The sequence below is a fragment of the Dipodomys merriami genome, unplaced genomic scaffold (genome assembly GCF_024711535.1).
Source record: "Dipodomys merriami isolate MVZ:Mamm:240054 unplaced genomic scaffold, mDipMer1.0.p SCAF_45, whole genome shotgun sequence".
Lineage (NCBI taxonomy): Eukaryota > Metazoa > Chordata > Mammalia > Rodentia > Heteromyidae > Dipodomys > Dipodomys merriami.
In genome coordinates, this window is record NW_027206013.1 from 8582419 (window position 1) to 8709818 (window position 127400).

A 127400-nucleotide genomic window follows, 5' to 3' on the forward strand; every position below is an offset into this window, starting at 1 on the left:
TCTCCATCACCGCCAGGCCCCGTTCCCGGCTGCTGCCCGACTGCGTCTCTCAGATGGCGCCTCTGCCCCAGCCCTCGGGCTCATTATGGGTTCTCCTCCTCAGTTCCATCTCCTGGGGAGGGTCTGAGTTCTCTAACCAGGCCTGGTGCTCCTTGGCCCCAGGGGGCAGTGTCTCCAAGGCCCTCTGGCTGGAGGGACGGCGGGGCCAGTCATTCCCACCCATGACGCGGGCAGCTAAGCCCAGCATCTGTGTTGCACTTAAAAAAAATTGCTGTTGTTACAAAGGTGATGTGCAGAGGAGTTCCAATTACATAAGGCAGGTCAAGAACATATTTCTTTTTGGGCAGTGTCACTCAGGTCCTCAAATGCCCCCTAGCCCGGAGTCTCGGGCAGGATCCCCTGGGGAGAGGTCCTGTGCAGGCGCAGTGTGGTTTCAGGCTCTGGGGCTGCTGGTGGGGTTCAGTACTGGCCATGCCGAGAGCAGAGAAGGGGTGGAAGAAATCCAGGGAAGGGCACTGCCAGCCGAGGCTCTGGGATGGGTGGGCCCTGCTGCTATGCCAGAGGTTTTGAAGGGTGTGAGGTTTACCTGCAGCGGTGGCAGCAGCGCTCTATTGGGGCAGGTTGGTCTGAGAATTATTTGTGGGCAAATTGAGTTGGTGTCTGAGGAAGAGCGGGGGAGGGACAGAATCCCCCCCCCCCCCAGCTCCAGCCCTGCTGCTGACATCAGACCCTGCCTGCATCCACGCCCCGGTGATGACGAGGCCTGGCCCGGCCTCACGCCCGTGTCCCCGCAGGTGGAGAAGTCCCTGCAGCGGGTCCAGAACGGGCAGCGCAACGCCATGTACACATCCCAGCAGAGCGTGGAGAACAAAGTGGGTGCCGTCCCCGGCTGGCGGGCCCTGCTCACTGCCGTGGGCTTCCGCCTTGACCCCCCGGCCAGCGGCCTGCCAGCGGCCGTCTTCTTCCCAACCTCAGACCCGGGCGAGCGGCTGCAGCAGTGTAGCAGCACCCTGCAGGCCCTGCTGGGTGAGTAGGGGTGGGGCGCTGTGGGGCGAGCAGGGGTGTGGGCAGTGGGGGCAGGGGTGGGGCGCTGCAGGGGAGCAGGAGTGTGGGCAGTGGGGGCAGGGGTGGGGCGCTGCAGGGGAGCAGGGGTGTGGGCAGTGGGGGCAGGGGTGAGGTGCTGTGGGGGAGCAGGGATGCGGGCAGTGGAGGCAGGGGTGAGGTGCTGTGGGGGAGCAGGGGTGCGGGCAGTGGAGGCAGGGGTACGGGCAGTGGAGGCAGGGGTGTGGGCAGTGGGGAGCAGGGGTGTGGGCAGTGGAGGCAGGGGTGGGGCGCTGCAGGGCGAGCAGGGGTGCGGGCAGTGGAGGCAGGGGTAGGGCACTGCAGGGAAGCAGAGGTTTAAGGCAGTGGAGGCAGGGGTGGGGTGCTGCGGGGAAGCAGAGGTTTAAGGCAGTGGAGGCAGGGGTGGGGTGCTGCGGGGGAGCAGGGGTGTGGGCAGTGGAGAGGTGCTGTGGGGGAGCAGGGGTGTGGGCAGTGGGGGAGCAGGGGCGTGGGCAGTGGAGGCAGGGGTGTGGGCAGTGGGGGCAGGGGTGTGGGCAGTGGGGGCAGGGGTGTGGGCAGTGGGGGAGCAGGGGTGTGGGCAGTGGGGGAGCAGGGGTGTGGGCAGTGGAGGCAGGGGTATGGGCAGTGGGGGCAGGGGTGGGCGCTGCAGGGGAGCAGGGGTGCGGGCAGTGGGGGCAGGGGTGTGGGCAGTGGGGGAGCAGGGGTGGGCGCTGCAGGGGAGCAGGGGTGTGGGCAGTGGGGGCAGGGGTGGGGCGCTGCGGGGGCCACACTGCAGGCAGTAGGGGTGGTGCGGTACAGCGGGGGCCGCAGCCCCCTTAGGCCAGGTCTCAGAGCCGGAAGTGGCAGGGTCCCCGTGGCTACTGCACTGACCTGGGCCCCGAGCCAGCCAGTCCCCATCCCTCACGTGCAGGTCTCTGAGCGGCATGGCCCCTTGCTGGCGGCCGGAGGCGGGAGGGGGAGCACACAGCCAGTGCTGGCACCCGAGCATCTGAGGGGTCCTGAAGGGGGCCACTGAGAGCAGAGGGGAGCAAGGCCACGCACCCGTCCTCTGCCGTCTAAGCTGTTGATCAGTGGCACCAGTGCTGAGCTTTAGGGAGCCCCCTCCCCTTGAGGGGAGCAGCTGGTGCTGAGGCCCCTGTCCTGGCCAGGTCTGCCCACTCCTGCCCTCCACGCGCTGTGCAAGCTCATCACGGCCTCGGAGACCGGCGAGCAGCTCATCAGCCGGGTAAGCGGCCCGGAGCCTTGATGGGGCTGGGGGGGGGGGGGTTCCAGGAGACGGGGACCTGTCCTGCCGGCCCCTTGTCATCCCCAGCCCTGTGACTGCAGGGAGAGGGCCGGGGAGGCCTGGGCAGTTGGCGGAGTGTTCTCCAGACACAGCCCTGGAGCACAGTGGTTCCCAGGGTGCTCATGGGCAACTCTGGGGTTCCCACGTCTCCTGAGTGTCCTTCCACACCAGCACCCCGCCCTGGCCGAGGCCGAGTGACTGGCGTCACCGCCACTGTCCCCGCACCAGCAGGCGTGAGCAGCCCCACCACGCACGCGCCAACGCTCCCGAAGCCAAGGAGCCCGGGCACAGCAGAGCGAGCGAGCTCTGCTTCCGGAAAGGCCGACCTGGTGCAGGGGTTGGGGTGTCCAGTTGGAGACCAGGGAGGCCCAGCCCAGCCTTGGAGCGTCTCTGTACCTGCCGCCCCTCTGTGGGCTGGCGAGGGGGATCTGGGGGAGCCAGGGCCGGGCGTGGGAGGGGTGCCATGGCGCCACCGCCTGGCGGGGGCACAGAGCAGTTGTTTCCGGGCATCTTGGAGGTAACAGGAAAACAGAGGCACTAGTGTGAGAGGCCTCAGCCCACCTCACCTCAGATGCACCTCGTTTCCCCAGCGGGGACGATGCCCCCCTGCCTGTCCCAGACTTGTTCCCTCCTGGAGCCTTGCAATTCGCCTGCCACCTCTGCCTGTGAACCGCACTAGGAGACACTTCCGAATATCGCTCGCTGAAACACGCAGAGCCCAGGAGGCCTCCAGAAAGAACACGCTAGAATCACAGCCCTGCCCCCGCAGGGCACGGCGGCGGCCGGCGTGGGAGCTGGTTGCTCCTGGCTGGGGGCTCGGGGCCTGCGCCGCTCCGGGGCGGGAGCGTCCTGCGCGGAGCTGCTGCGGCGGGCCTGGCTGTGCGTCTCCTGCGTCCCTGCCTCTCGCTGCCTCCACCGCCCGCGTGCATAACTGCTGCGCTTGAGTCTAAACTCTTCTTTCTCTCTTTTTCTTTCTTTCTTACAATCTGCTGGCGGAAGGCTGTTAAAAATATGGTGGGAATGGTGAGTACAACTTTAAGTAGCAACTGCTGTCAGGTGAGCGCCGCACCCGCCCCGCTGGCCCGGGGGTCTGTCCCTTCCTCTGCTCTGACTCCCCCTTTCCTATCCACCCTTCTGTGTCCTTGATGTGACCCTTGACCTTCCACCCCAACAGCAGGGGCCGAGCCAACACTCAGCGATCACAGGAAGGTCCCTGGGCGACCGTGGGGCCCCCGGGAGCCCCGCGGTGCAGCATTCATTCCAAAACATGAGTTACTTAAATTCATAAAGAAAAAAGGAGCGAGGTGACTAGCCCCCCAAATCCTCCAACGCCCAGGCAGAGGCGACCACAGGGCCTGTGTGCCATGGCGTCCCGCAGGGGGCAGGCGGCGTGAGCACTTCCAAGCCAAAGCCAAAGGCGGTACCGTGAGGGAGGCAGCAGGCGAGAGGCTGGCCGGGCCGGGCCGGGCACGGCAGGCGGGGGGAGCTGCAGCAGGGGGCCCGGCAGCACGCTCACGTCTGTCTCCCCCTCAGCTTCACCAGGTGCTGGTCCAGCTCCAGGCCGGGGAGAAGGAGCAAGACTTCGCATCGGCGCCCATCCAGGTGTCCATCAGCGTCCAGCTGTGGCGGCTCCCGGGGTGCCACGAGTTCTTGGCCGCTCTTGGTAGGACAAAGCGTCCGTGGCTGCATGCTGCTTTCATCGCTTCTCGTGGTGCTCTGGGTCCTCCCTCAGTGTTTCCGCTCAGAGATGGTGCACTTGGAGTCCAGCGCTTTTGCCTGACTCCCTCCAGCTCTGGCCACCTCCCCCACATCAGGCATCACCTCTGTCCCTCAGGCGGAGCAGTGTGTCTGTGACAGAGGCACGGCTGTCCCCGCAGGGCCTGGGTCCCCTCGTTTGGTTCCCTGGGCAGCCCCCCGTGGGCCTCTTCCCCAGGGGACGTCCGGCAGGCCCTGGGCTCCTGCGCTCCAGCGGCCCTCCGGCCTCAGACTCAGGCAGGCCGCGTCTCTCAGCAGGTTGTCTGGCCAATGGCCACGCCAGGGCTCCCTCAGAAGGGCTGCGGCCTGGGCTCCACCAGAGCCGCCAGCACAGATGGCTGCAGCTCCCTTGGGCTTTGGCTAAGGGGGACAGAGAGCCCTTTGGGGTGCCCCAGAAAGGGAGCTGGTGAGCACTGGCTCTCAGCCCATGGTGGAAGACACAGATTAGGGGTGCTTGGCAGATTCCCACCCCCCTGCAGGGCCTGTTCTGTCCTGGGCATGCAGGTGCACAGGCGGGAAAGCCAAACATGAACGAGGTGCACACCCTGGCTCACCAGAGCCTGGCTGGGGCAGGACGCGGGCTCTGTGTGGAGAGGCGGAGAGGCGGCTGCGTGGGGCAGCGCCATCGCGTCAGGCCGCAACCCGGCCCTGCCCTGCCTGGGCCCCATGGGGGTCCCGTGCCTGTGCGGGCTTCTTCCTGGGGAAGCAGACATTTCTATGCCATGGCTCTCCAGGCTTTGACCTCTGTGAAGTGGGCCAGGAAGAAGTCATCCTGAAGACCGGGAAGCAAGCCAACCGACGGACCATGCACTTCGCACTGCAGGCCCTGCTGTCCCTCTTCGGTGAGCGTGGCTGCCGGCCCCGCGGCGGGCAGGGGAAGGGCAGCGACCGCTGGCGTGTGTTAGAGAGTCCCAGCAGCAGGCAGAGCGCTTTGCTCTCAGGGTGTTCGGTCCCCCGGAGGGGGGGCAGGGGGGATTGTGTGCCCAGTGCTGATGTGGGCTGGAGGAACACAAAAGCGGGGTCCAGGGCTGGGGGAGGCAGGGGAGCGGACGGCGTAGTGACAGGACACACCTGCCCCTCGCAGGCCCCGAGGGGGAGTGTGGCTGCGGAGGAAGCGCCCTGGGCCGCCGAGGCTGGGCTCAGTGGTGGCTTCTGGTTGGAAGCTTTGACCCACTTGGGCAGCTGGCTCAGTGTGCTTGTCCACACCCCAGGGGTCCACACACACACAGGCGGGGTGGGCAGGGCAGGCGTGAGCTGCCCATGAGCCCGGGATCTGGCACATGGCCGAGTGCTCGCAAGGGGGCCGCTGGCACGGAGTGGGCTGGAGCGGGCACAGGGCGGCCCACGCGCCCGGGAGTCCTGGCGCGATGGAGGCCAGGAGATGCCCTGGCTGGAGAGCTGCTTGCTGTGGCTGGGCCCTGCCGGTCGTCTGGCTTTTGGTTGTGGTGTTTTGGTTGTTTGGTGTATTATTGGTGGTTCCGAGGCCTGTTAGAGCTAACCGCCGTCGCCATGTTTTGTGCTTAGATTCCACCGAGCTCCCTAAGCGCCTCAGCCTCGACAGCTCGTCCTCCCTGGAGTCCCTGGCATCAGCCCAGTCTGTGTCCAATACCCTGCCCCTGGGCTACCAGCACCCCCCGTTCTCCCCCACGGGGGTGGACAGCATCGCCCCCGACGCCATCTCCGTGTACAGCCTGAGCTCCATCGCCTCCTCCATGAGCTTCGTCTCCAAACCTGAGGGCGGCTCAGAGGGCGGGGGCCCCCGAGCACGGCAGGACCCCGACAGACCCAAGGCGGCGTTCCCGCAGCGGGCGACCCTGCCGCGGCGCCAGCTGTCCCCCCAGGCCCGGCCTGCCGGCGGCGGCGACAAAGATGAGGAGGAGTATGAGGGCTTCTCCATCATCAGCACGGAGCCCCTGGACCCCAAGCAGCCCCGAGCTGGGGCAGCAGGAGGCATGAAGGTCTCGGTCAGCTCCAAGGGGAGCATCAGCACCCCCAATTCCCCCGTGAAGATGACTCTGATCCCCAGCCCCAACTCACCCTTCCAGAAAGTGGGCAAACTGGCCAGCTCGGACACCGGCGAGTCTGACCAGTCCAGCACGGAGACGGACAGCACCGTGAAGTCCCAGGAGGACAGCGCCAAGCTGGACCCCCAGGAGCTGGCCCAGAGGATCCTGGAGGAGACCCAGAGCCACCTGCTGGCCGTGGAGCGGCTGCAGCGGAGCGGGGGCCCAGAGCGGGAGGAGGGCGGCCCGGCGCCCAGCGGCACCACCGTCTTCCGCGCGTCGGAAACCAGCGCCTTCAGCAGGCCTGTCCTCTCCCACCAGAAGAGCCAGGTGTCCCCGGTCCCTGTCAAGCCAAAGCCCCCGGCCCGGAGCTCGTCCCTCCCCAAGGTGAGCTCCGGGTACAGCAGCCCCGCCCCCTCGGAGTCGTCCAGCAAGGACCACAGCCCGGCCAGCGGGCGCCCGTCGCCCAGCTGTGACACCCCGGCGTCGCTGACAGAGCCGCCGCTCTTTCGGCTCAAGTACCCCAGCTCCCCATACAGTGCTCACATTTCTAAGTCACCCCGGGACGTGTCCCCCTGCTCAGGACCCCAGTCCCCTGCCGGCAGCGCTCCGTCCCCCGCGCTCTCCTACTCCTCCACCGGCTCCGCCCGCTCCAGCCCGGCCGACGCGCCCGACACCGACAAGCGGAAGCTGGCGGCCATCGACGAGAAGGTGCAGGCCGTGCACAACCTGAAGATGTTCTGGCAGAGTGCTCCCCAGCACCCCACCGGCCCCATGAGAATATTCCGTGGGGCGCCGGGCACCCTGACCTCCAGGAGAGATGTCCTGAGCCTACTCAACCTCTCGCCCCGGCACAATAAGAAGGAGGAGAGCGTGGACAAGCTGGAGCTCAAGGAGCTGTCTCTGCAGCCCTGCAGTGAGGCGCCCCCCAAAGTCCCTGCCAACGGCCACTGGCGCCCCGAGACCTCAGCACTCCCCCTGCCCAGCGGGCCCCCCGCGGCAGCCCCCACTCGCCCTCTGAGACTGCCCACCGCCAACGGCTACAAGTTCCTGTCCCCCGGGCGCTTCTTCCCCTCTTCCAAGTGCTAAGCCCCCCCATGCCCTCCGTGCCTGGCACACACGGCACCACAGGGGTCCCGCTTCCTGGGCCCTCCCTGCCCGGGCCCAGCGCCAGCCAGCCGCACACAGACTGGCCCGCTAGGGGAGGGGCACTGCCGCGCCACACGCCACCGGTCCCACCACCGGTCCCGCCACCGGTCCCACTCGTGGCTCCTGCGGCCATATTTGCCAAAAGCCAGGACTCGGGTGGGCGGGCGCCCGAGGCGCGCGGCACTTCTGACCACTGGGCCACTTCTCACGTTTGGTGTGATTTCACAGGAGGATTCTGCACGCGTGGTCACGGTCCTGAGTGGGGAGAGGAAGGCACACATATTTTGCTACAAGGTCTACATGAGTCTTTTTATACACAGAAGTACAAAAAGCTTTTTTAAGGCTTCAGGTGCTGGGGTGGGGGGGGAGAGAGGGTTTACATAAAATCTAAGCTGAATTCTACATGAAAGCGTTATCTTAGCCAAAACCAGAATGATGGTGGTTAAAATGCCAATGACTGGAACTGAATTGTAGCAACTTTGGTCTCCTGGTATTGGAACCCCACAGCCAATGCAATAGTTCACCTCCAAACGCTTCTGTCCGCAGCTGCGCTGTCTGCCGGCCTGGCCAGGGTCCTCTGGGCCCGGTGCCAGCCACACTTGAATCTTCTGTAACTCTTACACAGGCATTTTAGAACTATGCAATTGTGATTTAAAATGCAACTTTGTGCTTTTTAACCATTACTGACCTTTTTTGTACACGGACAAACATTTTGTTTTACTATCAATAGAACTTTGCAATTTATAGCTATTATTTTTAAAAGCTCAAAAAGGTTTTTACAATGTCAAATTTTGAATACTCATCCGTAAGCAATTATCAAGTTTTGGGGGAAATGACTAAAGTCATTCTGTTTCCTTATTGAGGAGAAAAAGAAAAGAAAAAAAGGTGCCACGGTTAGCTAGACTATAGCAGAACCTCGCTTTCCACTCCCGTCCCTTCTACCAGCAGCTCGTCTATAACCCCGTTTCCCAGCCCAGACCCCAAACGCCGCCATCCAGCCCGAGTCTGGTCAGGGGAACTAGTAACTTATTTTAATAAGAAAAGGAAACGCTGAGAATCACCAAGTCCTCAGTCTTGAGCTAACTCCACACGTAAGATGCCCGCGTCCCCTCTGGGCGCCCAGGGCCAGCGGGGCAGCTGCAGTGCCCCGAGAGGCGCTCACTCGGCCCTCCCCACGTCCTCTGCGCCCCCCTGAGCTGCGCCCACAGGCAGGGCAGCAGTCACGGGGGCAGACGAGGCTGGCACGTCCTGCCCAGCCCGCCCTGGAGGAGCTGCTTCCTAAGGAACGGGTCTCTCATGTTGTAGAGGAAAGGAGCGAACAAAGCCACAACTGTAGCACTGTGCATTTAGATAGCCAGGCACCAACCTCACAGCAGACCAGCGGACGGACGCAGGAGCCAAGGCCAGGCCGCCTCCTGCTCAGCCGCCCTCAGCCTCAGCTTCCTCCAAATGCCGGAGCCACGCAGGCCCCGCTGGCCTCCTCCCCCCCCCCCCCCCCAGCCCCAGCCAGCACGAGGACTCACGGACTGCCCTGCTCTCCCACTGTTTTCGATCTCACACTGCACACACAAATGATACATGGGATTATTTTGTCCTAGTTACTAAGTTTCAATGACAGGGGGTGGGGAGATTGGTAAAATAACCTTGTCAATCTCAAGGTCACCAGAATCACCACGTCACGTTTACTGTCAGTCTCGGGGTCTCTGTACCAGTGAAATGGATCTAAATCCTGCCCTGACCGTGCAGGAGAGTGGACGGCCATAGCGTCTCTCCGCAGATAAGGCTGGCGACTGTGGCCCACAGGCTGCCGGCACTCTGCCCCAAGCGCCTCTGCGGTTCCCACCCCTCGCACCTTCCAGTCCCGCCGCAGAAGAACCTACATGCTATTCCTGATTTTGCCTCGGCCTTTACGAGAAAGTTGGCCAGTTCCTGGTATAGATGAGAAAAAAACGCAACTGGAACGTTGTTTCTACGGGAGACGGACAGGACGGCTGGCCTTGACAGTCTGTGGACACTCCCAAGGCTCCTGCTCCTAGGGCTCCCACCCCACCTGTGCGGCCGCTGGCGCAGGTAACAGTACTAAGTGTCTTTGCTTTCCCTCTGCAGACTGCATTGGATCTCTCCCCACCCCCTCTCTCTAAGGGAGATGCCACACCCTGCCCTGTCCTGCCCTGCCCAACAGACCACACACATGAACACAAGCAATAAACCCGTCACAGCTGCAGGGAGGACTCAGAGCCAGGCAGCCAACCCGCCCGCACCATGCACCAGATCCACTCCCACAGGAGATCAGCTGCTGAGCTTCCATGCTGACTCACGTCGGTGTGCAGCAAGGCGCTCACAGTCCACCTGGTTACGTAGGAGGCGAGACGTGATCCTGACCCCTTGCCCACAGGCACCAGGGCCTTGGAGGGTGGCCCGGCCAGTGCCTGGCCTAGCCGCCCCCAGGCCCTCGGGCTCCAGGTGGAGCGGTGCTGCTCGCTAGCTTCAGGTCAGGCTGGACAAGGCACATGATGACTTGGTTTGCTCTTAGGAGGCAAAAGGTAGAGGCTGCCATTTCTACCCCGTTTTGTTTTATCCCAGATGACTGAATGGCTGTGCGCATGGTCTGTGTGCGGGCCTGCCCCTCGGCGGTGCCCGGTGAGCCCCTCCCCCTCCCTCCCACACCCCACTTGGCATTCACGCTCCTTACACAGTGGTAAGCCACCTTTGGCCTACATGGACATATTTTGTAAATGACAGTTTCCAGACAGTGTTAAACTTTTTATATTCCAGAATTTGCCATGTAAAAAGAACGTCATATTTTTATTGAGACTTGTGGGGCACTTGGCCTCTCCCTTTGTGATTTCTGTGTCTATTAAAGCATGACGTCCTTGCTCTAACCACCGTCTGTGTCTCACACCCACACCGCCGGCTCTGCGCTGAGCACACTCGCGGCCGGCGTGCAGGGGAGGGCAGCCCGGCCCCTGCCTGCCCTGTGAGTGGTGGCCTGGGGGGCTGACACCTTGGCCTTCAGGAATCACTGTTGGAGGGCCAGAAAATTCTAGAGATCCTGATTCTGCTATATATCTAAGGAAACTTGGAAGGTGTTTGAGAAGGAAGGAAAGCAATCCTGTCTGTGAAAGTCTAGAAGGCACAAAGGATGGGGAGCAAGAACTGGCTAAGTAGGCGCTGGGAAGGTGGCTCAGTGGTAGAGCGCTTGCCTTGCATGCCTGAGGCCCTGGGTTCGATTCCTCAGCACCACATAAGCAAAAAGAAAAAAGCCGGAAGTGGCACTGTGGCTCAAGTGGTAGAGTGCTAGCCTTGAGCTGAAGAGCTGAGGGACAGCGCCCAGGCCCAGAGTTCAGGCCCACGACCGGACCCCCCCCAAAAAAAAGAACTGGCTAAGTGAATACAGCAAACACTGTAAAAACAGAGATGTCCCACTTGTGCAGCAATAAAAATAATATGCAGACGTATGTAGAACAAGGTTAAAGTGCTAGAAATTTGAGGGCGGAAAAGAGATTTTTTAAAATAAGTTAAATATGCATGATCACAGAAATAGAAGGATTATGCCTCTAAATTGGCTGATAGAAAAGAAACACACTGATGTTTTAAAATGTCATTTGATCCAGGCACTGGTGGCTCACGCTTATAATCCTAGCTTCTCAGGAAGCTGAGATCTGAGGATCATGGTTTGAAGCCAGCCCAGGCAGAAAAGTCCCCATGAGACCCTCATCTCTGCCAGTTAACCACTCTGAAGTCAGAAGTGGCGCTGTGGTTCAAGTGGTAGAGCACTAGACTTGAGCACAAAGAGTCTCAGGGACAGTGCCCAGGCCCTGAGTTCAAGTTCCAGGACCAGCAAAAAAAAAAAAAAAAAAAGGATAAAACAAAACAAATCAATGAAAAGTTAGGACAAATATAAAATGAAAACTAAATTATTAAGAACAATCAAGTGAACTAAACAATTACAAAGCAGATTTGACAGATGACAGCAATACACCACTCTTTAAACACCTTGTGCTGTCTGAGAAAAACACCAAGGCCTGGAGTGTCCGTGATAACAGCGGAAGGATGGCATGGTACATGTTAGACAGGGCAGATCCACTGCCTACCCATAAACTTAGCAAAGCCAACATTCCATGCTTCAATTCAGCAGCTTTAAAACACAGAAGTAAAAACTGCCAGACCTACACGGTCTGGGACAATAGATACCATAAGAGATTTCTAATCCTCTATTGGCAATAATTGATAGTACAAAAAAAAAATCTAAAAGCATGTGTGGAAGGTTTAAGCAATTCAGCCAGACATGGTGGCACACACCTGTAATCTCAGCTACTCAGAAAGTAGGAGCAGGAGGATTATGGTTCCAGATGAACACAGGGTTATACTCTTGTTTCTCTTCAGATCGTATAAATCTTTCGCCTTTTACCAGATGAACACAGGGTAAACACCAAAAAGAGGTGCTGAGGGTGTGGTTCAGCGGTAGAAGTCTTCCTTAGCATGTGCAAGGCCCTGGGCTTAATCCTCAGGACTGTCACACAAACAGAACTCATGGGGCTGGGAGTGTGGCCTAGTAGAGTACTTGCCTAGCATGCATGAATCCCGGGGTTCAATTCCTCAGTACCACATAAATAGAAAAAGCTGGACGTGGTGCTGTGGCTCAAGTGGTAGAGTACTAGCCTTGAGCAAATGAAGCTCAGGGACAGTGCCCAGGCCCTGAGTTCAAGTCCCAGGACTGCCAAAAAAAACAAACCAAATTCACAATTCATCAAATAAGCTTATTTTTCACTTCTGACAGTGAGGCCACATTCTTCACATGTCACACAGGGTGTTTTAGGAAATGTCACAGACAGTCTGCGTAGGTATTCTTGGCAAATACTGACAAGTAGGGATCGCTACCACCATGCAGAACACAATACAAAGAAGGCAGTCAGGGGCTGGGAAGGTGGCTCAGTGGTAGAGCGCTTGCCTTGCATGCATGAGGCCCTGGGTTCGATTCCTCAGCACCACATAAGCAAAAAGAAAAAAAGCCGGAAGTGGCGCTGTGGCTCAAGTGGTAGAGCGCTAGCCTTGAGCTGAAGAGCTGAGGGACAGCACCCAGGCCCAGAGTTCAGGCCCCATGACTGGACCCCCCCCCCAAAAAAAAAGAAGAAAAAGAAAACGAAGGCAGTCAGAAAGAACTGCAGGTTTATCTTGGTTCAGCTCTCCCTCAACGAGTAACCACACTAGCTTCTGTTTATATTTATTTAGAAAAGAAGGAAAAGTGCATTTAAGCAAATCAAATATGTAATCTGGCCTATTTATTATTTCATGACTATGACAGGCAGTGGAAAACTCAAAAGAAATGGTCACTTTCATTATTTTTGCTTTTGCTGCTTGACACCTTAATGTCCTAATCACACAGTTTTTCTTATAAATTAAAACAGCTTAAAAAAAAAGAACTCCAGGGGAGTGGTGATGGTAGTGTGCTTGCACTCAGGGCTGCGGTGCTGTCCCTTAGCTTTTTTGCTTAAGACTGGCACTCTACCATTTGAGCTGTGCTTCCGCTTCTGGCTTTTGCTGATTAAATGGAGATAAAGAAGGGTCTCTTGAATGTATCTGACTGGGCTGGGTTTTTGTTTTGTTTTATTTTGTTTTTTGCCCCAGTCCTGGGGCTTAAATTCAGGGTCTGGGCACTGTCCCTGAGCTTCTTGTTTTTGGGGAGAGGGGGGGTCCAGTTGTGGGGCCTGAACTCTGGGCCTGGGCGCTGTCCCTCAGCTCTTCAGCTCAAGGCTAGCGCTCTACCATTTGAGCCATAGCGCCACTTCTGGCTTTTTTCTTTTTGCTTATGTGGTGCTAAGGCATGGAACCCAGGGCCTCAGGCATGCAAGGCAAGCGCTCTACCACTGAGCCACCTTCCCAGCCCCTCCCTGAGCTTCTTTTGCTCAAGGCTAGCACTCTACCACTTGAGCCACAGCTATACTTCTGGCTTTTTGTTTATGTGGTACTGAGGAATCAAACCCAGGGCTACATGCATGCTAGGCAAGTACTCTAGTACTAAGCCACATTCCCAGCCCCAGGCTGGCTTTGAATCACAATCCTCAGATCTATTTCAGCCTCCTGAGTAGCTAATTACAGGTATAATCCTAGCTTTAGTGGGATTTGAACTCAAGGCCTTGTGCTAACTAGTCAGATACTCTACCACTTGGGCCACAGCACCACGTCTGGCTTTTTCTGTTCATGTGGTACTGAGGAATTGAACCCAGGGCTTCATGCATACTAGGCAAGCACCCTACCACTAAGCCACATTCCCAGCCCCACTTAAAAAAATTTTTTTTTGTCTGTCATAGGGCTTGAACTCTGGGCCTTGGCGCTGTCCCTGAGCTCTTCAGCTCAAGGTGAGCACTCTACCACTTGAGCCACAGCACCACTTCAAGTTTTCCGATTCTTTATTGGAGATAAGAGTCTCAGGACTTTCTTGCCCAAGCTGGCTTTGAACCTTGATCCAAAAGATCACAGCCTCCTGAGTAGTTAGGATTACAGGTGCCCAGCTTCACTTTTTTTAACATAGGAATTTGCTTTAATCGGGCTAACCTCAAATAATAATCCAATCAGGTGTGAATCACCATGCCTGGCCTAGTTATTATCTTAGTTGGCAGTCCAGAGAGGGGGCCATCTGGAGTTCTAGAGTTCCACCCCCACAAAAGAGGATGGCAAATTACAGCCAGGGGCATTTCCTTGTCCATTCTACCTAGCTGCCTACGTTAACATATATAATGTCATTGTAAGAAAACTGGCTCATAGTTCCAGCAAATGAGTTGAAGACAGCATTTTAAAGGAAAATGTATAGCTTTATATGTTTGTTTATGGGCAACATTCAAAAGGCACTAGGATGGGACAGCCAAAACTACTGAGGGAGGTGACCAGTTCAAGAGTCAGGAAAAAAAAGCGCATACCCAGACACAAAGGAGGCAGCCGACAGGACGGAGCCGGAGAGGCGAGGCTTGTTGAAAAGGACAACACAGACCGTGAGTGAGGGCTGGCCGCGCTGTGGGTGGATGACCAGGAACGAGGCGCAGAGGCTGTGGTTAATGGTGCAGCAGAGGCTGAAAACTACTCAGAAGAGCTCGAGATGGGTGCATGTGACAGCGCACAAACAAGCTTCGTGGCTGGAGGTTCCACGCCGACTGAGGAGCGGAGGACGTGGGAACAGGGCAGGGAAGATTGCGCAGTGGAGGAAGGCCATGGACCTGTCCCCTCCCCACCCCCACCCCCCCGCCCCCGGGCCACAGGTGACCTCACAGCATCACTCGTGCGCGGAGATGAAAGTGTGCCCACTTGAGGCCGAGACACGAGGAGGCGGAGAGGGCACCACGGCCCTTTCTCCGTGACATCCTGCCACCCATCCCACCTCCCGAGCTTCCCAGTGCCTCCTGAAGGCCTCGGAGTGGGCACCAAGGCCTCAACACAGGGGTCTCGGGGAGACTTGCACACCCAAGCCTGTGACTGACCCGGGGGATCTGGGGGAGACTTGTACACCCAAGCCTGTGACTGACCCGAGGGGGACGCCCGCCCAGGGTCTTGCTGTGCAACCCTCACAGGCCTCCAACTCACAATTCTTGTGAGTGCTGGGACTGCGGGTGTGTGCCGGTGCACCTGCCTACGTTTGCCATTTATGAAGACCGAACATAAGAAGCTGCCACTGCTGTTAACGTTGAATTTTACTTGAGCACAGTAACAGGTAGATGAAGCCAAAGCAGGAAATAAGAATGAACACGCGAGGGCCCCTGAGCTCCACGGTGGCGGTGTCCACACGGCCCCACACAGCAGCCGCCCTGGGCTGCACACCCCGCCTGGGGGAGGGGGGGCCACGGCGCCTTCCTCCACCTGCCCCACCTTTCCCGCGCTGTTCCCACGTCCTCCACGCCGTCTGCGTGCAACCTCCAGCCATGAAGCTTGCTTTTGCACTGTCACATGCACCAATCTCGAGCTCTTCTTTCAACCTCTGCTGCACCAGGGCCTCTCTGGGTGCGGCCCTGGGAGGGAGAATGATCGTGAAGTTTGGCCAAGCGCGTACAGCGGATGTGAGGACAGGTACAAGGGACGGCGGCTGCATCTCGGGACAGTGCTGCTCCCCACGTCGGGACATTTTGGCTTTAGACATCCCTGTTGGGCCTTGTTTCACTCAATGTTCTGGACACGGACACAGCTTGGTACTGTGCTCAATTTCAAGCCCTTCTTCCACTTTCCCAAGGAGATGGAAACGCGCAGCCTCCAACGCCACTAAATAATGGCGAGCAGCAGGGGACCGACAGGCTAATGCTGTCGCCGCCCAGCAAATGAGGGCAAACATCTGGATCCAAACGCATTACCCAGGACGAGTGGGCATTAAGACAGCATTCTGCTGCTCAATGGCTCCCACCCAGTCTCAGGATCTCCATCAAAGTGTGTGTCTGGGCTTCGGGGAATAATAATACTCTTAAATATATAAATATTCTCAATACATTTCTATTATGTGGAAAGTTTTAGAATTCTAAATGAACTTGTCTCCCAGAAGTAGAATGAATGCACAAGCTCCCTCACAGCCAGCCAGGACAGCTCTGCCTGCCGGCATTTCATACCCCCCACACACACCATAGACAGAGATTTTTGTAGTATTACCACTTTCTTTATAAACCAACAATACAAAAAGTAAAATTGGCATGTACTCAAGAATTTAAAAAAAGCACATCTTAGCTGTCATTTCAAAAATATGACCTGAGAGTTCATACTGTTGTAAATCAACTCTAGCAAATAAGACCAAACAAGTAGAAGTTACAGTGGGGCCAAAAGTTCCTGCGGTGAAGCCTGGGGATTCCTGGGGATCCCCGCACAGTGGGACACTTCCCCGCCCCTGGGCCAGGCAGGTCCAGGCAGCACCTGTGTGCTGAGCTGATCGCGCTCCTGTCTCCAGAATCTGACCCAGGACACCTGAGCAGACCAGGGCTCTGCCACTGGTGAAGAGCCCCAAGGTGACAATGCCAAACTGAGGTCAGAGGGCCACATGGCCACCAGCAGACAGGGTGACATGCGAGGACCGTGGGCAGCAGACCCCGGCAAAGTCTTGGGAGCAGCCAAGTCCCAGGCAGGGCCAGGGCAGTGGCGTCCCCTGTGGGGAAGCCTAGCGGGCCCCTGGAGCGCTGTCCTCCAGTGAGTGGGCTTCACTGCGTGCCGTGGCAGGTTAGAGCAGAAATGGGGCAGGAAGAAGCTGCAGAAACTACTAGGAGGAAATCGAGGTACACATGATGTGGGGGCCTACAGTCCTACCAGCTTGGATGGGGATGGAAAGTCAGGACACAGAGGACCGTGTCCCTTCTTGTCCCTGTCTCCCCCCCCCCCCCCGCCCCGCGCTTCCCCTTCCCTCTGCAGCCCTTGGGGCCCGCTCTCAGGCCTGCTCTAGGCCCGCTGCGGCCAGTGCACTCAGGATGCACCCTTCCCCCTTATGGTCAGCGCAAGAACATATCCATGCTCTCTGGCTCCTCTGCCCGTCCCTGGTGGGCACACTCTGTCTCTCCATTCTCTGTCCCGCAGCTCAGGACTCAGTCTCCCTTCTGCTCCTGCCCTTCTCTCTTGAAACATTCCTTCAGAGCAGGCATTTGCCCCAACATGAAAATGATGGCCCTGTCCACTCTGCTCCCGGCCTCCGGAGGCCAGCACAAAAGCAGTTGTGATGCACAGTTTAATTTCCATTAAATTAAGCTTGTGGATAGGAGCCCCTGGCATGTAGTCATCTGCAAGTACAGGGATTGTTTGAGCAAGTTCCACAGCACCAAGAATATAGCGATAGGCGCTGACGCCAGGCAGAGGCCCCTACACAGTAAGCCTCCCTACCACGAGCACGCCCTGTGGTCAGTGTGACCAAGGGTATGGATTCAAGTTGAAACCTAGCGTCCATCTACACACATGAAACTACACACGTCCAGTGCCGTGGGACAGCCCTCCAGAACACGCGGCTCTAACGAGCCCGGGTAACGCCACACCGCATTGCTCAAAAGCAAAAGGAACTTAAGTAGATGTGGTTGTATTTCTACATGCTAGTAACACTGGAAAACAAAATGCAATCCAATTCTGCTTATCATCATGACCAAATGCATAATAAACGTTGAACTTATACTTGAAATGGTTACATTTGTAAGTCGATATCTAAAGTATACCTGACAAAGTTAACACACACACACACACACACACACACACACACACACACAGAGATGAATAAATTTAATGAAAGACGTGCAAGAAGCAGTTTTCCCCATGCACACCTTTTGGCACTGGTGAGGAAGACGAAAGAGGAGGTACACAGCTGGGGAGCTGACAAGACAATCACCATTACTGACCCCCAGACCCCCGGCCATTCCCTCCCCAGCCCTGGGAGGCACTGCAGCAGGCCGCATGCCAGGAATGAGGAGTTGTTAGAAACGAGGAGTCACGTCTAAAACTTATTTGGAAACATAAGAATACAAAAGAGTCAAAACAAACTTGAAAAAGAAGCCAACTGTAAGACTAACTTTAAAGCTACAGGAAGTAACTCGAGGATAGTGAAGGGACAAACTCTAGCACATATGAGGGGACGAAACAACACAGGATGCCTCTGCAGGACGGGAGGGGTGATGCCCGGAGCCGGGAAACGAGCATTTTCATCAAGAGGTCCCCAAACAGCCAGGCATCACGAAGAAAGAGCTAAACTTTGAGAATTGCCTCAAATCATACTCAAAAGCACGACTCAAGCAGGAGAGCACCAGCTGAGTGGAAAGATCCCAGTGAGAGTGACAGACACACACACACACACACACACACACACACAAAATAAATGAAAGGCAGAAAGGCGGACCACACATCAGATGTAAAAGCTGCGGCCGTGGAGCGGGGGGCTGCGGGAGGGGGCGATGCCCAAGTATTCGCTGAAGAAACATAAAAAGCCCACGAAAAGCCGTCGCGGTCATCCCGACTGGCAAGGTCCAAGTGCTATCAGCAGGTACACAGGCGGGCTGGGGCACGATGGGAGGCTTTTCCACTGCGCACACACGCACGCACGCACGCACGCACGCACGCACGCACACGCACGCACACACGCAATCTCATGCAAGTTTACACAAAGCCCTAGAAGATGAAAAGCAGCGATGGTGACAAATCAAAAGCATGTCTGCCTCCGGGGGGTCCAGAGGAGCGGCCCCCGGAGACGGAACTGTTCCGTATCGTGCAAGGAGGACACCCGAGGCCCAGGTCCCTCGGGGTGACAGGAGGCCTTCCCGGGCGGGCCCCGTCCCCAGGGGAGAGCGGGAGCCTGGCGCGGCCTCTTCCCGCTGTCCACTCCCACCAGGCCCACGCAAGCCCCGGAGGGCCACGGGGCAGCGCCGGAGCCTCTGCGCCCCGGCCTCGCTGGTTTGCTCCTTCACTGCCCGCACCCTCGTCGGGACAGGCCGGCTTCCGGGACAGGCCGGCTTCCGGGACAGGGCCACTTCCGGTAGCGCCGGTGGGGAGGCGGCGAGTCCAGAACCTGCAGCAGGGAAAGGGGCCTTGCCACGCATGCGCACTGGCACCAGGGACCCGCGGCGCGGCGGGGAACCGGACTTCCGGTGCTAACGACGGGAGCGCCTCGGGCCTCGTCCCCAGGACGAGCCCAGGTGGAGGCGCTTCACCCACGTGAGCGGCCCGGACCGCCAGTGAGCCGAGCCACCACCGCCCAGAAAGCGAGGCCCGCAGAGCCGGCGCGCACCCCGAACGGACGCGAGCAGAGCAGAGCCGGCGCGCACCCCCTCATGCACCCCCGCATGCGAACGGAACCCAACACCTACCTCCACAGCGGCCTGACCAGAACCCCACGCGCACCCTCACGGTGAGGCCCCCGGCACCCACGCACCCTGGCACGCACCCTGGCACGCACCCTGGCACGCACCCTGGCACGCACCCTGGCACGCCGTGAGCGGAGGCCGCCCCGAATGCGCGCACATGCGCACCGCCGCTAGCTGACGCCGCCCGCGCCCGCGCTCCCGAGTCCTGCGAGGGGCAGCGCGGGCAGATGGTCACCGCCGACGGTCACCGGACTGGGAAGCCATTTCCACACAGGGGCCGGCCCGCACCGCAGGTCCCCCGCAGCTCACCGCTCGGTCCGAAGGTTCCCCCGGCAGAGCGCCCAGCGAACGCCCAGCGGGGCGGCGCAGACCAGGAAACCGCGGCTCCCACTTCCCCAGAAGCCAGCGGGGGCCCTCCCAGCCCGCCAGCCCCGGTCCTCCGCTGCCCGAGAGGCCCCACCTGATTGCTTTCCGGATGTAGAGCCCCTCCGCAAGGCCTGCCACGTGCCGGGGCCCGCGTGGCCCGCGAACCTTCTGGACTCACCTCCAGGAGCTCGGGTTCCTGGAAGGAGGTATTTTTGATGCGTCTTCCTGACCACAAAAGAATACCTGGCGCTCAACACATTCTTCGTGAAACATACAAGGCAAACAATGGCTCTTTCTTTGAAAATTTGTAATCCAAGAAGTCTTTTGGAAGAAAACGCTAGGAGTTGCATAATGCTTTCCATTAACCTTGAGGAACCTGTTCTTATATGAACAAACCCAGTTAGAAACACACACACACACAACTTACCGACAGAAAGGTCTTAAGGAGCTCCAAATAAAGGGCAAAGTAAAATCCACACACTACTCAATAAAAAATAAAATGCACCCGTAGTAAGGGCCCAGGAGGGCTTCTGTCCGAGGATATCCGTGGCCGGCCCAGAGCTGCCAGCAGGCCTGCGGCCAGGCGCTGCTCAGCAAGGGGCACACCGGGGCCTCCTCCCTGGGGAGTCCTGGTGTGCCTCTGTTACTTCTATCCCATTAGTCACTACTTTTTTCCCTTTAACCTAGGATGGGAGTTCTGAACAAGCCAACCTGCGGAAGAAGCCAGGAGCCCCGGAGACATGCAGCAACTGGTCCCTACAGTCAGCTGGAATATGCGTCCTGCTCTAGGGCAGAGGCACTGCCTGGAATGCAGCTTATAATCCTTGGAAATGTTGCCGAATTTGATTGTTACTCCTAGTTCATTCCTTGGGGTTTTCTATACACAAAACTCTGTCATGGGGCTGGGAAGGTGGCTCAGTGGTAGAGTGCCTTGCACGCATGAGGCCCTGGGTTCAATTCCTCAGCACCACATAAGCAGGAAAAAAAAAACTGGAAGTGGTGCTGTGGCTCCAGTGGTAGAGCGCTAGCCTTGAGCTGAATTGCTGAGGGACAGCACCCAGGCCCAGAGTTCAGGCCCCATGACTGGCAAAAAACAAAAAAACACCTCTGTCCTCTGCAAGTAAGATGGTTTCTTATCTCCCTTTTTAATGAAGAGGATGGGAAGGGGGGTGTTTTCTCATGCCTGCTTACACAGGCTAGAACTTGCAGGACAATGATGAGCAGAAGTAGGATAGAGGGCACTCTTGTTCCTGATCTTAAAAGACTCTTAACTGTGGGCTTTCTTGGATGCCTGTGTCAACCTCTAGCCCAAGTATGCTGATTTGAGTTTTTTTTTTAAATTTTTTTTATTGTAAAGATACTATAGAGAGGGTTACAGTTACATGAGTGAGGTAATGAGTACACTTCCTCTTGAGCATTGTTACCCCCTCCATTGTTTTCCCTCTACCATCCCCTCCCTCCCTCCCTTCCCCAAGCTTCTTTTTTTTTTTTTTTTTTGATTGTGATTTTAAGTGATTACTTAATTTCCGGTAATTCACAGTATTGTGGAATAATGATGCTCGTTTAAAGTCACAAGTTCATTCTAACTTTCCTGGAGCAAATTGTCTATCACAGTCTGTAATATATAATGGTGCTCACATGTTATATACCATATATGTGATCAGCAGCATGGGGATATTTGGTAGTGGTTCAACCAGATGAGTGGGAGTTCTTTGTTTCTTAAGTCCTGTTAGTTTTGTCATATCACCTAACATTTTGGATTTATCATCCACTTATCAGGGAGACCATGTACTGTTTGTCTCTTCGTTCTTGGCTTACCTCGCTCAACATGATTCCTTCTAGCTCCATCCATTTCCCTGCAAATGCCATTATTTTGTCATTTCTAATGGCTGCATAATATTCCATTGTGTATAGATACCACAATTTTTGGATCCATTCATCTGTGGGGGCATCTAGGTTGTTTCCATATCCTAGCTATTGCGAACAGTGCTGCAATAAACATGGAGGTGCACGTGTCCTTGTATATTGGTTCCTGTTGTTCAGGGTAGATGCCTAGAAGTGGTATGACTGGGTCATAAGGGAGGTCAATCTTTAGCTTTCTAAGGACCCTCCAGACTGCTTTCCAAAGTGGTTGTATGAGTGTACATTCCCACCAGCAGTGTAATAGCGTTCCTCGTTCTCCACATCCCCTCCAGCATTTGTCGTTGGCTGATTTGTGGATGTGGGACATTCTGACTGGGGTAAGGTGGTATCTCAGGGTTGTCTTTATTTGCATTTCCTTCACCACCAGGGATGATGAGCATTTCCTCATGTGTTTCTTTGCCATTTTTATTTCTTCATTTGAGAAGTCCCTCTTTAGTTCCCTTGCCCATTTAGTAATTGGTTTGTTTGGTTTGGGAGGGATTAGTTTCTTGAGTTCCCTGTATATACAGGATGTTAACCCCTTGTCTGATATATTGCTGGTAAATATTTTTTCCCAATTAGTTGGTTGTCTTTCTAGCTTGGTTGCGATAGCTTTATCTGTGCAGAAGCTTTTTATTTTAAGGTAGTCCCATTTGTCGAGTCTCTCTCCAATTTGTTGTGACCCTGGGACTCTGTTCAGGAAGTTCCTTCCTGTGCCTATTAGTTCAAGTGTCTCTCCTACTCTGTCCTGCAGTAGTTTCAGAGATTCAGGTTTAATGTTAAGGTCTTTAATCCATTTTGAGTTGATGTTGGTGCATGGTGATAGGCTGGGGTCCACTTTTAGTTTTCTGCATGTGGCTGCCCAGTTTTCCCAGCACCAGCGGTTGAAGAGGCTTTGTTTCTTCCATTGTATGTCTTTGGCTCCTTTGTCGAATATCAGCTGGCTGTAGGCCTGTGGATTTATTTCTGGATCTTCTATTCTGTTCCATTGGTCTTCGGGTCTGTTTTTGTGCCAGTACCATGCTGTCTTTGTTATTATAGCTCTGTAGTAGTGTTTGAAGTTCGGCATGGATAGCCCTCCCATATTGTCTTTATCCCCTAGAATTGTTTTGGCTATTTTAGGTCTTTTGTTGTTCCATATGAATTTTTGGACTGTTTTCTGTATTTCAGTGATGTACGTCATTGGGATTTTAATAGGAATTGCGTTGAATTTGTATATTAGTTTTGGAAGTATTACCATCTTTACTATATTAAGTCGGCCTATCCAAGAGCATGGGAGGTCTTTCCATTTCCTAGTGTCTTCTGCAATTTCTTTCTTTAACTTTTTATAGTTCTCATTAAATAGTTCTTTTACATCTTTGGTTAGGTTAATTCCTAAATATTTTATTTTTCGGGAGGTTATTGTGAATGGGGTTGCTCCCTTTATTTCCCTCTCTTCCTGTACATTATCAGTGTATAGGAAGGCAACTGATTTTTGTGGGTTTATTTTGTATCCTGCTATTTTGCCGAAGTGGTTTATGATTTCTAAGAGTTTGGGGATTGAGTTTTTGGGATCGTGGAGGTATAGTATCATGTCGTCTGCAAAAAGGGATAGCTTAACTTCTTCTTTCCCTATGCGGATCCCTTTAATGTCTTTTTCTTGCCTTATTGCCCTGGCTAAGGGTTCTAGGACTATATTGAAGAGGAGTGGAGACAGTGGGCATCCTTGCCTTGTTCCTGATTTTAGGAGAATTGGTTGTAGCTTTTCCCCATTAAGTATAATATTGGCTATTAGTCTGTCATAAATGGCTTTTATTGTTTTTAGAAATGTTCCTTCTATTCCTATTTTCTCCAGAGCTTTTAGCATGAATGAATGTTGAATTTTGTCAAAGGCCTTTTCTGCATCTGTAGCGATAATCATGTGATTCTTGACCTTGGCTCTGTTGATATGTTGGATTACATTTATTGACTTACGTATGTTAAACCATCCCTGTGTCTCTGGGATGAAGCCTACCTGGTCATAGTGAATTATTTTTTTTATGTGTTTCTGGATTCTGTTAGCTAGAATCTTGTTAAGGATCTTTGCATCTGTGTTCATCAAGGAGATTGGCCTGTAATTCTCCTTTTTGGTTGGGTCTTTGCCTGGTTTGGGGATGAGTGTGATATTGGCTTCGTAGAATGAGTTTGGGATAGCTCCCTCCTTCTCTGTTTCTCTGAAGAGCTTGAGGAGTATGGGTATTAGTTCTTGTTTAAAGGTCTTATAGAATTCTGCTGTGAATCCATCTGGTCCTGGGCTTTTTTTTGTTGGAAGACTTTTGATAGCTTCCTGTATCTCATTATAGGATATTGGCTTATTTAATTGGTTAACTTCTTCTTTGCTCAGTTTGGGCAACTTGTATTTCTCTAAAAATGCATCCATTTCTGCCCGATTTTCTTCCTTTAGAGAGTATAGCTTTTGAAAGTAGTCTGTTAGAATTGTTTGGATATCTTGGGTACGTGTGGTGATGTTTCCCGTGGCATCCCTAATCCTATTAATATGGGTTTCCTCTCTTCTTTTTTTAATTAATCTAGCCAATGGGCCATCAATTTTGTTTATTTTTTCAAAGAACCAGCTTTTTGTTTGGTTTATTTTGGTTATGGTTTTCTGATTTTCTAATTGGTTAATCTCTGCTTTTAATTTGGTTATCTGGCTTCGTCTAGTAGCTTTAGGTCCCATTTTTTCTTGTTTTTCTAGCTGTTTTAATTGCAACATGAGATTATTTACTTGGTCTGTCTCCATTCTCTTGATGTGGGCACTGAGGGCAATAAATTTGCCCCTCAGGACTGCTTTTGCTGTGTCCCACAAGTTTCTTTGTGAGGTGTTTTCATTTTCATTGAGTTGTAGGAAATGCTTTATTTCTTCTCTGATCTCTTCTGTTATCCAGGCATTGTTAAGGAGTGTGCTGTTCAATTTCCATGTATTAGAGAAATTTCTGCGGTATGCTTTGTTATTGAGAGCTAGCTTGATTCCACTGTGGTCAGATAGGATACAGGGGATTATGTCGATCCCTTTGTATTTGCTTAAGTTCCTTGCATGAACTATGATATGGTCTATTTTGGAGAAAGTTCCGTGAGCTGCTGAGAAGAATGTGTACTGTGTTGTTTTAGGGTGAAATACTCGGTAGATGTCAGTTAATTCCGCTTGCAGTATGGCCTCTCTTAATTCGGTAGCTTCTTTGCCAATCCTCTGGTTGGTAGACCTGTCCTTTGGTGAGAGTGGTGTGTTAAAGTCTCCTAGTATTATCGTATTGGGATCTATTTTATTCTGTAAGTTTGAGAGCATTTGTTTGACATATCTGGGTGCACCAATATTTGGGGCATATAAGTTGATGGTTATATCCTCCTCTTGGATTGTTCCCTTTATTAATATGTAGTGTCCGTCCTTGTCTTTCTGTACTGATTTTAATGAGAAGTTTATTTTGTCAGATATCAGGATAGCTACACCTGCTTTCTTACTGGGGGCGTTTGATTGGTAGATCCTTTTCCACCCCTTCACTCTGAGTTTGTTTGTATGTTTGGCTGAGAGGTGGGTCTCCTGAAGGCAACAGATGGATGGGTCTTGTTTTCTGATCCAGTCCTCAGTTCGTTTTCTTTTAATTGGCGAATTCAGCCCATTTATATTAAGAGAAAGTATAGAGAGATGCATTGTTGTCCCTGCCATTCCGTTTTCCTAAGTATTTCTTCTTTCCTTTCCTCCTGTGCTTGCTCAGTTAGACTTTGAGTAACGCCTGTTTGGGGCAGGCCCCAGTTCCTGGTTGCTTTCTTCAGGTTGTGTCCCCCCTCTTAGAATTCTTTGTAATGCTGGCTTAATGTTTATGTATTCATTTAGTTTTTCTTTGCTATTAAAAGTTTTCAGTTCTCCATCGAATGTGAATGCTAGCTTTGCCAGGTAGATCAGTCTGGGTTGGCAGTTATTGGCTCTCAGGGCTCGTATGGTGCTTTCCCAGGCTTTTCTTGCATTCATTGTTTGTGTGGAGAGATCTGCAGTAATTCTTATTTTTTTCCCGTTGTAGTATAGCTCCTTCTTCATTTTTGCTGCATGCAGGATTGTTTCCTTATTATTCAGATCTATCATTTTTACAATAATGTGTCTAGAAGTGTTTCTCCTGGGGTCTTGCTTGTTGGGTGTTCGATAAGCTTTTGTGATGTAGTTAAGATGGTCGTTTTTGAGGTGGGGAAAATTTTCATTGATTATATTGTTAAATAGGTGTTGCATTCCCTTGCTCTGGAATTCCTCACCTTCGTCCACTCCAATTATGCGAAGGTTAAATTTTTTAGCATTATCTGCTTGCTCTTGAATATCCCTTTGGTTTAATTTGAGTGATTTTTCCATATCTGTCACTTTTTGGTCCAGTTGGTGTATTCTGTCTTCTGTATCTGACACTCTACCTTCCATTTCATTCACTCTGTTGACAGTGGCTTCTATTGTGGTTTGCATGGAGGAAATGGATCCCTTTATGAATTCAATGTTGGTTCTCAGAGTACTGATCTCACCTCTCAATGAGGTATGCATTACCTCTAATTTGGCGTTTATCTCACTTCTTACTGAGGTTTGTGCAGCTTCTATTTTTGCATGCATCTCTTGTTTGATACCCTGTATCTCTTTGGATAGTTCATCCTTGTGCTCTTTCAATTTCTGATCAATTTCTCGCTTTATTTCTTGAGTCATTGCCTCCAGCAACCCTTGGATGTAGCTTTTGTCTTCCATTCCTGCTTTGCTCCCACTGGGGCTCTCCCCTGCGTGGCTGCTGGCTTTTGAGGTGAGCTTGCTGTCCTGGGTGGTGGTAAACCTTGTGATTTTTCTCTGTGATTTTCGCATGGAGGTTCAGGAGACTGCTCTTCAATTTTGTTTTGGTGTGTCTGTCTTTGCTTGGTTGCTGATTCTGTTATGGTAGAGAGAGTCTGTGCCTGATCTGGGTTCTGTTGGGAGCCTATTTCCAGCTGCTATTCTGACTTACTTAGGATTCTCAGCTCTCTGCTGTAGATTGCTGGCAGTTCCCGCCTTTGCAAGGGTTGAGCAGCCCAGACTGCTTGTGTTTGCTCCTACGGGTGCTCTTGTGAAGGACAGATGCTCTGGATGCACTCTCCCAAATACTGGAGTCTGCTATGGGCTCCTGATGTGTTTTTGTTTGTTTGTTTTGGGCTGGTTGTGGGCTTGAACTCTAAGTTTGGGTGCTGTCCCTCAGCTTTTCAGCTCAAGGCTGGCACCCTACCATTTGAGCCACAGCACCACTTCTGACCCTTTTTGCTTTTGTGATGCTGAGGAATCAGATCCAGGGCCTCATACATCCAAGACTATCACTCTATTGCCGAGCCGCCTTAACAGTCTGAGCTCCTGCTTACTATCAGGTGCTGGCAGCCTGTGTTGCCCAATTCCCAGTCTAGGGTATATGGGTGGAGTTTTGGTGGGGTTTGGGCTTCTCTTGTCCTGGGCCTCCAGGTCTTTTGTTGTCACAGGCGTGCTTCCCGGGGAGTGTTGTTTCCTGGTTTTCTCCCCTCCGTTGAGGCGTATGCTCAGCTTTTTACTTCAATTGGGAGGAGTTGGTTGTGTTGTTCAGGTGCCAGATCCCCGGGCCTGGTTCCGGCCCCAGCCTGGAGCGTGCTTGTTAGGCCTGTGCTGATGTGTGTACCACCTAGGTTATGCAGCCTGGAGTGCACTCGTTAGGCCTGTGCTGATGTGTATACCACCTAGGTTATACAGCCTGGGGGACACAGTTCAAATTTCTTCTACTGTTGGTAGTCTTGACCCAGGGGCGCTGTTCCTGGCTTGGGCATTTAAGCTCCCTTCCAGGGGTGCTCTTGCTCTAGCCTGGCCAGCTGAGTGTGCTCCACGGGCTGGTGGAGCTCTCAGTTCCCAGTTTTAGTGGGTCCTGTGGTCCGGGTGTTGGGGTAGGGAGTCTAGGTCAGGGTCTGGGGATTCCCTCCAGCTCTGGTCTCCCTTGAGGGATACACTTCCCCTGTGGGGTACTCACCCTGGAGCTGGTTGTTTCTGTGTGGTGTAGGTCGTCAGTTGTTGCAATCCGGGCTGGGTTGGGCGGTGGTGGCTCTGTGTGATTCTTTTCTGTCTCTGCCTCTGTCGAAGCCGTCGGGTCAAAAGTGTCCACGCTCAGGCAGCTTCTTCGCGGTACCTCTGGGGCCCAAGCGGCCCAGCCAGGTCGCTGCGATCGCGATTGGGCGGGCGGGTGGTCTGCCGACAGGTCCCTTTGTCGCGCTGCTGGTGCCGAGCGGCTTTGGCGGGATGGAGCCTCTCTGCTCGGGTGGAGAGTGAGGGGGGGGGATCCTCGTGGAGACTCCCGGCTGGTAGGTTTCTCTGTTCCTGGCAATCCGCTGTTCTGCAAACCAGTACCTGGTGATCTGAAAGCGGCCCCCTGTGTCTCTGCTGTGTCTCTGGGGCTCCCGCAGCCCCCGCCGGGCCGGCTGGCCGGCGGCTTGTCCCACTGCCGCGCGGCCAGTAAAGGTTGGGGGAGGGGTCTTCGCTTTTCTCTGTTCTGAAATTCTTCTTTTCCTCTCTTTCTTTTTTTGTTATTCTCCGCCTCTGGTTTTTCTCTGAGTGTTCGTCTTTTTGTTGTTGTCGGTCTCTTGGGGAGATTAAGCGTTGGAACTTGAACTCTCTTTTTGGTTGGAGAGAGCTGTGGCGTTTCCCTACTGCTCCGTCGCCATCTTGGTCCCCCCTCCTCCTGATTGAGTTTTATCATAAAGGAGAATTAGTTGTTGTCGAGTGCATTTTTCTATGTCTATTGATGTGACCTTTATCCTACTAATACACAGCATTACACAAGTTTATTTGGGGGTGTTAAACCAACCTTGCATTCCTGCAAAAAATTTTTTCTTTGGTCTTGATACACAGTACCAGCTAGACACTCCTGGGTTTATTTGTTTATTTTTGTGCCAATATTGGGGCTTAAACTCATAATCTAGGTGCTATCTCTTAGTTTTTCACTCAAGATTGGTACTACCACTTGACTCTCAGCTCCACTCCAGCTTTTGGTGTTTCATTAAAAATCAGAGTCTCAAGAGTCTTTCCAAACAATGGAGGGGGTAACAATGTTCAAGAGGAAGTGTATTCATTACCTCACTCACTCATGTAACTGTAACCCTCTGTATAATATCTTTACAATAAAAAAAAAAAGAGTCTTTCCAGCCCAAGCTGGCTTTAAGCCACAATCCTCAGATCTCTGTCTCGAGTAGCTAGGATTACATACATGACTCACCTGCACCTAGATAGAAAGGGTTTTGACATGGTACCGAGTCTCTGGATATGATCCGAAATACACAGACAAAATAGACAAATGGAATCAAATCAATCTAAAATGCTTCTGCACGGTGGAGGAAACAATGGAGAGTAAAGAGAGCCCACACCATTGGGAAGAGATTTCCAAACCATCAGACATAGGGGAACTCCATTCTACAGCAAGAAAACAACTCAATTTTAAAATGGGCACAAGTGAACAAAGAAAGGGGTGATATTGTCCAAAAAGTAATGTACTCATTACCTGGCTTATGAAACTGAAACCCCACTGTACATCACCTTTATAGTAATAAAAAGCAAAAATAAATGGCCACAGATAAGCTGAAGATGTGGCTGAAGCCCTGAGTTCAAACCCCAAAACCAATACACACACACACACACACACACACACACACACACACACACACACACACACACACACACACACACACACACACACACACACACACACACACACACACACACACACACACACACACACACACACACACACACACCACCAGGGGGCTGGGAAAGTGGCTCAGTGGTAGAGCGCTAGCCTTGAGCTGAAGAGCTGAGGGACAGCGCCCAGGCCCAGAGTTCAGGCCCCACGACCAGACCAAAAAAAAAAAAAATTAAACACCAGAAACACCATGTGACCTAGCAATCCCAGTTGTAGCTGTATTTACAAAAGAAAGGAAGTCAGCATGCAAATAACATCGAGTCCACCTAAGTGTCCCTCAGCAGATGAATGGGCAAGACCATCATGGTATGCACACGTAGAGAAATACTATGCAGCAAAGGAATGCAAATCAAAACAGTATTGAGATTTCATCTCACCCCAATTAGAGTGGCTGTTCATAAGAAAACTAATAATAACAGATGCTGACAGGAATGTGGCCCAAAGGGAACACACCCACACTGTTGTTGGGAATATAAACTTGCTCAACCTGAAAGCAGTATGGAGGTTCTTCAAAAGGCTAAACATAGAGCTCCCCTATGACCCAGCAATCCCACTCCTGGGCATTTGCCCAAATTGTAGCCCAGCAATAATTTGTTTATACTCTTTTCATTGGTGGTCCATATGGGGATTGAACTTGCGAATCAGCCTGCACTAAAGACACCAGCACAACTGTGTTCATTGCAGCATTATTTACCATAGCTAAGATATGGAATCAACCAACCCACCCTTCAGCAGTTGAATGGATCAAGAAAATGTGGTATATATACATAATTTAACTTTGTGTTTCCATCAGAAAGAATAGCATTGCCCCATTTGTAAGGAAATGGAGAGACTTGGAAAAAATTATATCACATGAAGTAAATCAGACCCAAAGACACATAGGCTGCATGGTTTCCCTCATTTGTAATAACCAAAATATGGCTAGTATATTCTGAAGACCACAGTACCTCAGTAGTATGTGAATATGACCATATGAAATGATGCTATTGAAATGAAATGGAAAAAAGGGGTTTTTTAATTGTACTGTTTACAGTTATTTATTTTTTCTTTCGTTTGTCCCTTTAGTTTATTTTGTTTTTGATTTTTGTACCCTTTGCCTTGTATATAGGTTTATTTGATTTGGGGAAGGAAAGGGAATCACAGAAATGGTGGGATAAAGGGCGAACCAATTCAACAGTGATACTCACTAGACACTATGTTGGAAATAAACTTTACAACTTAGGGGGACAGGGGATTGGGAGGAGGAAAAGTGAGAGAAAAGAGGGAGGAGGTATAAAACAATTTAAAAAAAAGAAATACTATGCAGTCTTTAAAAAGGGATTTCTGTCCTTTGCAACAACATGGATGAACCTAGACAATATTATGCTGTGTATAGCCATCTTACCCTTGGAAAACAGGTTCTATAATACTGAGACTGTCATCTGCTAACAGAGGCGGCTCATCAGTGACTGACACACAGCACAGCTATAGTGAACAAGGGCTGATTCACATTTCAGTTCCCATCTGCTACGAGGTCTCAGCACATTACTCAGAACCACACACTGTAAAACGAAGTGATTATTCACAGGTGGAAGTTGCCACCTAAAGCTTTTGGAGTTCAGTTCACCGTGGACACCACAGATAGGAGGGGATGTAATATATGCGTGATCTCATTTACATATGGTATTGAGCACACTGACTCATAAGCTGTGCACACATCTAGGATGGGGTGAGAGCAAATCAAGCCTAGAAGATAAAGCCAGCCTTCTTGCTTTTAACATGGTCCTTTGGGGTTATGACTGAGGCAAGACAGAAGATAGAGAGGCTCATCATTACCTGGAGAAAGGAGCAGAAATGAGCATCTGGCCACATTTTTTAAAAATTGTTATTATAAAGGTGATGTACAGAGGGGTGACAATTACATAAGAGTACATAAAGAGTACATTTCTTTTGGACAATGTCACCCCTTCCCTCACTCGCTCCTGACCACTTTTTTTTTTTTTTTTTTGGTTGTGGGGCTTGAACTCTGGGCCTGGGCGCTATCCCTCAGCTCTTCAGCTCAAGACTAGTGTTCTACCACTTGAGCTACAGCACCACTTCTGGTTTTCTGAGTGGTTTAATGGAGATAAGAGTCTCATAGACTTTCCTGCCTGGGCTGGCTTTGAACCACAATCCTCAGATCTCAGCCTCCTGAGCAGCTAGGATTACACGCGTGAGCCACCAGCACCGGGCTCCTGACCACTTTTTAAAGTGGTAGTAGAGACTTGAAATTGGTGGGAAGAAGAACTCAGTATTTCTTATGGTTAAGACATTTGAATTCGATTCGTTTTTAAGGCAAACAGAGGCTTATAGGGCTGCTAACATTTCATGCAAAAACATTTCCCTGCTTACACCAGTCCCACTGGAGGCCTCCCATGAGGTCACTTGTGTAGAGAAGAGATGCAAGAAGTCCACGGTCCCCACAAGAAAGGGAAACACCCATTTTACCATGTGTCCTGTTGTTCAGATACTAGGCCTTGAACTCAGGGCCTCTCACCTTCATTTGGCTTTACAGCTGTTGCTCTACCACTTGGGCCATGCCTCCAAATCCAGCCTTTTGCTAGTCACTTGCAGATAAGAGTCTGTGGATTTGCCCAATGGCTGGCTTTGAACAGTGATCCTCAAATCTGAGCCTCCTGAGTAGCTAGGATCACTAGCATGATCCTGGCCTCCTGGCCTCTTATGTATCTATTTGCATAAGGAAGAACATGCAATTTTGTATCACCACCATTAAAAGAACCATCGCTTTTCCCTTTCCCTTTCTCCCTGTACCATTTTTCCTTTATGGAAGTTTATTGTTCTATCAAGGCACTCTAATGTTGCAATATCTTAATGATTATTTATTGATTGCTTCCTAAGAACACTGGGTAATTTAATCATAATTCTTTAAAAATGACAGTTTCAAAGCAATATATATATTCTTTTCTCTTTTTTTAAGGTCTGAGACCAGGACTCGAACTCAGTACCTGCTGCTTTTGCTCTTTGGCTCCCTTTCTACCAACTGAACCAATACTTCCAACCCCGAAACAGTATAAATTCTTAAATCTCTCTTCTGCTATTTCTTCACCTTAAAAGAGGTGAATTGTAACAAAAAGTAGCAGAGAAACCAGAAAACTTTATTAATTATGAATGGCAAGGCGAGGAGAGCTCAAAAGTCACTGTACTGCTCTGATTTACCAGAACATTCCCTCTAGCACTGGGACTTATCTCTAATTGATAAGATGCAAGGAGATTCCATGCAAGTGAAAACAGAAAATGCAATTACATTTTATTGCAAGACATTTGGAGAACATATCTTTAACAAAGTTAGTTATTCAGAAGTGTTACCTTAGGCTGTCTCTTAATAGCTCCTTCGCACAAGTGTGAAATTTAATGAAGACAACAACATTTACAAGCAAGACCAAAATGGTATCTTAATTACTAGCTGCATTTTCTTAGGCAACAAGAGATTAAATGGAAAGAGAAATTAGTTTTACAAATGGCATCATACATCTTTATGTTATGCCCTCTATCCAGTCACAGATGGTTATGTATCTTGAACTTCCTAATATTGCAGGCAATTTTCCTTTCCCTGGGCACACCCAAATCCATCACAACTCTAAATTACATATTATTTTGGAGTCATTTGCAAGGGCTGAGGCTGTTCATCATAATGATTTAGCATCTACTGACCACTGGGCTCCACATGGATATGAGACCCAGATTTCTTGAAAGTTCACATTTCTTCCCTGACAGTGTCAGGGACCATCTTTGACCTGCCTATGCCGAGCCTGTGCTGTCCCCTGCATCATTTGCAGAGGGCCACCTCGATCTACTGACACGCTAGCTGTGACAAAGGGCCCTGCTCCAGTTACTACAGCCAGTGTGGCAGCCAGCCCAGAGCACTGGGTTAATATTACCACGATAGGTCTGTCACGAAATGCAACTCGTGTTCTAAACCTGTGCTTCCTGTGGGCCCGTGTGGGACAATGGTCTTTGGATGGATGTGTGCAGACCTGCACACAGGGAAGAGCCCCAACACTTCCCATCACAGTCCAGTAACTCCTACAGGATGACGACTCCACAAACCACACCGTAAGCTCCGGACAAAATACTGAACTCCTGCCCTGATACCCTCATGGCCTGCGGGCGGGTGCAGCTCAGGAAGACTTGGAGGGGTAGGTTGGGGAGGCCTGGTTCATCCATGTTAAAACTTAAGATTTTAGGGCTGGGAAGGTGGCTCAGTGGTAGAGCGCTTGCCTTGCATGCATGAGGCCCTCGGTTCGATTCCTTAGCACCACATAAGCAGAAAAAGCTGGAAGTGGCCCTGTGGCTCAAGTAGTAGAGCGCTAGCTTTGAGCTGAAGAGTTGAGGGACAGCACCCAGGCCAGAGTTCAAGCCCCACAACCGGCCAAAAAAAAAAAAACCCGTAAGATTTTAAATTCTTCTGTCCACTTCTTGTCTTGAGGTCATACGTCTGGGAAAATGCAGAGTGAGTGAGGAGGAAAACACCACCAGTATGTGGAGAAATTCAAACTGTAGTCATAAGCACTGCCCCGATCCCCAGACACCCGCAGATGTACACAAAGGGCTGCTGCTTACTGTGGCAGGTCCAGGAGAACTCAGTCCTAACAACTTAAAGTCTAGTGTTTAAAAAAGAGCAAAGATCAGTATTCCTGGGAAGAACGTAACAGCATACCACATGTACCCTTCGCGACACTAGCACAAAGCACACCACATAAACATGGGAATGTGCGGAGCTGGTGACAGAGCATGGGCCTAGCATGCCTATGGCCTCTACCGGATGCCCAGCACTACAAGAAAAAAACCAACGACCTCTACCAGAAACAGAGGACATCACATAAGCAGCGAGGAAAATGCAAACCAGACTCGGAGACACTCAGGGATTTTCTAGAGCACTAGCACAGAAATAGACACTATATAAAAAGACTAAGTGAAAGTGTGAACAAATTCAGTGGTGGCACTCACTAGACACTTGTGTTGAAAATGAACCATACAACTTGTGAGTGGGGATGGGAGGGAAAAGCTGGGAGAGGGTGAGGGAAGGGCTGACAGTGTCCGAAAAGAAATGTACTCTTAGCCAGGCACCGGTGGCTCACGCCTGTAATCCTAGCTACTCAGGAGATCTGAGGATCGCGGTTCAAGTCCAGCCCAGGCAGGAAAGTCTGTGAAACTCTTATCTCCAATAAACCACTAGAAAACTGGAAGTGGCGCTGTAGCTCAAGTGGTAGAGCGCAAGCCTCGAGCTGAAGAGCTGAGGGACCCAGGCCCAGAGTTCAAGCCCCATGACTGACAAAAAGAAAGAAAGAAAGAAATGTACTCTTTACCTGAATATGCAACTCTAACCTCTCTGCATATCACCTTAATAGCAAAAAAAAAAAAAAAAGACTAAATGGACATACGTTTAGATTTTAAAATTGCATCTTAAATAAGATTTCCAAGGATTGGCTCAGTGCCTCTTGAAGAGAACACAAGGATACGTGACCTGAGGGGAGACAGTCAAGGGCTGGAGGCGTGGCTCAAGTGCTAGGTAAGCCACCCAGGAAGCTGAGCCTGAGTGAGGCTCTGGGCTCAAACCCTCCAACTGGGGTAGGAGGGAGGAAATTTAGTTTTTCAGGAGAAAAACTATTTTTTAAGAGAAAAGAGCTCCAGGGACTCACAGGAAAACAGGAAAAGGTCTATCATTTGTGTAGCAGGACTCCCAGAAAGAGGAGAAGAAAAAAAATGGAAGGAGTGAATAATGGCCTCAAACTGATTCAAAATGGTGGGAAACATACACTGTTTAGAGGACCAAAGAGATGAAGACAAAAATGCTGTGCCTAAGCCAGGTACTTACACTTTTGTAATCCCAGCATTCAGAGGTAGGAGGCTCAAGATTCAAGGCCAGCACATTATCATCAACTAATAAAAGATTAAAGAGAAAGTAGGTTGAGATAAAATACAGCAGCATGACCAAGAAAGGAAGGGGGTGGATCAATGGTAGAGTGCTTGAGGCCTTGAGTTCTGTACTACCCCTACCCAACAAAAAAGGGGCAAAGTCTAAAGAGAACATATCAATAACTTCAAAGCTCTAAAAGAACAATGAAAAAAATGAAACCCAGAAAGTCTAAAAGGCATTTTGAGATACAATACAAACCGTCCAGGCGCTGGTGACTCACACCTCTAATCCTAGCTACTCAAGAGTCTGAGATCTGAGACTGTGGTTTGAAGCCAGCCTGCGAAGGAAAGTCTATGAGACTCATCTCCAATTAACCACCAGAAAACCAGAAGTGGAGCTGTGGTACAAAGTGGTAGAGCACCAGCCTTGTGTAGAAAAGCTCAGGGACAGTGCCAGGCCCGAGGTTCAAGCCCCACAACTGACAAAAATAAATAACTTAAAAAATTTAAAAATCATTTTAACAGACTTGTATTACAATTAACACTAACATAAGCTCTTCAGGCAAAAGTAACGCATACCAGATAGAAATACAGATTTTTTTTCAAAAAGAAATGATATGGACCATAAATGATAAATAGGAAGATAAATATACCCACTTATTTCATTAAAATACGTGAATGAAAAGCAAAACCCATCACACCGTATAATGCACATAATCACACTGCAGCTCCTGTTGCTTAACACATGTGGTAAGACAAGGCAAGGTCACTGAAGCAAACGACACTTGGTGCTGTGAGCTCCACACACCGTTCTGTGTTGCATACAATCTCAGTTCCACGGAGTTCTAAACTCGTGCATCTAAACCTCTCTAGCAAGTGCTGGGTGCCCCCACCCAGTGAGGATATGCACACAGACAAGTAGTGCAAAACCTGAACCTCAACCCCGATCTCACACCACCAACAGCAGCTCCCTGTGAGGAACCACAGACCTAAATACAGCAAACCCATAACCCTTCTAGTAGGAGACCTAAGAGGAAATGCTCTGAAACTTTTAGAACCATAAGATCTAAATTACTGATAAGCTAGAATCCATCACAATTAAAGAAGCCACAAATGCAAGTAGCAGAGAACTTATAGCCGGAAATAAAAGGCAAACAAACTCTTAGAACTCAAGACAAAAAAATGGGTGAAAGATTTGAGAATACTTCACAAATGAAGATGTATAGAAGGCCAACAAGCACATTGACCATTAGGGACATTTAGTTAAAACCGTAACAAGAAGCTGGGTGCTGGTGGTTCACGCCTGTAATCCTAGCTACTCAAGTGGCTGGGATCTGAGGATCATGGTTCAAAGCCAGCCCAGGCAGGAAAGTCCATGAAACTCCTATCTCCAATAAACCACCAGAAAAGTGGAAGTGGTGCTGTGGTTTAGGTGGTAGAGTTCTAGCCTTGAGTTGAAGAGCTGAGGGACAGCGTCCAGGCCCAGAGTTCAGGCCCCATGACCAACAAAAACAAAACAAAACAAAACAACAATGAAATACTATATCCCACCCATCAGGACAGTTAAAAACAAAAAGACAGAAGACACCAAAGTCAATTATAGAATTATAGAGTTATTAGAATGCTCATTTATTTCTGGCAGGAGTAAAACGAAAGTAACTTGAAAGCTGGCAGTTTATTAGTAGCAGTTCCACACCGAGGCAGATGGAACCTAGGAATGAGAACGGATGTCACTAAGAGACAAATAGCACGTTTGTAATAGTTGAAAAGTAGAGCTGACTCAAATTGCCACTAGCAATGAAATGGGCATGGTGATGCCATGTCCCCATGCCTCCGGAAGGCTGCTCCCGCAGGGAAGGGAGCCGTGCCCCAGCGGACACACGGACGCACGGGGCAGACACCTCCCAGTCCTTCACCCCTAGCAACAGCCACAATAAGAACACTTTTAAAGGTTTGAAAATACTGAATGGTTTGGAGGAAATACAGCCTTGGACGTGGCTAGAAGTGTGAACTGGAGGACAATTAGGCAAATCTGTTGAAATGACAATTGTCCCTAACACTAGAGGTTTGTCTCACAGTGACACGTGCAAACAAAGGCTGTACAAGCATAGAAAAGGGAACCACCTAAAGCAACCAGCAGACTTAATGTGAACCCTGTCAAGATCCCAATACCCCATGGATTTGCTTCTTTAAAATGGTGCCTCCCTTTGGCACGCCCGTCTAAGTGTACTATCTACCTTTATCCATCACCTGCACGTCACTCAACCATCTCAGTCCCTGTCTGTCACTTAAAGTTTCCTACTTCAGTTTTCACAGATTTACACTATTTTTACTGTATTGATCCATCCTTCCTTTTTCTTTAAAACCTCCCCCTCTTTTATTTCCTCAGTCCTCTCAGGAAAGACAAGTTTCTGCTTCCAGTATGTGCTCTGTTGAGCTATCTGCTCATTGTTCCAAGGACTCCAGCATATACTATCAGTCAGTCAGTTTGACTGTGGATATATGTATATGGCCTTGTAGGAGATTTTAAGTATGTTTATATTTTAGATCTAACTTCCACATATGAGGGAAAACCAGGCCCTCTTGGTCTCTCTGAACCTGATTTATTTCACTGAACATTATTTTTTCCAGGTTAATCCATTTCCCTACAAATGACATATCGTTCTTCCTTATGGATGAGTGAAATTCTATTGTGAATTTATACCACATTTTCTGCGGAGAAGGGAAGGAGTGCAGCTGTGAATGTGGGGGCCTTTTCTGCATCCTGACTTGCAATCTTCCTCATAAATGCCCAGGAGTGGCAATGCTGGATCACCATGTTTAGTGTTTTGAGGAATCTCCATACTGACTTCTCTAGTATAGTACTAGTGTTAGCGAAATGAGCTCTCTTCCCATAGCTTAGTCCACTCCTTCCCTTCTCCGCAGCTTCGCATGCTCCCTTTCTAGACAACACTAGGCCCATGTAGTAAAGGCAGTAAATAATCAGCCTCCAACCCTCTTTACCTTGGGATGGCACTTCTCTGGGGCAGCTACCACCATATACATAAGGCAAAAGAGTCCCCTAGTGACCTTCAGATCTGGACAATTGCAGGGCCCCTTACCTATTATTTGGACAGCAGCCATAAATCCTAGTCCGCCATGATGAAGCCCCTGGCCCACACGTCCACACCAGGGTCTCCACCTCCTAGCCCCTTCTAGCCTCTCCTAAACCTCCTAGTTTACATAGGTCACCTCAGTCAACAGCCGGTGCTTCTTCTCACTTCTCCCTTGTGAGGAGGAGTCCTGCTGACACCCCTTCGGGGAATAAACCTTTCTTTGTTCTCTGTACCAGGATGTCTGCGTGGTTCTCTGGCAAAGTCTAATGATCTTTTCTATCACTTGAGCTACAGCGCCACTTCCGGTTTTCTGGTGGTTTATTGGAGATAGGACTCTCACGGTCTCTCCTGCCCGGGCTGGCTTTGAACCTCGATCCTCAGATCTCAGCCTCCTGAGTAGCTAGGATTACAGGCGTGAGCCACCAGCGCCCAGCCCCTAGCTTTTATTTTACAGAAATAGAAAAACCCATCCTAGCCAGGCATGGTAGCGCACATGTGTGGTCTTAGATATTTGGGAGGCCTCTGGCTGCCAAATCATGCCACGTCGACTACAGTGGAGTCTGCTTAGCATGGGAAACCATCTATCAGACCAAGATAGGGGCTTCAGAGACCTATCTCTGAGTTTTGGGACTTCACCGAAGTCTACCTCAGAGAATGGGGCTTTACAGAAACCTATCTCCAAGTTTTGGGACTTCACCGAAGTCTACCTCGGAGAATAGGGCTTCTAAGAGGCCTACTCCTGGAAAAAGGCTGGCAAACCCCTGGGAAAGATGTGTTTCTGTTCTTGCTTTTCTTTTCCTCACTGTATAAGAGTGCCTATTAATCTTTTTTTTTTTTTTTTTTTTTTTTTTTTTTGTCGGTCGTGGGGCTTGAACTCTGGGCCTGGGCGCTGTCCTTCAGCTCTTCAGCTCAAGGCGAGCGCTCTACCACTTGAGCTATAGCGCCACTTCCGGTTTTCTGGTGGTTTATTTGAGATAGGAGTTTCACGGTCTCTCCTGCCCGGGCTGGCTTTGAACCGCGATCCTCAGATCTCAGCCTCCTGAGTAGCTAGGATTACAGGCGTGAGCCACCAGCGCCCGGCTGAGTGCCTATTAATCTTTTACTGTTTCTACTGCTCTTTGTCAACGTTCCCTTATTCAAAGCTCTTTCTTAAGAGTGTTGACGACTCCAATATCTGATGAGTGTCTTAAAAATATGACTAACTCACCAGAGTTAAGTGCTACCCTGAAATCCCTCTTATGAAGGCTAGTAGACAAGTTATAAGTAAATATAAAAGTATTGGGGGTTTCACAAAGTCACTCCAGCAGAAGGAATTGTAAGAGATTTACAAGAAGCTATAGGTGCGGCTAGAACAGAAGGAATGTATGGCAATTGCGGAGATAACTACTTAGGAGAAAGAACTTCCTGGTACTCTCATTTACTAAGAGACTTGCTAGATCTAGGCCTCCGTGACCTTACTATTAAAGAAGGAACAGGAAAAATCTTATGGGATAATTAAGGCCTCTATAGAAATAAGGTAATGGTGAGATGGTGACAAACGTCGAAACCCATTATATTTCTTAGAGATAAGCCGGAAACAAGTGCCTTTCCGGTGACCAGCTGGTGACCACCAAGAATGAAGCCCTGCAGCAAGATTGTGTAAACTTTTGCCCTTTCAGGGGACCAGCTGGTGACCATCCAAGAATGAAGCCCTGTAGCAAGATTGTGTAACCTTTTGCCCTTTTCTTATGAAGACTTCTGTTATAAAAAGTCTGTTATCCTCTGCATTAAATCGCACTCAGCACTCAGCATCCACTCCTAATGTGTGTGAGTTGTCTGTTTGCCATCTCCCCATCCTATTCCAGGTTCCTCCCCTAGGTATCCTCCGTCGTCCCGACAGAACCCGGTCCGCGGCAAAATCAGAAGGATAGTGATTTGAGGCCAGTTGGGGCAAAGAGTTAGTGAGAACCTACTCTAAACCCGTAGGTGGGTGTAGTGGTGTACTCCTGTCACCCCAGCCCCATGGGAGACACAGTAGGAGGGTCACAGTCCAAACAAGCCTGGCAAAACTTTGAGATTCTATTTGAAAAATAACAAAACACAAAATGGGTTAGAGGCATAGCTAAAATGGTAGAACACTGCCTAGCAAGTGTGATACTTTCAGCTCAAACTGGAATACTGACACACAAAAAAAAAGGAGAGAGAGAGGAAAATCCTAAACTTGACATGTAATCTCAAAACAGAGCCAAAATAAGCCTTGGAAAAGAACATATTCTCAGGTTTCAAATCTCCTGATTTTAAAACTTATTTCAAAACTACAATAACCAAAACAGTGTAGTATGGGCATGAAAGTAGACATATACAACAACATAACAGAATGGAGAATACAGAAATAAATGACTGTGGGGCTGGGAATGTGTAGAGTGCTTGCCTAGCATGCATGAAGCCCTGGGCTCAATTCCTCAGTACCACATACATAGAAAAAGCCAGAAGTGGTGCTGTGGCTCAAGTGGTAGAGCAGTAGTCTTAAGCAAAAGAAGCTCAGGGACAGTGCCCTGAGTTCAAGTCCCAGGACTGGAAAATAAATTAATTAATTAAATAAAAATAGTGCTTAAAGCCGGGCGCTGGTGGCTCACGCCTGTAATCCTAGCTACTCAGGAGGCTGAGATCTGAGGATCAAGGTTCAAAGCCAGCCCAGGCAGGATAGACCGTGAGACTACTATCTCCAATAAACCACCAGAAAACCGGAAGTGGCACTGTAGCTCAAGTGGTAGAGCGCTCGCCTTGAGCTGAAGAGCTGAGGGACAGCGCTCAGGCCCAGAGTTCAAGCCCCACGACCGACAAAAAAAAAAAAAAAAATAGTGCTTAAAAAAAGCAAAAGGGGGGCTGGGAAGGTGGCTCAGTGGTAGAGCGCTTGCCTTGCATGCCTCTGAGGCCCTGGGTTCGATTCCTCAGCACCACATAAGCAAAAAGAAAAAAGGCAGAAGTGGCGCTGTGGCTCAAATGGTAGAGCGTTAGCCTTGAGCTGAAGAGCTGAGGGACAGCGCCCAGGCCCAGAGTTCAGGCCCCAGGACTGGACCCAAAAAAAAAAAAAAAGGATAAAGCCAGGCACAGGTGGCTCATGCTTGCGATCCTAGCTATTCAGGAGGCTGAGATCTGAGGATCATGGTTTAAAGCCAACCCTCAAAGCTAGTCCAGGCAGGAAAGTCTGTGAAACTCTTATCTCCAATTAACCACCAGAAACTGGAAGTGGTGCTGTGGCTCAAGTGGTAGAGTACTCACCTTGAGCTGAAGGGCTCAGGGAAAGCGCCCGGGCCCAGAGTTCAAGCCCCAGGATGGACAAAAACAAAAAAAGTATACAAGTAAAAAAAAATTAAATAAAGTTGAGCCTCTACCTCACTCTATATACAAAAATAACTAAAAAGGATCCAAGATCTAAATGTGTAACACAGGTCTTGACAGAGATTTCTTACATAGACACAAAAGGCATGGGTCATAGAAGAAAAACTAAAGACAGACAGAATCAATGGAAGCATCAAAAAGAAAATTTAACTAATACAGAAATATTACAAAAGCCCAGAGGACTCTACCTCTGAGTAACCAATCAGGCTGGAGGTGTGGCTAGAGTTGTAGAGCACCAACTGTAAATGCAAAAGCTGAGCAAGAGTGAGAGTCCCTCAGTTAAGCTGTGGTACCAGCAGAGAGGCAGGGAAAAAAAGGCACTCAGAAGCTAGAATGGCTTCATTAACATCGGGGAAAGTAGACTTAAGAGCAAATAATATTATAAAAGATGCATGGAGGTATTTCATAATAGTAACAATCACTTCATTAAGGAGATACAACAACCCTGAAGGTGTACACACCTACTAACAAAACCGCAAAAACCACAAAAACACTAATCTGGGCTGTAATAGAACTCACAACGAATTTGAAAGACTTAAGATCCTATCCACTATATTTGGACTGTAGCCACATCAAACCGGAAGCTATAAGAAGAAATATGCAGTGAAAAAGCAGTTTTTGGTTCTTAAAGAACATACAAAGGTTAAAAAGAGATTATTGTGCCTGTCATTCTATCCACTCATAAGTCGGAGATCTGAGGATTTTGGTTCTAAGCCATGTTGAGCAGAAAAGTTCCAGAGACTCCATCTCCAATTAACCAGCAAAAGCCAGAAGTGGAGGTATGGCTTAAGTGGCAGAGTGCCAGCCTTCAGCAAGAAAGCCAAGCACAAGGCCCAGAGTTCTAGCACCCACTACTAGCACCCACTACTAGCACACACACACACACACACACACACACACACACACACACACACACACAAACCCCAGTATTTAGAACTGAATAAACATCATTATTGAATGCATAGAGTTTACAGGTGTTCATATCTGCAGCCAAGAAAGAACCCAAAGGTAGATGGTTCCATATAAAAGCTAATAGAACTGGGTGCTGGTGGCTCATGACTGTAATCCTAACTACTGAAGAGGCTGAGATCTGAGGATCATGGTTCAAAGCCAGCCTGGGCAGAAAAGTCTGTACTCTTATCTCCAACTAACTACCATAAAAGCCACTGCTGCTCAAGGTGGTGGAGTGTTAGCCTTGAGTGAAAGAGCTCAGGGACAGTGCCCAGGCCCAGAGTTCCAGCCCATTGAAAGATTGATTCCTGCCTTATTCCCGCAGATCAAGCAAAGCACCAGGTGTTCCCTCACCTGCTTGCCTGCAGGCAGGTCATTTGGACCCTGACTCAGCCCAAAGTCCCCTCACCCCAGGCAGACTGGGCCTGGCCAAGGACACCGCCCTGGGCCCCCACAAAACTGTAGCCCATTTTTAAATTTTTCTGCTTGTTAAACCTGCAAAACCTCCAAACCCGTGGGAAGGTTTATGCCCCTCACCGTTCCTCAATAGACAGTCCTCACCTGTTGATGATTGAGTCTGGCCTATTCCTTTTCTGTTCTCCTCCATTTTCCTAACATATGGTGCAGAAGACCTAGGGGAGGAAAAGCACCAGGAGTAACTGGGTCCCCTCCTCCTGTCTCCTGGCCACCTTGTATTGAGCCTTTCTGCTGCCCTTCCTCTATTTCCAAAGACTTTCTCCATTGGAGTGCAGAGCCCTCCAAGCTTACTTTGGGCTATCCAGCTGCCTGAAATGACCTCGTGGCCTTTGCCTACGTAAGTGGTGCATGCCTCGTGGATGGCCCCCCTGCGTCGCTTGAGGTATTGTTGTGCTCCTGTATAAACCCAGAGAAGGCCTTACCTCGCTGCCTCTTCTCTTTTCTCCACCCCGTCCCCAGACTCTCCACCTACCACCTAAAAGCTTTCAGGACAAGGTAACCAGCCCAGTCTGTGGAAGAGGTGCTGTGACCCAGACTCCAGTATCCCCCCTGTTCCTGTCTGTGGGGTCCCTCACACTTTCGACCCCCTGACACCCTTTAATTAGGACCTTTGGGGATGCCCTCTCCTAATTATTGGGATCTATCCGTCTGCCTTCCCAAAGCCCCAGGGACACCTGCAGCAGCAGGATAGGCCCCATAGTCCTTCCAAATGCTTCAAATTGTCTCCCAGACATCCCATTGGCTTGCCGGTCATCAAATCTTAACATTCTCTGGCTGACTGATTTACAGTCTAAGAAAACTGACTTGTTTGTCTACCAAGTCTGGCCTCACTATCATATACAAAAAGGCCACCATTGGCCTGAATTTAGAACCTTAGATTTTACTCTTCCTGGATTAAACAATTCTCCAATGAAATGGCGAGGGGTCCATGGTCCCCTAAACCCAAGTCCTCCTCTATACCTCCACTCCAGAGACCCTCTCTGCTCATTCTGTTCTTTCCATCAAGTCCTTCTCTGACCTCTGCTCCAGAGAGACAACCCCCTTACTCTCTTGCCCTGCTCACCAAGTCCTCTGCCATAAGCCTCCCAGCTATCCCCTCTAGAATTTTCCTTTGTCTTGTAGCAAGCTCCATCTCTCCCCATTTTTACTCCTGTGTGTCTCTCTGATCACCTCCAGAGACCGGCGATCATGTACCATTACATCGTCTCCATTTCTGCGACAGCCCTTCAACTTGTGCCCTTGAGAGTGGGGCACTGGCACGGTTCCAGGGATCCCCTCCAGGTTCCCTCTTCAAGGCTAGCAGTCCATAAGCCCAAGTCTTTTTCCCATCCTTGCTCTTGTAACTAAATTCTTCCTCTCTGTAGCCGGTCTAGATTCTCTAAGTGAAAACTGTGCATCTGCTCCAAGCATGGGAGCAGTTAGACAAACAGCATAACCCAAAACAAACCTATCCTTTTTGCCTTCAGGACTTGGACACTAATCCATTCCTTTTCCCTTTCCTGAGCCTACTAATTTCAAAATCTGGTTTCTTAATTTCTCCCTTAAGGCAAAACTCTTCCATAAGGTGGCTATAGGCCCCCTGGAGGAGCCCTTCCCCAATTCTCTGCAGGCCCTGGAGATTGACACTCACCTAGGAAGAGAAAAAGGCAACGTGGTGGGGTTTCATGCGACCTTCACTCTCCCTCCAAGCTTTGCCAAAGCTGTCTTAAAAGGTTTTCTGTTCTGGTTATTTTGTTTCATATTGCCTGATTTTTGTTTTTGTCGGTCATGGGGCTTGAACCCTGGGCCTGAGTGCTGTCCCTCAGCTCTTCAGCTCAAGGCAAGTGCCCTGCCCAGCACAGATCTGGACCCTGAAGACCCCAGCCCCAGTGACTCTTCAAATGCTCTCATGTCAGCAGGAAGTAGCCAGAAGGACATGCATTGACCCTTTTCCCTAGTCTCCCTTATCGTCCAACTTTTTATTTGTATCCAAAGACCATATATGAAGGCCTTGCCTCTCTCCTCTCACGTATCTCCTTTCTTATGTTTCTAAAGAAGGAATATGAAGGATTGACTCCTGCCTTATTCCCCGGGTCAAGCAAAGCACCAGGTGCTCCCTCACCTGCTTGCCTGCAGGCAGGCCATTTGGATCCTGGCTCAGCCCAAAGTCCCCTCTTCCCAGGCAGCGCTATCCACTCTGGGCCTGGCCAAGGACACTGCTCTGGGCCCCCAAGAAACCATAGCCCCCCCCTTTTAAAGTTTCTGCTTCCTTGTGAAGACCCATATAAGCCCACCCCAAAACCAGTCCCTTGCACAACGTCCGAACTCACGGGAAGGTCTGTGCCCCTTGCTTGCCTGTTGACAATTGAGTCTGAATCCAGCTAGTCCTTTTATGTTCTCTTCCATTTTCCTAATACCCATGCCAGACCAAAAGAAAAAAACAAAAAAGAAAGAAAGAAAAGAAAAAGAAAAAGCTAATAGAGCAAACGAAAGCAAAAGTACTCAGACAGAAGTAGATAGGAAAATGTGAAAACTCATCCACATAGAAAATAATGAAGAAGGGGCTAGGAAGGTGGCTCAGTGGTAGAGCGCTTGCCTTGCATGCATGAGGCCTGGGTTTGATTCCTCAGCACCACATAAACAGAAAAGGCCGGAAGTGGCACTGTGGCTCTAGTGGTAGAGTGCTAGCCTTGAGCTGAAGAGCTGAGGGACAGTGCCCAGGCCTAGAGTTCAAGCCCCATGACCGACAAAAAAAAAAAAAAAAAGAAAAGAAAAAAAAGAAAAGAAAAGAAAAGAAAAAGAAAAAGAAAATAATGAAGAAAACCCAAAGCAAACAGAACCAGGGCCTTTGGAAACAATAATAAAGTTTACAAGTTCCAGTCACACTGAATTTTGCTTTTATGCACACAGTGCTTGTGGTCCTAACCAATATGAGGCACAAGAAGCAAAGCTCATTGCACAGAACAGTGAAACCTGCCAGAGTTGATGTGGGGGGGGGGGGGGGTGGAGAGAGGGACAGTAACAGGTAGGATGGGATTGACCAAAATATACTGGAAATGTGTGTGGAAATGTAACAGTGAAACTCCCGCCCCCCCCCCCCCCCATATAACTATGCCAGTTAAATTAGAGACTCAAAAAAGACTGAACCAGCCAGGCACCGGTGGCTCACGCCTGTAATCCCAGCTACTCAGGAGGCTGAGATCTGAGGATCATGGTTCAAAGCCAGCCTGGGCAGGAAAGTCTGTGAAACATTTTTTTGTGGGGGGGAAGGGGTCTGGTCGTGGGGCCTGAACTCTGGGCCTGGGCGCTGTCCCTCAGCTCTTCAGCTCAAGGCTAGCACTCTACCACTTGAGCCACAGCGCCACTTCCGGCTTTTTTCTTTTTGCTTATGTGGTGCTGAGGAATCGAACCCAGGGCCTCAGGCATGCAAGGCAAGCGCTCTACCACTGAGCCACCTTCCCAGCCCCGTGTGAAACTCTTATCTCCAATTAACCAACAGAAAAATGGAAGTGGTGCTATGGCTCAAGTGGTTGAGTGCTCACCTTGAGCAGAAGAGCTGAGGGACAGTGACCAAGCCCAGAGTTCAAGACCCAGGACTGACAAAAAAAAAATTGAACCAAAGATATGAAACTGTCTTTAGTTTTATTTATTTTTTATTTTATTTATTTTTTGTCGGTTATGGGGCTTGAACTCTGGGCCTGAGCATTGTCCCTCAGCTCTTCAGGTCAAGGCGAGTGCTCTACCACTTGAGTTACAGCGCCACTTCCGATTTTCTGAGTTTATTGGAGATAAGAGTTTCAAGGACTTTCCTGCCCAGGCTGGCTTTGAACCGTGATCCTCAGATCTCAGCCTCCTGAGTAGCTAGGATTACAGGCGTGAGCTACTGGCACCCGGCTTGTCTCTAGTTTTATGTGGAGAATTGTGAAATGCACAAAATATATAATACTGTGAGCCCTGCAAGGTGAATTTACAAAACTCAAACCTTTAAACACGATCGCTTTTCTGGAAGAAAGCGAAGGAAGAGGTGACACTATCCAAAAAGAAATGTACTCATTAGCTGAGTTATGAAATGGTAACTCCTCTGTACACTACCTTAATCAGAACAATTAAGTAAAACATGATCACTTTTTGGAAATTCAAAAAGAAAATGTACAATGAGACAACTTCTGAGGAAGTTGCCTGGCTAGGGTTTGAGCACGGCTAAGGTCTGCTGATCGCACCCTAGGACCTAACGGCAACCCTCTGATGTTCCTATGTGCCAGCCCTGGGCTTGAAGGCAGGGCCTTGCCGCTCCCACTCAGCTTGTTTGTTTATGGCAGGCACTCTACTGCTTAAGCCACATCTGCAGTCCTCCGTTCTTTCACCTGTTTCTTTTCACAAGCAAAAGCTGTCAATGCCAAACTGCTTGGCCATTTGATAGACAACTGTCAGATGTTTCCATCAAGTCTGGCCACCTTGAGCAGGGACGGAGCTGTCAGTGGAGCAGCCCCTTTTCTGGCAACCGGATGGGCTGTCATCATGGCAGCTTGGCCACTTTGCATACTCCATGGCTGCCTTGAGGAAACATTACCCTGGCTGGGGCTGAAACCAAGGCTTGTGCTTTAGAGGGTCCTGCTCCTCACAGCTGCTACTGAAAGCATGTACCAGCTCCAGGAGAGGTTACCCAGCCACGACAAGCCTCCTTGCCCACTCCACACACCTTCCATCTTGCCGCATAAAGCAACCCCCCCCCCCCAGCATTATAATTCAGCATAAAGCTGTGACTGGTGCACACAGGAGGCTTGTGATTGGTGGAAGTAGAAGCTGCACAACCGTCCATACCTCTCTCCTGGCTAGGAAGGTGGCTCAGTGGTAGAGTGCTTGCCTTGCATGCATGAGGCCCTGGGTTTGATTCCTCAGCACCATATAAGCAGAAAAAGCTGGAAATGGCGCTGTGGCTCAAGTGGTAGAGTGCTCACCTTGAGCTGAAGAGCTGAGGGACAGTGCCCAGGCCCAGAGTTCAGGTTCCACGACCAGCAAAAAAAAAAAAGTAGCATGATTCTTAGTTTCTTTGTCTGTCTGGGATACTTCTCTCCAGTGTACTATCCCATCCCCAACTTGCAATCACAAAAGCCTCTCTGGAATAGTTTGTGGCTGCACAAAGAGCTTCCAGCTACAGGCATCCAGAAACCCCAGCTAGAAGGCTATTGTCTGGGATTTCAGAGGCCTAAGGCTCCAGGAGCTCCTGGGGTGGAAGCCCTCAGCTCACTCCACAGTTAGATGGAGAAGCGTTCAGAGTGGCTGGGGGACACTAGGAAGGATGGCCCCCAAAAGAAATGTGTGTAGCACCTGAACTTGAAATGGTAACCCCGCTGTACATCTGAAAAATAAATATTTAACAAAAAAAGTCTTTGTGATGGCTAGGCAAAGATTTCTTAGGTAAAACAAAAAGTGTGCAGCACCTAGAAAAATTATGAATAATGGCAATGAGGTTTCATCAGGATTTAAAACTTCTGCTGCTCTAAATATACCACTAAAAAGATGACAGGAGCCAGGTACCCAGGGCTCTCACCTGTCATCCCAGCTACTCAGGAGTCTGAGATCTGAAGATCTCTGGGTTAAGCCAGCCCAGACAGAACAGACCATGAGGCTCTTCTCACTGGAAGGAGAGTTGTGGCTCAAGTAGTACAACACCAGACTTGAGCAAAAAAGCTGAGACAGTGCCCAGCTCTGAGTTTAAGCCAGAGGACTGTACCAGAAAACAAAACAAAAGGAAAGAAAAAGATGAAAGGGTCAGGTGCTGTCTGGGAGAAAATTCTGTACCACTACCTCTGAGAAGACAATTGTGTGGAATAGGTGTCTTTCAATAAGGAAAAACCAAGCCAACCTAAAAATGGCCAGAACATTTACCCTTGACAGAAGAGGTAAAGATGTTCGCCATCACTATTTCCTAGGGAAATATGAATGGAAGGAGAGTCCTGAGCCTGTCTCTCCTGGACTCTCCTGGACCAGTGGGTGGTGATGAGGAAGTGGCCGCTGGGCACTGCCATTGGGAAGGCAAGTGGCACTCTCACTATGTGATCCAATGTGGTATTCTCTTAAACACAGACATCTTATATTCCAAGAACACATTTCCAAGGGAAATGAAAACACATCCATTGACAGACTTCCACACAAATAGCTATAGAAGCTTTATTGAACATGAGGGAAGGCTGGAAAGAACCATCAAGAAGTAAAGAGATGAACATAAATATTACTGAGCAATGGAAAGGATTACAGAACACTGATGAATCCCAAAATCATGTGGAAGGAAGTCAGACATGGAAAGAGTGTATACCATCAGAGCATGAACAAGGAGTGTCCTTGGCTTCCCAGTTCCCAGGTAAAAAATTGTGGCACCTTGGAGATTCACACACGAAAAGCATTTCATAATGTCTCCCCAAAACTCTCATATAGAGAAAGTTTTAGTGCAGACTTACCTTAGTCTAACAAGAGAAAGCAGGGGAAAATGAAAAAAGAGAAACATTTCTTCCCAGAAATGGGAGTTAAAATGATGCCTATTCCTTTGAAGTAGGCAAATACAAATGGTTACGTCACATTATAGCAACTCCTGATCCTTAAACAAGTTTTGTGTGTGTTGTGATTGAGCCAGGGAAGGACAACATGCTTGTGATTTTCCAGAGCATCAGAATACATGCAATAACACATTCACAGAGGCATCCATGTTGTTGGTGTTAATTCTCCAAGTTCTGCTGAGGTCGCTGGAGAGCTGGGATGTTACAACACAGTCTCTATTTCAGTCTTTGGGCTTGAACTCCCCGAGTTTCTTTTGCTAAATGTTAGCACTCCATTTTCAGCTTTTTCTGGTTATGTGGTACTGAGGAACTGAACCCAGGGCTTCATGCATGCAGGGCAAGCACTCTATCACTAAGCCACATTCCCAGCCCCTCTATTGCAATCTTAATCTGTATGGGTCTAATTGGTGCCATCTTGGCCACATGGTGGATAGCAGGGAATTGCCATATTGTCTACACAGTAGAGGCTGGGATGGGGACTTGAACAATAGGTTACTGGAACTGTCAATCCTGTGCTTCGAACTCATGAGATTCTAGAGTTTCCTGTGACCCAGCACCCTGATGCTGACCCTATTTAGAGCCAGACCAGCTCAGGCACTATTATGTCATGCCTTGCACCTCCTAGCTCTGATCCAGTCACCATGGCACCCCACTTCAGCTCTCCATTGGAGTTGATATGGTTTGTTGTGTAAGGTATATTAAATAGGTAGGTTTCATTCAGTAGCCGATGAAGAGAACACCACAAGTTATTCAGGCAGGAAAAGAAGTTTATTTACTGAACTGCTGCCCCCCGCTGTGCATGGTGGAGAGGCATGGCTGAGAAGGGAAGGGAAGGGGGGAACCCACAACCCACCCGGGGCCAGGACTTATCTAGGCCAGGGACAGGAAGAGGTGTAGCCAGGTGGGGGAAAGGTGTGGCCACACTGGATCCGGACATGACCTCAGGGCCTGGGACACTCCTATGGTCAGATGGGAGGCTCGAGACCTGAGGCCACTCAGGATGTAACCTAGCAGGAGGGTGAAGTGACTGCTTCCAGGTGTGCCAGTTTCCTGATAATAGATACTGGGTGGGGACTTAGACAAGAGGTAGGGAGGTGCTGCATAGGGTCTGCAAGGCATGGGCAGACCTTACATGTTGGTATTGTTTTTCTGCTTTGTCTTTGCTTTACTATTTTCAAATAGTTTTCTATCAGTGTTAAGTGTATTCCAGTGTATTCTTGTGACAAGTGTCCACCTGCAGTTACTGTCTTTCTAATAAAGACTCACAGAGGCTGGGAATGTGGCTTAGTGGTAGTGTGCCTGTCTAGCATGCAGGAAGCCCTGGGTTTGATTTCTCAGTACCACATAAACAGAAAAAGCCAGAAGTGGCACTGTGGCTCAAGTAGTAGAGTGTTAGCCTTCAGCAAAAGCCTCAGGACTGTCAAAAACAAAACAAAAACTAACAAAAGATTTACTGCTGGTGATAGCCACAGAACTCCTAAAAAGCAAATATCTAGTGATGTTCCTCTATGATGATTCTTAAGGGGATCTGAACATAGCCACACCCCAAGTTAAGGGTAGAAGAGTTAGCTTTGCCCCAATTTTGGAGATTCCAGTTACTGAAGCCCACTTCTCTGCTCCATTTTGCCTCTTAGCTAAAGTGATGGCAGGGCAGGAAGTTCCCTTAGGTCCAGATGATTACTCAGCCTGATGGAAGAATGTAAGGACATGAGGCTGAGATCTGAGGATCATGGTTTGAAGCCAGCCTGGGCAGAAAAGTCCCATAAGACTCATCAACAATTAACCATTAGAAAACCAGAAGTGGCCCTGTGGCTCAAAGTAGTAGGGTACTAGCCTTGAGCAAAAGAGCTCAGGGAGAGTACCCAGGCCCTGAGTTCAAGACCAGCAATGGACCAAACAAAAAAGCTAGAAGTGTATGTGTGGCTCAAGTGGTAAGAGTACTAGCCTTGGGCATAAAAGCTTAGGGACAGTGCCCAGGCCATAAATTAAAGCCCAGGACCCACCCAAACACACACAACTATTCTTTAACCCATTGTAGCTTGAAAATGAGGTCTGTATCATTAATCCTTAGGTAGGAGGGGTCATGAGAACCATCCTTGAACTTGGTGGCCCTGAGGGCTGGTTGGAAAGTTAAAAGTGTTTTCCCTCAGTGCCTTTGTGATCTTATCTTCCCTTTTAAGTTCCCTTTACATTACCCCATGGCTTGTGACCAGCTGTTACCTTTCACCAGTGATTTAGAGTTCAAGATTTATTTTTTGAGATAGGATCTCATAGTTCAGTCTGTCCTAGAACTTGCTGACTTCAAATTTGTAATTCCCCTGCCTTCACCACCTGACTGTTGGGATTACAGGCATGTGTCACCATGCAGGCTTCTGAGGACATTAGTCCTCAGAAGGGTGAAGTTTTAAAGTACACAGAATCAACAGAGAATTCAAATCCAGAATGTCTCTGAGTGTGGGCACAACCACACACACATCTAACAATCAAAAAGGAAAAAAAATTAGTAAAGAAAAAAGAGTTATGGAGGGAACCTAAGATGCTCTTCAGCAGACATAGGAGATGGCATCTTATTTATTTGGGTAGTAGTGAAGCTTGAATTAAGGGCTTTGCATTTGCAAGGCAAGTGCTCTACCACTCAAGCCATGCCTACAGCTGTTTTTGCTCTGGTTTTTGTGATGGGGTCTCACTTTTTGCCTGAGCAGGCTTGGAGCATGATCCTCTTGATATGCTTCCCAGTAGCAAATGGATGATAGGCACATGCCATCTTCTCAACTATTTCTGAGGGGGAGGGGGGAGTGTCTCAAATTGGCCTGAAACTTTGATCCTCTCCTCTGCATAGCTTGAGTGACCCGCAGCATATACTAAAAGGTTTCAAGAACTCTTTGCCTGAGCTTGCCTCAAACGGTGATCTTCCTAAATAGCTAGGATTACAGGGCTGAGCCAGAGTGCCTACCATGAAGTGGTATTTTCAAACCAAGAAACTGGAAAAAAATTAAAACTGACAAGAATGGTAATCATACCTGAAAGGATCCTTCACATCCATGCCAGGGGACCATGCACAGAAAGACAGGCACAGGAAAGATTATTACACCATTTATTACAGGAGCCATATCTGCCCCGGAGAGAGCGCTGGGCAGCCTCTGCTATCTAGGTAGCCACAGTGTCTGGGGGACAGGAAGTGAGGCAGGTGGGAGTTCAGGTGGTCTGGGTGGAGAGAGAGAGGGGCCAACTGTTTTGGCATGAACCCAGGACAGAGAGGAGCTCAAGTCTGGGTGGAGCTGAGGACCAAAGGTGGGCATAATGCTTACAATACCACTACAGGAAAAGGGTGATTACTGCCAATGGGAATACACCCACTCACACACACACACACACACACTTACAGACGTCTATCTATATATATGCATTCTTTATGCATCTAATTAATGAACAGTGATTAAAGATAGTGGGAAATCCCCAGGAACATTCATTTTAGCATGAATTATGGTTCCCATTCTCTGGATGCTTTTACATTTATCATACATCTACAATGTATCAGATAATGTGAAACTCAGGTACTTTAAATATTTCACATCATTTTTGTCTTTGTTTTTGGCAGGTACTAAAGCTTTGAATTCTGGCCCTTAGCTTTTTTTCCAAAATTTTATTTTATTTTTTGCTTACGGTTGGAGCTCTACTGCTTGAGTTATCCCTTCTGTTCCAGCTTTTTGCTAGTTAATTGGAGATGAAGAGTCTCCAAAGAGAGATCCTCTTGAGTAGCTAGGATTATAGGGAAAAGTAATTGGTGCCTTGGTAAGGGCTTTATCTCCTAACCCTTTCTTAAGCTCTATCTTCCAAATGTTTCATTCTTTCTTTTTTTTTTTTTCAATCTGTCATGGGGCTTGAACTCTGGGCCTGGGCACTGTCCCTCAACTCTTCAGCTCAAGGCAGGAACTCTACCACTTGAGCCACAGCACCACTTCCGGTTTTCTGGTGGTTTATGGGAGATAAGAGTTTTACGAACTTTCCTTCCCCGGGCTGGCTTTGAACAGCGATCCTCAGATCTCAGCCTCCAGAGTAGCTAGGATGACAGGCGTGAGCCACCGGCACCCGGCCTCCAAATGTTTGTTATCTAAACATATTCCTTAAGTCTCTGGTGGACCGTAGGCATCTCCTTTTTTAGATATGTAAATTTAGTTTCTGGGAGGTCAAAGTTTGAAGATACTTACTACCCTAAATTGGAAGCCAGGATTCAGGCCCAGGTTTGTCTATGGCAAAAATCCAACCCTGCCCTTCCCCCCAGTGACACAGTACGTGCGACCTGTGCCTTGGTGCGTTATGAACGTTCCTGGGACTATGTCCAATTCTCATGGAAATCTCCTCCGTCAAGAAATACCCTGGAATGGTGGGGTGGACAACATGGGCATGGCAGAGCGCCGTCCAGGAGGCCGTGGACAGCCAGACCCCGCGCCCCGACCCGGAAGAACGTGCAGACGTGAAATCCCGCCGTCCCAGCGGCCCCACGAAAAGATGTCCAGGGTGTTCCGATCCGGGTCGGGTCCCACCGACGAGTCTCGGGCTGGGCCCGAAACCCCCCGCGCCCGACGCCCTCCCTCCCCGCCCCCCCCGCCCCGAGCCGCGCACCGGCGGGGCCGGCGGGGCCCGCGTCTAACGCAACCGCATCTGCCGTGCGCGAAGGTCAGCTCGGGGGAGGACCGAGGACAGGAGCCGCAGCCACGAGGCTTAGAGCAGGGGTTCTCTGGGTTTCTAGGACATTCCACGACCCCGCGCCTCCAGAACCCGTCAGAAGTCTCTCCCAGTTGCACCCTGGAAGTGGAGGTGTCGCTCAAGCTGGCGGGGCGCCTCCAAGCCAGAACAGGGAACGAGAACTCCGAACACCACCAACCGCCTTCCACAGGAGGAACTCGAAAACTCACCGGAAAGCGTAGGCTGCACGGCGCCCCGAGGGGCCCAGGCTGAAGGGAGGAGCCGCCGGAAGCCACAGAGCGTGCGCGCCGGAGTCTGCGCAGCCGCAGTACAAGCCTCACGGGCTTCCGCCGACCGCGCAGCCGCACTGGAGACCTCGTGTGCCGAGGATGGGGCGTGGGAATGGGCGGAGCTACCTTACACGGAGCGCTGACGTGACGGGCGGCGGCGGAAGGGTGTAGACGCGCAGGCGCAGTGGCGGCTCGGAAGGTAAGAAGGCGGGGCCGCGCAGGCGCCCTGAGAAGCGGTAGCGGCGGCGGCGGCGGCGGCGGCAGCGGCAGCTGTGAGGGGGGTTCCGGGAAGATGGTGCTGATTAAAGAATTGTAAGTGTCTCGGTGGGGACGGGCGACGATCTGGGGCGGCGGCGGCGGGCGACTCATTGATCCAGACGTAGGAGACTATTCCCAGAGCCGAGAAAGGGCCGGGCCGGCCGCTCCCTGTGAGCGCTCTTCTCCCCACCGGCACAAGCCCCCGGCCCGCCCGAGGCCCGGACCCGGCTCTCCCTCCCCCTGCCCCGGACCCTTAGGCGTTGCCGTGGCAACACGGCCGCTTACCACCCCCACCCCCGGCGACCGGGGCCCCGGGATCGCGGGCCCCGGTCTGGTGGATCGGAAAGGCGCGGCCGGGAGTTTCCACTGGGACCCGCCTTTCCCAGCCCCCCACCCCCATGCTGGTCTGGGCCCAGCCCGGGGCCCGGAGCCGGGGGGCCGGCGGAGCCGGGGGCCGGGACGGCGCGGCCGCGCCCGCGTGCGGAGACGGGGCGGCCCGGCTGTGGTTGGCCTCCCGGGGATGGAGGCCGCTCCTCACCCCTGGGAGGTGGGCAGGCCCGGGGCCGGCTGCCCAGGTGTCGGGACGTGGGGGGGTGTCCTGAAGTGCCTGCCGGGGCCGGGACTCTCCGGGTTTGAGGAGCAGAGCGAGCCGGTTCGGCGGTGCTCAATCTCGGCGCTTTTAAGATCGGAGCGATACCTGGGGCGCCCGCTCCTCTCGGGGGTCCGGACGCCGGGTGCGTCCGGCCGGCCCGATGGGGTTCCGGACCCCGTCGAGGCCCCCGGAGCGGCCGCGCGCCCGGGTACGCGGCGGGCTCCTCTCCTAGCCCCTGGGCAGATAGGGATTTCTGGTCTGGCTCGTTCTTTTTATGAGTTTTTTTTCTTTCTTTTTTCATGTTTTGTCCGAAATTAACTTTTTTTCAAGTTAATTCACATACGTATTTCTGTGCCAGTATCCGGGCTTGAACGCAGGGCCACAGGGCACTGTCTCTGAGCTTTTTCTGCTCCAGTCGAGCGCTCTGCCATTGGTACCACTCTCGGCTAGTCTGGTGGTTAATTGGAGCAAACTCTGCACCGACTTTTCCTGTACAGGCCGGCTTCGAACCACAACCCTCAGGTCTCAAGCCTCCTGAGTAGCTAGGATTTCCAGGTGGGAGCCACCAGTGCACCTGTCTTTTCAAATTCTTAAACACACTAAAAAAATACATTTTTTTAAAGACAATGTAACAGTCTCCAGACACGTTATTGTGTGTGTGTATTGCTAAATCTTTTTAAACTTACCCTTTGTGTGCGTCAGACCTTCCAAAGACTTTCTCATGAGAATGAAAGTCGGAAGTGATTATAGCCACTCACAGGCCCTGCACGGTCTTCTTTTCTGCTCTGGTACTGATGCCATTTCCTACTTTCCCTTGGCCCCCCTGGGCCCCGCAGAATTCCTTGCGAGTTCTCCACTGTCTGGAAGATAAGCCAGTTCAGGACCTCTCTGCTTGCATGGCTGCTTCCTTCCGCCTCAGGTGCCTCTGCTCGCCAATTCACTTGCAAGTCTGTAGTCCAGTGACAGTTTCCAGGAAGGAATTTCTGTGCCCTTCATGCTTGTGTTCTCTTCATTTGATCTCCGGAAATGTGTCCCTTTGGTGCATGCTCCTATCTCCAGCTTCTAGAATAGTCCCTAGCACTTAATAGGAGCTCAGCAAACATTTGTGAAATGAATTGATGAAAAATGACAACTTTTTACAGTGACAGGGATCCCAAGAAAAAGACATTTTTGCCTTTTATTGCAGATGACAGGTTTACAATTAAAGCTCATTTGTAGTACTAAACTTTCCACTTATATGAAATTTATATTTCTCAGGAGTTGGTTATAAACATGTACCTATGGTTAAGTGTTATCTCTCTTATTGCTCTAATGTACATCCATTGTAGGTAGTGGCAGATAACAATCCAGAAGTGGAATATGAGTCCAAAGGAAATTGACTTGGCCCAAGTCTGATTGCACATTAATCTGTCATCTTTTCTTTTTCTTCCTTCCTTCTTCCCTTCTCCCCTCCCTCCTTCTCTCCCTTTCTCTCTCTTTCTTTTTCTCTCCTTCCTTCCTTCTTTCTTTCTTTCTTCCTTCCTTCCTTTCTTCCTTTCTTTCTTTCTTTCTTTCTTTCTTTCTTTCTGCTTTTGTTGTTGTTGTTGATGGTGGTCCTGGGGCTTGAACTTTGTGCCTGGGTGTTGTCCCTAGCTCTGCAGCTCAAGGCAAGCACTCTACCACTTGAGCCACAGCATCACTTCTGGTTTTCTGATGGTTAATTGAGGAGATAAGAGTCTCACAGACTTTCCTGCCTGAGCTGGCTTTGAAGTGTGATCTCAGATCTCAGCCCCCCAAGTTGCAAGGATTTCAAGCGTGAGCCACTGGCACCCAGCACCAAGGGATTTGTGTGTGTGTGGGGGGGGGGGTGTCCTGGGGCTTGAACCCAGCTCTTGGGCATTGTTCCTGAGCCTCTCTATGCTTGAAGATAGCACTCTACCATCATTCTTCTTTTATTAGAATTACTTCCTTCAAAATGTGGCTAAGTGTTCAGTGGATAGCGTTGATTGGTGAGTGGTAGCAAGCAAGCCCATGGGAAAATTGTCGCCTTTGGAAATCTGTACAGCTGCTTTTCCCTAGCTATTTTGTACTGAGATAACAAATGTTGAAATGTGCCCAGAGTAATTATTATTATTATTATTATTTTATTGGTTGTGGAGCTTGAATTCTGGGCCTGGGCACTGGCGCTCAACTCTTCAGCTCAAGGTAAGCGCTCTACCACTTGAGCCACAGCGCCACTTCCAGTTTTCTGGTAGTTTATTGGAGATAAGAGTCTCACAGACTTTTCTGCTTGGGCTGGCTTTGAACCTCAGATCTCAGCCTCCTGAGTAGCTAGGATTACAGGCATGAGCCACCAACTCCTGGCTTATTTTTTAAATGTCTTACATTAATCTTGATGTTTATACCTTGTGTATATCTCTAGATTTCTGTCAGCCTGCAACTTTTTAAAATTTATTTTTAAAGGTTTGAGGCTGTTATCTAAGTATGGCCAATATCTAGTACATGATCTGATCTGGCTCAGTGCTGTTGAATGAAAAAAAAAATCTCCAAATAGCTTTCTAAAATTACTTTTATTCAGAAGCAACAGATAGGACATTCTGTGTGAAGATGTTGGTAAACAAAATACTTTGCCAAATGTTTGTTGTCTTGCAAAATTTCATCTATTTTTAATGAAGTTTAAAGGTCAGAAATGACTTACCATGTGGGCAGGTTCCGGTTCCCCTCCAGTCTAGTATTTAAGCAATGGGCAAAGTTGCCCCTGGGTAAAGTCCTGGTTTTAAAGAATTCATTGATGGTCAAGCACCTGCCTGACAAGTGCCCTGCCCTGAGTTTGAACCCCAAGTACCACCAAGAAAGAAAAAAGTGACTGGTTCCATTTACAAAAGGACTTCCATGAAAAATTTCAAAGAAGTTTGTCAATCTTTAAAACTCTTAGACTAATAATGGGACATTAGAACCTGGCCTGTTCCTTTTCCCGTTTACTTTTTAGTAAGCAAATTCCTGAAGCTGGATGTCTTAGTCACTCCTTGTTCATGAAACAAGGTCTTCTCAAAGTAGTGGTAAGCAAAAGTGGGGGTGTTCCAGGAATGGTTCAGATGACCGACTCACCTGGAGTCTCTGAGTTTATGAACATTCAGAGAGGACTTTCTTCCCTGTACCCCACGCCTTCTCTCCATCCCACATCTTGGTTGGGGTCTTTTATTCATCTCCCTTCGCAGTCCCAGAGTACTTGTTTCCTTAGCATTCTCAGCCTCATATGGATGGCTTGCCCAGGTCTGCTGTAGTTATGTCATCTGTGTCTGAGAACAACCTCCCAGGACTCCTCGTCACCCAGTTAATGAAAATTCCTACCATGGGGTTTCAGGCCCACCTCCAGCCGGGGCCTTCCAGTCCCCCCCCCCCCCCCCTCCAGTGTATCCTGTTTACTGAGTCGCAGCCAGCCAGCACGTGCCCCGAGGGGACCGCCCGGGAGATGCCATGCGGGAATTTAGTCATGGAGGCACACACAAGTTTGTTCTTGATGAGAACTGAAATTAGTAACCATGCTGCCTTGGAGAATGTTTCTGGTTCTTAGACACCATATTCAGAGAGACGAGTGTGTGGTGAGGTAGGGGAGGAATAGGAGCGTGTTTGTTACACATGAAGGTTAGAGTAATGTGAAAAGTGTGGATGTTTGCTGGGTATTTCTCCAGAATATGGAGAGAGGATCTGGAAAATGCCGCTGGAGTGCAAGCTAGATGTGCTGTCCTTGGTTATTTATATTACTCCTATATATATATTTTTTCTTATTCTGGGCCTGGTCGCTGTCCCTGAGCCTCTTTGTGCTCAAGGCTAGCGCTCTACCACTTGAGCCACAGTGCCACTTAGGGCTTTTTCTGTTTATGTGGTACTGAGGAATCGAACCCAGGGCTTCCAGCATGTTAGGCAAGCACTAAGCCACATTCCTGGCCCTGCTCCTATACTTTTTATAACAGAGATTTAGTCAAGAATGTCTAGGCTTAAAAGATTGTCACTAGTGAATAACAAAATAAACAACTAACTGCAGTTGAAGAGAAACGGGAATAAGTGAAACATGTAGAAATTTCCTATAAATGAAGACATGTGAATTGGGATGGGGTTGTTCTCCCCTTCTTCCCCCATATGCCCTCTCTCAAAGTCTCAAAGGAGTTGGGGGTCTGGAAGTTTCTATCTCAGAAAGTACCCATTGTTGTGAGATAAATTGGTAAATAGGGATGGTCTTGCTTTGATGAATTGTTGGTAGAAATAAGGAATCTGGAGATAAAATGCAGTGTTCAGATATAAAATACTGCACCATAATGTATTTTTAAATTCTTTAGTACTATATTATAGGTAAAATGGAGCTCTAAAGATAGTATTTTGGTGTGTTCAATAACAAGCTCTTACGTTTGCTCTATGCTAGAAGAGGTTATTATATTTATAACGTTCTAGGTAGTTTCCATTTGGGGGGATGGGGGTGGGTGTTTGGTTGGTTGGGTTTTTTTGTGCTAGTCCTAGGGCTTGAACTCAGGGCCTAGATGCTGTTCCTGAGCTTTTTTGTTCAAGGCTGGCATTCTGCCACTTGAACCACAGCTCCACTGCTGGCTTTTTGGTGGGTAATTGAAGATAAGAGTCTCACAGACTTTCCTGCCTGGGCTGACTTACAACCATGAACTTCAGATCTCAGCCTCATAAGTAGCTAGGATTGATTACAGGCATGAGCCACCGGCACCCTATGGGTAGTTTTCTCAATAAAAGTTTTTTTTTCCTTATTAATATTAAAGAATCCTTGAGTAGCTATAGAAGTTTTCTTTTCTTCCCTTCCCTGAGCTTCCCTTCCCTGAGCTTCTTTTGCTCAAGGCTAGCACTCTACCACTTGAGCCACTGCTGCCACCTCCCACCTTTTCTGCTTATGTGGTACTGAGGAATGGAACCCAGGACTTCATGCATGCTAAGCAAGCACTCTACCACTAAGCCACATTCCCAGCCCTGTGGAAGTTTCTTGAAGCATTCTTTCTTCAAAATCAAGATGCATGTTTCTTGAGACGTGCTGTGAAAGCAAGCTGCAAGGCATATAGAACAGGAGTGAACGGTACTGAAGATTACACAAGGACAGCCTGACCAGACAGTTTACAAAGAATATACTTGGTACCCTCCAGTTTCAATGAGATTTTCCTTGTTTCTTTACCATTCCCAAGAATTGCTGCACTGTCTCTTTGGGTCATGGTACAGTGAGGACACTTGGTACTAAAGATCGCTGCCATCCAAAGAATGGTATTACTTGTACAGGTAGAAAACACCTGTTTAGGTTCAAAGACCCTCTTCCAGAAAAGATATTCTTGTGTTTTTAGATTTGAGAGTCCTGCTAGGATGTCTTTGGATTTTAAAGTGTTAAGTGCAGGTATCTGACGTCTGTCCTTTTTTCTTTTTAGCCGTGTGGTTTTGCCATGTTCTGTTCAGGAGGTAAGTACTCTTCTCTGTCATTTTATATGTATAGTTTATTTTGATATGTTCATCTGAATTCATGTTTTCATACCATTCATAGAGTACCTTTACACAAGTGCTTTTTCCCCCTTTATTTTCTTTCTGTTTTGGGTGAGGTGTTGTGGATCAATGCAAGTATTGTACCTCCACACTCCATCTCAGCCCTTACTCACTTTTTCTTTTCTGCGTATATAATGAAGGGAGCCAAGGTTCCCTACCCGGTGGTCTGTTGTGAGTAGATGTCTTGTGCTGGAACAAGGCAGTGTCATTACTAGTGCAGGACTGCCCTCTTCCCGCAGCATGCACGTAGGCACTTTGCAGGTGAGGTGGCTCCTGCCTGGAGCATTTTAAGCAGCCATCCACTGTAACCCCAGCCCTTTCCTTTAACACGTGGCTATTGCGATCAGCCCATCCCCATTAGGATTGAAGCCTGCCCTGTGGGCAGCCCTTTGAGGTTTGTGTAGCTCTCCCTGCCACCCCATCCTACCTCTAAGACCTTTCGTTCCATTTTGAATGGGCACAAGGTTAGATAACCTGACCTTGTAGACTGTTGCTCTTGTGAGTGCATGTATTGTAGTTGTTGCTTGGGTCTGAAAACAATTCCAGACATGCTCTAATTTTAAGATTTAATTGCTCATTGTCTTTGATCTGCATTGATATAAGAACATAGCAGCTATGGAGAACTTCTGACCTGCAGTTGCTGCTACCTGTAGGACAGCCAGAAATGAAGATAAGAGCAAGAAAGAGGCCAAGACGTGTGTAACAAAGTACATTAACCCCTCTGGGCCTTTCTGAACTTGCACACAGTTCTTTCTTACTCATTTGTCTGGTCTCCCAGAGCTGACAGTAGATTAGAAGCAGTGAGTTGGAACTGGGACAAAACAAACTGATAACCAAGAGAAGTGACAGATGACGGAAAACAGAAAAAAAAGTGCAGGAAGCAGAGTAGCTGTCTGGCGCTGGTGCATGTAGATGTGAGCCCAGCTATAGGTTTTCGAGGCAAGCCAGATACCTCTGCTTTATTTGCACAATTGATAGTTTCAACTTACACGTGGAACTTGACTATTGAAACCTTAGGGTTTCAGCTGGCTGAATCACTTTGTTGAAATCTGTGAGTCTTGGTATTTGTCAGTCATCATAATCTTCCCAAGCTCAGAGGTAATGAGCACACCCCCTCTGTTGAAGTTACTCTTCACATAAGAACAAGAAAGCCAGCTACAAGGGATGGGTTCATTCATCTTTTTTTGGATCCAGTTGCTTCATGGTGGCTGTGTGGGTTTGGGTTACTATGTTCCCAGTCTGGACCACATGTACCTTCTGACTGGGAGACACTGTAATCCCACTTTAAAATTTTTAAAGATGGCCATGTGGAAAGGCCAACTTTTTAAAGGACTTCATCATTGTGGTGGTTTCATGGTGAACCAAAGCCAGCAGCCTTCTGGGAGTCTAAAGCCCCTGCGGATGCTTAATTTTGGACCGCTTAAGGCATCTGTTTGGGTTCGGCTGCTTAGGCCTTTCCAAATGAGTAAGATTGTGATTTAAAACTTAAGTGTGCCTATGTGCTAGCTCTAGCATCCTATCTGTAGGAGCTTTTTAGATAAGATTGCTTCTTGGTAGTACAATGGCCCTTTGCCTTTTCTCTCTAGTGAAATTGGTGGGTTCTTAGAAGAAGGTTTTTAGTGACTTTTCTTTGAAAGTAGCTTTCAAAAACCATTGTGTGCATGGGAAGGAAGAAGTTCAGTGATATTGGAAGGGGCTGAAGAGGTGCTCTGGCTTGGGCTAGGAGTAGACCTGTAGGAACTGTGCTTTTGCCCTCACTAGAATAACAGTAGAAAGGACTGTCTGCTATGTCCTACCTTTTATGGCAGTACTCATATAGTTGTAATTCTGTACAGTTTTTGTTTACTAGAGAACTTTGTTTAAAGGTCTGGTCCTAGTTAGCCAGTCCATGTTTCTGTTCAGCTGGACAACTATCAAATGGTCATGTTCTACACAAGTGGCAAGAAAAAATAAAAAGGACCCCAAAGTCCTGCTAAATATCAACAATCGTGGTTCTTTAGGTTTTTCAGGTTTTAACTGCACATTCTATTTGTCCTGTTTACTGCTGAGAACAGTGTTCGGTGCTTGCTCTAATGGACAGTGATGATGCGTTTGTGTAGTCAGATGAGACAGAGTGGTGAAAATGCTTCAGAGTACAGATTTATATTGTCCAAGAGTTGAACAATGCGACACATGATTTTCTTGAGGACTGGGAAGGTGGCTCAGTGGTAGACTGCTTGCCTAGCATGCATGAGGCCCTGGGTTCAATTCCTCAGGTCCACATAAGCAGAAAAGGCCGAAGTGTCTCTGTGGCTCAAGTGGTAGAGCGGTAGCCTTGAGCTGAAGAGCTAAGGGACAGTGACCAGGCCCGAGTTCAAGACCCATGACCGACAAAAAAATAAAAATACACAAATGTATGTTGTTCAAGGGTTGAACCATGTGATGCACAATTTTCTTGAGAAGTGGGTTGCATATAAAAGCAACAGTGTATTTAATATTCGTTGTTTTGAATAAGGAAAATCTTACACGGTGTATGTAGCTACTCAACGCTGTATATTTATCTTCTAAAATGTTCTGATTTGAGTCATGTTTTCCCTTAGAACACGTGCCAAGTGGTTTGGGCTCACTTTTTCATAGTGAGATTCTAGCTTAGGCAATTTCTTCAGATCCTGCTGGCTGACTAAAGTTCTGTGTCCCTTGTTGACTTCCAGTATCAGGTTGGACAGCTCTACTCGGTTGCAGAAGCTAGTAAGAATGAGACCGGTGGTGGAGAAGGAATAGAGGTCTTAAAGAATGAACCTTATGAGAAGGATGGAGAAAAGGGACAGTACACACACAAAATCTATCACCTAAAGAGGTAAGTGCACAGTACACGCTTCAATCACCATAATCCAGCTTGCTTATGAACCTCTGTGAGGACACATGTTTATTTCATTGTTGTTATGTGTTGCACCTCATTACTAGGAAGACCCTGCTCAACAATAATTACAAATGCATCTGTTTACAACACAAGATCCAATGCTGAGAATACTATAAAGTAAAAACTCAGTCCATCCAATGTCCAGTCACAGAAGTTTCCTGTACATATTCAAAGATGTGTGTACAAGCAGTCATATGGAGAGACTCAGCCCTCATATCTCTACTTCCTCCCCGTGGACGCATGCTGGATAGGGTTCTTCATGCATGCAAAACGACATCACAAACCTCCTTGTTTTCATTTCATTAACAACTGTGCGATTCTCTTCAATGAAAAGCTGAGAAAGCTTCCCTTGAGGGTTCAGTGGAGTTTACCATTTCCTAAATACCAGGTCCATCTACATACTTGAGGTGTTTAGTAGATTTTGTCTGTTGAAATGGTTTTTCTAAACCTAGTTGTACAGTCTTTCTGCCTTAGATATTTGTCCAGGAAAAAGTCAAAAAGGGTTGCGAGGAGGAGGGCCTGTCATGTTAAACTTAGATGTGATAACCAAATTGCCCTTGAAGACTTTGGTCATGTTCTTTTTTTTTTTTTTTTTTAACCGTAGTTCTCTTTAATTTTTGCTGCTTTCATAGGTAGAAAATACCCTTTTGTGTACATTTGTATTTTTCATTAGTGAAGTCTTAGTACTTACTGACCATTTGAATTTCTTTTGTGCCTTGGCTGTTCAAATGGGTCTTGTTCATTTTGTCTTGTCCAGGTTCTTCTGCACATTACCTACCTTTGGCAGTCTGCTCTCTTTGCCATAAATATTTTAAAGTAGAAAATGTATGCCAGGATTTATCCGGGAGCAGGAGACCAGTAATAGCTTTTAAGACTTCACATTGCCAGTAGCCCCCAGTTTACTATGAGTAATAGGAAATCTCTGCTCTGCTCTTTCTTTATTCTCTTCAGGTTAAAGTAAATTTCTGCTCTTAGTTTGTGGAGCCCCTCAGCATTGTGGGAGAGCTGAGGTGATCACCTTCTTTCATACTTTCTCAGTTGAATTCTACTGCTTATTTTAAACTGGAACAGAAATACATTCTTTTCTGTTAGAATACAAATTTTGGTATTATACGTGGCATAGTCTGTGTAATATTGATAGTATTGAGCTTATTTATGCTTATTAGCTTTCTCTAAAATTTTTTTACTGGCCCATTAATTGATATATAATTAGAATTTTATAATTGTAAAAAAAATTAGACTCTAGGGGTTCTAAAATGGTGTTTGAACTACCAATTTTCTCTTGGTCTATGATGTACTTTGTAGATCACTCCCCCATGAGTGAAAATTTGAAATAGATTCATGGTATCTTCTAATTGGAACCTAAAAGTTTGAAGACATATTATGTGGGGAAAGTTGGTTGCTAAATATACTATACTATATATCTACGCACAAAATAATGTGCTTTTTTTTTTTTTTTTTTTTTTTTTTTAGTAGAAAAAGGACCGTTAAGTACACACTTTTGTAACATCTGACTTAGGTAGCACTTGAGTAAAATGGTGGCTGTTCAGCTGAAGAGGTCTCTTGTCTGAAGGCTTTTCTGGGCATGAGCCTTAACGTTCCTCTCGGGCTCTTAGTGGATTAGATGAAAGACAGTCCTGACTCTAGCGTCCTGCCTAGAAAGAGCTGCAGTCTGCATCCCTTCTTGACCCCCACACAGTCTGAGAAACAGCAGTGTGTGCTGTACAAAGGGGACACGAGGGCACACACCCAAGGTGGCAGGGACCCGACTCCTCTGTCTTTAATTCCTCTTTCTTCAAAGTAGGTTACTTAAAGTGCCTGACCTCAAGACTCAAACCCCTAGGGCTCCCATGAGAAGGAATGGGCTGGGGGCAGGGAGGGCTGATTCTGGATGATCGTTGTGGTGTGGTCCCCTTCCCCCACCAAAAAACAATGGCAGTTATGGATGGAAGCACAGAGAGAGCTAGATGTGAAGGAAACAGGAGAGGAGAGGGCAGTCACAGGTGGTGTGGCACATAGTAGCCACTCAGCACAGCACTGGGGCAAGGGCAAGCAGGAGTCTGCACGCACATCTGTCACTGTCACACTGAAGGTACTTAGCCGAGGCTCACTTTATCAGAGCCCCGGAGACATTCAGCAGTGGGTGCTTATGCTTTCCCTCTGCTGTCAGAAGACTTTGACCCAGGGCATTTACAGCAGCACACTGTTCCTGGGAACCTGAGTCATGTCCTGAATCCATGGTTCACCTAAGCCTGGTGCATGAACCCCCTGCCACTTAGAACAGCTCTACAGACGTCACTAAGGCCACTAACACCTTGGTGATGCTTGAAATTCTGAGCTTTGCTGTACTCTGGGTAAGTGGGGCCCAGTTGTTTCTCATGTCAGCAAAACACTTTTTGGTAAGACTTATCCAAACTCTATCTCAACCATCAGATTGAGAAACAGTTTTGGCAAGGCATGGACAGAACTCGAGAGTCAGTGAGTCTTTGTGAAGACTGTTTCAAATGTCTGCTTTTGGCCCTGTTTCTTGTTTGGCAGCAGAGCTAGGAGGTCAGCCAGGCCGGCATTGTGTTTCTGGAGCCCTCCCTCTTAATCCATTTGCCAGTCAGGTTGAAATTTTGCCACTCCTGAAGTGAGTGAGCTCAGCTCACTGTAGGGAGTTTGCAGGGAGTCCTCTTGAGCCACACATCTGGCTTGCCCACATTGGATCTTCCTACCATCTTCCAAAGACTGTAACCAGGCACTCGGGGTTGTCTGCCTGACACGTGTTACACTTCCGTCCAGAGCACAACTCCTGGCCTCTCTCAGCCCGTCTTCAGTGGCCTCCAGAAGTCACCCGGGAACCTGCACTTCTCTTCAGAGAACCTGTCCTGGGCAGAGGCCTTCTTTGGCCGCCTCTTCCCTAAGCTCTTTGCTTGCTCCTCCACAGTTTTGACAGTGATCACATATCTGCACGTACTTGTGCTTACACCCCGTTTTCCCCAGAAGCTGTGTGTTTCCTTACATGCTCAGTGGTGAGTGAAAAAGGGAAATTACTGGACAGTTTTGAAACTGTACAGAAAACATGGTAGTCTTTGCTGAGGTGGTTCTGAGAAAAGCTGGGCGTGCTCTTGAGACCTCCCTCCGTGAGCCCGCAGGCCAGCCCTGTGCTAGCTAGCGTACCTTCCTCCTTCTCATGGAAAATCAGCCTTATTTCTTTTCACTTCCAGTCAGCTTGTGCCTTCACCATCTCCAGTCTTTCTGGATGAGGGAGAGTTTGTAAAGCTTTCCCCTGGTTTTTCAAAGGTTAAAACAGCTGGGTATTTGCAGGAAAGGCATTTTAAAATTTCATGTGATTCAAGGCAAGAGATCGTTTTTTTTGTGAGCAAGAAGAGTTGTTTGCAGAAACTCATGTTTAAAAAATGAGAAGTTTAAATCACCTGAAAATGAGGAGGGGTTATATAGATTCATATTCACAGAGCGACTTAGAGGAAAGAAGTTACTAAATAACCAGCCAAATATAGTAGTTCATTCTCGACTCAAGAATTGGCTATCATAGAATCAACATGCCATATTTTGTTGCTATTGTTGAGATGTAATTCAGTCTTAAGTTGTACACAATTCTGAGTTTCGAATTAAAAGTCTTAATCAGCTGTGGTAGCTGTGGTGGCTCAAGCTTGTAATTTTAGCTATTTGGGGTAAATTAAGGATTAAGTTTCAAGGTCAGCCCAGGCAAAAAAGTTAAGGAGATCCCACCTCAACAAATAGCTGAGCACAGTGATGCATGCCTGTTACTCAAGCTGTATAGGAGGCTGCGGTTGGGAGGATCGTGGGGTCCTGGCCCAGGTCTGTGATCCACGCAGCTACAGGAATCCTGAAGTTGTAGTACTGGGACTGAAGGTATGGCTCATCAGTAGAGCAACGGTTCAAACCCTAGTACTACCAGGAGGGAGAGATTCATTGCTGTATCTATGGCAAATTAATTTGGTCTTCAGATTCTCTCTGGACATTTCAACAGTTTTGTTCATTGTATTTAAAGGTGGATATGTAAAATTTCCAAGGGAAACCATGCAGTTGGAAATGTTCCATAGACTGCAGTGTGGGTCATGGTAAAGCACTTGCCAGAATGTGCCAACACCCTGGGTTCCATCTCCAGCTCTTCTGCAAAGCAAGTCTGATGAAATAATCTGCTGAGCACCCATTGCTCACATCTGTAATTCTAGCAGTCAGGAGGCTGAGAGCTAAGTATCATGATTTGAAGCCAGCCCAGGCAGGAAAGTCCATGAAACTTACCTCTAGTTAACCACCAAAAAGCTTGAAGTAGAGCTGTGGCTCAAGTGGTAGAGTGCTAGCCTTGAGCAAACAAAAATCTCAGAGACAGTGCCCAGGCCCTGGGTTTAAGTCCCAGGACTAGAACCAAAAAAAAAAAGGGAATGTCTCCAGATCAGAAGTCGAGTCATGTGTCTTATTAAGCCTTGGATACCCTTTAATTTCCTCTTCTGGCTTGACAACATTGCCTTGCCTGGAAAACACACAGACCCACTGCCGTTGATGGGTTAAGGTAACATATATTGTCTCCTCCTGTGCTGGAACTTTATCCTGAGGGTTGGCATGCAGGGGCTGATGGTCATTCTGGGTTTGAACTTCAGCTAGGCCATTTGAGCCATGCCCTGAGACCTCTCCCCCCCCCCCCCCCATGTTTTTGTTTTTTGTTTTTTGCCAGTTCTGGAGCTCAGGTCCTGGGTGCTGTCCCTGAGCCTCTTTATGTTCAAGGCTTATGCTCTACCACTTGGAGCCGTAGCACCACTTCTGGCTTTTTTGGGGTAGTTTATCGGATATAAGAATCTCACAGGATTATCTTGCCCATGTAATTGTAACCCCTCTGTATGGTATTTTCACAATTAAAAAAAAAAAAAGAATCTCACAGGGACTTTTCTGCCTAGACTGGCTTCGAACTGCAATCCTCAGATCTCAGCCTCCTGAATAGCTAGGATTACCAGCTCTGAGCCCTTCTTTGCTCTTAGTTATTTTTCAGTATTTACTCAGGGGCCAGCTTCTGACCTCTGTTCTCCTCCCTATGCCTCCTGCTTGGGTCCCTGGGTTTGCAGGCTTGCCACCTTACCCATCAGGCTGGCTTAGGATCACAGTCCTCCCAATGTCCACTTCCCCTAGAGCTAGGACTAATGATGAGAGGACACCATATAGGAACCGCTGAGGAGGAACAGGGGGAGGAATGGCCTTTGCCTATGATTGTTCTGAAAGGCCTCGCTCCATGTTGTAAATTTATTGAGTACATGGCCCTTTTCTGGGACCTCCCAAGCTTCCCAGAGTAGCACTTTTGCAGTTTGCACAAACTTGTAAGTGGTTATATGATGGAAATGGAAAGGTGTGAGTCCTGCTGTCTGCATGCATCCGCCATGTTAGCACTGCTGCTGCTGACTGTTGCTCTCCCGTATAGTAGTGTTTAAACTCAGCTAGTTTTGCTTACTCCATTTATACCTTCAAGCCATTGCCTCAACTCATTGAAAAGAGATGTATCCATGTGCCCATGTTAAATGGAAAAAAAGAGCTCAGAGATAGGGACTTGATTAAGTAAGTCAGAGCCACAAGATGAATTGTATCCAGGCGAGCAAATTGTAGACCATTTTATGAAGATGACAGAATCCACGAACCACTGGCAGGTTTGCCACATGCAGTTCAGCCAGTGTCTTCAGCTTGTCTCACACGTGTTTTGTATTATACCTTGCTTGATCCTCGCCTGAATTTAAAGGTCTGTTGATTCTAGTTCTTAACAATATTTGAAGGCTTTTGTGCTAGATGTTACTATTCATATTTGGCTTCATATTTTGAAGTTTGTGAATCATCCCACAATTGGATAAGAATAAAGGACCAAAGAATGTGCTCTCCTGCTCTAGGCATCCTCTTCGTGCCCCCGGAACCTCCCTTGCTGTTTTTCTGTGATGTCATGAAGCCCCCAAACTATATCCCCATTCTCCTGTCCCCTGAGCTCCCTGCCATCCACCTTGCGTGGCCTCCTGGATCACCAGAACAGTAACTCCAGGCTGACTGACCTTACTAGAGGGGCAGACCGCCTCCTGGGTCTCAGGTTTTCTTAGTTTGTTCTTTGTCTTAGTTGAAGAAAGTAAATTGCACTTGACAGTTCTCAGAGTAGCAGCGATGGCACACAAGAAATACTTTGCTTGAAGTTGGAAGCTGTCCGTCTTGCCATGTTATCACTTAGCTGCTGCATGCCGTCTATCCTGCCTCAGTTGCTGGAAAAGGCCCATGAAAGAGCCAAAGAACCCTGCCTGTTGAGAGTAACTACCTTTATGAGCGCATACTGGGCCGTGTGCAAAACACATGATGGGCACAGCTGATTGAGTCTTCCCAGCAGCCAGGAGTTCAGAAAGTCAGGTGATCCGCTGCTCTGAGGGCTTCTAAGTGGCCAGGTTGGGGTTTGGGGATGGCGGGAGGGGAAACCCAGTGCCACGATGAAGCCACCTTCTTTATAGTAGCCTCCACTTGGCACAAATGGCTGCTCATTTGTTCTTGAAGACCTGTGAGATTGAATTTTCTGTTTGTTGACGGGTGGTCTCTAGAATGCACTCACGGTGTCCTTTCTCTGCCTGTCAGGTCGGTCTGTGAGTTAGGACTTCCGCACAGGCCATTGGGCTTTCATGTGTGTTATAACACTGTGTGTTGCATGTCATCCTCTCAAACTGCTTCACCTTGACACAGGCCTTTCAGTCTGTCCTACACACTTGTATTTCATGACATATTTAAAATGCTCTTTTATTGTTGGCTTTTACCCATTGTGAAGCCTTCCAGTGTGTCTGTGAGAGAACTTCCCAGCTGTGTTTTACTTTTTTTTTTCTTGCTGGTCCTGGAGCTTGAACTCAGGGTCTGCACACTGTCATTGAGCCTCTTTGTGCTCGGGAAGTGCTCTACCACTTGAGCCACAGCACCACTTCCAGCTTTTTCTGAGTAGTTTTTGGAGATTGGAATCTCAGGAATTTTTCTGCCTCAGCTGGCTTCAACAGTGATCCTCAGATCTCAACTTCCTGAGTAGGTAGGATTATAGGGATGGGCCGCCTGGACCCAGCTTCCTGACTGTGTTGATGTGCAAGTTGGGCAGCTGCAGTTAACACTTAGATTTCCCAGCAGGAGAATAAATCTAAAGCCTATAGGAAAGTATTGCTTGCATTTCAAGACAGCCATTTTTATGGTTAAGCTTGCATACTCATTCTGTTACCTTGTCATTTTTCCACCTGATTACTTTGAGATGGGAATAATCTTAAGAGTCTTGAATGCTAGTGTATCAGTCCTTGATTACAGTAGTCTTTGAATGTGGTCATAGTGGATCATAGTTGATAGTGCCATTGCAGTTTAAAGTGTGTCTGTCTGATCTGTCTCCTTGCAGCAAAGTTCCAGCATTCGTGAGGATGATTGCTCCTGAAGGCTCTTTGGTGTTCCACGAGAAAGCCTGGAATGCATATCCCTACTGTAGAACAAGTAAGTCTGTCCCCCTATGAGGGCCAGGGGACAGAGCCCAAGTGCCAGGGCCTCCGATGGGTGCTCATCTGCCCCTGCCAGGGTGACAGCAGCCTTGTCCGAGCTGTGTGGGTGGGTTCACTCCCAGGTGGCGGGCAGGCCTTGTTGGCTGCCTGCTCCAGGGAAGCGTAGGAAGGACATGGGGTAAATGATGCACCTTCAGAAATGCCTTCTGGTGAATTTGCAGTATTTATAATGTTTCCTGATAGAGATAGGATAGGACCTAGGGGTGACTTCCAGTGATTTGCCAAACTCACTTAGGAAGATTTTGTAACATTCGTACTAGCATTATTCTAAAGCTAGATGACTGTCCACACTTTATTTGGACTCTACAATTAATAGAAACTGTATTGAAGACGTAAGCTACTAAATGTTGTGACATAAAATATTGGGAGAGATTGTTTTGACTCCAACTAATCGGAGTTTTTTCTGTTTTATTGCTCGCCTCTGCATTCTGCCTCAGTTGTAACGGTGAGTAAAACCCTTTTTCAATCCTCTTCATCTCCAAACTTTATATAGTAACCATTTCCAACAACTGCTTGCTTTTTCACTGAAAATCACATCTCTGCATGACTCCTCCCTGCTCCCTCCACCTGGCCACTGCCACTGTGTTCCCTGGGGCTTAATAAGGGCTGCCTTACCTCGATTATCTGACCCTTGTTTTTGTCTTTTGCTTTTTGCTCCTTCCCTCAGATGTCAAATTTGGCTCCCCAAGCCTTGTGGCTTTCTTCTTAGCCCCAGATACTGCATGACAAGTAGGCCTGCTGAGATTCCTTCACAGCATGTGTGCCTGGCCAGGCAGTGGGAATGGGGGGGGGGACTGTCATTGGGGGAGGCAGAATGCTTGTGCTGGGATAGGCCCCTGCCCGTGCAGACTCCGGAAGGGTCACCGTCCTTGTCCTCTTGTGTTTCCTGCAGAATGAATATATGAAAGATGATTTCTACATTAAAATTGAAACATGGCATAAACCAGACTTGGGAACATTAGAAAATGTAAGTTTCACACTGGGCACTTTTAGTGCAGACGCTTCTGGGAACAGGTGTCTGAAATGTGCTCCACCTGATCCTTAGCAGTACCATCACCGGGCAGGCTGTCTGTCTGTGGTGCCGTGAGCCAGGCAGGCATCTGGATACAGAGAGGCTTGCCCTGCCCTGCCTGTGCCTGGCCTGGCCTGGCCTTCACCTTTGTGTGGACATGGGTGCGGTTACTGTTTGGATCTGAAGCAGGTAGCGTGTAGCACTAAGTCTTAGGTAGTTTTCAAAGCTGCTCTTCATCACAGAGCGGCTTCATTTTCATTTCCCCTCCACCAGCTGGTGTGAGGGTTGAGGGAGGTGCTTTGACTAATGTGCAGCTCCTGACACACACGCTAAGTGTGTTGTATATCCCTAAAGCAAGCTTGAAAAGCATCAGCTCTCAGACTCAAGGCTATCCCTGAGGCTATTGGGGCTCCTGGGGAGGGGAGGTAGGTGATGATGGCATGTGATGTTGCTCTTGGCCCAGTGCTCCTAAGAAATGGGGTGCTGGGGCCCAGTAATGGTTCCTGGTTTTAGAACTCGGTTCCACTGGGCAACAATACACTGTTACAGGACTCAGTTAATGGCCATGGCACTTGCCAGAACTTCAAGATTTAAGTAGTGGTACTAGATTTTTCTTTCCAATAATCTTTTGACATTTCCTGTTGTTTTTTTCATGGTCATGCTCTCAAATGTAATCTAAAAGCCATGATTGGGTATGTTTGAATTAGGGTCTAAGTGAATGTGCCATTCCCAGCTTTCAAGTGGGCCTCACTGTGGGCAGTTGTTAAGCAGCTCTTAATTGCTCTGTGGTGCTGCAAAAAGAGACAGTGAGATACCATGCCGTGGAAGAGTTAATCTTGGTGAAGATGAATAGCTGTCAGATAAGGAAGCTCTGGGTTTAGACCAGACCATGTGTCTGTCTGAAGTCCAGTTAATATTGGTCCCTAACTGTTAGCACACTACTGCTAGACTAGGAACTTGTGGCTGAGTATCATAGGCTACACAAAAGTTGGGTACATCCCTAAGGACTACAGAGGTGACATTTACATAAAGCTTTCTGCTTGCCAGTGTCCTTGCTCATGCCCCTTCCACCCCCTCCCCCTTTATTTGGAGGCCCTATGAAGAGTCATTCAAGATTTTTAGATCCCTCGTGGTTTTAGACTTAATGAGTTGCTTGAACTTAGTGAAACACTAGTTTGCATTTTTTTGTTCTTCATAATATACATGGTAGGGGCTGGGAAGGTGGCTCAGTGGTAGAGCACTTGCCTTGCATGCCTGAGGCACCACATAAGCAAAAAGAAAAAAGCCGGAAGTGGTGCTGTGGCTCAAGTGGTAGAGTGCTAGTCTTGAGCTGAAGAGCTGAGGGACAGCGCCCAGGCCCAGAGATCAGGCCCCATGACCGGACCCAAATAATAATAATAATATACATGGTAAATGATGCAGGGTAAATATTATATATGTAAATATAATCATTTCTACCTAAAGTTGGTTTTATTTCTATTTGTCATTTACAGGTTCATGGTCTAGATCCAAACACGTGGAAAACGGTTGAAATTGTCCACATAGATATTGCAGATCGAAGTCAAGTAGAAGCAGCAGTAAGTACTACTTGATGGCACTGATTTAATACATTACTCTTTACATCAGTTACAGCCTCTGCTTCTGCTCTGAGATGAGCCCGGAGCTTAGATTTGGTCTACAAGTCCAAGAGTTAAGAAAATGATTTGTGTTTTGTGCATATTTCGCCCTTGTACAAAAGATCCCTGTAAGAATTTGTAAAAGTAAGCTGGGTGTGTTCTCCTAGCTACTGGGGAAGCTGAGAATGGAGGGGATTGGTGTTGAAGTTCACAAGGCCCCATTTCAGCCAATAAAAAGCTGGGCATAGTGGTTCATGCCTGTCATCCCAGCTTACACAGGAGATGTAAACAGGAAAATTGTGGTCCAGACAAAAGCCAAGACCCTAGTCAAAAACCAAGAAAGGGCCAGAGGCATGACTCAAGTAGTACTTTACTAGTGATGAGGGCAAGGCCCTGAGTTCAGACTCTAGAACCACCAAAAAAGAAAGTATTTATTTCCTTTGAAAAGCCCAATGTTGTTTATGAAAGTATTCTCCTTAGAGCTGCTGTAAGTAATGTGAGTTCTCCTTAGTTTCAACTGTGACTTTAAAAAGCAAAAATGTAACATTTAGAAATATTCACTAACATGGCCAAATTTAAATTATTGTAATTTAACATCTGCTTGGCTTTCCGGTTTCATTTTTATTAAAGGTACGTGTTTGTACTTCAGGCTTTCAGCTTAAAACTGCATGTAAAGACTCCCCAAGGCCAGCGTACACCAGCGTACGTCACCTGCTACTTTGCCTTTGCAGGCTGTGGCCGTGGGCCTTCCCCATGCTAAGACAACCGGGGATCCGCTTTCTGCTAATGGGGGGAGCCAGAGCTCTGGAGAGTGACAGCTCTTGTTTGTCAAGCACAATGTGTGCAGTCAGCATCTCTTTCGTTTCTATTTTTAGTGAGTATTCTCTGAACTTGAGCAGCATTGTTTGCTGAAGCAAACACGAAATGTCCACTTTGCTGTGCACACAGGAGGGGTCTCTAGATTTTTCTCTGAAGTCACCAAGGTTTGCTGCCAGCAGTGACCTTCCCCAGGCCTGGCCCTATTCTTCTTTCAAGTATAGACACTGGGAGGGAGGACTGTTTTGTTGCAGGGGAGAATAGGGAGATATTTTGTTATCCTTAGTAGGTTGTTCAAATGCTGCTGGCCTTGTTTTCCCCACCCCCTCCCCCCCTTAAGTGGTGGGGCTTGAAATCTGGGTCTGGGTGCAGTCTTGTCAGCTCTTCAGCTCAAGGCTGGTGCTCTACCACTTGAGCCACAGCACCACTTCTGATTTTCTGGTGATTTATCGGAGATAAAGTCTCATGGACTTTCCTGCCTAGGCTGGCTTTGAACCACAATCCTCAGATCTTAGCCTCCTGAGTAGCTAGGATTATAGGCATGAGCCACCAGCACCTGGCTCTGGCCTTGTTCTTTTCTTTCGGACTTGTGCAAATGGAAGATGGTGATGGAGAGAGAAGCCTGGGGGTGCGTATGGAGTCAGCTGCTGGAGTAGCTGGTGTGTGGACCACAGGGAGAGCCGTGATCAGCAGTGGGCGCAGGGGATTGGTTGCTCCTGAACAACATTCAAATGTTGTCAGAAATGCCTGCGTGCCACCAATCAAAATGGTCTTCTCCCAACTCCCACCATACAGGCGCCTCTGCTTTCCTGGGGCCTAAACAGTGTGAAGCCGATACTGTTAGAGCCCCGGAGGCCTGCATCCTGGTTCCTTACCTGGGCTGCATGGGAGGACTTGAGATGGGGTCCTGGTGGGCGGGCACCGTGCAGGTGCAGTCTGCGGGGAGGGAGCTTAGTGATGGTTCTGTGAGGCACCAGGTACTTGGCGGGTACCAAGCAAGAGAGGCCGGATTGGACCTGGGCATTTTGACCCAGTGATGGAGCTGAGAACACAGTCTGCAATGCCATTGGGTTCAGGTGAGATTTGAGCCTCCACTCATCTGTCCACCTGCTGGGCATATTCATGTTGGACAGGTTAAGCGACCTCTCAGTGCCCGTGTTGCCTTGCATAAAATAAGGCTGGCTGTTTTGGCTGCGGTGTGCATACTACAGCTGTGTGAACCAGTGGTCTGCCCATCCCTCACAGCTCCTGTTCCCATTTAAAAGTTTCACTTTAAAGAAATGCAGACTTGTGGTAAAGTGATTCAAATTTACAGTAGCATTTCCTTATTATGACAATTTATAGCATAAAACTTAGCATTCCAAAGCTATATAATTCAGTGGCACTGGGTATCTGGATATCCAATGTGGTAGAACTGTCACTGCTGCCTAAAACCATGCTTTGTCCACAAGTAGTCACTCCAACCTTTGGCACACACCAATCTGGATAATGTCTAGAGGGCTTTGTTCATCCCAGCCTTCACATCAGCTCTAGCTAACATCACACGGCAAATGCCCTGGTAGAACAATGCTGCCCACTCCTGCTAAAGTCAGGACTTGCCTGGGCTCTTACACTGGGTGGCTGCTTTCAGGTCGGTCGTACTGTATGTAGTGTGTGCATCAGTGTTTGCCCCTTGGTGGCATTCAGCTGTTCCCCCCTCCTGGCTGTGGCAAATGGTGCTGCTGCGAAGCTGGCGCTGCAGACCTTTCTGTATATGCGCTTCTCAGCCATGATGAAATAACAGCCCATAGCATATAGGGCCAGCAGGCCTGACTACAGAGAAGAAAATGTGGGAAGCATGTTTCTCTACTACAGAAGATGGAAGGGAACTGTGTGATGGCAGCTGCCTGGGTTTTGAGTGGTTAATTGGAGATAAGAGTCTCGTGGGGAACTTTCATGCCTAGGACAGCTTTGAACCGCAATGCTCAGATCTCAGCCTCCTGAGTAGCTAGGATGACAGGTGTGAGCCACCAACGCCCGGCCTGTGTCAATTCTGAAACCTCTGCTAGGGGCAGAGCTTCAAGCTTCGGTGGATGTGTGAGGGGCCTGGAGTGAGTGGCAGGAGAAGGCTTTGGGTGCCAGCCCCATCGGGGTGATAGTGAGACTCCTGTGCCTTCTACCAGGCAGAACTTTCGTGGCCTCCCCTGGGTCATCAGGGAAGGGTGGGTAAAGTTGGGGCTGAGGCATCCCACCATCCCCCTCTGCTGTCTGACATTAGTCAGGCCCTAATGAGTTTGAACACACAGTTCAATAGCTACAGAAAGTTTGTTTCCGTGCCAGCCTCCTGTTCCATGAGGAAGGTGAAGCCCCGGTAACCTGCCAGGTGAGGGGCACTAGTGGACATTCTGGCCCTTGGTCCAGGGCTCTATTTCCGAGCCACAGTCCTGCTTCATTGCCCACTGGGCCAGCTGCTGCCACTTAGGCGTTCTCTTCCTCTCATGCTAGAGAACCCAACCATACCCCGAGGCTGCCCACCCAGAGGGGGAGGGACTGGCCAGTGTGAGCAAGAGTGTACCCTGAAATGACCGGCGTGATGCCAGTTTGGTCAGACCTGGCTGCCCAGGGATGGGGGAGGGGACATTCACACCTGGCCGTGAGTACTAGAATTTCCAAGTGCATGTCCATCGACCTAGCAAACAAAACCTTACTTCGAAGAATCGACTGTCCTCCCACTTTCCACACAGAGCTGAAGTGGAAGTGTTCTCCATCTGTCACTGAATGGTTTGGAGCACCAGGGTCTTCATGAGTGCTGGAGGTTAGTGCAGTGGTCCAGAGAGAGTGGCTCTCTTTGTTCCAAAAGAAACTTGTCAGAATTTTTTTTTTTTTTTTTTCTGTTGGATACAGGGCTCAAACTCTGGGCCTTGGCACTGTCCTCGAGCTCTACCACTAGAGTGCTAGCGCTCTACCACTTGAGCTACAGCACCACTTCCAGTTTTCTGGTGGCTCATGGGAGATAAGAGTCTTAGGGACTTTCCTGCCAGGGCTGGCTTTTGAACCGCGATCTTCAGAGCTCAGCCTCCTGAGTAGCTAGGATGACAGGTGTGAGCCACCGGCGTCCCACTTTCTCAGAATATTTTAAAAGAAGAGAACAAGTGTATGCCCGTCTGCTGGCTTATACACAGGTCTAGAAGAGTGTAAGGCGCTGCTGGTGGCAGTGATTTCTTTCTCAAGCAGAGAGCAGTGGCTGCACTGAGGTCTGAGCTGTCCTCTCCACTGGGTCTGTTTTCTGTTACTGTCTTACAAATTGCAGTGGATGGCCTGGCCGGCCCAGGGAATGAATGTCCGTGGCCTTCACATTGTCTGCTGGCTGGAAGCGAGTCAGAGGTTCCATTAGCACTTGGGGGTGGGGGTGGAAGAGATATTATACAAGAGTAACTCTGGGACAGGGAGGCCAGTCAGACTTAGGGCCGAAAACTTGTTTCTGAAAAGTGTTGGAGTGGCTTTAGAATTGAGTGCTTGGAAACTAAGAAGCCGGTGAGGGATGGGGTGCAGTACCTAGCGGGTTGGTTCTCCGGTTTGTCCTAGAGGGTCCACCTGGTCAGGGGCAGGCAGTGCTTGTGGAGATGTGGATTGATGGGAAGGGCAAACAAAGGACCTGATCCTGCCTCAGTGGGAGATGTCAGTCTCCTGCAGCGGTGTCTCCTTGGCCCCATGTCCAGGCCTGTTGAAGGAGACTGTGTCTGGGCTCCACCACACCTAGCAATAGGAGGTGATGATGAGACTGACTGCAGTGTCTGTCCCCTCATCTGCTCCCTGTCTGGCGGCCTCAGCCCTAGGGAACACCAGAAACTCGCTTGGTGACCGGCATGTCTTATGTAGCTTAGTAGTGCACAGCTTGGGACCTGCCTCTTTGTCCCTCAGATGAAGATGTCAGAATTGGGGAGCTCTTCTGAACTAGTGCAGACTGGCCTTGGGCCTCCTGGAGGGGGGGTCCCACTAACTCAGTGATTTGCTTTGCCCCCATTCTGTTTGTGTTGAACTGCTCTTGGGGTATTTTGAGTGAGTTGTGTTAAACTTTTTTTAAAACCACAACTTTAAGTGATGGAGTTTCTTTCAGTATCACATGCTTATAGGAAATGAAACCTTTGAATTAGTAAATGTGAAAGGAGGAGGCTCCCAGCCCCTCCCTTCAGTATTTGTAAACCAAGAATTGGTGACATTTATCTCATCACCCCACCTGCTGGGAGTTCTCTATCACTGCAGGCTGTTTTGTTCAGACACAGCCCAAACATTAATTCACAGTGACTGTGTCAGTTACTTTCCGGATTTAGCAGCCAGGCTGTCCAGTGGCTCATATGTTATGCTTCTGGTTGACTCGCTAGTTTGGAGTCAGTCTTACAAGTTTCAGCATGTGTAGAAGAGATGGGATTTGACCCCCAGGTATAACAGAATACTTGGCGGGTTGCTTTGAAATGTCGCGTATAATCTAAGGCTGGCATTGTCACAACCACCCCAGGAATGAGCGTTCGTTGTAGTCACCTGTCAGTGAGACCTGGGTTCACAGAATAGTGTTCCAAGAATCACATGTATTTCTGAACCAAGTTATTAGGGATTTGGGCATTAGGATGCCCATAAGGAATCTTTGTTTGGACCTTTTTTTCCATAACTGTCTAGAAGATACATAATTGGCCTAAAGAAACTAGTAAGCAGTTAGGTTTCTGTTTCTCTGGGGCTGTTGGAACAAATCACCATATAAAACATTTCCTGCTCCGGGTATGGTGGCTTGCCCCTGTAATCCTAGCTACACAGGAGGCTGAGATGTGAGGATCATGAATGAAGCCAGCCTGGGTAACCAATGGGTCCATGAAACTCTTATCTCTAATTAACTACCAAAAGGCCAGAAGTGTAACTGTGGCTTAAGTGGTAGAGCACTAGTCTTGAGCACAGAAGCTCAAGGACAGCACTCAGGCCCTGAGTCACTGAATAGAACAGAACACATCTTTAGCTCCTCCTCTCCTGGGTCCACATGAGGAAGAAGAGTGTTGACATCCCTTATGAGTTGTTAATGAACAAAGATCTTCCCCGCTCAGATGTATACAAGTTCTCGTTAGATCAAACTGTAAGGATACCCAACATAACAGACCAAAATACAAGTTTAAAGGTTTTGGGTTTTTTTTCCTTCTCTTCATTTCTAAAGTTGTAGTTGATACATAACCACAGTAAAAAGCTTGGGATTCTTTAAATGTCCTGATGAAACACACATGCCTATCTGCAGCTCGCTCCCAAGTGTACACAGATGACTCTGCTGACATCTGCTTCTGCTTTCTGAAGGTACAAATGTGAATCTGGCCCCTTTTAATCATCCCCAGCACTTTGTCTAAGTAGCTTTCCATGATTTGTATACAAAAGTCACTTCCCAGGAGAGGGAGGCTCTTTAAAGTGGAAGCCGAAGTGTACACATGATTAACATCAGAGAGACCTGCGTTTTTGGAAGTCATTTGAAAGAAAATGAGCACAGATTTTTTTTTTTTTTAAAAAGAGAAATTGGAACCACATTTTAAGGTATTACGGGAAACTGAAAAGGGCTGTGTTGCCTTGCTAGTGGGGTACTGTGTGACTTTATCATTTCCAAGGCAGGTTTTTGTAGTAGACATGTTTGTTCTAAATTGGTAGTCTTGCCCATCTAAAAATAATACATTTTTAACATCTGGCTTTTTGAGGTCAGTAATAAGGAAATAGTAAAGTTAGGAAAGCATTTAGGTGTTTGGAGGGTGACATTTTAAAAAAGGATAGTCCTAGCCAGGTGCCGGTGGCTCATGCCTGTGATCCTAGAGACTCAAGAGGCTGAGATCTAGGGAATCAGGGTTCAAAGCCAACCCGGGCAAAAAAGGCCACGAGTCCAGTAAACTACCAAAAAGCTGGAAATAGAGCTGTGGCTCAAAGTGATAGAGCACTAACCCTGAGCACAAAAGCCTAGGATAGCATCCAGATCCTGAGTTTAAGCCCCAGGACTGGCAAAAATCAATAAAGTACATCTCTATTCCATACCAAAATGCAACAACTTAAAAGACAGTTTCCCCCTTCTGTTTCCACATCTAGATGTTAAGGTTTTTAATCCGAGGCAGAAGATTTTTCTCAAACGAGCCATGTCACATTCAGTAGTTGGGAGTCCATGGTTGAGGTTCCCACAAAGATGGTGTTCCTGGGGAGGAAGAGGTGTGTCCAGGGCGTGTAGTTTTGGGTCTCCAATGGGGGCCTGGGTGAGCTCTTTGTTCCTTGCCTCTTAGGCTTGGTGGTTCTTTGTAAAGCTGTGGTTTTGTTCATTTTGCTGCTTTCTCTTCTGCTTAATGCCTCCGCCTTGCCCTGTTACCTCCATGTTCCTTCTCCATACCTGCCAGTCCCGGGTGGTTTCCTGGTGGCATTTCCCCAGCATCTTCACTTCTTGGTCCCTTTTTCCATTTGCAAATGGAAATCAGAGGTGCTGGCTTGCCGTGTGGGCTCAGCTCCTCTAGACTCTGTATAATCCCTTCCCAGAGGAAGCTTGTCACTCAGGTGGGCAGCTTGCTCTGTCTCCTCACCAGTGTTGTGATCGGGGCCAGTAGAACAGCCAGCAGGGAAAGTGTAGCTTGTACAGCTTACAGGTAGAAGGCTAGGCTGATGAAAACCCTCCTGATGGAAGAGAGGGGTTCAGGACTGGACACATCGTGGCTCATAATGGAAGCCTAAGGGGAGGAGGAGCCGTGGAGAGGCCCTGCCTCCTCCGGGCCTGGTCTGTGTCAGGAATCCCACCTGTGGGCAGGCCTTGCCTTGACTCTGCAGACCTCAGATATTAACACGATCGTTCTGGGTTTCAAAGGAGCAAGGTGGCTCACTTGACAGCTTATCTGTCAAAGCACCTAGTGAGGACTCAGACCAAACCCTTTGAGCCCCTTTCCACTCAAGACATGTTGTTCCCTGGGCATTGTGTTAGAAATGTAGAACCTGGGGTGGGACTGGAGTCTGTCCCGTGGTGACTTTTGCTCTTTGGGAAGCTGCAGCGCCAGAACGGTGCAGACCGCAGAGCTGGCACCTTCTGGGGTGGGTAAGCAGAAGGAATGGCAGTCAGCAAGGTCTGCCCAGCAACTTCCCCTCCACTCTCATCTTTTCTGCCAAGGAATTTGCAGCCCGAGGAAGTACTGTCACCTCTGCACTAGCTGTGGGGGGAGCAGGTGTGCTCAAGCGGTCATCTTCTTACCATAGGGTGCTCCTTCCTTGCTTTGTGTCCCTTGAGTACACCCTTCATTGACTTAGCGCAAACTGCCTGGCGTGCCACCGTGCCCCCAGTCCTCTGAACACCAGCTTCCATCAGGGCCGCTAAACACTGGCACACTTTGAAATTTGCATGTATGCAATAAAATAAAAGGCTTGAAGATCCGCAGATGTGATTTAACGTGAAAACGCGTTCATTTTATTTCATTTGTTCATTTCATAAATGTTTATTAGAACTTACTATTTACTATGTTTTGGTCTAGTGAGTAGCATAATTGTATCTGTCTAAAGAGAGTGTAAGATTTTCTTAATCACTGGACAAGCCCAGATGTTCCTAAATGACTTGGAGTTGTTTATTCCAACTGTTGCCTGGCTAATGGTGATGCTGGGTGCCCTCACCCAGAGGGTGCTTTTCTCACAACTGTTATGACCAGAGCTGGACCTCAGGCTGCAGTCAAAGTTGGGGTACAGGAGGCCAGAATTTGGGAAGTTTAAATTTGGCTAAATAAACAGCTCCTACCCATTGTACCTAGAATTGTAGTGGATTTTTCTTCCCAACATACATCTTCCTAGGGAAACCTTTTAACAGCTTGTGATGTCAGGGAGACGGAAGTGGGTTTTAGAGTGGATGCTTTTGCTGTCATCCTACCAGTGGTGCATGATCCAGCGGTGTGGTGAGGCTGAGCGTAGCTAGTACTTGATTGTTTGAATCTGATGACTTTTGGAAATGAACATATGTGATTTGGTTTTAATTGCTTTGAACCGTGTATTGTGTTTTAGACAACTGGAGAGGATTGAATTTCAAGGCCAGCACAGGCAAAAGCTCACAGATTTCTCTCAACCAGTATCTGGGTGGGCGCCTGTCATCCCCGCTGTCATTCCAGCTCTGGTTTGAAAGTAAAAATCACAGTTTGGGTCCAGACTAGCCCCATCGCAGGAAGTGGCAACAGTCTCAGAAAAAGCCAGAACAACAACAACAAAAAGAGCTGGGGGTGTGCTTCAAGTAGAGCCCCTAGCTCAAACTCTAGTACCACTAAAATCAAAAGTACTTTGCCTTTCTTTAAAATGCTTTTCCCGGGGCTGGGAAGGTGGCACAGTGGTAGAGTGCTTGCCTTGCATGCCTGAGGCCCTGGGTTCGATTCCTCAGCACCATATAAGCAAAAAGAAAAAAGCCGTAAGTGGCACTGTGGCTCAAGTGGTAGAGCGCTAGCCTTGAGCTGAAGAGCTGAGGGACAGTGCCCAGACCCAGAGTTTAGGCCGCACAACCGGACGGCCCCCCCCTCCCCCAATGCTATTCCCTAGACATTAGTCTTAGCAGCGGATGAAACCTGGTTTGATTTCTTTAGGATGCACGATGGGCTGTGAGGCATGAGCTTTTAGCCGCCAGGACTGTGCTGATCTGCTCTCCAAAGGCTGGGCGTGTCTTTGAGCCTCCATAGGACAGCAACCACATGTTACACATTTGAGTGTCTGGCATTGGGAACATGCGTTTACTGTGCTCCCTTTAGAATAATCACGACTCTAAAGACTTGTACAATCAAATATGTGCTTCCTAAATGCTTTGTTTGAGAGTATTTTCTCTTCAAATGGAAAGGAATTACGGGATCTGACTGGAAAGGGCCAAATAGTACATCAAGGCACGTGAAGCTGTTAGTACTTGTCAGCTTTTTAGCTACAAAAATGACACTTTCTCAGCAGTTGACCTAAGATGCCGTAGATGGCCGGCCCGGGTGGTTCTGTGTGGGAGCTATGTTCGGGATGTCTGACTTCCTAAGAAGGCGTTCTATTTCTCGGTCAGCCCTGTAGTGGCTATGCTGTTCTTTAGATCTGAAAACAGCTTTTGTTTATGGGAAGGCTGTGGCTGAGATCCAGCAAGCCCTAGGGTTGCCAAGCGCTGATTTGCTCAGTTCTCTTTGGCAGGAGGAGACACTGCTCTTATTGGAAGACCTCTTCCTGTTAGTGCTAAAATGAACCTAGATATCATTTCTTCTCTCTCTCTCTCTCTGTGTCCCTCTCTCTTTCTCTTTCTCTCTCTCTCCTCTTCCCCCACCCCCCATTTTGTTGTCAGACATAGGGCTTGAACTCAGGGCCTGGGCGCGCTGTCCCTGAGCTTTTTTGCTCAAGACTTGCAATGCTCTACCACTTTGAGCCATGGCACCACTTACAGTTTTCTGGTGGTTTAATCAGAAGTTTCAAAGACTTTCCTTCCTGCCTGGGCTGGTTTTGAACCAGGATTCTCAGATCCCAGCCTCCTGGTAGCTAGGATTACAGGCATGAGCCACTAGCACCTGGCCCTAGGCATCATTTCTATCAGAAATGATGTCTGAGGGAGAGTTCCCTAAGCTCTTTTCTGATGGATGGACAGGATCGTGGTGTGGCAGTAGTGAGCTGGTCCCTAATCTCCCCTGATCTTAGGACAGGATGTGAGTTCTGAGGTCGCCTGACCTTCATGCTAAAAAAGCACACATTTGTCCAGCACTCTGCCTTCGCACCTTTGCTGTGGGAAAGATTTTTCTTGTCACTGGTAGAGGATTTTTCTCTGATCCTCAGAGAAGATAAAAATAAATGTAAGCACAGTTCCTAGTACAAAGACACGTGAACATGGGTTCCCCCTCTACTCTGCTGCCTTACATGGACACGGAACTTTCCTGTCTCTTCCAGCAGTGGATTTGAGTACCCATGTTTGAAGTGTAATTGCACGGCAGTGACCTCTTGCGGGGAAATAACGTATTGCTTATTTCATGCTTGCTTAAATCTAACAGGGATTTTTAAAGTTTTGTTTAAAAAGCATGTATCAGCATAGTTTGCCCTAAGTACTTTCTCACTAGCACCCATCGTTATTAGCTTAAGGTTCATTCTAAATTTTTTCTTTTTCCTTTTTTTCCCCCCTTTATACTGAAGCTTGAACACTAGGCTCAAGCTCTCAGCTTTTGCATTCATGGCTGGTGCTCTATACTTGAACCATACCTCTACTTTAGGGTTCTTCTCTCCCCAGTAGAACAGCCCCGCCCCAGGGTAGTTGGAAATAAGAGTCTCAGACTTCCAAGACTGGCTTTGAACCTTAATTCTCAGATCTCAACCTCCTGAGAAGCTAGGATTCCAAGCCCCGCTGGGTGGGAGGTGAGGTGTGAATTTAGGGTTTGAGGCTAGTTTTCTCCGGCCCAGAGTCAGTGTTGCTGAGTTTTAATTTGTGTATTTATTGTCAGGTTGTTTTCTTGCTTTTCTAATTAGCGTATGTTAGTTGTACAGAGGGGATTTTTTGTTGTGACATTTCCACAGGTGTACCAGGTATCCGCTCATCCACACCCTGGTTATCACTCTCCTCAGCCCTCCAAGTTAAGCTTTTACAGCCTGTTCCTCTCAAAAGCCCCTTTCAGCAGTGAGAGTGCTTTCTTTGGAAAAGTTCTCTGGGCTGAGCAGGAGCAGGGATTGCTTCGGGTCCTGGTGTGGAAGTGTCAGGCAGCCATGTGCTTGCAGTAAGTGGTTTGGGGACCAGCTTTGGTGTCTCACAGGGCAGTGTGTGAGTCTGCTCAGCTCAGCTATGATGATGGTTGGAAGTGCCTTTAGTCCCAGCTGGTGAGGGCAAACAGGAAGCTGTCTCTGCTGGTCCATTCCAAAGCACTCCAAGCAGAATCGTGGGGATGAGGCTGTGCCTCCATTTTGGCTCTCTGTGTGCCGAAGTGATGCTTGTTCAGACAGTGTGCGTGGATTCCGTGGGATCCTGGGGCTTGAGAGCTGAGGGGCAGGTCAAGAACCAACATTCTGCTGGAGAACGTTCAAGAATTTTCAGTAGAGTATTTGCCCCAGTTCAGTTGAGAGGTTATAGTGTAGTATGATAATCTCACTTAAAGGAAGCATCCGTTGTTAAAACTTTTCCTAAACATGTGTTTGAGGTTTTTGTAACTTAATTTTTAAAGTTAAAACTCTGTTGGTGTCTAGAGTTTAAGATACTATTTTTAAATGCTGTGCTAAACATGACTACACATGCTGTATGTTTGTGCTCAGTCACTAACCCAGCCCCGCAGGGAAGGCGGAAGTGCAGGCCCCCTTCCCTCCCCGGGAGTCTGCTGACCTCACCCGACAGTCTCACTGTGGGGCACGGGGTTCGCTTTCCTCCCTGGATAGCCACACCACATCAGGTGATTGGCCAGAACTTTTTCAGAGCTGAGGTTCTGACTTCTTTTTTTTTTTTTTCCTATTAATTTGTAACCTTTCAGAGGCATTTGGGGTCTGCCATCATGACCCTGGAGGTGTTGTGACCTGTGATTGTGTAAAGAGCAGATCAGAGAGCAGGATGAAGCCATGGGTGTGCTTAGCCCGCCCAGAGGTGCAGTGGCCCGCGTGAGCACCCCAGGCCAGGATCCCCCATGGCTGATTGGGGAGTTTCCAGGAGAGGAGAAAGAATACTCCGGCGTTGTGTCTACTGTGGATCTGACTTGGGGGGCCCAGCATAGAGGTTCTGCTTCTCAGTCATTGGTGGGAAAAGCCAGTGAGGATTAATAAGAGGGCAGAACTGTAGAATATTTTCTAATGCAGGTTTGTTCCTCTGAGGTACATTCAGTAAGGGAAACTAGGCCAACAAGTTATTGACAATTAGTGGTCCATTGGGGATCTGCTTTAATGAATAGATAAGAATGATTTGTAATTAGCATAATAATTATATGCAAATGAATGCTTCTGAATTGCTCTAAAACACTTCTGAACTGTTTAAACAGCCCTCCGGAGATCTTGTTACTCTATTAATTTGTGTAGCAAATCTTTTTTTCATAGATCATGCAAAGATAAACTTCAGCCCAGCCCCTGTCCGAGTGATTATGAATTCCAAGGTGGTAGGACCTGAATTAATGAGGTTTACTTATACTGTATTAATGGCACTCCGTGGGAACCTGCTTGGGTGAGGAGTCACTGGGGAAATGTAATTAAAAATAGAAGAGAAAGCTGCTGATTAGAAAATAACTGTTGAAATCAGTTTCTTAAGCAAGTTAGTAAATGTTATTTCTTTTTACACCTCTGCTATTTGTTATTGCAACATTTACTGCCGATGTTCTTTTTAGCCTTTGGAATCTGGCTTGAATATTATTGTCAGCCCAAGTTACATAGTTGGTAGTGGGGTCCTCCCTGACCGGATCCAGGAACCGCATTGTTCTTCCAAGTGCCACAGTACTGAAGAAATGCAGGGCCTTGCTAGTGGATTGTGTTCCTTGTTTATCTTCTTGTTTGATTCCGCTTTTTCTCCCATCCTGGGCTTTGTTTCTCAGCTGTGGGCTAGTCATCTACTCTCCAGAAAGAGCCTACTAAAGGTCCGAGTAGCCCTGTCAAGTTTTTATGTGTATGAAGTTTCTGTTGCTGGGGACTGGGCGGCTGTGTGTGTGTGTGGGGGGGGGGGTGCTGGGCTTTAGGGACAGGTGTCATGAGCGCCATTGCCTTGAGTGATCTTCTCCTTGGCTTCCACTTTTTCCCCTTTTCACCTGTGGTAACCCCCCTGTGTGCTTCCTTCAGCAGCTTCTGGTGTCTGGAGCGCCTCTTGATTTTCACAAGCTGTCAAGACCCTCTCCCAGCATGCCTCTCGCCTCCCACTCCCTCCCCATTCATAATCATGAGCTCAGTCTGGGCTCAGGGACATGCATACGATGGCCCAGTACAGATTTTGCACATGCGTTTTGGGGGGGGGGGGATCAGCCACTGTGCTGAAAGATTCATAGAATGAATATTGTTTGTCTTGAGAATGAATGCGGTTTCTGTTGAGCCCCTCCATTGAGAGCTGGGCTGAATAGCAGATGCATACCCGAGAGGTAACGCGACTTTCCGACTCCAGTGATGGCAAACGTTATTTATACGAATCTCATGAATGTATTCTCCAGCTGCAGCATGCAGATTCAGTAACCCGTTTATTGACCATATCATGTTTTTATTTTCTTCTCCAAAGGGTAACCTGACTTCCACTTGCCTTGGCTTTTTTTTTTTTTAAACTTAAATCAGTGCTTCTGATGGAATAGAATCATATTAGCACTAACCCAAGTCTAGCTTATGCTGATGCCCTTGTATTTTCATGTTGTTGAGACATTGTTATTGGTGGAGCAAGTAGTGTCTAGGGACATTGGGATGTTAGACCTAACTTGATAACGATGGTTTTCCTCGGCCCTCATCCTGGCCAAGCCTCTGGGCATTATACAGATAATTAAAATTGGATCATAAAGAAAAACTTGAGCACAGTGTATCCTAGCAATAGCATTTTTCTCCCTTTAAACATGATTTTGAAGCCCATTTTACATAGGCATTTCTGTGGCCTAGTGAATGTTCTTGCTCGTTTTCCCAAGGATTACAGAGAGTGCATGGCCTATGCAGCCTTCAGAAAACCCAGGAGCCGGAGACCCGAGGAGGCTGCAGCTGTCTTCGCCCACAGTATTCTAAGAGAACTAATGAGATGAGAAGTCTGCAGCTGGTGGCGAGCACAATAAACCAGGAGCCAAGGGCTCCTTCCTCATCAGAGCCTCCCTTTCCCCCGGGACCCCGGAGGAGACAGAACACTAACAAAGCCAGCAGGCTGTCTCATTCCACTCGATTGCTCATTTGCAGCTATAATTGGTAGCTGAGGTTGCATTCTGTATGCTGAAACTGTCATACGTGCAGGAGTATATTTGTTCCTTGTGATATTGATATAACCCTGGGACGGTTTGAAATCCACACAAGGCAAACGCTGACTAGGTGCACCACCATCAAATTGCAGCAAAACAGGACAATGTTCAAAAAAGTTCTGTGTTTGTTGTGGACACCAAATGGTGCTTGAGACGGCTGTACCCACGAGCTGCCTTTCTATATATCCTGTTACTAATTCATCTGATTAAACGTTTATGTCTTCAAACTCACACAAGCCCAGAAATGCCTAGGTTCTGACAGATGCATAGTTCCGCTGCTTGCTGAAGGTTCAGATACAGTGGTTGATGACAGGGTTGTATGATACTTCCAGGATAATGTCTGTAACAGGCTCCTATTTTGTGTTCAAGAACAGCACTGGGGGAAGACTCAGTGACGTGTATTCTGTATCAGACCTGTGCGTCTGCTCTACAGGCCGGCCCGCTTGCTACATGGCTGTGAGGTGGTTCACCTGGAATTTGTGGGCACTTTGCGGTCCTCTTTTTTTTGGGGGGGTCCATTTGTGGGGCCTGAACTCTGGGCTTGGGCGCTGTCCCTCAGCTCTTCAGCTCAAGGCTAGCGCTCTACCACTTGAGCCACAGCGCCACTTCTGGATTTTTGCTTTTTGCTTATGTGGTGCTGAGGAATTGAACCCAGGGCCTCAGGCATGCAAGGCAAGCGCTCTACCACTGAGCCACCTTCCCAGCCCTGTGGTCCTCTTGTGTGATGTGCAATGTGAATCCCAGACTCCCTAAGAAGGGGGTGGGGCATTGCACTTCCCCGCCAGGTGTCCCCTCCTCATCTGTGAAAGGAGTTGGTGTCCCCATGATTCCATGATCCCACACATCTGAACGTGCCCCCCATTGCCTCACCTGCACTGATACAAGGGCCCAGAATTGTGCAGAGGTGCTTTGCCACACAGTGGGTTCGTCAAGTCTGTCTGTCTGTCACAGATGCCTGGCCTCAGCCTAGCTAGCAGCTAGACCTCTACTGGTGCCGCGCTTAGCCTGGCTCCCAGGGTCACGGGCGCCTTGGTTAACAAAACCTACGCCAGCCTTCGTCATCATTGGGTTATTTGTATAACCTTCTTGCTTAACGGCATTGGTTCTGTTCTTTTAGCCCTGCTGGTAGTTATATGTATTGTGCCAGTTTTCTTTCTTTCTCTTGAAATGGGCCAGGTTTAAAATTCACAGTCTTCGTACATGATCCATTCCAAAATTCCAGTCCGCTCTTTTCCCTTCATATTTTAATAAAGGCAGGATCAGAATTTGCCTTTCCGTGATGACATGTTCTGTCAGCTCCGTGTTTTCCTTAATGGCACAGCCTGTAACCGATGGCCTCCCAGATGAGGGAAGTGGGCTGTTTTCTGTTCTCCTCTTCCCTGCTCTCCACTTCCGCCTTCAGTGGTAAAAACAAACCAGGACGGGAGGGGAGGGAGCCCCGCCCCGCCCCGCCCCGCCCCTGCCCGGCCACCAGACACCCCAGTCAGCCAGAAAGGGCGGAAGGTTTTTCCCTCAAATAGAATAAAATGGTTAACCGTGGCTAACCTCCTGCGCTTTATAACAGTAATTTGTTTAATCTTTAAAATATTTTAGCCATAATGTAATCCTAACCATAAGATGGTCCTGCTTTCAAGAACTATTTTATATTGGTTTCTAAAATGTGTTCCTTTGTCTGGTTCGTTGGCAGTTGATAAACATGAGCTTCCTGGTTTAGTGAATCTTGTTTGTCTGTGTGTCTCAACTCTACTGCCCTTTTAGGCCTGGGACGCCGCCCCCCCCCACACCTACACACACACACACACACACACACACACACACACACACACACACACACACACACACACACACACACACACACACACACACACACACACACACACACACACACACACACACACCTTCACTGACTGGCCTCTTCTCTGGCTCCTCCCCTGGCCAGCCTCCTTCTGCTCTGGCTCCTCAAATCCCCGCTCAGGTCTCATCTAGGTTCCAAGAGATTGTGATGCGTGGTTCATTTTTACTTTTGGGAAAAGTGAGCCTGTCCTTGAGCTTTGCCTTGACCTCTGATGTAGAAGAACTAGTTTGGGAATTTCTTTGGGTTGGCGTTCATTGCAGAGCCAAGTCTTGAGCCGGCCTTGCACAGGGTTCTTTTCTCACTCAGAAGTGAGGTGGTTAAAGCTTTAGGGCAGCCATTGTGAGTTGGAACTGACAAATGTGTGCTGGCAGGCAGTGACTAAGCTCTGCATGGTCGTGCCCAGACACATCTGCGCCTGGGGCTCCTGGTAGCTAGCTGCTCCTCCCACTTGGCTGGTGGGGGAACGCTGACCGGCAGCTCCTGATACATCAAGACCTTGTGAAATAAGGCTGGCCCTTCTTGCTTCTTCTTTATTACTATTATTGCTATTATTATTATTGAAAGGCTTCATTTTGCATGTGAGTTCATCAGTACAATGTATCTGATCAGTCACCCCCTTCCAGCATTCCCCCTATGCATCCCAACCCCATCTTGTAGCTTCTTCGACAGACTTCACACAGACTTAGTTCAAGTTAGTTCAAGGTCACCTGTTTCCCAATTATCTTTAAGGTTTGGTTTTCTCCATAAATCTCACTTTTGTCTCCCCCCCCCCCCCCCCTTCACATTATTTCTAACTCTTTCCCCGCTAGCATGTTATGCTCATTTCCTGGGGAACGTGTGTCTTGAGAGGCTGTCGCTTTGCGTGTTGTCTTTGATTTGCAAACGTCTGTATTTATACTTGAGAGCTTGTTCAATGTGTGCTCCATGCTTGAACTATTCTTATCTCTCTCAAACAGTGATTTTTAGCCAGGGCTTTCTATCAGACTTGTCTGGATGTTTTCCCCAAGTATGTGGTCCCTTCAAAAGTGATGTTGAGTCCCAGCTCAGAGAATCAACTTGAAAAAAGGCAGGCACGTGTGTGTGTGTGTGTGTGTGTGTGTGTGTGTGTGTGTGTGTGTGTGTGTGTGTGTGTGTGTGTGTTCACTGGAGAATATAAAGCAGAGAGGCAGAGAGGTTAAAGGCTCAGAGAATCAACTTGAAAAAAGGCAGGCGTGTGTGTGTGTGTGTGTGTGTGTGTGTGTGTGTGTGTGTGTGTGTGTGTTCACTGGAGAATATTTATAAAGCAGAGAGGTTAAAGGTTTACTCCCAGAGGACATGGAGGGAAAGAGAAGTTACTGCTTTAAATGTAAATTTCAGGGCCATTCCCTGAAAGGCAGCCTGAGACTCCTTGTTCTCCCTTGGTAGTGAGGGCCTGGTAGGAATGCCTTCCCTCTCCTCTGAGGAACTCTTCCATAGCCCTTGGCGCTCCATGGCCGATGGCTCCAGGCTGGCCAGCAGCTGAGATGTCTACAGACACAGCCTTAGAAGGGGTCAGGCATGCCCAGTCATCCTGACTGCACTTGGTCACTGCAGACACGGTGTCCTCAGTGGCGTGGGCAGGTTGGCTCCTATCACAGTCTCCGAATATAGCCGTGGTGCTGCAGAGACCTTCCCTGCTTAGCATTGCGTGCTGCTACCAGGGTAACACTGCGTGGAAGTGTTTTGCCATTTGCACACAGGAGCCTGGTCCTCCTGACCACTTTCTGTTGTGGGTTTCAGTACCTGCCATGAGCTGTCCTGCAAGACTCCAGAATGTTCTGGTTTTCTTCTCTGCCTCTGACTCTTGTTTGGTTTTTCAGGACTACAAAGCTGATGAAGACCCTGCATTATTCCAGTCAGCCAAGACCAAGAGAGGCCCACTGGGACCCAACTGGAAGGTACTGGCCGCTGACCTTTCTGACAGACAGAGTCTTGGCAACAGAACACTTGACAGGCCCCGAGTCTTGCGGCACGGGTGACGTTTAATCGAAAAAATAGAAGTGATACGAGATAAGTCTGCGCTGCACAGACAGACAGACCGGCCCTGCCGGCACGGCGCTGCGGCGCTGATAGCTCTCCCAGGCCACCGGTGCTGTAGTCTTCGGGGATTGTGATGAGCCTGTGCACAAATCCATGTGAAATGAATGTTTGAAAAATCTGAACAAGTTCCCTTCCCTGAAGCTCGTGTTCCTGGCCTTTTGGGAAAGGGGGCGCTGGAGAACAGTTCGTTACAAGCCACTGCCTTTCCTTCAGTCATGGGAGGACACAAGGCTGGCGGTCCACGGTGAGAGTTTGGGTGGCTGCAGCAATGTAGTAGATTTGAAAGACACCCCTGAACTGCTGGCAGACCCTTGCAAGCAGTGTATCACTGCTGTGACTGCAGGAAGGAGCTCAAGGCCCCGCACAGACTTCACCCATGGTGTTACTTGGTAACCAGCACACTGGGGCCGGAGTGGTCATGGGGCATTGGGGATGTAATCTATCTTATTTTCATGTTTGTTCTCTGGGCACAGGTCACTTAAAAATTCTCCCAACTTAATGACCATGACTAGACATATAAGACCCAGAAAGTGATCAGTGCCACTTAGAAATGAAGGGGTGGTATAGGGCACCAGTGGCTCACACCTATCAGCCTTAGGAGGCTGTGATCTGAGAATCACAGTTTGAAGCCAGCCCAGGCAGCTGTGAGACTCTTTATCTCCAATTAACAGCCAGAAAACCGGAAGTGACGCTGTGGTTCAAAGTAGTAGAGCACTAGCCTTGAGCTAAAAAGCTCAGGGACAGTGCCCAGGCCCTGAGTTCAAGACCCAGGAATGACAGGAAAAAGTAATAATAATTTTTAAGAAATGATGGGACAGATTTAGAACATGTGATATAAATACATTGTAAGGGCCAGGCGCCAGTGGCTCAGGAGACTGAGATCTGAGGATTGCGGTTCAAAGCCAGCCTGGGTAGGGAAAGTCCATGAGGCTCTTATCTCCAATAAACCACTCAGAAGACCGGAAGTGGCTGTGGCTCAAGTAGATAGAGTGTTAGCTGTGAGCTGAAGAGCTGAGGGACAGCACCGAGGCCCAAAGTTCAAGCCCCACGACTGACAAAAAAAAAAAAATACATTGTAAAGGATTCACAAAGTGTTCCCACTCTTTTCCATCTTTCTGGCTGTGGACTATAGAAGTCTGAATCAGGAGATGAACAGACACCCCCTGGAGCAGGCCTGGCCTGGGGCTGATGGCTCCTCCAAGGGCTGCAGGGAAGAGTGGGTGCGGCAGCTGAATATGGGGTTCAGGCGGCTGCTTTTCACCCAGAAACTGCACTGCAAGGCAGTGTGCTGAGACTTCAGGTGACATCTGTCTTGCGGGATCTCCTGCCTCGTCCTATGGCAGTCTGCAAGCATGTCTCATGATGACTTTTACCTAGTTTTCAGTCTCTTAGGAACTTAGGAAAATAGGTGCTTATATTGTAGAAAGGGAAATGCCCTTTTATCGTGGATAATGACTATGTAAAATGTGGGAGTGGCTTGAAGTTTTTAGAAATAACGTGAACTTAACATTTGTTAGCAGTCTCGACCCTTGGCCCCATGCTTCACCCCAGCCCTGGCCTTTTTTTGTGTTAAAAATAGTTCATTGGCCTGGCAGACTGCTGCCAATAGGCACACCTATCATTACAGACTGGCTGGTTGCTGGCTGTGCACATTAGCCAAACCATGGTGGGCGCAGCAGCTACTCTTAGAAATCGAGTTCTGCCTAACCAAATTCCAGTGAATGAGTCACCCTGATTCAGAAATAACGAGGGTAATCAAGAATAACTAATTGAGCCATCTATTTGCTGCTTGGAGGAAAACAGAGTCAGAAGGATGACAGTCGGTGACAGCACAGCGTAGACAGGCCTGGGCACCCGGAGCCCTGTTTCTAGCAGAATCTTTTGTAAACGTCGTTGCTCTCTTGCCATGCTCGGTGCTGTGGCTGGACTGGGGAGAGGAGAGGTGAGACATTGTGAACTTCTGAAGTCTGAGGAGGTGACGGGGAAGGAGAGATCCTGCTCTGGGCTCCCTCATGCCGAGGTCTGTGCAGCAGTGCTCCCGTGCATTTCCTGGCTGCGGGTGTGCGGCCTCTTCACACAGCCTCCGTAGCCCCATCCCCCTCTGCTTCAGCAGAGGCTGCCGCCTCCCCAGTCCATATTCCCGAGTGTGTTCAAAGCCAAGTGCAAAGTCCTTGGTCGCTTCCCTCTTTGGTCTGTTGCAGTAGTGGGAATTGAACCCAGGGCTTCATACAAGCTAGGCCAAGCACTGCACTACGGAGCTACACCAGGTCTCTCGAGTTGTCTTATCCATGGTGGCACTCTCCTTCTCAGTACCAGCGTTTACTTACTGGCTGTCTGCATTAGAAGGCTTTCACACTATGAGAAGTGTGGCCAGAGAAACGATTGATGAGGAAGACAGGAGGGCAGGCTGCCTGCCATCTTGGTAGCACCTGCTCACCGTGTGCAGGGTGTGTGGACAGCAGAGTCTCCCCTCACCCCAGAGACTGCCAGACCTCTGGTCCACACCTTTCTGTCTCCACCTGTCCTGCCCCACGCTGGCAGCTTGGTGGCTGTGCATCCACAACACTTGCAGAATCTGCGTGCTGTGGTTCCATGTCAGAGAATCTAGACAGCAGCTGAGGGAGATCCATCAAACCACAGCTGTGGCTTAAATAACTTAACCCTTTGCTCCCAGCCTGGCTTTGCACGTTTCTAAGCAAGAGCATCGGGGATGACCTCAGGTTGGTGGTATGGTTAAATTATGGGGGCATTTCCACACAGAGCATGTGTACTCAAAAGGGATAGTGCTACTACCATCACCGTAGAGCTTTGTCTTGGAAAACGGAGAGCATTTTATATATGCTACATAAGTGGTTATGTGTGCGTGGTTCTGACAGGGCACAGCATCCCTGACACTGTGTCCAGCCGCCCAGGAGCAGATTGTCATATTTGCCATGGGCCCCTTTGCATTTTGTATTTGTTTTCTTTTTATAAAAACAAAACCCCAAGTCCCATAGACCTGGAGATACAGGCCTTGGTTGTCTATTCATGTTTTCTCTGAAGAAAGAATTTTAAAAATCTGAGCACGTGAACTATATTTTGTTACTTAAGAATGCGACACTTGCTGAAGTGACTCTATGCATAGTAATCGGGCTGCGATTTATAACCTGATTAAGATTTTTGCTGCAAGGCAGAGTCGCGGGTTTCTGATGGATGTGAATGCCGTGCTTCTCTGTAGCACTCTGTGTGTGTGTGTGTGTGTGTGTGTGCATGTGCGTGTGCGTGCACACGCGCACGCATACTCATTGTACATGTTTGTTCTGTGTGTGCATGCAAGTGCACTGTGCACATGTTTGTTCTCTTGTGTGTCTGGTGACCCTGATGTGACTACCTGTGTCATGAGATAAAATCCTTGCACCATGGATTCTTATAGCTTTCAAGTCACTGCCTGTGATCGGGGGGAGGAGTTGTCATCTTGACAAATGGAGGCACTATGGAGAAGCTGGTGTCATTTTTACCCAGTGCAAGGCCTCATTTCTTCCTTCATTTAAGCCAACACCTCATGAAAACCCAAGCTTCTGTGTCTCTGTGCGCCACGGTTAATAATTAGGCCTCCGAAGGTCTTTCGGGGAGGCTTTGCCAGCCCATCTGTCCCTCCCGGTGCCAGCATGGCTCGCGAGTCCCTCTAGTGCTCTCAGCAGGGACGTGGAAGAGGGTTGGGTCAATTAATGAAAATGTGGGTGGCTTTTGTATTATTTTATGTGCTTGCCCTTGCTTATCATGAGGACAAATGCTGTCTCCAGTCCAATAAGAGCTTCCTCCAGTGGAGTTGCCTCCTTTGCCTCTGGTGCAGTTTATACTGCTCTGTCAGGCTGTAGGTTTACCCAGGAACAGCCCTGCTGCTATACCAGTGGAGGAGTCATAGAGACACGAATGCATCAGGTGCCACATCACCATGTTTCCTTTCTGTCCTAAATCTATAAGGTGGTAGTACCCTTGGTTATCAGTGACATAAAGTTTTAAGATTTTAGACTGGACAGGATGTCTCATGCATGTGATCCTGTCTGCATAGGAGGCTGATATCGGGAGGATTGTGGTTTGAGGCCAGCCATGGGCATAGCTTCTCAACCCTCAGTGGTGTGAGGTGGCATCCTAGCTGTGTGAGTGGCTGTGATCAGGAGGATAATAGTTCCAAACTCTCCTGGGTTGGAAAGTCCATGAGACTGCATCTCAACAAAAGAGCTGGGCATGGTGGAAGTGAGACCCTATCTCAGAAATAATGCACAACACCTTAAGAGTAACAATAAAGTTACATTTTAAAAAATGGGTGAAAAAAGAGCTAGAGAGGCATGGTAATAAAGTGCCTGTCTAGCAAGACTTCAAGCCCCCATCTCCCTCCCTCAAACAATGTATGAATTTGTTGTCCAGGAATGGCAGTGATTTAAAGTGGAAGATGAGCGGCAAGCTGAAATCTAGCAGTGGGATCCTTTGAGTAGATGCTGATAGGACAGAGGCGTGGGAATTCCTCCAGCGGCTCAGGAGCCGGCGGCCTCTCCTGGGTAGCTGCCCTGCTGGAAAGGCAAACAGTGCTCTCCCATTCCCACGTCTAGAACACGTCAAGGCCCAGGAAGGATGTGAAGGCATTTGGACGTGGGCTTCCTCCTTCCTTGTGATCTCATATTTGAAACCCCATAGTGGGTAACATAAAGGCCTTAAATCCTGGCTGGCTGATTTGGGTGGGAGGGTGGGGGTGCCTGGTTTGCTGGCTAGGTTTTTTTTCATCTTTAAATATGCATGTGGCACATTTAGATTAGGTAACTAGTGCTTGCCTTGCCTGGGCTGCAAATACCACAGTTCCCGGCAGCGACACACTGAAGACAGTGTCTTAAGTGACAGTCAACAGAGTCAGTTTCTTGTAGATCCCTTGAGATGCCATCAGGAGCAGCAAAGTTTTCTTCGTTTGAATACGAGCATGTAGTTTTGCTCACACAGAGGGACAGTCCTGTTCCAAGGAACCGAGGCCTTTGTCAGATGACATACGTGCCTCATAGAACGGGTGTGGGCTGCAAAAAGAAGCCATTTGTGCAAGCTAGGAAATAGACCGATTATCCTCGCACAGGCAGGAGGCTTTCCTGCCTGGATCTCATGTTGCCTACGTTTGTGACTTGAGCCTTTGAGCTTCATCTCACATTGACGTCTTCCAGCCCCTGAGCCCCACTGCAGTTCCGTGGCTCGTCGCGTGGCATCCACGTCAGGTCAGCGTGGGAGGAGGTTTGCACCGTCATCCCTTCCCGCCTGCTGAGACCCCATGGATTTTACACCCTGGGTTCTGTTTCTTAATGTGATACAGGTTGTGGCTAGTGTGGAGGTACTCTTCTCTTGGTTAGCTGGGCGTCAGTGGCTCACACCACAACTCAGAGGACAGAGGTCTTAAGGATTGCTGTTCAAAGTCAGCATAGGCAGGAAAGCCCATGAGACTCTGACCTCTCCAATTAACCACCAAAAAGCCGGACATGGAGTTGTGGCTCAAATGGTAGGATGCTATCCTTGAGCACAAAAAACTCAGGGATAGCACCCAGGCCTTGAGTTGAAGTCCCAAGAACAGAGCCAAAAAACAAAACAAAAACATAAAAACAATTCATAAGCTGGGTGTTGATGGCTCATGTCTGTAATCCTAGCTACTCAGAACGCTGAGATCTGAGGACCTCAGCTCAAAGCCAGTCAGGGCAGGAAAGTCCATGAGACTCATAGTTCCAGTTAACCACCAGAAAACTAGAAGTGAAATTGTGGCTCGAAGTAGTAGAGTGCTAACCTTGAGCAAAGTAAGCTCAGGGACAGCCTCCAGACTCCGAGTACAAGACCCACTACCACCACCACCACCACCACCAATTCATTTGTTTGGAACTTAGTGTGTATACTTAATTTACAGAGAATCGACGGAGTCTAAAGTTGGCCAGCAGAATCAGCTGCTGTGTCCTGGCAGCTGAGATGATGGGGAGGTAGAATGGAGTTTCCTGAAGCTCACCTGTCTCCTGGAATGTGTATATATGTACTGAGACTCTCTGGCAGGAGCCCTTACAGGCTGTTTATTTTGAACTCTTAGTGAAATCTGGGCTGCAAACAGACACTGTAGAATCAGCCTCTGAATGTGAGTGGCAGTGTTGCCAGGAACAGTGAAGTTAACATCCGAGGAGCCGGGGTCCTCAGAGAAGTTAGCATATTTTACAGAGCACTGAGAGCACACACGATTTCAGCTTGGCATTTTAAAATCTGTGTGTGTGTGTGTGTGTGTGTGTGGTTTGCACATGTACAGACTAGAAAAAGTTTACAGAATGCTTCTGAATTCTCCCCTCCCCCCCTTAATTCTCTTTTACCTTTGTGTATCCATTGTTTGCCACAGATTCAAGAAACGAGTCTCGTGGCTGATATGAGCTGATTGCTCACCAGCGCTGTGAAACGCGCTGCGTTTGTTTACTCAGGCTGTGTGGCGCAGTGTACGTTACTTCCCGCAGGCCCTGGGCCGCATACCTCACAGTAACCCAATATGCGGGTTTAAATTAGAAACAGGACTTGTGTGGGGGAGCTTCGTTTTATAGTTAGTAACGTGAAATGTAAGGAATTTGGTGAATACACAAACCATTGAGATGCAATTTTGGAAACATTTCACGACTAACCAGTGCTTGCAACTCTCCAGTGCTTGTTATATTACAGATGAAATTTTTTAGTTCTGCAGAAGAAATTTTAGTTCTGTTAGACTACGCTGGTAGCCATGGCTCTTTACTGAGCCTCTGATGGCTTTTTTTTTTTTTTTTTTTTTTGTAACCAGCCAGTGTTCACCTCCTTTTTAAAATGACCCCTTTAAAATTGTCATGCTTTCGTCCATCAATATAAAACTCAGGTTTTCACAGAATTTTCATTTACAGCTCAATAGAATTCATCTTAATTGTCTCACCTCCATGGGGTGAGACACTAGATTTCTCCTCAGTCAGAACTGTATGTGAAAGACCTTAATTCAGATTTTGGCTTCATTTGTTTTGGGATTTCTTTGGTCGTTTTAGAGACCCAGGTCTCAGTATGGTGCCGGGCTGGCCTTGAACCCTGGGCTCAAGCAGTCCTACTGCACCAACATCAGAGTCGCTAAGATTACAGACCCATACCCTGCCTGGATTACTTTGGGGACCTTCTCTGTTGTAAAATTTATTTTGTGCCATTACTTTGAATTGTGGGTCTCTAATTCAGCTTTTTCACTCACAGCTGAGGCTGTACCATTCAAGCCACACAGGTGTTTGCTCATTCGTTAGTCATAAAAAGTCTTCAAGATCCTCAGGTCTCAGCCTTCAGAGGTGCTAGGATTACAGACATGAGCTACTACTGTCTCCTGGCTTGGGGTTACTTTTAAATCCTTAAAGAGGAAGCCGCTATTGAGCTTTGCCTTCAGCTGCTATAAGTGCTCTGAGGGCTGAGCACACAGACTGGAAAATAAGCTTTACCCCCAAATTTAACTGCCCCCTCCCAGTGTAACTCTTCTTTGAAAGGTAGGGTTTTATTGTTGCTTTGCTGTTGATTGGAATTTTTATTGATTTATTTTTGTTTTTGCCAGTCATGAAACTTGAACTTAGGGCGTGGGCACTGTCCTTGAGCCTTTCTGTGTTCAAGGCTAGCACTCTACTACTTGAGCCACAGCACCACTTCGGGCTTTTTCTGTATATGTGCTACTGAGGAATTAAACCCAGGGCTTCATGCATGCGAGGCAAGCACTCTACCACTGAGCCACATTCCTAGCCCTGAGATTTTTGTTTTTGTTATTGTAATTATAAAGATGCTGTGCAGAGGGTAGGTTACAGTTGCAAAAGCTTCTTTTTAAAGGCTGTGAATATTAAGAGCCATTGTTTGAAAGTCCATGAAGTATCTTAACCGTTTGATCTAGAGCTTAGACATAATTGTAGGGTTTTGCTTTTACAAATAAATTACAATATTTCTATTTCCTTGCCTGGTGAACCTGACACATTTCTAAAAGTGAGAATTCTATATACTTTAGGATATGAACAGCTATATGCCTTGTTATTGCACAGTGTCAGATTTTAGGCCAGGAAGGGAGGGAAAGGATTCCTGGTGCTTCACTTAACCCCTAGGGCGTTCACATTTTCTGTTTCATCTAGTAGAATTTTAAAGCCCTGTTAATGGAATCACTAGTTTCAAGATGGCCTCCTGTGAGGCATTTTTGGAATTGCACATGACCTTAAATGCCACGCGTGTATTAATAACCGTCACAGAAGCAGAGGGGATGTTTGTATTTTCTCCACTTGGTCTGGAGACCATTGTAGATGGGTTTCTCTGGCTCCCACTGAGACATTGGTACCAGGAATCCAGCCACCGACGAAAGGCAGCCGGCTTTATGTTGACTTTTTCCCTGAAAGGATGTGTTTTTAAAAATATTTTTGCATTGGGTAGAGAATATGATTGAGCTGGGCATCGGTGGCTCACGCCTGTAATCCTAGCTGCTGAGGATCGCGGTTTGAATGAAGACAGCCCAGGCAGGAAAGTCCATGAGACTTTTCTTCACTAAACTACCAAAAAAGCTGAAAGTGGAACTGTGTGGCTCAAGTGGTAGTGTGCTAGCCTGGAGCAAAAGAAGCTCACAGACAGGACCAGTAAACCCCTCCCCCCCCAAAAAAAAAAGATTGAGATTAAATATACATCTTAGATCTGAAAAGATGAGCACTGAAAACTAGATCTTTTGTCCCATTGATTTTTAAACTACGTCTTGTTGATCATTGTTGTTGTTTGTTTTTAGCTAGTCTTTTTCTGGTGTTTCTTTTAAAATCGTTATTGGCAAGGTAATGTTACAGTTATGTAAGTCAGGCAATGAGTACATTTCTTTTTGAACAGTTATTAATCATTAGTATGTGAACTAACTGATCTGCACCGGTGCTTGCTGAGCTCACGAAGGAAGCATGAGAAATAAAACCTGGAGAGTAGTTGTAGCTGGGGCTCTCTGCGCTTGCAGTCCATGCTCGCCTGGTGTGTTTGTGTTCCCTTTAGCTTCTTCTCTGACCAGAGCCCTGCCCACCCCACCCCTACGCTCACACTCACAGGAAAATTCTAAAGAGCTGGTGTTCTCCCAGATACACCCAGGGCTCTAGGAGAAAATGTGCAGCCCCTGTACTACGTGTGCAGAGCCGGGCTTACGCACCCCACATTTAGTTTCAGGTCATCCTTGTAGAGAAGAGGACCGTGAGAGGCCACCCAGCCTTTCCTCTGCTCGAGGGGTAGGGGACCTGGCCGACAGCTTGTCTCACCATGGAAGCTGCACCCCTGCTCCCTGTTTGAGTGTGTAGCAGCCACCTCCCACCTCTGCCCACCATGTGGCCCTCACTGGGTTTGAAAGCCCCTCGGCCTCAGCTCACTGCTCGCCGAAGAAGGTTGCTTCACAGAGCTGGGGTCTGGGAAGCCAGCTGTGTCCTGTGGTGGCTGTTCCCTGCCAGAGCACACTGCAGCTGGCAGCGAGGAGGACCAGGGCTATGGCATCCACGGCGGGAGGCTGCTTTCTTTTGGAAGAAATCACTGGTGTCTTTCTGTCCTCTGTCCTGTCTGCAAGCCCACTGTCAGCCCCAGCCTGACAGTGCAGAGCACGGTTAAGGTGTACGTAGGAAAGACGCAGCGTGTGTGCCCACTCAGCTCACGCAAGATGCTTACATGGTGCTGTCCCCTAGGTGGACCGTGGGTGTGCACGGTGGCTTGAATGGGATGGTTCCCCCGCTGCCCTCATTCCCATGACCTTTCCTGTGGCAGTGCCTCATTCAGCAGCCACTAGGCTAGCCTCCCCTGGAGGCCCTGGTGGGTGTGGCTAGAATGAGCAGTTGGGCGGGGCTTGCACCTGTTCATCTTCAGAATAGAAGCTAACTTCATGGGAGGAGTGCGTGCAGCAAGTGTGACTTCAGCACCCCTGAGGCTCTGATGTCCTCGTGTCACTCCACAGTCCCTCCTGAAGTCACCATTTCCCCTTCTCAATTTTCCTCATCTAGAAGGAGCTGGCCAGTGACCCTGACTGTCCTCAGATGTGCGCCTATAAGCTGGTGACCATCAAGTTCAAGTGGTGGGGCCTGCAGAGCAAAGTAGAAAACTTCATCCAGAAGGTAAAGCCGAACATCTCAGGCACAAACGGGAAAGGAGGGAAGCCCTTTCTTTCTCCTTTATGGGAGGGATTACTGTTCCTGCCTACGTCATTTCTGCCCTTTTTATTCCCCAAGATAGAAAGTGAGATGCCAGAAGAGGTTGGAAGGGCTTTCTTTAGGGACAGGCATAGCAGTTTTTGTTCAGAGTACTTCCCTGGAGTACCTACCCTATCTAGCGTTAGAGTAAAGGGCTCTTTTGTGGAATAGCAGGTCCCTTGGCTTCCTGCCTCTTGCTGGAGAGGGAGCAGACTATGTGCTGAAGGACCCAGCTCAGCTGGACCCTTCTGCAGCCCCACCACACACACACACACACACACACACACGCACGCACGCACGCACGCGCGCACGTCCTTTCATGGAGTACTGTCTTGGGAGCCCCTCCCAGAGAATCAGTGCATTCGAGATTCGGTTGCTGTGGCCTAAGAATGGAGTACGAGTAAGATGGGCAATCTGATCTCAGGGGGGAGCACTGCAGTAGGGTAAATATAGCTCTTGGAGCATTTGCGAGGTCCTGGGCTCCCTCCTCGGACTACACACAACCACAGAGCACTCGTGGGTGTAAGTACACACACGCAGCAAGCTTGAAAAAGCCCCTTGGCATGTTCTGTTCCTGTATGTGCATATAGGCTCCACTGTTAACAGAGATGTCCCTGTTATGTCTCTGAGGGGTTGCCACACACAGTCATTCTGTGTCACCATAACTTTTCTACTTTTAACATACTGTAAACATTTGAAAAATGCTGGGAACTCTGGTTATTCTGGGGCCTGCCTAGAGCTGGCTTGTAGTAAGCACTGTAAATACTGACTTTCTTCCCCTTGGATCATAGTAATAGATTAATCCAGTTCTGATAAAAAGTCACACATGTAATTAATGAAGTCCCCACTCTCCCTTCATGGAGAAATCGTTGAAAGAATTGAATAGTGTCCAGAAACACTCAGTCTCAGTGTTCCATGCAATTTTCTCTCTTCTTGGGAAACTTGAGTGCTGCTTGTGTACATGATTATACATGCACACATGTATAGTGGCAGTCATCAGTAGCGTAGAAAAAGTAATGCGGGATAGCTACTGATAAAACACGGTGACCACAAAGAGCCCAGGAGTCTTCTTTGAGCACGTGATTGAATTCTGCCTCACAGTATGCCTTCAAAATGCAGAGAGGTGAAGAACAACATGTAGTTTCATAGCAGGAAAAGAAAAACTAGTTGACCTTTGCTCGCTGACATTCAGAAAAAGGTAAAAATAGACAGGGTCCAGCAGGCCTGCAATGGGAACGTGCACACGTGTTTGTCTGCGTTCTACAAGATCATTACACTTCTGCCAGGGGTGATTATTTGCTGTTTTATGATGCTATTGCCTGAATACTAATCCATTTTTAGTGGTCTTTTCAAAACAAGTATATGTGCATTTCTTGGGTGAATCGAAACATGTAATACATTAATGTGTCATTAATCTTCAATCTTTTAACTGTCTTACACTAATTTTCTTCTTTGTTTTAAAAGCAAGAGAAAAGGATATTTACAAATTTTCACCGCCAGCTTTTCTGTTGGATTGACAAGTGGATCGATCTGACAATGGAAGACATTAGGAGAATGGAAGATGAGACCCAGAAAGAACTAGAAACAGTAAGGCTGCCGGGCAGGGAGCTCCTCCCATTTCCTCTTTTCCTTAACTGCCTGCTTAGCAAGCCATACTGAAAGCCGCTTCTCTGTGTGTATTTATTCATTAGAATAACGTTTCTCGGGTCCTTGCCTCCCTTCCTAGGCTGGGATTTCCTCTTGGTTGGGCACTTTTCTGGGAGGCAGACTGGAACTCTCTTACTCTACGAGCTGTTCCCTCAGAGACGCCCCTGGCTCCGTATTCTTTCTCGCGCTTCAGCTCTGTGTGGCTCTCGCTTGGTCAGACCACACAGGGCTGGCAGTTGGCCTCCCAGCAGCACAAAGGGCTTGGGCACCATGCGCCCACGTCCCTGTTCTTCAGACGGGCAGGGCAGTGTGGTGGTCACCCCCAGCGGTGTCCTTGCCCCTCTCCTGGGCAGCGGTGACCCTGTCATTCTAGGTAAGTTTTAGATGATCCTCCTCGTGGGCGCTAAGCCCGCCTCAGCTCTCCCTCTGCCATGGGCGACTCCTGTCCCAGCTAATTCTACTGGCTTCCTCTGGCCTGGGTCTGGTTTTGGTTTTTCCCTGGGCCACGCTTGTCTGCAGTTGGCAGTGAGACCCTGTGGGGGAAGGGACCCCAAGGAATGGCCAGGGCCACGCAGGGCTTCCCCCACCGCCAGCAGGCCCGGCTCTGCCCTGCGCTCCCTGCAGGTGGAAGGGCAGGGAGCCCCTGCGCCTCAGGAGCCCCGTTTCATTGTGGAGAGTGGCTGCAAGGCAGTCTCCTGGCGCAGAAGGAAATCTGTCTCTGGCACACAGCATCGTAGAGAATCTGTTTAAAATTGCTTACTTTGGGTGATTGCAGCAGGTCTGCTTCTAATTAGCTTTGTCCAGACCTGAGAGGACTAGGACATACTTTCTTTATAAGGCAATGAAATACTTCAGCCTTATCTTATACACAAAGTAAACTATAAGCAGACTCCAACTTATGAATGGATCCTGCTCCAAAACTCTTTTCGTTTGATTGATTGAAATCTGGAACCTCTTTCCCCATAGAGACAACACGATAGCTTTGAGGTTTGGCTTTTTAGAGCGATCCATTTCACATAGTAAAAGTGGGCCTCAGGCCTGGCTCCCCGAGGGGAGTCTTCCTCCGCCCTGGTCTTGTCTTCAGGTCATAGGAGCTCTTCTTCTGCCTTCCAAGCCTATTGCCCACCTTAGCCTTTTCCCCTTCTCACCAGTCACAAGCAGCTAATTTCACTCCTGCCCTGCCCTGCCCTGCCCTGCCCTGGCCAGGCCTCCTAGCAGCAGGAATCCATGCACCCCACTAGCTCACTAACACCACTGCCCCGTCTGTAACACAGAGCCTGACAGCAGGACTGTGCCCCGGGGAAGAGCCCATCTCTGGGTTCCCATGATCAGGTGGTGCACACAGCCCACCAGTCCTGCAACCCCATTTTGGACTGAATGGCTGAGCCCCTCTCCTCCCCCCTTCCCTCCCCAGTTCTCCATGTCCTGACACCTGAGTACACCCTAGGCCACATGATGAGACCCCTTGGGAGCAGAGATGGTGCCAAGGCTGGCATTCCTGGGCCTCCTCCCTCGTGGTAGAGGTGTGCCAGGGAGACATCTGAGGACCTACGGCCACACGGAGTGCTGGCATTGGAACACGAGCTTCTTTTTGCCCTTGCAGCAGAGGGTGGGTGTCTCCTCCTGTGGCATCGCAGTGGCTCCTGCGGTGGCCAGGAGGCTCACAGGGAAGCTCTCACCTCCCAGTCAAGAGGGTCCGCCTCTCCCTCTCCACCCTCAGGAGGTGCCTGGTCACCTGATGAGCTGAGAGCGCTCTTTGTTCACCAGGATTTTTAAGGATCAACTTCCCACCCCAGATAGGCTTGGCCCTGGAGCAGAAGGCCCCGCACCCTGGCAGCTGATGGGGATGGGGCGGGGGGACTTTAGAAATGTGTTTTGTTTTCTTGGTTTAGTTTTCCCCTCGTCTGTGTCCCTTCTGATGCCTGGCCTTTCTTTTGCGCTTCGTTGTGTGCTGTCTGCTGTTCCTGTGCTCGCTCTTCCCTCCGTTCTCCTTTGCAACAAGCTGCCTTTAAAGACTCCCGCCCCCCCAGCCCTGAGAGCTATCTGCAGCAGCAGCAAAGATGACCACACACTCATGTCTCCAGGCCTGGTCCAGGGACCGCGGACATGTGGACGGACAGAGTTGGGGCTCCCCATTCCTTGGCCAGAACTTGCCCCCACCCCCTACCCTTCGGTGCCTTTGGGGAGTTCATGTGGCCTGCCGGCTTTTGTTTCTTGGGTCCAGAAATGCCATGTGTATTTCCATGCTGCGGTGGAGAGCCTTCTGCCAGCCTGTCTCTGAGCCAGCCCCGTTCCCGGGCCCTCAGGCCCCCACTGTCCCCGCGATGGGCCGATTCCAGCAGGCAGTGACTTCTAGGTCTCGTTTCTCTCCTTGCTTGCTAACGCCCTACCTAGACTGATTTCAGCAGCTCACGATTTTATTTTACGTCTAGATGCGTAAGAAGGGTTCCGTCCGAGGCACGTCGGCTGCTGATGTCTAGATGAGCCCCTGTAGGGTCAGAGACAATATCACACTGTGTAAGTGAAGCCCACCCGGGTACGGAGTCTGGTGAGGGGAGTGAACTTGCCGAGCAGGGGCTCGCGCCAGCTCCGTGCTGCGCGCGTGTGGTTTACACGGAGGACTGAAAAGAAAGACATCTCTCTAAGTGGACAGTGAGCACCTGAGTTCTCACCTGTGTGTGAGTGGTGTCGGGGACCAGCCAGGTTAGAAGTAGGAAGGAAACCCAGACCAATTCCTAGTATGGCCTCTGACACCGACAGCCACGCGCACGGTGATGGCGCAGCACTGTCCTGGGGACCGGCCAGCTTCCCACAGCCAGCTGCCCAGTAGGGAAACACGGAGATGAGTGCGAGAGAAATCAAAGGCCTTGGTCCCATGGCCCTGGCTGACCTGCATGAGGTTCCTGTGCCCCACGGGCCATCACAATGGCTCCCTCTTCCCCTTGCAGGCAGCTTTACTCCATACACACACGTAAACGTTACTCATTTGCAGAATAAGCGTAGTGGTTATTTCTCTTAGAGGACAAAGTGCCGTGAGAGTCTTCGGCAGCAGCAGTGAGCAGTCTCTGTACACACGGGACGAGCTTGTGTGGGGAGGGAGAGCCAGCGGGACACAGTCCTCCCCTTCCTCCCCACCTCTCCCCTCCCCTCCTCCTGACTGGGATAATCGGCTGTGGAAAGGAGCCCCTGTGCCAAGTAAGAATGAAGGACTCTTCCAAGAGTCTTCGAAGCTCGCTCTTTTAAATTCAGTGTTCATTTAATTTTGTTGTTGTTGTTGCTTTTTATTAAGTTCTCCTAAGTTTCTGCCATTTATTTCTGCTTATTTATTTTCCCCTCTGATGAAACGTTAAGGTCCCTATGAGTAGAAAACCAAAATCTTGTCCAGCTGTGAGATTTGAAGGTATATACACTTTTTCCACTCAGAGTACAGGCAAGCTGTGCCGGCCCCGCGCGCTCTAACAGCCCGCGCTGTCTTCCGCTCTTCCCACAGTTACGTAATCAAGGTCAAGTGAGAGGAACCAGCGCAGCCAGCGACGAGTGACGGAGGACTGACGGCATCACGCAGACGCAGGTCCCGGCGTGTGCACACGCGCACGTCTCTGTCTGTAGCTGTATATAGAACGCATGTAGAGCTACAGACGCCAGGTACACACTCGTGTGTGTATATATGTACATACAAACACACGGAAGGGATCCGCACAGCTCCCCAGCTCTGTACCTGCGTTCAGCAAGAGTGCAGAAGGAAATATTTTCAATATATACATACCTGGGATGGATTTGAATAATTATCCGAGTAATACCATTAATGGACGAATTGACTGCAATATGATCCCAGCTGGTATGCTTCATAAATGTCAAATTGTGGACCAATATATATATAGCCTTTTGTTATTTTTCTGTTCTTTTCAAGTCAGTCTCCTGTAATTTTTTTGTTTCAGTCCTATAAGCAACTAGACTCCCCGAAACCGCTTCACCACTTTTCGTTGTTTTTGGTATTCCAATGAATTTGAAATGTAAACCCTGAATGTATTTATAACTATTTATTTCTGGATGGTTGTTATCATCCAGCCAAATTTGACGATCTCTATTAAGTATAAACCCATTTTTACTCGTTCACCCCCAAGGGAAGAGTCCTTTTAAAAAGAAATTTCCCAGTTTTTATTGGATTTTTGTATTTTAAATTTCAAGTATTTTTCTACATCAAACGTAGTTTTAAAAAAAAAAAACAACTGAGATGACGGTTTGTGATTTCTAATAAACACAAGGTGGTTTGAAGGCTCTTGCCAGGCAAACCGAGGGTCCGAGCAGCCGCGGAGGGGCCGTGCTGTGTGGAGTCTTGCTTGTGAAAGGACTGATTCCTGCCGCAGCAGCGTGGCCAGGGCCAGTGGTAGCCTGCTCTTGCCACCACCCTGCTGTTCAGGGGACCCTGGCTCGGGCAGGGGCAGTAAGACGCGGCCGGCCCGCCGGGGCTGGCCTGCGCGAGGCCTGTGTGCTCGCAGCAGGGCGTTCAGCCAGAACCCACCGTGACGGCACAGTGGAAGTCACTGCCGCCTTGTTTTTTCCTTGTTTTTCCTTTTTTTTTTTTTTTTTTTTACTTTTCTGTTTTTTTAAAGAAGGAACAATAGCTAGGGAAGATTTTTTTTTTTTTCTTTTTTTATCAGCTTTCTGTCTGAATGCCTGTTCTCCTGTCCCATCCCGGAGGCTTGAGTAGGCCTCTTGGTCGTAAGCTGTCCTCTTTAACCTGCAGTCCCCTCCCACGTAAGCTGTCAGTCCTGCCTGCCCCACCCACTTGGGGATGGGGCCCCGTCCCTGCCTGGAGGCCCGCCTCCCTCTCCTCCGTCCCAGTGCTCCTGTGCCCAGGACAAAGGCTTGTGTTTACTGCCAGCACCGGTTGCACGGTGGGGATAGGCTTGGTCAGCGCGGAATCATGGTCCTGCCGGGTGCTGCCTATTTGGGGTATTTGGTGCCATGCAGAGCCTGGCTCTGGCCTCTTCACAAACCCTGTGCACTGGCGTCTAGAGTCTGGCCCAGAGCCTCAGGCACATCAAATGCTTTTCTAACAACTGGAGGTGGGAGGGAATGCGTGGCGAATGTAAAACACCCCGTTCACCTGGCGGTCTCCTGTGTAAATTACAGTAAAGCAAAGTAAATGAAATTTAAACAAAAATAATAATAAATTTGATCACTAAAGCCCCCCTGTGTGCTCGAGCGGTTGACTCCTGGTGCTGTGTCTATTCTCGACTCCTCCGCCAACTTGGCCGGCTCGGCAGTGATGGCGATCCCGCTCTTCAGAAATAAAGACAACAGATTTATCCATGGAATGCACCTGTGCCGCACACTCGCTTGTCCTGTTTGGTCTCTTACGCCGTTTTCTGTCTTTAAGAACAAAGTGATAATCTAATGACAAAAGCGGGGGAGGGGGGGAGCTGGGAAGGTGGCTCAGTGGTAGAGTGATTGTCTTGCATGCATGAGTCCCTGGGTTCGATTCCTCAGCACCACATAAGCCGTAAAAGAAAAAAGCCGGAAGTGGCACTGTGGCTCAAATGGTAGAGCACTCGCCCTGAGCTGAAGAGCTGAGAGACAACGCCCAGGCCCAGAGTTCAGGCCCCACGACTGGACCCCCAAAAAAAGAGTCAGAAATACAGAAATCCCGCTTAAAATTCTCTGTCCCTTTTGCCAGCAGATGTCCAGTCATGACTGAAGTTGCTTGATTTGGACTAGTTTTACTTCTCATTCAAGGGCTTTGCCATTTCTAGTCTACATTTTTTTTTTTAATTTTTTTTTTTGGGTCCGGTCGTGGGGTACCATATAAACAGATGGGGGGGGAGCCAAAGTGGATCTATAGCCCTAGTGGTAGAGTGTTAGCTTTGGGGGGTGGCAGGGGAAGGACAGCGTCCAGGCCCTGAGTTCAAGCCCCAGGACAGGTACAAAAAAATAAAGGAAAAGACTCACCATCCTGTGTTGCTGACTGGATTTGCGCGTGGCCTCCCTGGCCAGGCGAGACGTGAAGGGTTGTAGTCTCTCCTGGAGGATCACTGGGGTGCACACGTCTGCAGGGGACTAGGTTCCTGCTGTCTGTTGGGCTCCTGTAAGAAGTCCTTAGTTGGTGGGGTGACCCCTTCTCAGCGGGCTGTACCCCTTGTTAAGTTCCTACAGAAATCCCAGGTCAGTAGCAAACCCTCAAAGCAGATGTCACAGCTACTGCATGAAATCAACACCCCAGTGATGAGCAGAACTTCCTCTGCCCCCCGGAGATGCTTGCCAAGGCCTTTCAAGCCCTGAGCTTTCTTTTTTGCGGGGGGGGGGAGGGGGGGGAGGCGATCGTGGGGCCTGAACTCTGGGCCTGGACGCTGTCCCTCAGCTCTTCAGCTCAAGGCTAGCGCTTTACCGCTTGAGCCACAGTGCCACTTCCGCCTTTTTTCTTGTTGCTTATGTGGTGCTGAGGAACCCAGGGCCTCAGGCATGCAAGGCAAGGGCTCTACCACGGAGCCACCTTCCCAGCCCCAAGCCCTGGGCTTTGAGTGGAGCATCCGTGGGATCTCTTGGTCCTCTGCTTCAGACTGCCTGCCACAGGACGGTTGTGCAAAGTAAGGGAGCAGAGGAGGGTGCTGCAGGCCAGAGCTCCTCCCTCCAGACACCCAAACCAGAGGCTAAACTCAGCCCTTCTCCCTTTCCTCACGGGCTGTGCCCACAAACTTCCTTTAAAAGGCTGAGCAGTAACTAGCTGAGGTGTTGGGGGTTGTGTGTCCCGTGGGGCCCCCTCAGAGATCGTAATATGTTAGCAGGTGTCTGACACTGAACAGGATCATTGGACTGGTGACGCTGGTCATAGTTTGCCAGGCTTTGGGCTGGAACCTTACATAAGCTCACCTTAGGTTCTTTCTGCCCATTTCTAGAACATTCCTGAAGTTTCTAGGCCCCGAAGCCAAGTGAACAAGCAAACCTGCTTGGTAGAGCCCGTGGCCATCTTCAACCTCACTGTCTTGGGCAGGCCACTCGCCGGTGACCAGGTCTTAGGAAGTTGAGGGTAGAACCATGATGTTCTCATGGAGGCTACCGGTGTGTGAATTAGGGTCAGGGTGGGGCTGGGTAGATTCCCATACTGTTCCACAGAATGTCCCGTTTCTGGAAGTTTGCGTTAAATGCCCTCTGCCGTTGCTAACCTGCTCACTTGGGCATCATGGCTCCCACTGGGGCACCATAAGGCCAGGCCTTTGCCTTGAATGAATCCACCAACCACTCCCACCCCCGGGTTTCTGAGAATTGTAGGGCCCTGGGACCTGGCTACACATTTGACATCGACTGTCAGGCCACAGCAGCCTTGCCTGGCACTCTGGACTGAGCCTGGTGAAGCAGAAAGGGGAGTTGGCCTTGAATCTGCCCATCCGAGGGCAGGTTGGCCCCCTGATTGTGCTCAGCACTGTCCTGCTGTCTTGTGGCCCTGGAGGCTCTGGGACAACTGTGCCCCCTTCCACGAGGCTGGGATCCCATCCACTAATGGCCAGCCATCGCTCCAAAGCGTTCTCTCCAGGGCAGCCACTGCTGAGGGCCGTGCATGCTGTCTGTCTTAGGATCAGAGGGCAGAAAGTGCTCTGGAAAGAACAGGTAGTAAATCGTGTGGGCTTCCTAAGCCCCAGACCCTGCAGCTGCTCAGCTCTGTCCTTGGGACATGAGAGTAGCCCTGTTAACGGACAGCTTGCAAAAACAGCGCTACCACCAGCCCACTAGCAGCCCCTACTGTGTGCCACCGCTACTTCGAGCGCAACCCAGCTCGTAACGGGCCTCCCTCGGCCTTCGCGGCCAGTGGTGGGCCAGGCACTTGTGGCCACCTCTCTTACAAATGAGGGAGCCACGGCCCCTCAGGGTAGCTTGTCATCCGGGCCCCTCGGAGCCACCATGGGTGCATGCCAGCCCCATCTCAGAAGACTTGGCAGAGCTGCTGCTGAACAGGGCGGGCGGATGTGAGGAGAGGCCTTCATGATAGAAATTGTCTGTGTTCTTAAACACCACCAAGGAGCAAAATTCCATGACTGATTCTTCCCAGAGCTCCAAGCCAAGAGAATGTGTCTGCCTGGCTGAACTTCCCCTGCAGCTGGCTTCCTCTCCACCCCCAGCCCAGGACCCCTCCGGCAGGCCTCCCGCCGCCTCTCCTTGTCCCCTCTCCCCCCTCAAAGGCAACCAGGGGTAGAGTTCTGGTCCTCCTCGTTCACACAGGGGGATTGTGGGTAGCCCTCCTTCCTCGACTTACCCTCCCAGAATCTCAGTGAAAACCAATAGCCCGCCTCAAGAACATCCCTTCCCCCGCCATGTGACTGCCCCACGCTGTCTTCCCTGGCGGTGGCTGAGCCTCGTCGGTTCTGGTGGCCCATGAGCTCACCTCTACTAGACGCATGCCAGAAAAGTCGTATGGGGCTGGATCGGAGTGAGAGGGATGGGGGAAGGGGGTGGGGGTGGGGGAGTCAGGATTCCTCTAGGCCCTTCCAAGCCGCCAGGCTCAGATTTTCCACTTGTGTGATTGAGGTCAGAGCCTGCATTCCTGCTGGCAGGCTCATGCGCATGTCAGCGCCGCCGGCCCGGGGCCCTGGGCAGGGGCCGCCGTGGCTGCACTCTGCGGGCCTCCCTCCCCTCCCGGGGCTGTGCGTGGACGGCTGTCCCCACGAGCTGGCCTTCCATGGGCCACCGGGCAGCCCTGGCCCAAGCCCTGGCTGGAGGCCACCAGGATGAGAGGCTGACTACCCGTGTTTGCTCAGGCCTTGCGGGGAGTGGGGAGGAGTTGGGGAGGAGATGTCTGTCTGGCCAGGCAAAAGGAACAGTGGGCTCACTGTGGCTCAGGAAGAGCGTCACCCCCTTTCTCGCCGGCCTATCCTGGAGCTTGACACTGATACCGTGGGGTTTTGCTAGTGGTTGCCGCCGTCTTCCTTGGAGGCCAGGCTGGACATGGTTGGGGGTTGGGGGTGAAGGCATGCTTTGGCCTCCAGCACCCTCATTCCAAGCCTGCCACCTCCACTTTTGGAGCCATGGGCCCTCGCGAGGACATCTTGGCCCCACCGAGCCTCGGTGTCCTGCCAGTGGGGCAGCGACACCGACACGGAATGCAGCTGTGTGTGCCAGGACGGGAATAAGTCCGGCCTGTGCGTGTGAGCATCTGTGCAGCGCCCCTGTCGGTCCTGTGGCTGGGCCGGAATCAGCCGGGGACAGCCACCCCTGTTTGCCCAGAGTGAAGGAGTTCTGAGAGGCTGGACTTGGGGTGCCCAAACAAGACACTTCTGTCTGAGTGAACGGGGACACAGTCACTGTCTCGTTATACCCCACCCCCCATATCATCCTGTAAAGCCACTGGCTTTCATTTGAAAATAACCAGAAAGCCCACCCCGCATCCCAGGGACAGACCAAGCCTAGTCTCCCTGTTTTGATTTGTTTTTGTTTTTGGGTCCAGTCATGGGGCTTGAACTCTGGGCCTGGGCGCTGTCCCTCAGCTCTTCAGCTCAAGGCTAGCGCTCTACCACTTGAGCCACAGCGCCACTTCCGGCTTTTTCTTTTTGCTTATGTGGTGCTGAGGAATCGAACCCAGGGCCTCAGGCATGCAAGGCAAGCACTCTACCACTGAGCCACCTTCCCATCCCGTCTCCATGCTTCAGAGCTGGGGGAAGTGGCGGGCGGGGGTCAGAGGAGGTGGTAGCTAGGCTAGGACATGGCTGAGCTAAGGCGCTGCCAGGAGGATGGGGGTGGGGAGGGACTGGACACACCTGGGCCCCAGACCTGAGCAAGTGCCCAGCGGACACCCTGCCAGGCTCAGCTGGAGCCGGGCACAGCGGCCCGCAGCCCCGGGCGAGGTGGGCGGGGCCTGTCCTTCCCTGCTGGCTACTTTGCATCTTCACCCCCAAAGTTGTTCCTCCAGGCTCCAGCCACGTGGTGACAAGTGTTCTAGGTTCCCCTAGGCCAGACCCCAGAGTGACCTGCAGTGCTGTACCTTCAGTTCATTGTTTAATCTCAGCCCGTGCGGGCAGGACACAGAAACACCTTCCCTGAACTCCTGGCTGGTCAGGCTGAGGGCTGCAGGAAGCTCTGTAGCCTTGGACATTATGGACCACAGCTTGGTCCAAACTGTGAGAGTGTGTGTGTGTGTGTGTGTGTGTGTGTGTGTGTGTGTGTGTGTGTGATGGTGTTCGAACTCCAAGCTCTTTTGTGCAAGTCTAGCACTCACTTCTGGTTCATTGGAGATGAGTCTCTTGGACTTCCCTGCCCAGGCTGGCTTTGAACCGTGATCCTCCGATCTCAGCCTCCTGAGTAGCTAGGATGACAGGCGTGAGCCATCAGAGCCGGGCTAGTGGATGTGTTCTGAATGAACGGAACAGAGAAGCCCAAGGGCGGTACCCCACAACCAGGAGCTATTTCCTGCTGTGCCGTGGCCTCCCCTGGACCCCAACTGCCAGGAGAACTCCTGGGCCCCACACTCCAGCCCTCCCCCGGGGCTGTGTGCCTCTCCCTCTCACACCTTAATGAACGATCTGGGCCCCCGCCGTTCCCCGGCACCCTGCGGTCGCAGAGCGCTCTGCTTCCATTCTGCCATCTTCGTCCACGCCACACAGTTGCGGCGCTGATGCCTGCGACAGGCATTGGCATCCACTTGCTGCTTTTTCTTTTTTTTTTTCTCTTTTCCTTTTTCTTTTTGGCCCGCTGAGAATGCATAACCATCTGCCATAAATTGAGACTAGCACAGCTTATTTTGGTGAATGTAAAATTGGATGCCATCCTTTCCTCTGTGGCCTGCTTTGATTTTCAGATGGCTGAGCCACACGAGATCACAGGAATGCCGCGCGCGGCTCTGCTCAGCTGAAGATGGAGACGTAATGGGTAGTCACCCCGGTTCTGAGGCCCCTACACACTGCCCTGTCGGGGTGTCAGCATAAAAAGGTCAGCCTGTTCCTCTTGAACCACAGCCCACACACACACTGGCCATGGTGTGTGTGTGGGGGGGGGACACCACATACCTTTTTGTTTAGGGGGGTGTTGTCTGCCCTTGACCTAATCTCAAGAGGTTTTGGGTCTCTCCTGGGCTGTTTCTTACCAGCAGTGTCCGCCTGTGTAGCTGGCTTTCCCATCCACGCGGACTTCAGTGCCTGTGACATTTTCATTCATACTTTCTCCAAGGTTCAAGCCTCGTTTCCCGTCCCCTGCCCCTAAATCCTGCAGCTCACTAAGCCGGAGCTCAGTGGAACCCAGCCCGAGGGGCCGCTGGGAAGTTTGGCCCTGCCATGCCTTCAAACCTGGCCCAGGAGAAGACTTGGGATTCCGGCCCCCCTGTCTGCACCTACCTGGGGCTGTTTGCATTCAGGTCACCTAGGAATGGAGGGAGGGTAGAGTTTTAGAGTCTAGGTTTCAGAGGATTCACACTTTCCAGTGGGCCCAGCGCTGTCCTGGTGTCCGCACTGAAAGTCCCACCTTCTTGTCCAGTGCTGTAGCTCATGCCTGTAATTTCAGCCACTCAGGAGAAGGCAGAGAGCCAGGAGGATGCTAGTCAAAGGCTGTGTTAGTTCGAGGCTATCCCAGGTAAAAAGTTATGAGTGAGACCAAGAGTGGTGGTTGTCGTCTCTGCTTCCAGGGGAGGCTGTAAGTCTGAGGCTAGCCCTGGGCAAAAACATGAAACTTACCTGGAAAAAAAGGCCAATAGCCAAGACAAAAAGATGAACACAAATTAACCCAATGCCCCCTCCAGTAAAGCAGAAATGAGTGACCAGGCCACAGCCTGGTGGTAAACTTGAACCGGTGGTCACTCTGCCAGGGCCTCCTCTGAATCCCTGTCCTAGGACCCAGGTCGGAATCTGTTCTGCTGGGGGTGATAAGCCGTGGGCCCTGGGGAACCGCAGGAGGTTACAGGGCCTGCAGGGCCTGCCCACAGTACCTGCCCGCAGTAGACTTGGACTATGTCCTAATGGATTTAACTCGGCGTGGCTTGTTTCCACCTGACGCTCTCCTCCCTTCCCATCTCAGTACCTGGCCTCGAGTGGCCACTCAGAAAAGGCAGACAGGCCGAGGGCCAGTGGCTCACGCCTGTGATCCTAGCTACTCAGGAGGCTGAGATCTGAGGACCACGGTTCACATCCACCCCAGGCAGGAAAGTCCGTGAGACTCTTATCTCCAATGAACCACTAGAAGACTGGAAGTGGTGCTGTGGCTGCAAGTGGGTAGAGTTCTCGCCTGGAGCTGAAGAGCGCAGGGACTGGGGCTGGGAAGGTGGCTCAGTGGTAGAGTGCTTGCCTTGCATGCATGAGGCCCTCAGCACCACATAAGCAGAAAAAGCCAGAACTGGTACTGTGGCTCAAGCGGTAGAGCGCTTACCTTGAGCTGAAGAGCTGAGGGACAGCGCCCAGGCCCAGAGTTCAGGCCCCACCACCGACAAAAATCACAACCAAACAAGACAGACAGTGGAAGGACGGAAGGAAGGGAAATAAGGAGTGATTTGATCCTGGTAAGTATCTCGTTGGAGAAAGTCAGCGACTCCTCCTTCCCGCGTGTGTTTCCAAATCTGGGGTGGGCTTGATTGGAAATCAGATCAAGGAAACTGTAGGAGCGTGGGAACGAGGTCTAGGCTTTGTCCTTGGAAAGTTTCAAGATGGAGCAAATCCAGGCTGGGGCCTGGGCAGTTCTGGAACGGAGTGGCTGGGAGCGGTGCACCACGGGGCCACTAACACGAGGTCCCTGAGACGGGGTCGCTCCGTCTCCCGCGATCCGCACCGGTGCTTCTGCTCATGGGAGGCCCCACAGGCCACATCCCTGGGGCGGCCTCAGCGAAGCCCCACGAGCCGTGTTTAGAATCCACGGATCCCCACGGAAAGGCTGCCCGTGCGGGCAACATGGGGGTGGAGGCTCCAGGCCAAGCCCCTGGCTGCCCCTCACCCCTGCGACGTGGTGGGGTTTGCTGGGTCCTGCTCCTCTTGCTCTCTGCAGTGCAGATGGAAAGACGCTTCTCACTCTGCATTCACGGTGACACAAATGAACGATTGTTTGTATGGGTTGTTTTTAGTTTGGGGTAGTGCTGGGGTTTGAACTCTGGGCCTCATGCTTGCTGGGCAGGTGATGCCCTGCCACTTAAGTTCTAATCCCACCACCACCATCTACACACACACACACACACACACACACACACACACACACACACACACACACACACACACACACACACCTGCCCCTAGCTCTATTGTTCCGAGATGTTTGTTTCGTTTTCTTTATAGGATCTCATGCTTTTTCCTGGGGTAGCCTTGGACAGTGATCCTCCTACTGCCTCCCAAATAGCTGGGATTACAGGCATGCACTACCACACCCAACCCTCGTGTGGATGTTATTTGTCCATGAAAGGCCCCATACTCCTGTCCAAGTATCTTGTTGGCAAGAGAACAGAGATGAAGAATGAGGTTCACACTGCCAATTGGAGTCTAGGGATCATGGTAACAAGGGATCAGGCCAGCTGGCTGGAACCCACTAGTAGGGGGCTACACAGATGTGTGTGTGTGTGTGTGTGCACATGCGTGTGTGCGCACACGTGCGCTAACCTGGGCTGGGGGCCTGTATGGCGTGTGCAGAGCCCCGGCTCGGCCTGACTCTTCCCGGTGTTGATGGTGAACCGCTCTCTCTGAAGAACGGGATCCCACGGCCACACTGCGCCACGGGGCCCTCCTTCCTCACTGACCCTGGCTCAGGCGAGACACCGCAGCGCAAGTCACAAGCACAGGCCGGCCCTGGACGCAGGCCGGCCCCGGACGCTCAGGGTTTCCTCGGGGAGCAAGCTGGGGATGCGGCTGCAGACCCGGGGGCTGGGGCTCGCACAAGTCATCCTAGCCACTCGGTGAGGATCGTGGCCAGCCCAAGGGGAAGAAAAGAAAAAGGGCTGCAAGACACCATCTCGACTCATAAAAAGCTGCGTGCGGTGATGCATGTCCACCATCCCGGCTAAGAGAGAGACAGAAACGGGAAGGCCGCAGTCCAGGCAAAAAACAACAAAAAGCAAGCTGGTGTGTGAGGGCCTGGGAAGGTGGCTCAGTGGTGGAGCGCTTGCCTCGCATGCATGAGGCCCTGGGTTTGATTCCTCAGCACCACCTAAACAGAAAAAGCCGGAAGTGGCTCAAGTGGCAGAGCGCTAGCCTTGAGCTGAAGGCCCAGAGTTCAGGTCCCATGACTGACCAAAAAGAAAAAGAAAAAGATGGTGGGTGAAGGGTCTGGAGGTTCAGCTGCGGTGGCCCAGGGCGTATGCGCCTTGCAAGCGCGCAGCCCTGGGTTCGAAACCTCAGGAAGACGCCAGGCCGAATCTGAGCAAGTCCGTCACCCTCCATCCCTTCCTGCCTTCATCCTCCCCTCCCTGAAACACAAATCTGGCCCATCCAGGACTCAGGAAATACAGAGGGGAGGGGGCTGGGGGCAGGGCTGGGACTCAGGGAATAAAAGCACATCAGGTCAGGTGATGGGGGTGGGGGGCAGTACCACATCCCAGCCCTACCCAGCATGCCCTGGCCCAGAAAGCCATGTTGGCCAACGTAGTCATCTAAATATTCTCTCCATCCTAGCCCTGGGCTGCTGCTGCTCTTCCCCCTCCCTCTTCCCCTCCCCCTTCCCCTCCTCCTCCTCCTCCTTGTCTACTTCTTCATCTGTTCTTCTCACCCCCCCCCCCAGCATTGAGTTTCTGGATTTATTTTAAGCCAAATGACTCTCCTCACCCAAACTCTTCTGCCTCCTTTCAAAACCCAAGGCCACGGCCAACCTCCCAGGCCCAAACCACACTTACATAACCTGCAGTGACATTAAGTGTTTGTGAGGCCAGGGCCGGCCGCCCTAGAGCACAGGGGACATTTTGTCCTGCAAAGTGAATCTGTTTGGGGTGTGTGCATGCGCGTGTGGTGTGTGTTGTCCTCTCCTGAAATCCAAAAACAGCTCTTTTTGCTCAAACTGTCACCAAAAAAAAAAAGAGAGAAGAGAAGAAGCGGGGGGGGGGGGGGTTGCGGGAGTCTGCCATCATTTCAGCCTTGGGCGCGGATCAAGAATTGCACACGCTACCAGAATAGTTTCCAGAGTTGAGGAGTGTCCGAGTTACGGGAAGTTGGAGAGCGACCTTGTGTAATTCCAGACTTCTGCCTCCCCGTCCGTGGGCCCGCCCTGCCCCCAGAGCCCACGGGGAGCCGGGCGCACTGTGCTCCCCTTCCTCATTTCCATTCTGCCTGGGGTTCCTCACAAGGCCACGCGCGTTCACAGAAGTCGCAGTGACTCGTCTAAGGTCATGGTGTTGATCACTGGACAGCCAGGATTTGAATCCAGTCTGGGATTTGGCCAACACAAGAGCTGCTCTGTACCAATAGACACGGCTTATGGTGTGTGTGTGTGTGTGTGTGTGTGTGTGTGTGTGTGTGTGTGTGTGTGTGTGTGTGTGTGTGTCCTGATTGGCTTTGAACTACGATCCCCTGGATCTTGGCCTCCTGGGTGCCTAAGATTCACAGGCATGAGCCACCTGTGAGTAACTTCAATCTCCTGGATCTTCCAAATGGGCAGAATCACTTCCCTGAGGGTGTCCACGGGGAAATGTTTAAAGCCTGTCATCTCGGCACGTGGGAGGCTGAGATGGGAGGTTTGTGAGTCTGAGACCAGCCTGAGCCGCACATCGTCAGAGAGACACTGTCTCAAAGACACAGCCCAGCCAACCAGGACCTCACCAGGGACCTTGGCGGCTTCTGGAGGCCCGAAGAGGCCCTCAGAGTGAACATCTCTCCCCGAGCCTCCAAGAAGAGACGGCCCTGCCAGCACCTTGACTTCAGCCTGGCGAGCCCGACGTCAGCCTTCCAACCTCTAGAACTATAAAATAAAAAGCCCGTGCGGTTTCGGGTCTGGGAGTCTGTGGTGGTTGTTAGAGCAGCAACAAGGCACTGATGCAGTGTGGAGAGACGGTGGTGTGCGGTGACAGCTCTGTGCCAGCAGGGGGCGCTGCCGCTGCAGAGCCTGCGCCCAGGCTGGGACAAAGCTGCCCCTAACCAGCCCCACGGGATGCCAGGAAGCTCCCTCCTGGCCCGGCCCTGGAGCAGCCTGGCCCTGAAGATCTGCAGGGCCCAGGGCAGTAGCTATAACACAGAGAGGTTCAGAGAGGTGCACCATCGTGCTAGTCCATGCTGGGGCTTGAACTCAGGGCCTGGGTGCTGTCTCTGAGCTGCTTTTGTTCAAGGTGAGTGCTCTACCACCTTGGGCCACTTCTAGCTTTTTCTGAGTGGCACCTTGGAGAAAGAGAGTCTCACGGACTGTCCTCCCCGGGCTGGCTTTGAACCTCGATCTTCAGATCCTCCTGAGTAGCTCAGATTACAGGTGTGAGCCACCGGTGCTTGGTTTAGGAACTTGTGTTTTCTGATGGTCTCTTGCGTCTCCTAGGCCTGAGATGTTACCTTGAGCTGGTGACAAGACACATAGCGATGGTTTTAAATACGTTCTGGCACACAGTTAAGGTGGCATGGAGTGCAGCCAGCCACCCCTAAGTGCTTCTAGAACATTCTCCCTGTAGTCCCAGAGCCCTGGCACACTGGATCGCTATTCCTCTGCCCTGTTTTCTCTGCCCTCCGCCTTGGCCGAGGCGTGTTCTCCGTTTCTCTCATGGACCCACCATACATATTTCACACACAGAATCTCGCAGCGTGGGGGCTCTGGCCCTCTGACCTCGGACCGCTTCTCCTCAGCATCCTATTTGGAAGTTCTTCCATGCTGGGTCCCGGATCAGAGTCTCGTCCCTTTCCATGGCTGAACACTATTCCACCATATTTTACTCTCTCACACATCTGGTGGTGAACACGTGACTTGCCCTCGCTTCTGGGCAACGCTGCCGTGAACACTTACGAAAAATTTCTGTTCAGACATCTGGATTGGCTTTGATTAGGGAGCATGAATCCAAGTTGCTCAGCTTGCCCTGGGCCAAGGTCAAAGCCGTGTTTCTGACGTGGGGGAGCGTTCTCTGCGGGGCCTGGTGAGCTCCGGGGTTAGGGAAGTGAGCCCACTGGCAGGCACGCTCACTGACATTTCTTAGAAACCACTGTAGAAGCCGGGCGCCGGTGGCTCACACCTGTAATCACAGCTACCCAGGAGGCTGAGATCTGAGGATTGCAGTTTGAACCCAGCTCAGGGAAGAGAAGCCCATCAGACTATATTTAATTAATGTATGTATGTATGTATGTATTTTCGTGTATGTGGTCCCAAGGAATTGAACCCAGGGCCTCAGGCATGCTAGGGAAACATTCTACCACTAAGCCACAACCCCAGTCCCTGTGAGATGAAACCACCAAAAAGCTGGAAGTGGCGCTGTGGCTCAAGTGGTAGAGGGCTAGACTTGAGTGAAAAAGCACCGGGACAGCAGCGCCAGGCCTTGAGTTCAAGCCCTAGGACAGGAAGAGGAGGAGGAGGAGGGGGAGGAGGAGGAGGAGGGGGAGGAGCAGGAGGAGGAGGAGGATGAGGAGGGGGAGGAGGAGGAGGAGGAGGAGGGAGAGGAAATGAGTAGCAGGGCGGCCTAAACAGGTAGAGAGACCCGGGAGGACATGGTGGCCTGGACTGTGGGGTAGGTAGGAGAGTTTGAGCCTCAGTGGCCAAGCACGGGGTGTCTCCCATTGGTGACCCCAACTGTATGCAGGAGACACAACCAGGGGCCGTTTGGAGGCCCCCCACCAGAGCCGGCTCTGTCCTAAGGCCTCAGTGTACCCATCTTCAGGCCAGAACCCCCTTTGTGACGCCATGTCTGAGAAGTAGAAGTACTGGGAGACCTCCGGGAAGAGGGCCTCCACCCTGTGTTCCCAGCGGCCTCCGGGAAGATGGCCCCCACTGTGCTCCCAGTGCCTGGGCCGGGGAGCTGGGTGCGAGCTTTTGCAGTGCAGCTGCAGCCCCAGTGTGCGGCCAGCTCATCTCCTTCCTGACGAGACGCCCCCCCCGCCCCCTCCCCCCCCACCCCCTCCCTCCCCCCCTCCCCCCCCACGAGCCCCTCCCCCAGGCCCTGCCGCGTGGCTCTGCAGCGCGCGCGCCTTTGCTCAGCTAATATGGTCAGGGGTTTAGAAAACATCGTGGCAACAAAGAGGCCTTTGTCTGCCGGGCCGGGTGGAGAGATTACCCCAGAAACCTGATCGGCAGACGGGGGGCCACGGCGCTGCCCCCGCGCTGCCCGTGGCGGCTGGATTACATGGGGCCTTTTGTCCCCGCGGGAAAGACCACCACGGGCCTCCACCCTGGTGTCAGCCTCCACCTCCCAGCCTCTGGAAAGGGGGGCCAGGGCCACAGCTGGATTCCCAGACATGGAGCCAGGGAGGTGCCTCCCACACACACACACCTGGAAGTGAGCCCACCGGGATTTGAACTCGGATCCCACACCCAGAGCGGAGCCAGGCTCTGGTTTCTCGTCGAGCTATGCAGCAGGGTGTGATAGTTCCCCTGTGTACCCCCTTATCCAGGCCCTGGGGGGCCCTCACTCATCCATACACTATTCGTGAAGCCATCACTTAAGACACTTTTTATTTATTTATTTTTCTTCCTTCTGGTCTTGGGACTCGAACTCGTGGCCTGGGCACTGTCCCTGAGCTCTTTCGCCCAAGGCTGCCGCTCTACTACTTTGAGCCACAGTGCCATTACTGGCTTTTTTTTTTTTTCTCTCTGTGATTAATTGGAGAGAAGAGTCTCACAGACTTTTCTGCCCCAGGCTGGCTTTGAACCGTGATCCTCAGATCTCAGCCTCCTGAGTAGCTAGGATGACAGGCATGAGCCAACACCACCTGGCTGAAAGGAACTTTCTAGAAGGAAATGTGTGCTACCATCCACAGGGATGCACACTCTGACACAGAAGCCCGGGCTCCAGGGAGGAAGGGAGGGCCGGGCTTTCTAGATTTTTTTTTCCTCCCTGTTCCTCTCAGTGCCCCACACAATGCCCAGCACATAGTAAATCATCAAAAAGAAGTGACTACGTGACCCATGCTTGTCCTAGCAGCCAGGGAGCAGGGGGCCATACAGGGGTCTGTCAGTGGCAAAGGGGACAAACCAATGCAGTAAATCCACCCAATGGAATAGTATACAGCCATGAACAAAACAAGGTGATGGTCTTTGCTATGTGGCCAAACCCCTAAAGCATGCAGACACAGGCAAGGTTGGCGTGGAAAGCCAGTGCTGTAAGATCCCATTTATGTAAAGTGTTTAGACTTGAGACACTGGACAGCTGGTGGTAGCTGTGTGTGTGTGTGTGTGTGTGTGTGTGTGTGTGTGTGTGTGTGTGTGTAGGACTGTGGACAGCTTCCCTTTTGTGGGGCGATCAACACGTATGGAGAGAGTTAGAAGGGTATTAGGAAACACTGGAGCGGAGCGTGGCGGTCATTACTGAACTGATCATTTCATCTAGTTATTTATTTTACTCACGGCCTGTGCTCTACCACCTAAGCCATTCCTCCAGCTCAGCTTTTTGCTGGTTTTATTCGTGATACATCGTGTAGACTTTTCCTTCTATGGGATAGCTTGGAACTGGGATCCTCTGAATCTCCTGAATAGCTAGGATTACAGGCGTGAGCCACTGGTGCCTGGCTTTAGGTTTTAGTATTTGCCATTCTATGACACTAAGAATTACAGTCATTTTTCTCTGCCTGCATTATAGTTACTGCTGACATGTAGTTGGTCAAAACAACAGGAACCAGTTCTATATTCGAATAAAATTATTTTAAAATGTTTATTAGGAGTACTTTCAAATTCATTAAAAAAAAAAAACAGCTAAGCAGGGTATGATGGCTCATACCTGTAATCCTATCTACTCAGGAGGCTGAGAGGAGGAGGAGAGCTGTTAGAGGCTAGTGTGGGTAACACATTTGAGAGATCCTATGTCAATAAACAGCCGAGGTTTCATGCCAGCCATTTGGGAATTTTAAATAAGAAGCTGTCGTCTAGGCTAGCCTTGGAGGTGAAAAAGATCCTATTTTTAAAATAACACGGTTTAAGTTTTAAACACATGCCTGGCCACGTGCAAGTTCAGCCCCCTCCAAATGGTAACAATGTGTGTTCGTCTGTGTGCACTGTTCCTGAGTTTTTAATTGCTCAAGGCTGGTGCTCTACCACTTGAGCCACAGCTCCACTTCAGGTTTTTGCTGGTTCATTGGAGATCAGAGTCTCACAGAGAGTTTCCTGCCCGGGCTGGTTTCAAATCTACACGCTTTATGCATAGGCGCTGCTAGCTGCTTGTGGGGGGCGGGGGCAGGAAGTCCAGTCCAACAGGTCTCTGAGACCTGGGGAGTCACAGCGCAGGGCTAGCCTGAGCACCAATATTCTCCATCTCCACCCTTGGCTGGGCACAGCGGCACACGCCTGTGGCCCTGGCTGCAGAGGTGACCCGGTGGCTGGGGTACAGTAGTGTGGGCTGAGAAGCCATTCCAAGGCTAGCCCGGGGGGGGGGGGGGGGCTGGGGGCGGGGAGAGGCTGGGCCCCAGCCACTGGGCACGGGCCCCACAGAGGAAGGAGGGCGTTTGGGGTCACAGCAGAGCCTGGGCTGGAAGCAGGGGGGGGGTGGGGCACCTCCAGTTCCCAGGGCCTGGCAGACTGGGGGAATTTGGTTTTCAGAGCGTGGGGTCCATGGTGGGGGGGGGTGGTCAAGGGGGGGCCTTGTGGGGATCCTGCATTGAACAGGTTTTTGTCCTGGCTGTTTTCTGGGGGTGTCCAGGATTTGGGTTTGGGGAGGGGCAGGGGCTAGGGTGAGCGTCTGGACTGGAGGACCCCCCCCAGGAAGGGCAGGGGTGGGGAGGACGTGGGGCCTAGCACACGCGCGTACACACACACACACACACACACACATGCACACGCACCCCGGCCCACCCCCTCCCGCCTCCCTGGGATTTCGGGGGCATTTTCCTTTGGGGTGACCCAGGCTCTGAGATGCTGGACTCACCCCTGGGCCCCACCTGAGTGATGGCCGAGGGCTCCCCGCAGGGGCAGGGCGGAGGGCGCCGCTGGCTGCCGGCCGCGCTCTCGCTGGCTTCTGGAACATTTGAGCACACGGTGCTGGCCGCCTCGGAGCTTACCAAACCCAGATGAGCTCATCCGAGCCAGAGGCGCCGGGCTGGGCCGCCGGGGCTCCCCGGGCGCCCCCTCCCCGCACAGCAAGTGGCACGGGCGGCGGGGGGGGGGGCGAAGGCAGCCAGGGAGGGTGGGCAGCACCCCAGTCCTGAAGCCCAGCCTCCTGTGCCCCGCGGGCACGGGGCAGGGTGTGGGGGTCAGCCTGAGCACCGGCTCCCCCCGGCAGGGGACCCCAGGGGCCCCTCCCCTCCCCCCAGAGGCCTGCCTCCGACCGATCCGCAGTAGCAGGCGTTTATTGAGTGTTAACTGCGTGTTAAGTGCTCTGGGCCTGGTCAAGCCCTGACAACCACAAATAAAATAAAAATAAACGCCTCTCTTGGGCTCCCCCATTTGACAGACTGCGACCCTGAGGCCCGGGAGGCCTGGAGGGGGGAGCCCCCGCGGGTTACCACCCCCTCCCTAACCCACAGCCTCACCCCACCCCACAGATACGCCTGGAAACAGAGGTAGCCGAGGGGGAAACTGAGGCACGGGCGGGGACGGGACACGCTGGGGGAATGGGACCCCTCTGAGCTCAGAGGAGGAGGCCGGAGACAGCATTCACCCCACTTGGACTTGGTGTGGGGTCTCCACAGCGCGTGGGTCCTCCCTGGTCTACCTGCGCGGCCCCCCATGTGACCCGAGTGTCTAGCAGCCCCGGGGGTCAGTGAAACTCACCCATGACAGGCCCCATGGCTTTGCTCGATGCCTTTCCATGTCCCCCTACACCGCATTGCCCTGAGCCTTCCCAAGCCCCAAGGGTTTCCTTCAGAATGGCCTTTGGCCCCCGTCTGATTGTCAAACTCCTATTCTACTTTCAAAACCCACTGTTGGGTGCCCTCTGTCCCAGCACAGCTTTATTGATGGAGCCCATTTCCAATCAAACACGAGATTTCCTATTATCTGATTTGAGGGCTAAGGCTGTTTTCTCTCTATTTTTCTCTCCCTTGAGGTTCCAGACTGACCCCTACACAAAGTGGGCATCTAGTTGATGCTCATTGAATGGAAGAAAGACCAGACGACTCCCGCCCCCATAGACATTAGGCATCCTGTAGAGATGCGGGGAAGGCCCTGGCGCTCTGGGGCTTTGTGAGGGTCTCTGTGCGTCTCACCTGCCATCAGCTCTGATCCCCTGAAGCTTTCAGCCCTGGCTGCCACCTGCTTCACTGCCGGGCTTGCATCTGTCGGGCAGTGCCACTGCCCGACAGAGGGCCGGGAGAGCATCCCAGCCTGGCGATTTGTCTATCAGGACCCCGGCCCCCTCCTCCCCGGTGCCCAGATCCACACACAGAGGAAACAGCAATGGAACCATGGCGGGTGTCAGTACGGAGCCCTGCTGTGCACCCTGGCCATGCGCCCAGGGGAAGCCCCCCCACCCCCCCGCTCATTGTGGGACCTGCGATGGGAGCTGAGCTGGGGAACTGGCCTTGCGGCCTCATGATCACCCAAGAATGAGAAAATGTGGAAGAGTGATCTACACAGCGGAGTATTATTCAGCCAGAAAGAAGGAAATGGGGTCCCTTGTGGGAAAAATGAGGGGAACCGGGGGCCATCCTGTGCCATGCGAAACAAGCCGGGCTCAGAAGGACAAAGGTTGCATGTTCTCTCCTGCGCAGAGTCTAGACCAAAAAGAGCTGAGTGACGTGTCTGAAGTGTGTGTGTGTGTGGGGGGGTGTATCTGGGGGGGCTGGAGAGGGGGAGGAGTGTGGTAGAATCTATCAGGTTTGGAAATAGATGAGAAAACCCACTGAAATGGTTTAAAAGAGGGGAGGGGATAAGAAAGCAACGGAGGGCTGGATTTGCTCAAAGTACATCATACTTTGCATGTGTGCAACCATCGCCACAAAACCCTCTCCACGATTAATAAATGCTAATAAAAAAAGAAAGAAAGGAGCTGGGAAGGTGGCTCAGTGGTAGAGCGCTTGCCTGGCATGCCTGAGGCCCTGGGTTCGATTCCTCAGCACCACATAAGCAAAAAGAAAAAAGCCGGAAGTGGCACTGTGGCTCAAGTGGTAGAGCACTAGCCTTGAGCTGAAGAGCTGAGGGACAGCGCCCAGGCCCAGAGTTCAGGCCCCACGACCGGACCCAAAAAAAAAGAAAGAAAGAAAGAAAG

The 127400-nt window shown here is 50.0% G+C and overlaps 2 protein-coding genes across 5 annotated transcripts in view; both read left to right on the forward strand.

The window, feature by feature from the left end:
• The window catches only part of Ttc28 (tetratricopeptide repeat domain 28), a 483958-nt gene extending 473822 nt beyond the window's left edge, over window positions 1-10136 (forward strand). For 2 of the 3 annotated variants that reach the window (XM_069994613.1, XM_069994615.1), the window contains 6 exons: window positions 795-1026; window positions 2211-2287; window positions 3347-3370; window positions 3881-4010; window positions 4837-4944; window positions 5627-10136. In XM_069994613.1, coding sequence (XP_069850714.1) covers window positions 795-1026; window positions 2211-2287; window positions 3347-3370; window positions 3881-4010; window positions 4837-4944; window positions 5627-7194 — 2139 coding nt within the window. In that variant the 3' untranslated portion in view covers window positions 7195-10136. The remainder of the gene's footprint in view (window positions 1-794; window positions 1027-2210; window positions 2288-3346; window positions 3371-3880; window positions 4011-4836; window positions 4945-5626) is intronic. The other variant, XM_069994614.1, reaches the window with a different exon arrangement.
• Window positions 10137-54541: 44405 nt separating this feature from the next.
• Window positions 54542-109402, forward strand: Pitpnb (phosphatidylinositol transfer protein beta). 2 transcript variants are annotated; one of them, XM_069994617.1, is made up of 12 exons: window positions 54543-54640; window positions 60587-60617; window positions 63389-63534; window positions 70997-71088; window positions 71591-71598; window positions 72046-72120; window positions 73659-73742; window positions 92153-92230; window positions 102377-102487; window positions 104027-104149; window positions 106642-106726; window positions 107700-109402. In XM_069994617.1, exons 1-11 carry the CDS (start codon window positions 54621-54623, stop codon window positions 106687-106689), a joined length of 816 nt encoding a protein of 271 aa, XP_069850718.1. In that variant the 5' UTR covers window positions 54543-54620; the 3' UTR covers window positions 106690-106726; window positions 107700-109402. The 2 variants fall into 2 exon arrangements, with proteins under 2 accessions (XP_069850717.1, XP_069850718.1); XM_069994616.1 differs by lacking the exon at window positions 106642-106726 and having other exon boundaries at window positions 54542-54640.
• The last annotated feature ends 17998 nt before the right edge of the window (window positions 109403-127400 follow it).

Bases quoted from the DNA above. Each gene is read 5' to 3' on its own strand.
- Pitpnb (XM_069994616.1), top strand. From the start codon at position 54,621: ATGGTGCTGATTAAAGAATT. The intron at 63,535-70,996 runs GTAAGTGCACAG...GTCTCCTTGCAG, and splicing joins AAAATCTATCACCTAAAGAG to CAAAGTTCCAGCATTCGTGA. The intron at 72,121-73,658 runs GTAAGTTTCACA...TGTCATTTACAG, and splicing joins ACTTGGGAACATTAGAAAAT to GTTCATGGTCTAGATCCAAA.